The following is a 142,678-nucleotide window of genomic DNA, read 5'->3' on the forward strand; positions in this document are numbered from 1 at the left end:
AGTTGCCTGGTCTGAGTCTTGATTTTCAGTATCTGAGGACTTGATTTCAGAATTTGGTGTAAACAACATGAAAGTTTTGTAATGAGTATTGTCTTGGCTCACTTTGGGCTCTTTAGTACCAACTGAACAATGTCATTCTGTTCGTTGTTTATTTAATATGTTCTCTGAGATTGTACAGATATGGAAAGCGCACAAAGAACTATAAAAAAAATAGATTTTGCAAAATAGCTTTTCTACTGGTAAATGTTCCCTTTAGAATAGTCACAGACCACTTTGATTACCTTGGGATATGTGTCACAAAGCAATTTAATTGTTTGTTTAAGAAGAATCTCCTCTCCCTGCTGGAACAGTGCAAGCATATGCTGTCCAGATGGTCCCCATTATCCTTATCTTTAATAGGTAGGATTAACTCAGTGAAAATGATGCTACTTCCAAAATTCCTATATGTTTTTCAATCCCTCCCTATCCTGATTCCAAAATCCTTTTTTAAATCTCTAGATTCTCTAATCACTTCATTTATTTGGAATGGTAAACATCCAAAATTGAAGAAATCTATTCTTCAAAGGCCCAAGCCGGTTGGAGGTTTAGTCCTCCCTAATTTCCAGTACTATTATTGGGCCGCCAATATCAGGTGTTTGCTGTACTGGAGACACTACCATCTAAAAACGTCAACACCAGTTTGGGTTGCCATGGAGTCATATTCAAGTGGGAAAATTTCTCCACCTGCGACTTTAGGTTCATCACTCCCTTTGGCATTGCCTCTACCCAGTAACAATAGAGTTGTCCAGCAGTCTCTTAGAATCTGGTCTCAGTTTAGGACGACTCTGGGTCTCCGGGCTTTCTCACTTCAAAGCCCAGTTGCAGCAAACCACATATTTGTTCCCTCAATGACAGATAATGCTTTTCATATCTGGCATAGAAAGGGCCTAAAAACTTTTGCAGACTTATATGTAGATGGACAATTTGCAAGTTTCTCTCAAATATCCACCAAATTTGGCATTGCTGCAGCTCAGTTTTTTCGTTTCTTACAGGCCAGACACTACGTGCAGACTATGACAGCACAATTCTCCCAAATACCTCCACACAATCCAGTAGACGATTTCTTAATGGTCAACCCAACCTCAAGGGCATAATATCAGCCTTGTATAATTTAATTTACAATTTACAATGCTCTTCAGTAGCTGCTATCAAATCTAAATGGGAACAGGACCTTACCCTTCATATTACAGATGAACTGTGGGACTCTATCCTTGGCCAGGTTCACAATATATCAATGTGTGCTCGAAATACACTTATCCAATTTAAGCTAGTTCATCAGGGGCATTGGTCTGGGGATAGGCTGGCACACATATACCCAGGGGTGGGCGCAGCCTGTAGAAGGTGTGGGTGTGCTCCTGGTACATTGTTTCATATGTACTGGTCCTGTCCTTTGTTGATCACCTTTTGGAAATCTGTTTTCCATACATTGTCTGATGTCCTGCAGCATCAAACTGAACCAGAGCCACTCTATGCTATGTTTCGTGTGGTCCAGAATCTGAATCTGTCCAACTCCAGACTTAGAGCATTAAACTTTTCATTACTGTTGGCCAGGCGAGCTATTTTGCTGAAGTGTGAAGTGGAAAGACTCTTCTCCCCCCTCACATGCACAATGGCTAAAAGCTACAATGTCCTTTCTGTGTGGAGTTTGCATGTTCTCCCTGAGTTTGCGTGGGTTCTCCCCAGGTATTCCAGCTTCCTCACACCGTCCAAAGACATGCACTTTATGGGGATAGGTTAATTGAAAAATCTAAATTGCCCATAGTTGTGAATGTGAGTGCAAATGGTTGTCTGTCCCTGTGTTAGCCTGTCCAGAGAGTACCCCGCCTCTCGCCCTATGACAGCTGGGACAGGCTCCAGCACCCCCTGCGACCCTGAAAAGGATAAGTGGATGGATGGATGGTTTAGTTGGGCAGCAGGCTGCCAATTATTTGTTGTTTAATGGTCAGGATGGGAACAAGAATTTGAAAATTTTGAAAAAATTTGAAGCACTTTGTATTATTGTATACATTGCATTGAAACCTTTGTCTAATAAAAAGACTTTTGAAAGAAAACATAGCTTTTTTACCATAATACACACTGCTTGTGTGCAACTCCTTGTCTACAAGGAGAGTGAAGGGAACAAAGTGAGACCCACAGAGGCAGAGGAGCATAATATACGTCTTGAGTAATTGCTTACAGCAGAAAGGGAAAGTTGCATATTAAAAATAATTTAAGATTGATGATCCCGCCAACAATAATTTCTTGTACATGGACTTCTAACTGTCATCATGCAAACACGTGCAAAGCGATCGTGTGAAGCCTGATTTCTGGTGCGAAAAAAAAGCAGCAGCTCCTTCAGAAACCTCAGAAATCTGCTCAGATATGTGTAGGTGGCATCCAAGCTCTGATTCTCTCTTTGCTGCTGTCAAAGCAAATTATTTCACATGTAGCACACCAACACACACATGCTGGAGGATTCACAATAAGGCTATTTAAATGCAAATCTGACAGCTTGCATTGTCCTTTCAGGTCATGTTTCAAGAAGAAATCATAAGTTTTCATTCAGTGAATAAAAATTTGCAGGTCAGTGTAAAAGCAGCAGGTTGTTTTCTGTGTCAGACCCTACACCCGATCTCAATCTTTTATTCATGCTCATGCTGCTATTAATATAACTATATATCAAAAAATTAGGGCATACGAGGCTACGACAGAAAGACAAAAAGCAACCCTGAAACAGAATTTAAATGCTGACTGTATCTAAGGTTAAGACCGAAAATGGAGGGGTGAAGGTCTGGGGGAAAAATGTGAAATGGCGTCAGATTTATAACTTTACTGGCAGCTGTTTGGTGGAGCGTGTCATTAACGTGTTAAATTACACATCTTACCTCTGTAATCCAAAGGGTGGGACACTCTAAAATGGGAATCTCCCAGAGGTTACTGGGAGAATATGTGAAGGTAAGACACTGAAAGCATGCACGGGATGCCAGGCAGCATTGGTCTTGGAATTGGTTTTGTAGTTATTTTAAGTAAAAGCAGTCTGTATGTATGTATTCCAAGAGGGGAAAGATTTTCAGTTCGTAGACCCTGTGAGCAGTGGCGGTCCTAGCCTGTTTGGCGCCCTGGGCGAACACTCCCTGCTGAGGCTGAGGCCCATCATGTCCTCTAATGACGAACCATCTGGACGGCCTTAACATTTAAATGTGCGGCTAACTGGTGTAACTGAAATGCTAACATTAGCTTTGGCTGAATACCATCAGTTAACTTGACAACTGAGTATTTTGTGTTCATTATAAATTGTAGTTTTTACAATTCTTCTAGTATACGTATAAACCCAAAGAAAACCCATTGCAAGATGGCGCCGATGTGTATGGCTTGCCGTCTGTTCCTCCTGTTTCCTCTCTGTTTTATATTTTGTAGCATTTTGGTCAACATTGTTGGATGTAAAGTGAGTTATAAATAAAGATGCTATGCTATGCTATTATGCAGCTAGCTTAATGCTAACTTACCATTTATGGTGCATGCAGTTAATTAGCTGAGCAGTGCTATAAGCTAAAACATAGCTGAAGATTATGCTTTAGTAATCACTTGTTTCACATTATAAACTAGTTCTTAAAAGCTTAATAAGGACTTTCTGTACAAAGAATACTCAAATTTTAGATTTGAGTATGTTTTTGCATGTTTGGCAGCATACTTTTAGGTCATGAAGCTAAACGGTGCATCATCTTTTGTTATCATGATATTTTGACTCCAGATGGAGCTGAAAGGATTTTGGAAACTTTGAATGTTCTTATGTAACTTTCATTTTAATCCAAGTCAGTGAGTCTGAACTTCAGTTGTAGTAAATGGGTCATACATTGAAGTGATTTTGGTCGTAAATAATGACAAAATGGACCCTGTAACCAAAAGTTATTTGTGTTTTTTCTAATGTTTCATGGTACAAAAAGGAGCATATGTACCTCAGGCATAAAAGTAGACTCCTAAAGTGCGCTAACAGAGCAGAGCTGCAGAGTCCCCTTCTCTCTGTTTATTCAACCTCACAGACTGACAGAAATATGACTTTACAACACTGCTAACATGCCATTAGAATACCTGGAACATTACATAAATATCACAGAATACTTTATTTCAGTATTCCAGGTTTTATATCATTTCCTGTGAGTGTTAGCACTAGGTCAGATCATCAACTTTTTCCAATTACTCCAAGCATTTTTCTTCCTGACATGCCCTCAAGCTCTGACTTCTTAATTGCCAAGTAAGTAAATAAAAGTGGTAGTTTCCTCAGTTGGAACATGTAAGCTGTACTTATGTAGGGCAATGATCTCACAGCAGGCATCAAGTGTGGCTAAAACATTGGCAGCACTCTTTAACTGTACTCCCCACTTTCCTGTTTGATAGCGTTTCCACTGAAATATCATAGAGTCTATAATGACACCTCAGAGCCGATGAGCACAGCCAAATTTGAGTTTACCAGCTAAACTGTAACTGCAAGTTTATACTTTAGGTTTTGACCCAGCAGCAGTAGCTTCCTGAGACATGTGATATGAGGTCAGCGAGGCTAAAAGCCAGATTTCCTCAGCTGGAGATGAACCGAGTGATAGAGAGCTGAGGAAGTGGAATCAGATCTGTAATAGGAAGTAAAGGAGGATGGGAGAAAACGTTTCTACTGGGGATTTGTTTATTTTCAGCTGATGAGAGAAGATAGTCAACTGACAGTAACCCTAAATAGCTTTATGTGATGGGAATGGGAAACAAAATCCCCAAAAGTTCTGAATGGCAGGTCTAGGTTTGTTTTTTACATCAGAGAGTACTCACAGATAAACACTTTATTTAAAATGATGTAGGGTTTGTTTGAGAATTGAAGGTACACATTAGGCAGGAGGTCCTCACCCACATAAGTTTGAACTTCACACAATTCATTTTCTAAATTATGGTGATCTTTATGTACCGGTGTGGACCTTTGATGGATCAGTTTATGACAGAAAAGTCTTTATTTTAAAGGAACCACAAAAGATTCAGTTGTGGTGTGAACCTAATAATTGCATTTTGGGTGTAAAATGGAGATTTCATTAGAGAGAAAAGTCAGCGCAGGTTGTCTCAGTAATGTTTTAATGTTTTTTGCTATTTTCCTAGTGCCACTAACAGAGACAAATGCCTTCTAAACTCTGAAAATAAATCACTAACCAGCTTCACGGTGGTTTGGTTGTGCTGCTCCTGGAGCCAAATGTTAATTTCCTTCCCTTTAATTATTTGGATCATAAACGCCTGACCAATTAGCCTGTCTCTTTTTGTTTCAGCACAACTTCTTGCACCAGAAGCACTTTCTTGCAATGCTGCCTTTGTACGAGCAGTATACAATTGGAAGAACAAAAAAAAAAAAACCCTGCCCACTTGTATGAGCTGTTTCCATTAACTTTCAAAACTTATCTTCTTAAAAACTTTTCATACCTGAATGAAAGAGCCTTTTTAATAAAAGTGGCATGAGCCTTAAAATGTGAGAACTGTAGGGGTTATCTTTGAGCCATTTAATGTTTTTTGGCTCAAATTCCCGTAAAAGCTAAAAAAAAAAAAAAAAAGAGCTTTGGTCTAGACGAGTACATTCACTGGACAGCCAACAAAACAAAATGAAGAAGATAATGCTGCTCCAAATCCTGACTTTCACATGCAGGCCTGTCCAGTTAGTTTGAGAAATCAATTATTTAGAGTTTGTATCTATGTTATATGTCGTCTACTTCATTAGTTGCACCTTGCTTAGTACTGGGTTGGACTCCCTTTTGCCTTCAGAGCCGTCTTAATTCCTAATGGCACCGATTCAACAAGGTCCTGGAAACATTCTTCAGAGATTTTGGTCCATGTTGACATGACAGTTTTACAGTCGCTGCAAATTTGTCAGCAGCACATCCATGATGTGAATCTCTGGTTCCTCCACGTCCCAAAAGTGCTTTGTTGGATTGAGATCTGGTGACTGTGGAGGCCGTTTGAGTACAGTGAACTCATTGTCATGTTCAAGAAACTAGTTTGAGATGATTTTGAGTTTTGTGACACGGTGTGTTATACTGCTGGAAGCAAGATGCTACACTGTGGTCATAAAGGGATTAACATGGTCAACAACAATACTCAGGCAGGCTGTGGTGCTTAAACAATGCTCAGTTTGGCTCAAAGTGCGCCATGCATTCATGTTGTCTACACCAAATTGTTACCCTTCCATCTGAATGATGTAGTAAAAATGAGACCAGACAATACTTTTCCAACATTCTGGTTACTCTGTGTTAATCGCAGCCTCAGTTTGTTGTTTAAATGGAGTGGTACTTATGCTTTTCTACTCTAGTTGAGCACTGAAAGTATTTTCTTACTACAAGTCTCATTCACACATTAATACAAGCATCTTTGTCTGTGTTTAAGCACTTTTAACTTTAATTTAACCGATTAACGCAGCTCTGGATTCAGTATCTGAGAACTAGAGTCTGTGTTAGCAGATGAACTGCTCCATCTCCTGAGCCACCCGGTGTGGTCTTCTGCTGCTATAGCCCACCTATAGCCCTTCAGAGATGCCCTTCTGCATTCCTTGGTTGGTGTATCAAGTGAAAACTAAAGGATTTTATTGAACAGAGATTCATTTTTTGTCATTCTTTAATGACAACAGGACGGTAACCATTTCTCCTTAATAAAAATATTATTTATCTACCAACTGGCTTTAATCTACTACGCCTATTACAATGACTTATTCATCACTTTAAGTTCTTAATTACCATTGTTTTAACTCTGTATTTAGGTTTTTAAAAAATGTATTTTATTGGCTAATTATTTTGTATTAACTATTTAATTCATTTAACACAATTTTTTTTAACTCAACATTTTTAAGCCATTTGTCTTCTTTCTGTTGGATTTATTTGTCTTTGATCGGTTGAATATCTGTAGAAAACACTTTCCACAGTGAGTACACCACTGCAGTTAAGAGCATGGAAACTGAATTTCAGCTCTGTGAGGGCGTGCCTGTTTGTGTTGTGGTGCCCCAACGCCTTTGGCTCGGCTGCTCCGTCTGAAGCTGTAAATCTTACAACTACACATGCTGTGATTTGTGTAAATAAACCAAATCCCACCGACAGACTCAGGAGGAATGTGTTCAAGTCCAACTGTGGAAACAGTTTGCAAGACTGAGGAAAATATGCACATTAACCCACCAGGTCTGGAGGTCACAAAGCAGAAATTGGCCTCGGCTCACACCGATCAGGGGCTCAGTGGAAAAGCCGGGCTGTAAAGTAACACATGTTTGGTTTGTCTTCTGAAGGCCTACCTGTTGTCATGAGTCAGGAAACTTGAGTCAGTGAGAAAAAGGTAGAGCTGTGTATGCTAAACCTGGAGTGAAAGCTGAGTAAATAAGCTAAGAGCGATCAAACAGGGGCAGGGATAGCTTTCTCACGCTCAGACTGAGGTGAGGCGCTCCTTTATGAGCACAGAAATTTATTTTTGCACTGTACCTTAGAGTTAGCTTAACACCATTAATGGAGACGTTTGGAGTGGAAATGTGGGACAATATCACATCTACAAAAAAATATTCTTAGGAAATAAAAGGAAATAATTAAATTTTCAGATAGTGAAATTTTCAAATATGTGATTACAGGCATGATAGTTGTATCACTGGCTTTGTTTCTGTCTCACTATGGGTACTTATACAGGAACTGTTTTATAGCTTTCTAGTAAGGGTCGTCCTTTGTAGCTTTCTTAGAGTGTACTTTGCCTGACAGCAAGCAAGCAGGGTGGTAAAAACACAATATAAAGACTTGTGACATCCTACAGCAGACTGATGCTGGTAGTGTTAGTATAACATCTCATCACGTTGTTAGGCCTCTTGCCCCTCCTGGAGCGGAGGCTATCGGCAGCTGCCCCTCAGCACTCTCAGTCCTGAGTTGCCTTTATCGCCCATCCTATCCCTGTTATGCTGATGTGTGTCCCAAGGGCTCGAGGTCAGGGACTGTTTTGTGTTGCTGGATGTCGGCTTTCTCAGGGTGTCCTGAGCCATCCCCACCTCCTACTTGAGATCTTTTCTTCCTGGACTGTTGCTCTGTCTGCTGCCAAAGTTGATTTTAATTCAACTTTTCTAGCCAGTTATCTGGGAAGTGTTAGAGCTGAAACTGTTGTACGAAAGTCTGGACTTTACCCGAGGAAGCATTTGTATACAGACTGACGTTTGGGTTGAACAAATACAGCTTGGTGCACCAGACTTGGGGTCTTGCTGTTTCTGGTTCATGAAAAGAAATGAGAGGGGAATAAAACAAAAACTAAGTTTTGAAAGAAGCCCATAAGCCCACCTGAAACCCAAATCATCATTTCAGAGGCACTTTTAAGACATAAATGAAGCAGTGTGGCACAGAAAAGAAACATGTCTGTACAATCATTACTCACCTTCTTCTTTCCGCTTGTCCACGTTTGATTTTCCTCTGCAGCTTTTCTTTAAATGTTTTCCTTACCTCTAGCGCCCTCTTGTGGCTCTTTACCTAACACTAGGTTTTTCCCTCTCTTATCTGCTCCTCCTGAGAAACGATGACAATGTATTAACAGCAATGAATGACTGTGCAAAAAGACCAATCTATAAATGATTAACAAAAACAGAAATAAATGTAAGGGCCAAGGATAGGTCACGAATCACCTGATGTTTATTTGCCACTGTCAGTCATTGCTGTATGGCTATAAAGATTTTTTTTGTAAATCTGCTATATGTGTATCAGATTGTTTTATTAGTTTGGTGTTGGACTCATGCTCAATTCTGATACAGTTTTTTGCTTTCTCATTTTATGACCAGAGTCCAAGGCAACCCTAAGAAAATATTTGATTTACAGCCTTGTTTACTTTCCATCAGATTTCATTCATGTGTTTCATCTCTGGATGTGCAAGAGAAAGTGTTTAAAAGGTGCTCATAGTAAAAAATAAAAAAATAAAAAAATAAGAAACTTAACAATTAAGGAATACTTCGGGAGTTACAAGTCAGTCCTGCAAGTTGAAACTCGATGGGTCAGAAAAACACCACTTTTTGGGAATAGAAGTCAAGTCTTATTTCATTTTAAAGCTTTGAGTTATTCTTTTTAAATGTTTTTTTGTTTTCCAGAAAGGAAAAAAAACTAAATAAAATTTCACAACTGCTTATGCAATTCACCAAAACACCCAGAAAGCTCCAAACGATGAAATTTTATTTCTAAAAAATTATTATGTCCTATTGTAAACATAAGTAATTACATGCAAATTAATTTGAGTTTAGTTCATTTGTATTAAGTTTAATTAATTGGGTTTCACGTCACTTTGAAGTGTACCAAGAGAGAGTTGCTACACAAAGAAACCAGAATAAAGCATCTTATTTTGAAAGTGTCGGCAGACGGAAGCGCTAAGGGGTACTGAGCTACCTCCTGGAGATAAAGTCGTCGTCACGGTCTTTAGTCACGCACTTGAAAGATGTCTGCAGGAAAACAAGGAGACGCTCTGTGCTTCTTTATCAACGGGAAAAAGGTAGGTTTAGAGTTTTTTTTAATGTTATCATAGCGACCGTTTTGTTTTCTGACAGATAAAATCTGCACAGTTAGCAATTTCCGAGGTGACTTTTTACCTCGCGCTGCTGTTAGCAAAACTCTTAATATCATTTTTAGACAAGCACAGGTGAGTTAAAGTAAAACGTTTGCAAGTTGGAGGTGTAATGACCTTCACACATGTTGCGAAGTGAACAAAAATGCAGGAAGAAGAAGACCTTAGAAAGCTGTCATCTGTATTGGTTCTGAAAAGGTAAGGTGCAGAATAAGTGCAAGCACACACAGGACTGCGCATATTCTTACGGGTTTGTAAAAGAGAAACAAAATGGGCATTAAAAAAACTGAAAGCAGGCCAAGTTCTGCAAATCAAAGAGAAAACACCTGGCTGACTCACGCTGAGCGACAGTTTCTTTGTGTACCACACCGTTCAAACTTCTCCATCTTGGCCTCAAAACAAGATCCTGAGATTTCGGTGCAGGACTTTATGGCTCAGGGTGCTTTCACACGTGCGGTGTCAAGTCGTTTTTCCACCTCTTGCAGTGTATTTATGCAGGTGTGAACACAGTAATCGTTAGGTGTACATTACACATGTGAGCTAAAAACGTCCCATATGCGTTGTATTCTCAATGCATGGAGGTGCTTTAGATGTGCAAAGGTCTATACGGGCTAGCAACCAGCTGTGAAAGGAACGTAAATCCTCAGTTTTCTCACACAGCGCCTTCATCCTGTTCTCACTTTCGTTGCTCCTGCCCCAAAACCATCCGGCCAATGAGCGGACTCGGTGTTCTCACGTGGTTTGTAGTGACGCAATTTGGTTGGCTTGGAGGTCACTTTTGTTTTCACACAGAGAAAAAATTAACCAAAAGCTACAAGTTTACAAACTCATCAGCTGATTAGGACCAGAGTAAACAAGCTACAGGTTTGAAAACGCCCTAACATACCTCAAGCTGGAAGGATGTGCAACCAAAGCACAGGTGCTCTTCAACGTTGTCAAGTCCAGTTCACACTTCTTATTTAGACACGTGTGCCCAACATCCACCCATCCAACATCAGTTGTAGGTCGACTGGCAAGTAACGAGGTGGCCTGCAGAGAGGAGATCCAACATTAGAAGGCATGGTGCTCTACCAACAACCTTTACTCTGATGGTGGATTACAGGACGTCCAGGACGACCGTCTTCATCAGTGGTGCTGAGGTCGAGCAGGTAACAAGCTTGGAAATCCTTGAGGATCTGACGAGGTCTCTGTAAACCGCCTGTAAGATAAAGAAGTCCCTGAATCTATTCACCTCCTGAACAGGTCGTAACAGGTCAATACCTCTCCGACTTCTATTGTAACTAGGGCTGCCACGATTAGTCGACTAGTCACGATTACGTTGACTATCAAAATCGTCGACGACTAATTTAATAGTCGAGGCGTCGTTTGAAGCTTTGTAAGATTACAAAAGAGGCAGGAATAAGTAGTAGGATTTAAGAGTGTAATAACGGACTGAAACAGAAGATGGCAGCACTGCATATAAAAGGATGCCAGCTGCCGTTAAACCCCGAAGAAGCAGCTGTGTCCCAGAATTCATAGCGTGGCCCAGCTCAGTTTCCAACAATGGCGGCAGCTAGTTAGTTTTAATATTACTCTTATTATTCTTTCTGGGTCACAAAATAAACGTTTAACATATTTTCAGGCGAGAATGTAGCTGTGTAAACCTCAAATATCTGCTCAGTTTATCAAGACACCACATATTTTCAAAAGCGCTCCGACGTTTTCAGAGACGTCTGTTACCCACTAGCTCGATAGCTAGCCGGGGGCAAGGCTCACTACAGCCTGTGAGAACACCGGACTCCCGGCAGATCGTTTTCAAACACACCGCTGTCTTTCGCTGCTCAGGATAAATAAATAAATAAAAAAAAAATAAAAATATAAATATATATATATATATATATATATATATATATATATATATATATATATATATGTATATATATATATATGTATATATATGTATATATATGTATATATATGTATATATATGTATGTATATATATATGTATATGTATATATATGTATATGTATATATATATATATATATATATATATGTATATATATATACACATATATGTATATATACACATATATATACATATATACATACATACACACACATACACACACACATATATACATACACACACACATACACACATATATATATATATACACACACACACACACACACATCTCACTTAGATAACTTAAAAATGTTATGGTTTGGCTTTTTTTAGTATTTTATTTGTTCCTGAGTAAATCTGTTTGGCTGAGGTTATAGTTTTTACACAGCTGAATAAACGTCAAGCAGACAGCTGATTATCAGAAGTGTGAAATGTTAGAGAATATACTCCGGTGTCCTGTTATATTTTAGATAGCAAGGAGTTTATTAAACTTCACCGAGACAATCTGCAAATTTCATTAAAATTTAATAAACTATCATCTTGTCTTTATTTTTAGTTAGCACATACCTTAAACACTTAAAGCTGTAAGCTAATGATAGTTATATAAGAGCAGATGCTGCTGGTGCGTCCAATTCGCAAAAATAATCTGTGACTAGTCGACTATCAAAATAATCGTTTGTGGCAGCCCTAATTGTAACCACCAGTGTGGTATTGCACCTGAACAAAGGGCTCTGCAGCAGGTAGTAAAAGCAGATGACTGCACTGTTGGCACCCAGCTGCCTGCCATCACCTGAAACGCTTCATTCAGTGTAGCATGACCTCTGACCCCACTCATCCTCACAGTAGACTTTGGACAAATGAAATGAAATTCTTTTTTTAAACACTCAAAAAGAAACAAAAAAGTAAAGAAAACTAATTAGAAATTGCAAAACTATAACTTCTCTGAGCTGCTGTTGGGTTGCCCATAAATTAGTGGTGCGGATTTCCTTGTGCTTGTATACTAACAATAAAGTGAATAATCTGAATAGTTTTTCACTAATGATGGCAACATTATAATGCTTTTAATGCAAGAAGTCATGTGACAGTAAAATACATCATGCTGACCCCTTATAGCTCAAAAACGAAAGCAAACAACTGAGTGATAATTGTAGAAATATCTAAGTTGGCTTAAATGTTTAGCCTATAACTAGATTTTAATTCTACTTTTAACAAGTGGAGCTTGGTGATTAATTTTATTTAATCATAAAAATGCACATTAATTTAAATGTCAAATGTAAACTTTCACAGTAAAGTGTCATCGGTGCAGTTGACAGTTACTGTTGCCCCTGATTACATCCATCCATGTTACACCTGTCTTATATATTATTGTTCTTCTTAGAGATAAAACTCTAACATAGAGCTGGGCGACAGAACGATATGTATTGCGAAATAACTTTTTCTCGATAGAAAAATGAAACTATTGCGATAGACTCATCTCTCTCTCTCTTCCTCTCTTATAAAAAAAAATGAATAGCCAATACAAATTAAGTAGCGCAGAGCCGAACCAATCACAGCCGCAGTGCCACGTCACGTAACTTGTTACGTACAGCTCAAGTGCCAAGCCGCACATGTGTATTTGTTTGGGAAGCAGCCAGCCGCCATGCCGGCCGGGTAATGGAGGAAATGAGTGTGCCGACTAGAGGAAAAATCAACCGAGAGCTTGGGTGACCAGGTTACCAAAGAGAACACCGATGACGGTTCCAATGCCGGAGAGATTGTCGAAAGGAAAGGCCAGAGAAGTTCTGTAGTGATGAGGTATTTCGGCTATTTGAAGTCTGACAAAAAGAGTAACGCGCACTGTAAATTGTCCCAAAAGCATGTTCCCACAAAGTCTGGAAATACAACAAACCTTTTTTATCACCTGAAGCAGTGCCACCCACTAAAGCACGCTCAATCTCTGACTGAAAGCGCTAATTCGTCATCGAAAACAACCAGGGGAATCCCTGCGAAGCAGCAACAGTCAATTGAGTCGGCTTTCTCCAGCGTCTTACCATATCAGAATCAGAATCAGAATACTTTATTGATCCCTGGGGGAAATTATTTTTTGTTACAGTGCTCCATTTTAAACCAACATTAAGACAAGACAGACAATACGCTAACTAAGAATAGTACAATATATACATATACATACATACATACATAAGTCACTTATAAATAAATAGTTGGAAAAGAAACATGTGTAGCTGTAGCAGCAAACAGTGTGTTAAGTGGATGCGTTGTACAGGGAGATGGCCACAGGCAGGAATGATTTCCTGTGTCGTTCAGTGGTGCTTTTCGGTAATCTCAGTCTCTCACTGAACGAGCTCCTGTGACTGACCAACATGTCATGGAGTGGGTGGGAGGTGTTATCCAACATTGTCTTTATCTTGGACAGCATCCGCCTCTCCGACACCACCTTGAGGGAGTCTAGCTCCATCCCCACAACATTGCTGGCCTTACGGATCAGTTTATTAAGTCTGTTGGCATCTGCGACCCTCAGCCTGCTCCCCCAGCATGCAACAGCATAGAGGATCGCACTGGCCACCACAGACTCATAGAAAATCCTCAGCATTTTCTGGCAGATGTTGAAGGACCTCAGTCGCCTCAAAAAATAGAGACGACTCTGGCCCTTCCTGTAAAGTGCTGTGGTGTTTTTAGCCCAGTCCAGTTTATTGTCAATGTGTACTCCAAGGTATTTATAGTCCTCCACAATGTCAACACTGACCCCCTGGATTGAAACAGGGGTCAAGTGTTTCCTGGTCTTCCTGAAGTCCACGATCAGTTCCTTGGTCTTTGCCACGTTGAGCTGCAGATGATTCTGCTCACACCACGTGACAAAGGAGTCGACCACAGCCCGGTACTCTGTCTCATCATCCCTGCTGATGCATCCAACCACCGCAGAGTCATCAGAAAACTTCTGAAGATGGCATGTCTCTGTGCAGTGGCTGAAGTCTGTGGTGTAGAGGGTGAAGAGGAAGGGGGAGAGGACAGTCCCCTGTGGTGCCCCTGTGTTGCTAATCACCTTGTCAGACACACACTGTGGGAGACGTACATATTGTGGTCTTCCTGTCAGGTAATCAACAATCCAGGACACCAGAGAAGCATCCACCTGCATCGCTGCTAACTTATCACCCAGGAGGGTCGGCCTGATGGTGTTGCAAGCACTGGAAAAGTCAAAAAACATGACCCTCACAGTGCTCGCCGGCTGGTCCAGATGGGTGTAGACACGATTGAGCAGGTAGATGATGGCGTCCTCTGTTCCGAGACGAGGCTGATAAGCGAACTGAAGGGGATCCAGATGTGGTCTTACTATGGGTCGCAGCTGGTCCAGGATGAGCCTTTCCAGGGTCTTCATGATGTGGGAGGTCAGTGCCACGGGCCTGTAATCCTGGGGGCCACTGGGACGAGGCGTCTTTGGTACAGGGACGAGGCATGATGTCTTCCACATCACCGGGACCCTCTGCAGACTCAGACTCAGCATAAACAGTTTATGAAAGACTCCACACAGCTGGGGGGCACAGGCCTTGAGGACAAGGGGACTCACTCCGTCTGGTCCAGCAGACTTGCCTGAGTGAAGTCTCCTCATTTGCATCTCAACCTGGTATTGAGTGAAGGTGATGGGTGGGGGAGGGGTGTCAGGAATCTCACAGGAGGCAACATGTGAAGAGAGAGGCTGGCACAGTGGTGTGGCTCTGGATTCCAGGCTGACTGCAGGTGAGGTTGTGGGGGTGGGAGCAGACACTGTGGTGTCGAATCTATTGAAAAACAGATTCAACTCGTCGGCTCTATTCTCACCTCCCTCAGCTCCCCTGCTGTTGGTTGGCCTGAATCCAGTGATGGTCTTCATGCCCCTCCACACCTCTCTCATGCTGTTCTGCTGGAGTTTCCACTCCAGCTTCCTCCTGTAATTGTCCTTAGCCTCTCTGATCTTGTCCTTTAGTAACACCTGGACCTTCCTCACCTCCTCTTTGTTGCCCCCTCTGAAAGCCCTCTTCTTCTTGTTGAGGAGGGCTTTGATGTCCTTAGTCACCCACGGCTTGTTATTTGGGTAACAATGAACAGTGTGAGCTGGAACAATGGAGTCGGTGCAGAAAGTTATGTAGTCTGTGATACACTCAGTAAGCCCATTGATGTCCTCGGCGTGAGGCTCACAGAGTGTTTCCCAGTCGGTCACCTCGAAACAGCCCTGTAGTTCCGCTATTGCCTCCTCTGACCACCTCCTAACAGTCCTGGTGGTCACAGGTTCCCTCCTCACAATTGGCACATAGCGGGGGGTGAGGTGAATCAGGTTATGATCTGACCTACCAAGTGGGGGGAGGGAGGAGGAGCTGTATGCATCCTTGACGTTAGCATACAGTAAGTCTAAAGTTTTCTCTCCCCTGGTGGGACAGTCCACATATTGTTTGAATGTTGGTAGTGTATTGTCCAGTGATACATGGTTGAAGTCACCCGAGATCACAATAAAGGCACTCGGGTGCTGAGTCTGTAGCCGAGCTATGGCAGAGTGGATAGTGTCACATGCAGCTGTGGGGTTAGCAGAGGGGGGAACATAAACAGCCACCAAGATGACGTGAGAGAATTCCCTGGGTAAATAATACGGCCTGAGTCCAACAGCACACAGTTCAGTGTCCGGGCAACAAATCCTTTCTTTGATTGTTATGTTGGCAGGGTTACACCACCGGTTGTTAACTAAAACAGCAAGCCCACCTCCTTTACGCTTACCGCTAGCGATGCTGTCCCTGTCCGCCCGAACAGTGTGGAAGCCTTCCACGGAAGCATTCTCATCGGGAATGACCTGGTGCAGCCATGATTCGGTGAAACACATCAGGCTACACTCTCGGTATTCCCTCTGACTCCGTACCAGTGCTGAGAGCTCGTCAATTTTACTTGCCAACGATCGCACATTTCCCATCACGATAGACGGCAGACACGGTTTAAACCTCCTCCTCGCTTCGAGCCTCCGCTGTCTCACCGTCACCTTTTTTCTTCTCTTCTGTCCTTGACCTCTGCATCCCCGATGTGTTTTCCTCCAAATTTCAGCTGGTACTTCTGCGGGCACTTCTGCGGGCCTGGCCAGCGAGCCGGCCGGCATCAGGGCGATCAGCTGATCTCTGGAGTAAACAGTCCGTGCGTGTAGGAGATGTGCCGCGGTCCCGTTCCATGATAAAAGTAACAGTTCCACGGCCACCAGAAGAACAAAAACTCTCTCAATCCACATGATTGAGTAAGAGATAGAAAACGGAGGAAAATACAAGTCAGAAAAAAAAAGAATACGTAAGAAAAAAGAGCTAAACTAAGAGAAAAGCAGGAGCGACTGTAACAGGCTGCACGCTGGTTGGCGCATGCGCACTTGAATGACACTTGAATATGACATAAAAGCTAAGAGACATAGCAACATAACGAATGCCATAGCTTACTGTCTTGCTAAAGACATGATACCAATAAACACGGTCGAAAAGGAAGGATTCAAGCAGCTAATTAAGGTACTGGATCCTCGTTACCAACTCCCTGGACATAAACATTTCTCTCAGACAGCGCTTCCAAAGCAATATTATATAAGTTAGTCAATTTTGTCTCTTCTGTAAAATAAACTAAGATTTATTTTTAGAATTAATATTTTATTTCTAAGTGGAACTGACACTTTAGTAGTCTGTTTTGTTCTATTTTGAAACTTAAATGCTTTAGCGGCTACCTTTTGTGTAGTTTGTAATATTTGCCTTTATTTTGCCTAAACTGAAGCCTCATTTTAAGTACATCTGCCCTGTTTAACTTATTATGGGAAATAAATATTTAAATCAAAACAAGCTGCTGATTATTTCACATTGTACTTGTGAGCAACAGCACATTTAAATCTTACATGTATAGTTATTTGGCTTATATCGTGATATATATCGTTATCGAAAAAAAAACATATCGCGATATGAAAAAAATCTTATATCGCCCAGCTCTACTCTAACATTAAACTGACCGTCATCTAAGCTATAGGCAGCAGAAGAAACGTGCTGTACATTCAACACACAATCTGTTTAGTGCTTGACGTACCTCGTCACGTCTTCCACAGGCAGATGTGCCGATTACGTGCCCTCACTTGTTGCTTGTTTCTGATCAGAAACAAGCAACAACTGCCCTTTGTCTCCTCTCGTCCGACACAAATGGAGTTTTCTATCTCTTAACTATCACTTAGATAGCAGGCAGTGATCCACATGTGACTTTGAACATGGTTAATAAAATATTCAAATCACACAGATTATGAAGTCTTACCAGTGGAGATTTTAGAAACGATTCGGTGTGTTCTCCTGGTGCCATATTGTCTTGGTTCTGGTGGGGTTTTATTTTATTTATTTATTTTTTTAAATGCTTGAATGACTTGTAGGCTGGTGTTAAGTGGCTTAACAACCAAAAGAACATACTGGGAGTAGGTCGAGTGAAAAAGCGGTCAGTGTCCAAAGAAAAGCTTTGAAAGACCTTTAGAGAGCCAGGAGAAATATTGATCAAGAGTGCTTTAAAGTATTACAGGATAGTCTGGCTGCTTGGTGACAAAGTATAAAGAAATGAGGGCTGGCTCAAGACTTTTGCCCAGCACTGTATAAGCAAAATAAATGCAGATGTTAGAACTAATTTTCTTTGGTCCTGTTAAAACAGGTGACTGAGAACCATGCCGACCCGGAGACGATGCTGTTGCCCTTCCTCAGGCAGAAGAGTATCCTTCAGACCAGTTTTCAGTTCACCTTCGCTGTTTAAATGTTAATACTGGTGCTGTCAGCTGCGTTAAAACAGGCTAATCCGCGTTAATGCAGATTGGGCCCGTGTAAGGGTTACTCGGCATTAACGCGTTAATGCGGTTTAAACGCGTTAATGCTGTCATCACAACTAACGCGATTAACAATTAACCCATCTGGAGCGCAGACTGACTCAAAATCCCTGAAATGTCTGTCAACGCATTTCAGGCAGTTTGTCCGTTCTGTGCTCCAGATGGGTCGAGTGTGTTTATAAAAAAAAAAAAAAAAAAAATTTAATCGTGATGACCGTGTTAATGCTGACAGCCCTAGTTAATACCTTAGTTGTAAGCATTCGGTGGACTTGTCTTTATCCTTGACTGTTGACTTCAGTGAAATTAACTGGAACCAAGTACGGCTGCGGCGGAGGAGGCTGTGGAGCGTGCACAGTTATGGTGTCGCGCTACCAACCTGCAGCGAAATCCATCATGTATCCTTTATGACGTCACACCACCTGATGCTGCTGGGGGTTTTTTGTTTTTGTTTTTTTTCCCCATTTTTGGTCATTTTGTGGCTGTCTGTGCATATTTAATGCAAATATCAAAGTTTAAGATGAACTTTAAGATTCAGACTGCTCTAAATACTCAAGTTTTTTCCTACTTTTTAATCTGCACATTGGCTTTCAGTGTTTTTAGACCTTTTAGGGTCTCATAGAGACAGGGGTTTAAATGGCTTGTTTCAGGGGAAGAACTGAAGGACTCCTTAATGCGCCAGTATCAAATACATGAACTATGAATCATGCCACTGTAGAAGAGTCCATAAATATATAATCGAGGGGGAAAAAGTGTGAGTTCTGTGCTGTCAACCAACTTCACACTGTTTATGATTAATATGTGAGCAGCTAAAAGATGCCAGTGCAGTTGAACATCTGCTGTCAGTGTATGTTTCACTTGGGCACAACGTCAGCCTTAGGACTGGAAAAATCAATTTGTTTGGTCTCTCAGCCTCTTTAAGTGAAATTAGATTTGCAGAAAACAGGAGAGAGTGTAAGTGTTGGCTTGTAATGAGCAAGCCTGGTATGGATGACCACACTGAACTTGTTGGCTAATGGTCACTTCCCTCCCTGACAATGAAACAATACAGTCTGTTTGACTCATTCACCTTCCTGTAGCTGAGGAGGAGATAATGGGACACACACTGAGAGGAATCTGAAACGATGTCGAACAGAGATTTTAAAAATGAAGGACAAAACCACCGAACAGTTTAAAGCTGTCAGGTTTAGGGGATTTTTTTTTTTTTTTTTTTTTTTTTTTTGCCACAATCAGCCTTATTACACGGTCTAAAGCAGTGGTGGGGAGCTCCAGGCCTCAAGGGTCTGTGTCCTATAGGTTTTAGGTATCGCCCTGAGTCAACACACCTGAATCAAATGATTAGTTCATTACCAGCTTCTGGAAAACTTCGAGACATGTTGAGGAGGTAATTTAGCCATTTGAATCAGCTCTGTTGGATCAAGGACACGTCTAAAACCTGCAGGACAGCGGCCTTTGAGGCCTGGAGTTGCACCACACCAGGGCCCGTATCCCTAAAGAATCTTTGTGCAAAAAGTGGCTCCTAGCGGCCAAATTCTAAGAAAATTCTCAGAGTCATGACGTTTTCTTAGAATTTCCCCTAAAAGTGACACGACAATCCCAGTTAATATAAAAGCTATTCCTCAAGATTCCTAGCGCTTAAAAGGGCTCCTAAGGCGAGATCTGCTAAGAGCAGGGAAGAGGACTTTTAGTGGCTTAGGAGTTCCCCTAAGCAGCTGCACAAAATGGCCAACAGAAGAGGCAGGAGAGATGTCCTGCAAACACTGGATGACAGGGAATTATTGAGATGCTACAGATTGGATCGTGCAGGAATCATGTTTGTGGTGGGTCTCCTTAGAGATGCAATTACTTCACCAACTCGACGCCACAACGCTATTACACCGGAGACGAAAGTAATCACAACCCTGAGGTATTTGGCAACCGGGAAAATGCAACAATGCAGCAGTGATGACTTGGGTCTGCAATCACAGACATTGCTAAAAGCTGAGCCGTGTTACCCTCGTTAAGACCACACTGGACTTGTAACGTTGTGATTTCTACTTCATTAAGGACAGCCTCTTGAGATAGGCCATCTTGTTTTCAACGGGGTCCATATGGGAGTGAAAGTACAAAATATGCCAGCTAGGATATTAATATGAGCAAATAAGACACGAATCATTATTTGAACAGGGTGTAATGACTTTAAGTTTTCACATATTTTGGATTCTAATGGCTATAACCCCTACAGCTTACTATTCATTTTCCAGATATTTTCTTGAATGTGAAATATTATTTACAATTACAGTCAGCATAAGATTAGAGTGTATAATATGTTTATTGATTTGAGGGTACATCCTTTGCTCATTATCACCAAAAGCTTATTTCCATCAAACTTGTAGGATCAACCAATCACGGCTTTTGAAATGATGACTCATACCTAGCAACGGGGTCAACCACACCTCCTCACTAAGATAGGATTTTCCATCCATTCCTTGCTCAGAGTTCACTGAAAATGTTCTGGAATCACTTCTAAGCTAAAACTCCTGGCAAGGAATTTTTAGGTTAAGTTAGGAGCTCTCTGAGAGGATTCTCAGAATCTTTAGGGATACGGGCCCAGATCTTTAAAAAAAAAAACAGACATGGTGAGTATCATTTTGGTATTTTACTTGCGCACATTATCTTCACTGTGGCTGAAAAATTCCCTTCGTGGCACGCACGAGGGCTGTTCCTGCATCCAGTAGAATCTCTGGATTAGTTTGGGGTTATATTCTTGAACGTTTCACCCTGCTTGTTTTGTTTCACAACATGTCCTAGCTGTCAAAGAATCCTTCCACCAGCTCTGGCTCCGGTTTTGGATCCAAAAGTTAGTTTAGCTGGAACTTGGCTCAGCTATGTTTATACTTAGTATCACAAACTATAATATATTTTCCTGTGACTAGTGCAGGTGGTGCTGAGACGATAGCAGGCAGAGTGGAAACACTGGTAATACTGGTCCACATTGCATCACTTTAAAATAAAAGGTGCTGTACTTACTGCTAGTAGGTCTAACAGTAGCTGTGTGCACTGTAACAGATGAAGCCCCTCCCTGTGGATGCACAGTTGGGATGTTGACAGTAACATTTGGTTTGTCCTGAAGATGTGGGTTCGGGTTAGGGCTGCTCAATTAATCGAATTTTAATCACGATTACGATCTGGGCTTTCAACGATCATTAAAAATGACTGAGCCGATTATTAGCACCTCCCTCGTGCTTTACTCTCGCGCTGCTCCGTGTGGCAAATCGAGCGCACCTCTCTGCATTTCGAACACACGTCACAACAATTAAGAGGACCGAGGAAGCAGAATTTATTTGGAGAGGAGTGACTGCCGTTGGTTGAAAAGAGGTAAAAAAAAAAAAAAAAAAAAAAAAAACCTTCAGTGGTGTGGAAACATTATGGGTTGGCGGAGTCAGACGTGGATCAAGTAGACACAGTGTGTAAACTTTGCTACGGTGTCGTAGCTGCACCACAGAGCAACACTGCAAAGTTCACTAAACATAGATGTTTACATTTTTCATTTATTTTTTTATATTGCAAACATTTGCACTGTTATCAGTATTTGCACACTATTTTATATTATTTTTAATGTCATTATTCAATACATTGTTATTGTTAACCCTTTAAAGCCGGTCAGAGCGGCACGCTCCGTTTTGCGTAACTATTTTTAAATCCCTGTAGAACCTGAACCGTGTAAGCTAGCGCAATAATTTTTTTTGCATATGAAACCAGAGGAGTTGTACTTACATCTGATGCCATCAGCTTGTCCTCTGTCACGGTTTCCTTCCACATATAGCTTTGCAAAAATTGCATAAAAAGCGCTTGCAGGAACAAAAACCTAATATTCCAGAAACACGCTTTGCCGATCCGATCAGCTGTTCGTAACACTTCCCACATTGAACAAGACGTCAACGCGAACTATCGCATGTACGTCATTTCCTGCCCGAAACGGGAAGTGATGTCATTTTCGCGGAAAATGAAGTTTTTGGTGTTTTTTTTTGTTTTTTTTGTTTTTTTTTACTTGCAGGCCTTAAAAGCCTATACTGGTGCTTTTATAAGTCATGTTTGACTTTTCTGAATTGTTTCTGGGATGCTTAGAACTCGAATTGCACTGCTTTAAATAGTTTATTTTGATGCACATGCTGTTTTATTTGCATCATAGGATTGTTTTTTTGTTTTTCCTGCAGTATATAAAAATTGGTGTATCTCCAAAATAAAATTATGAAGACACTCAAAATAAATTTCCTGTTGTAAACTATTTTTTGCAACTATTTTTTTTTATTTAAAGTTTTGAGGGACAAGCCTCTTAAATTTCTCCAAGTAGAAATATATGTAAAAAAACAAATGTTTTTTTTTTTTTTTTTTTTTTTTTTTTTTAGTTTATTGCACTTTTTTGCAATTAATGTAGTTACTATGGACTTAATGCATATATATTATTAAAATATGGGCTATAACAGTTGTATTGATGTATAGCAACTTGAAATGCTCCCACAAATGGCACTACAGCATGTAAAAAAAATAATATAAGCTCTGGTGGACTTGGTTCTATAGTAGGTCTTAAAGGGTTAAATAAACGTCAAATAATCGAGATCTCAATTTCAGTGAAAATAATCGTGATTATCATTTTTGCCATAATCGAGCAGCCCTAGTTCGGGTGTTCTGTGCAGGTCTTTTCTTTGTGGAGATAGTTGTAGAGAAGAAGCTTTAGAAAACAGTACAGGTGCATGTAGTGTTGTTTTAGTGGTATTACTGCTTAATCTGCTAATACTTGCCTTAAGTCACCTTTACTTGTACCATCAGCCATTACTCAGCCAACGCCTGCCTGCTGCCGCTCTGTCAGCTCCACGGAGCCGCAGTCACCACAGTGGAGGGCATTGGCAGCACCAAGACCAGGATCCACCCGGTGCAGGTCAGTTCCAGGGACACCCCTGTTATTTATGTCATCTACGTTTATTTGGAAAGTTCGCTTTTATTCCAAAACATTCCTCCTGATGAGTTGTTTGGCTAATTCTGTGATTACATTTTAATGGCCAACTTTATTTACATGCAAACAAACTGTAAACCAAGTGGGGGGGGGGAAAAAACAACTGCAAACACAAGATAAACTGTTAGGTTTGTGGTTATGTCCTTCCAGGAGCGAATAGCCAAGGCTCACGGCTCCCAGTGTGGCTTCTGCACTCCGGGGATGGTGATGTCCACGTACGCTCTGCTGAGGAACAAACCGCAGCCCACCATGGACGACATCACCCAGGCTCTGGCTGGTGTGTTCACTCTCATTTGAGTTGTTTGTTTTTCTGCTGTCATAGTTTGTCACATGTAACGGTGAATAGTTGTGTTGCCCAACTTTTGTCCTTCCTGTCAGTAAATGGTACAGTCACTCTCTCCAGTCAGCTGAACACACAGTACTTTTTTAGGAGAGTAACCACTCTGACTTAAAAGCATTCAGATATTCTACTTTTTTCTTGGGGGCTCTTTTGAATTTTGAAGGTTATGGCTTGTAGTTAATGAAAATCAGAAATCCAGTATTAATTATGGGAATATTTATTGAGATGAATAAAAAAAGATTTGTAGTACAGAAATGTCCAGACTGTAGGAGTCAGGTAAGGCGTGTTGGCTGGCAGGTCAAGTTTATTTATAACTAACTCGGTCACACTAGCTGCAGGGCTCGCAAAATTTCAAAATCCCTGGTAGCCCTTCAGGCAGGGACTCTTCAGTTTTTGGTAGCCCAAAATAAATTTAAGTAGCCTGAATTAAAAAAAAAGAGCAATTTTTTGATTGATTTGTTTCTTGTTTTGTTTCCTTTACAATATTGTACTTTAATGTATAATATTGTAAAGGAAACAAAACATTAATCAAAAAATTGTTGAAATGCAAATTACAACATTGTATAAAAATTACAATCATCAACTCAAATACTTGGTTCTGATTGAACAGAAATTTCTATGAACTTGTAAGAACTAGGGCTGGGCGATATATCAAAAATTTATCGTTACCGAAATTTATGACTCTCATCGACGTCATTTTGCCCATGTCGGTAAATTCGGTATTTAAAAAAAAAAAAAGAAAAGGCATGTGCAGGTTGGCGATGTTCATGTCCCTTTAAGACGCTGTGCTACGTTACAGACTTGACGGGGTGGAGTCACATGACTCTACTACCTGTAACAAGACGAGACACGGGTGAACAAATGGAGGACGATTTAAATGTTGAAGCAGCAGCGACGGAGGTAGAGCTGGTGGAGGAGGAAGAGGAGATGCTTGTTAACAAAAAAAATGCATCATCAATCGTTTGGCAACATTTTGGATTCAACAAGGATGATATTGATCAAAAAAATTGTTAAATGTAAACTCTGCAAAAAGACTGTTGCGTCAAGTCAAGGTAACACAACCAACCTCTTCCGCCATGCAGCACAACCATGTGATTCAATTCGAAGACATAAAAAAAGCTCAAAGCGAGAAGAGAGTAGGAGGACCAGCAAAAACGTCTTCCTCCACCAGGCAGCGGTCAATAACCGAAGCATTTGCTAGTACTCAACTATATGAGCGAACTTCAAAAAGATGGCAAGAAATCACAAATGCTATAGGCTACCGCATAGCAAAAGACATGGCTCCTATTGCTACAGTGGAACGCAACGGGTTCAGACACTTCATATCTCTTGTCAATTATTTTCATAAACTCCCATCACGAAAATATTTTTCAAAAACTATCATTCCCAGCATGTACAGCACAGAGAGGGAAAAGGTTGCTGCTGAATTGAGATACGTTAAGCACGTTGCAGCCACATCCGATCTCTGGTCCAGCCGTGCAATGGAGCCGTATATTAGTCTCACAGTTCATTACATCGACAACAAATGAGAGCTGCGTACCAGAGTGCTCGAGACGGCCTATTTTCCATCTGATCACACGGGGGAGATGGTTGGACAGGGGTTGAGAGCGATGCTGTCTGCATGGAACATCAGTGAAGAGGACCTTGTTGCTATAACAACTGACAACGGCCCAAATATTGTGAAAGCTGTCAAGCGGGTTTTCAGTTCTGGAGGAAACATTGTGACATGCCTCAGATCCTGCCTGAAACCTGACATGGTCAATATGCTTGTGTTTCTTAGCAAGAACCTGGAGTAAACACTACTCAGGTAAACATCTACAACAGTAGTTTGACTGAACCGCTCAGGATACCAAGTCTGCTGCTGCCCCTTGTTGAAGTGCCCTGTTCAAGCCCTGCCTAATTTTAACTATCAGTGTTCTATTGAAGTTTTTTGCAAACAGCACTATTTAATGTTTTTGTTTAAGAGTTTATAGTTTTCACTAGTCACATGGCAGTGTTTAGTATTTATTATAGTTTTTTCTGTGTTCAATTGACATTTGTGTTTGTGACATTATTTGTTTACAAGTTATAGTACCTCAAGGCCTTAGCAGAGAGGCCTTTGTCCATGATGGCATTACATTTGCACAATCATTGTTTACTTTGTGAATAGCCAATGTGAAACATATTTATTATTAAACTATTTTGTTTACAAGGGATACACATTTTTTTAGAGAGCATGGTTACATATTGTATCCTACACTTTTTATTTTGTTCAGTTAATAAATCTTAACCACTAAAAGTACTTGCTACTATTGTCTTCATTTATTTTCAGTGACATTTTACAGTCCTTTAAAGTGGTAATAATATAATTGCAATGAATAGGTCTAGGGGGAATAATATTATCAAAATAACTGGAGGAACTATGCTGCCTGCCACAGCCCCATCAAATGGAAAAAAAATGTTTGTTTTTTGGCACTTGGGGTGGTTATCAACCTCGATAATGATAAATGGACAACTGATCAATTTATCGTGATATTGATTTTAGGCCATATCGCCCAGCCCTAGTAAGAACTGTGTAGGACATGAATCACTCTGTGTCAGATCCTGAATTCGAAATTTCCACTGAAGTCACAGGTAAGAGGCAAGTGGAACCAAGATCGAGGCCATTTGCTTTTTGAAGTTTGCAAAGACTGCTAAATTGTGCCAGTGGTAGTTCACTCTTTGCAACATAGTACGCTGTTTTAAACTGATTTTCAGGTTTATTTTAAGTATGTAATTTGCAATTACTGCTCAGTATTGCAGACTGAGCAATATGTGCTTCTTTTGTGGTTCGGACTCCTTCTGACATTTCTTTGGAGGTGGAGGAACATCACAGTAATTGCTTAAAGGAGCTTCTTCGACATCTTTAAGAGTTCTAAACAAATGTCTGTCCTCCTCCAGAAAATCTTATGTACGCAAACACGCGTTGCAACTTCTTATCTTGTGCGCGTTTTTTATTTTGACAGCGAATGCACACCTGCGGACCACTTATGTGCAGCCCTGGTTATTTAGCTCGTCATATTGCAGCCACAGAAATTATTTTGTCCATGAAACCATAAAGCTGCACTTTCTTTTTGCCTTATAGTCTGATTTGTCATAACTTCTCCGTTTTGTGGTAAGCTTTTCTTTGGCTGTCACTTCTTCACCCTGACCTGTCTTATTTGGCTCAGCAGAACTAAAATATATATCCTGCTGCTTTTACACGCGCACTCACATAAGCTCAGCGATTCTCTGCGCGATCAACCTCTCACATGTTTAAGCTGCGGGAGATTTCACTTGTCATGTTTGCATAGTAAGCTAACGATTGATAAGACGATGTCAGAGGAATTGGTGCACAAATTATCATCACTCACAGATCAGTGCTGTCGCTCTCTATACACAGTTCGCGCGATTGCAAAGTGAAAGCAAAAAAACAAGCGCAAATTCAAACGCGACTTCAATATGTCACATATTGACAGTGGCTCACCGATGCCAATGACATAATTACCCAGCTACATTTCCGAAAGAATGCAAAAGCATTGACATATATTTTTTCCTTCCTACGATAGGCCAAAAGGGCAGGGCAGAGATAGATTTTGGTAGCCCGACTGGAAAAATCGCTAGCCCCGGGACGTCGGGCTAGCGATTTTGCGAGCCCTGAGCTGACTTTTGACAAATGCTGGTTGGAGAATGGGACGCCATTCCACATTAGTGTGTGACCAGCATGAGGAGGAGGTGCCAGGCTGCTATCCCTGCGCAAATACTTTTTGTGTAAAGCTTATTTATTTTTAAAAACATTTGAAGATGATTAATTAAAGGCCGGTCGAAGCGGGCACGCTCCGTTTTGCATAACTATTTTCAATCCCGGTAGAATTGCAACCACATAAGCTAGCGGAATAATTTTTTTTCTTTTTTTTTTTTTTTTTTTGCATAAAACCGGAGGACTTGCATCTCATGCATTCAGCTTGCGCTAGGTCATTTCCTTCCACATATAGCTTTGCAAAAAATTGCATAAAAAGCACTTGCAGCAACAAAAACATAATATTCCAGAAACACGCTTTGCCGATCCGATCAGCTGTTCAGAACACTTCCTATGCTGGAGTAAATGTTAGCGCGAACTATCACATGTCCGCCATCGACTGCCAAAACCAGAAGTGACGTCATTTTCATGGGAAACATAGTTTTTCCCTACAGGGAATTTAATAAGATTTATTGTTGTTTATAAAAGTCATGTTTGACTTTATGCCTTTCTGTATGGTTCCTGGGATGCTTAGAACTCAAATTGCACTGCTGGAAATGGTTTATTTTGATGCACATGCGGTTTTGTTTTTGGTTTTTTTGCAAATTTGCATTATAATAATTATTTTCCTGGAGTATATAAAAATTGGTGTATCTCAAAAATGAAACTATGAAAACACTCAAAATAAATTCCTGTGGTTGGAAACTATTTTGTGCAACTTTTTGCATTTACAGTTTTGAGGGATAGACCTCTGAAATTTCTCTAACTAGAAATATGTAGAAAAACAAACAAAATAAAACAAAGATGATTCTCAATTTATTTTTTGTAGTTTATTGCACTTTTTTGCAATTTATGTAGTTACTATGGACTTAATACATACATATTTTTGAAATTTGGGATATAACGGTTGTATTGATGTATAGCAACTTGAAATGCTCCCAAAAACACTACAGTGTGTTTATTTAAAAAAAAAAAAAAAAAAAAAGAAAAAAAAAAGTGAGCTCTGGCGGACTTGGTTCTATGGTGGGCCTTAAAGGGTTAAGTCTTGAGTTGCATCTGCAGGTGTTCTTGAGGCCCTCTCCTCTCCGTGAACGTGGCATTTCGGCTTCATGCCTGGACAGCAAACTAGTTACTCTTAAAAACTTGTGGTGAAAATCTGTGTCAGACCTCACTTGGACATCACAGTTAGGGAAAATGTTTTATACAGTAATATGAGAGAGGGTGGGAAAATTGCATGAGAGCCTGCCTTGTAGTTGATGTACGGTATGTTCCTACCCTCATGTGTGATCTGCAGGTAGTGAACAAAGCCAGGTTGCAAAGAGTAGCTGGAGTCGCACGTGTTTTTATAATTCACGGCTTCTTGTTGGGGAAAACTTTGATATGTTTTGATGACATTTATCATCGAAGTAAAATGAACTCACTGTGGCGTTTCTTCAGGTAATCTGTGTCGGTGTACCGGATATCGACCCATTGTGGAAGGCTGCAGGACCTTCTGTCAGGTACACTCTAATTTAGGCAATTTTTTTCACATTTATATAAAAAGAGAGAAATGTGAGAACACGAGTATAAACAAATTGATACGTTGATGCCAACAGGAAGCCAACTGCTGCCAAGCCAATGGTGCTGCAAACTGCTGCCTCAATGGAGAGAAAAATGGTGATGAACCTGAGCAGGTGAACCTGAGTTTTTTTGGTTTGTTTGGTTTGTTTGTTTGTTTGTTTTTTGGGGGGGGGGGGGGGGGGTTCTCTTGTTTTCCTCTCATTTTACTGCTGCTGCTTTTAATGAAGCACATTCTTCTGACCTTTAACTGCTCAATCAAGCCATTAGCTTTGGTGTTGCTGTTCTTTTTATGCACTGCTCTTGAACACCTGATCAACAGTGTAACAGTCAGTTAAACTTCAAGGACATCAGTGTCCATCTTTATGCTGAGGGGACCCTGATTCATCAGAGTACAGGACAAAGCCCGGCTTTGTGTGGCCAGAGTGTGTAGGCAGCTCCTGGACGAAGCATTGATTGGCCTTCACGTTCCTCAGACCAAAAGCCACGTGAGAACCTCAGAGACTTAATGAGTCAGTGCCTCAAACACTGCCACGTGGAGCCACAGACAATTCAGGAGTTCAGTGATGGCCTTGCCTAGGTTTCAGAGGAGATTCAAGATTCTTTGGCACATGCATAGTTATACATGTGACAAAGCATGCAGTGAAATGTATCACGACACGCTGTGCAAAAAGGGAGAGAACATTATATACATGAAGTAAAAATGCTGTACGTTCTGGTTTAGGACCCGCATGACTTGGGGATAGAAGCTCCTCTTGAGTCTTTGTCCTTGCCTGGATGGTGCGGAACCTTCTGCCTGATTGCAGAAGTTGGAACAGATTGTTCCTGAGCCACCACAGTCTCTTTGGGAGCATGCTGAGGTTGTCAGGGGTGCATGAGGGCACACGGGGGTTAATCCGGGTTTATTTCTTTCTGTTTTCTTGTCTGCAGGAAAAGCCTCAGCTCTTTGACAAACTGGATCTTCTGCCATTGGATCCAACACAGGAGCTGATCTTCCCTCCAGAGCTGATTGTAAGTCATCAAAGGCAACACGAGGAAGGTCTTTAAAATTCACACTTACATCCTGGTTTGGTGCAGGAGTATCTAAAGCTCCAGTTAAACTATTGATGCTACAGTAATGTCCCTTTTCACTACAGCTGATGGCAGATACAACGAGCCCTCAAACACTCACCTTTCATGGGGAGAGGGTCACCTGGGTGTCTCCGGTTTCTCTGGAGGAGCTGATCCAGCTCAAGGCCAAACATCCCAAAGCTCCCCTGGTCATGGGCAACACCAACATAGGTCAGCAGAAAACACCCTCTGAGGTGTTTCTAACATGATTTAAAGAGTGGAAATGGAGAAAAGATTTTTCTTTGTCATTATTTGATCAAATTCAGGTTTCTAAACAAGATCAATTACTGGTTAGACTCCTGCTTTTATAAAGTGTATCGTTTTAACCCGCTGTATTTGCTTTGTGCTGAAGGTCCAGACATGAAGTTCAAAGGCATCCTACATCCGCTGATCATCTCTCCAACCAGAGTGAAGGGGCTGTTCGAGGTCTCTCAGACGCCACAGGGTGGGTAACCTACACCTTCAGCTGAGGCTCCAGCCCTCTGTTGGTGTTCATGCACAGGCAATGAGTTTATTTTAGGGTGTGCAAGAGGTATTTAAAGGAAAGATAAAGTTGGTTAATGTGCTTCCTCTCTGCAGGCGTTTGGGTGGGAGCGGGCTGCAGTTTGTCTGAGCTTCATTCTGTCTTGGAGAAGCTGGTTCCTCAGTTCCCGGAGGAGAAGACTGAGGTGTTCAGAGCACTGAACCGGCAGCTGGGGAACCTGGGAAGTGTGCAGATCCGAAACGTCGCTGTAAGGAGAAATCGCACATGTGCAATTGATTGTTATTATTTGTGTTTTACTTCATTTCTAGATTTATTTTCCCCCCTCCTCCACATCCTGTTTCCATCGCTTAAATTAACCCTTGCTGTAGCACTAACCAGCTGCTGTGAAAGAGTCCCATTTAATTTTAATTACAAAGAGCAAGAATTAAAAGATTCATAGGATTTTGTTTTAACATCATCCTGATGCAGGATCCTCAGTTGATATTTGCTCATATTTATTTGAACATTTAATACATCTTGTTTGAGATGTATTCATATTATTTGTAACTGGCACTGTGGTTTCTTGCTTATGGAACATAGACTTAAGTTTGAAGAACGTGGACTGCTGCTTTGTGGACACTGCATCAGTGCTGGTGCGTTCCTCTCACCACATGTTGCATTTTAGCCGAGGGCGAGCAGAAAAGGCTCATTGTTTTTGTGAAATATGAAACTCCCTGATGAAGGCTTGTGTGCAGAAGCCTGTTGGAGTTCATCCAGTTGAGCTTGACTAAAGCATGAGAATGAAGCCATTTTTAAATGATTTTTAAGCCTGTAATAATAATAATAATAATAATGGATTGGATTGATATAGCGCTTTTCAAGGCACCCAAAGCGCTTTACAATACCACTATTCATTCACTCTCACATTCACACACTGGTGGAGGCAGCTACAGTTGTAGCCACAGCTGCCCTGGGGCAGACTGACAGAAGCGAGGCTGCCATATCGCGCCATCGGCCCCTCTGGCCAACACCAGTAGGCAAGTAGGGTAAAGTGTCTTGCCCAAGGACACAACGACCAGGACAGAGAGCCCAGGGATCGAACCGGCAACCTTCCGGTTACAGATGCGATTCCCAACCCCCTGAGCCACGGTCGCCCATGTATGTACCCATCTATCTGTTTTCAATGTCACAGGGCCAACATGTAGACGACCGTTCATGCTCACATTGACATCTTTAGAATCACCAGTTAACCGAACACCGTGCATGTTTTTGGGGCTCTGGGAGGGAGTCGGAGTGAAACCACACAGACTTGGTAAGGACAAGCAAACTCCATGCAGAAAGACCCCCACTGTAGATTCTAATGCAGGACCTTCTTGCTGTGAGGCGATGGTGCAAGTATTGCTTTTGTTGCATATAAGCATTTTTTTTTTTTTTTTTTTTTTTTTTTTGCTGAGCTGTAGTGCTCTGCACTTATTCCAGAAGGTACTCTGAGCCCGTTGCTCATTTTACAGGGCCGATCTGTAATGGCTGCAGCTGCCGCGCACGGCTGTGACTGGGGTGTCAGGAACCGGTTAACAATAACCAGTCAAACAGTTGCTGCACAACATCAAAAAACCAACACCACATTTAAATTTCCCATAGAACTGAAAGTAAAAAGCTCCTAAGATGTTACGTTTCATGCATCGGTCTAACATTGTTTAAATGGTGCCTGAGTGGCCAAAGCTGAGGGCACAGCTGCTCTCATGCTAGCTCAGCCAGTGAAGGTCTACTGCAGATGATGAGGAATACTACTGCAATATAGTGAACGTTTCCTCATGGGTCAGACGTCATGCAAAAAATCAGCTAGACAAAGAAGAAATATCTTCGCTGTGGGCATGAGGGGGCACTGTAAGACAAAAAGAGGGCTGGCTTCAAAGAAACTAGAACTCAAAGCCTTGAATTAAAACTTAAACTGATTATAATCTCCTCTCGTTTCTGAGTACAAGTTTAATGTGTCTGCATTTAGTCTCTGGGAGGAAACATCGTGAGTGCGTACCCCAACTCGGACCTGAATCCCATTTTGGCTGCCGGCAACTGCAAAGTCAGCGTGATTTCCAGCGGTGAGTCAAAAAAAAAAAATATCAAGATGAGTGATGAATAAACAAACTGCAACTTGAACTCTATGAATTCACCAGGAGGAAGACGAGAGGTTCCCCTGAATCAGGACTTCTTCGTGGGATTTGGGAAAGTCATCCTGCAGCCGGAGGAGATTGTCGTCTCCGTTTTCATCCCCTTTTCCAGAAAGGTACACCAACTTTATTCTTTATTTGTAAGAACATGCTGCGTCTCCTCCACACTGGTGACACATATTTTACTGTGTGGCTGTGAGCGTCTGTCATAGATTATGTGCTAAAGAGAAAACGATTACTAGTGCTGCACCTCGTCTCACCTGCAGGGGGAGTTTGTTCAGGCTTTACGCCACGCACCGAGGAAGGAGGCCTCCTTCGCCACCGTGACAGCCGGGATGAGGGTGATGTTCTCAGAGAGCTCCAGAGTGGTTCAGGATGTCAGTATTTACTACGGAGGGATGGGCCCGACCACAGTCAGTGCAGCCAAAACCTGCCAGGCCATCATCAGGAGGTCTCTTTGTTTTCCCCTCAATTTCCGCTCTCTACTTTACTTCATTACTTTCTCACCTTGTGCTGATTTGCTTTTCTTCCCTTCAGGCCGTGGGACGACGAGACCCTCGGCCAAGCCTACGACATCCTTCTGGAAGAGCTGGCCCTCCCTCCTTCAGCTCCAGGAGGGAAGGTGGAGTTTCGTAGGTCTCTGACTCTTAGTCTGCTCTTCAAATTCTACCTGGAGGTCCTGCACAAGCTGAAAGCAATGGTAAAAAGAGATCTACTTTAAAGAAATAGTGCAGGGTAATGTGGTAAATCCAACTGACTTAAATGTGTTTTTACAGAATGTGATCACAGACGAGGTCCCTGAGAAGATACAACCTTTACCCAGAGAGATCCAACCTGGCCTGCAGGAGTTCCAGGTTACAAAATGGCTTTCAGAATGGTTTAACTCAAAAACAGATGTGCTTTCTTCATAAACACGACTACTTCCCCTTCCTCATCAGCCTGTCTCAAAGGACCAGAGTAACCACGATGCAGTAGGGCGTCCCATGATGCATCGGTCCGCCATCAGCCAGGCCACAGGCGAGGCTGTGTACTGCGATGACCTCCCAAAGATAGAGGGCGAGCTCTTCCTCATGGTGGTCACCAGCTCCCGACCACACGCTAAGATCACGTAAGCACCAAATGGCAACGCCAACAAGGAAAAGCCAAAAACTACAGTTCCTCTAATGGCCACAGGAGGTGTCTTGTTCATGATCACAAGTAATTATGGTCCCTTCACACAGGCAGCACTAAAAAGCAGATTCTTCTGTTGCTTGCACTGCATAATAGGTTTCCTGCTGTGTCAGCAGGACTTCCACAGGGCTGTGGACTGACATACATTTGCGCGAACAATAGAAATGCAAAATAATGGATGCATACAGGAAACATGAAGACCATGATCAGCTGCAAGGAAAGGCAGAGCAATGCAGCCAGATGGACACAGATTTGCTTAACCTTTAAAACGTTAGCCTTAAAACATGGCTTCCACATCAGCAATGCAAAGCTATCTAAAAACCTGTATTCTATCCAAAGACCACCAGATGGCGATAGCTGAGCGATGACCTCTAGGTTTTGTTGTGTGTGTGTGCTCCTGGTCATGCTTTGTTTCCAAAGACAGATGGTGTCACTAACAAAAAGACAGACAGCAGATCTGGCGATGTTAATACTTTCATTGGGAGTCACTGAGATTACAAGGCAGTGCATCAGGGGGCCAGATGATGGTTTGCACATATGCAGAGGAGGGATGGTGGATATTCTGGACATGGGATGTTAAAGAAAATCATGCCTGTGCAGTTATGAAGGAGTAAAGTTACATTTTGTCTCTGGCTGTAAAGATGTTTAATTCTGCTGTAAAGTCAGGCATTTTAACATGGGACTCTATGGCGACTGACTCATGCTTGGAGTCCGCCTCAAGTGGTCACTAGAGGAACTGCAGTGTTTGGCGCATTATTGTTGGTTTCACTTTTGCAATCAACATTAGGGTTGGGCGATATGTAAAAAAAAAAAAAAAAAAAAAAAAAATTCCAACCGGCAATTGTGAGTCCAGCAATCGTGGGCGATATATTCGCGTATGCGCAGACTTTTTGATGGGCGGAGCAATGTAATCATGCATGGTCATCACGATTAAATTTTTTTTTAAACACACTCGACCCATCTGGAGCACAGAACGGACGAACTCCCAAAATGCATTGACGGAGACATTTCAGGGATTTTGAGTCAGTCTGCGCTCCAGCTGGCTTAATTGTTAATCGCGTCAAGTCGTGTTAATTCGTAAAAAAAAAACACTAAAGAAAAAAGTTGCCAATGTTTTTTTTTTTTTTTTTGTTTTGTTTTGTTTTGTTTTGTTTTGTTTTTTTTGTTTGTTTTGTTTTTTTTTTGGGGGGGGTGTTTGGGCCAGATGAAAAAGGATGTAATCAAAGCAGTGTGCTGCTTGTGCAGACGTATAGTGCGAGCAAAGCACTCAAACACGACTAACTTACATGAGTATGTACGTGTCCACCATCCGGCTGAATATGCTTGGCTATCACCAGCTTCTGCAGCTCCATCAACAAGCATTTGGGCGCACTCTGAAGAGGGTGCAGTGGCTCGCAGTTGAAAGAGGGTGCTTTTAAAAAAAAATACACAAATTTTTATTTTTTTTGGGGGGGGGGTTCTGTTGACTGCTTCTATTAGCTCCATCATTCTTAGCAAACTCACTCATGGGCAAATAAATAAATCACCCTGGTAAACTTCTCAAACACGACTAACTTGCATGAGCGATTGGACTAATGTTCATCCAATCGCCCCACCCTAGTCAACATAGACAAACTTCACTTTGGAGCTTTTGAGTTTAATTATCTTTAAATAACGAGCTTTAGTGCATTTACATTAGGAAAAAGAGGCTCTTTCTGGTGTTTTCATGCTGATATTTTGATGTTTGCTGTCTGACAGAGGGCTGGATGTGAGCGAAGCCCTACAGCTTCCCGGCGTTGTCGACGTCATCACAACCAAAGACATTCCCGGGAAGAAAGTCCGCACATTTTGCGGCTATAATGAGGAGCTGCTTGCCGAGAGCGAGGTAGAGCCTTCTGCGCACCCGCTGCTCTTTACTCACATTTAAACACTAATGGGGAAATTACGACACTCACCATATCTGCAGGTGTCGTGCATCGGTCAGATGATATGTGCGGTGGTCGCCGACACAAAGGCGCACGCCAAACGAGGAGCAGCAGCTGTAAAGATCAGCTATGAAGACCTGCCCGATCCCATTTTCACCATCGAGGTTTGACTTTTTACCCTTTGAGCATCTGCATCATGGGGAATACTATAGTTTGAGTAGTAAAACTGTTTCTGTTCCTTTACATCGGGGTGTTTTGCTCTGTTTTTTGATAATTCACTGGAGAAAATGCTAAAAGTGCAGATGGGTAAACTTTTCAACGTCACACTTTTTGTGACAGGAAGCCGTCGAGAAGTCATCTTACTTTGAACCACGACGTTTGCTTCAGAGGGGAAATGTGACTGAAGCCTTTAAAACTGTCGACAAGGTTTATGAAGGTAAAAGTTGTTTGAGAACAACGTCTGCTTTTTCTTTTTAAACTCTGCATGTTTTCTCCTCAGGGGAGATTCGAATTGGAGGCCAGGAGCATTTCTACATGGAGACGCAGAGCATGCTGGTGGTTCCCGTCGGCGAGGAGATGGAGTTCAACGTTTACATCTCCACTCAGTGGCCAACTTTGATTCAGGTAAACGGAGCAGGTGTGTGTCAGTGAACCTGAGAGTTACTCAGTGAGTAATGGCTCACCAGTGCTCACATGTTGAACATAAAAGACAAGTCAGAGCTGCAGGTGGGTTGGATCTCTCTGTGCAGGATGCTGTTGCCGAGACATTGAACATCGCATCCAACAGAGTCACTTGTCATGTCAAAAGAGTGGGCGGAGCCTTTGGAGGGAAGGTCACCAGAACCTCAGTTTTGGCTTCTATCACCTCGGTGGCTGCTTGGAAGTGAGTCCAAAGGATTAGCAAGTCTTTCACACAGGCTGGTCGGTAACCTCCAAGCCACAAATATCTGACAGAGGCCGTTCACTTTCAAAGTAAAAGGTCTACGTTACCAAAGCAATTGCAAGTAGGTTTTTGTTTCAGCACCATCTCTGTAGCCACTGGCCAACTAGTGGGGAATACAGCAATTTCCTTAACAGCTGGCAGTTGCTAAGGGTCGCTTACCTTCACTCTCTGGACCTGTGTTACTGAGGCCTGAAGAGACATTAATAAAGAAAAAGAAGCTGGAAAGTTCTTACATTTTGTTTTCTTTTATTATAACTGTTTAAAGGACCAATCGTGCCGTCCGCTGTGTCCTGGAGCGCGGCGAGGACATGCTCATTACAGGAGGCCGACATCCCACCCTGGGAAAATATAAGGTACAACCAAGCGCACAGGATATACCTTCTAATTTTTTAGGTGTTGCCCACTGTTTTGATTTTATTTTATTTATTTAGTTTTTAAGAAAATTACTTTTGAATTTCAAATATACTTGGTATCGTTATTTATTGGTTAGGATTCTGAGTGTTTTGTGTGAGGGGAGCCTTCCAGCGCTTTAATTATTCAAACAGTGTGATGTAAGACAGAACCAAGGTGCAGCAGAGTCTGCAGAGAGGTTTGTGTTTGTCTCTCAGCTGTAAAGGCTGATGTGGTATTGTCTGCACTCTACCGAGCAGGCGTGAAACGTGGATGCCTAAGTTTGTGACTCCAGTAACTCAAAGAAGCGATGTAGGAGTTTTAAATCAATACCATAGGTGTATCTACTAGGAGGTTGAGCGGTAGCTCCAGTATTTTTTGTAAAGAGTTGTCTTACATTTCTTACTTTCTTGGTGGTTTACAAATGTGGGCTTTAAAGGATTTCATCTTCAGTTTTGAAAGGTTGTGACCAAAAGATCTTTAAACTTTTTAGTTTTAAAGGCGTTGTTGACTTGTGTTCGTCATCATCCTGGGAGTTGACTGCTGTTTGTTTCAGGTGGGTTTCATGAATGATGGGAAGATTGTTGCTGCAGATTTCCAGTTCTTTGCCAACAGTGGCAACACTGTAGATGAGTCTCCCTTGGTAAGTGGAAAAAGGAAATGCTACTGGAGATAAATGTAAGTGAAACGCCAAAGAACGTAAGAGTGGATTTTGTGGTGTTTGCAGGTTGCTGAGAAGATGGTCCTCCACATGGACACCGCGTACAACATCCCCAATCTGCGAGGTCGCGGCACCGCATGCAAGACCAACCTGCCATCAAACACTGCCTTCAGGGGCTTTGGGGTGCCCCAGGGCCTGCTGATCGTGGAGAACATGATCAACGACGTTGCCATGGTGTTGGGATGCCCCGCCGACAAGGTTCCGCCCCAACCTCTCCTGCCACGAGCTCGACCGGGTTTACAAAACAGCATCTAATTAAATGTTTAAAATCCTTCATCAGATTCGGGAGATGAACATGTACAGGGGCCCTTCGACCACCCACTACAAGTTTGAGTTCAACCCCGAGAACTTGCTGCGCTGCTGGGAAGAGTGCAAGCGCCGGTCTGACTACAGTGCCCGCCGTGGCGCCATCGAGCAGTTTAACGAGCAGAACCGCTGGAAGAAGAGGGGGATTTCCATCATCCCCATCAAATATGGCATCGCCTTTTCAGATGGCTTCCTTAATCAGGTCTGATCTTATTCTGTCCCCGCAGGCTTGGAGTTTCCAGAGTTTTGTGCTCATGTTCACAAGTTTTTGCTGATGTGAAAGTCAGCAAAAACTTTGCCTTCATTGTTGGCGCCATACAAAAAGAAGCCATATCTAGTAATAGATCATGCAAAAGGGCATGGAGAGAGCTGCACAACACTGCATGACACCCTGTGATGTCACAATGACTCCGTGAAGTCTTGCAGAATGACACACTGCAAGAATATATCTTAGATTTTTACAGCTTACAGAAGCCAAAGAGCCAATTCTGCTCAAGTCCTGTGTGTAAAGACAAGAGCCTGTTTCAGGGTCTTTGTGTTTGTGTTTTTTGGGTATTTTTTTTTTTCTTTGTAGTTGTTACTGCTGTGGCTGCGCGACTGCAGGTTGCATGCAGTCAGCTCAGTAGCCGCTTGCTTCTGTTTAGTTCAGTTTTGTTTGTGGCAGGCTGCAGCTTTGGTCCACATCTACAAAGACTGTTCGGTTCTGGTGAGTCACGGTGGGACGGAGATGGGTCAGGGAGTCCACACGAAAATGCAGCAGGTACTGTGTGAAGCACCTCACTGGAAACGACAAAAAAATGTGTATATAACAAAATATCATGTATTTGTGTATTTAAAAAAAAAAAAAAAAAAAAAAAAAAAAAAAAAATGCACTCCAAAAGTTTAACTTAAATTAATTAGTGTTAATGTATGCATGTAAAAATCTTATAAATATAATAAGAAACACATGTTGAGCTATATAAATGTACAATGTAAATATATAAATGGAGTACATGGGGGAAAAAAATAGCACGTCGAGATGTATAAATTAGGAATATGTTAAAAATAGTTAAATAATAAAATCATTTTGTGCATCAAAATCAAGAAATAAGCATAAAAAGACTTAAAGAATCACACGATAAATGCATTTATTTTAATGCTATTTAAAAGATAAGAAGACAATTGTTGGGTGGATTAAAACAACAACAGCTTAACGGTATTGCTGCATATTACATTAGAGCCTTCCAGTTTAATGTTTAACACCATTATATTTGGATAATCTGCGTGAGATAACTGTAGCACTGAAAACATGTGAAGGCAGCACACTGGTGAAGCGGTAGACACGATTTTTATTTTTACCTGCTTACAAAGGTTTACCTCCCGTTATGCTCGCTTCCACCATCGTTTTGCCACAAATGCAAAAAGGGCACCAATTCTAATTTATCCGCCACTGAAAATAGTTCCCGAGAGTTGCACTGTTTGAGGTGCAAATTTCACCGGCCAGGTCGCACCACGGGACATCTGTGGCTGCAATGAGCAGGTGTTAATTATTAGCTTATGTATCAGAAATGTTCAGTAAACTATTTTTGGCTTTTGGGGGGGTTTGGTTGTAGTTTTGAGACATTTGCAGATATTGACGTTACGAGGATGAACATTAAAAATACTGTAAAGTTTGTGTCACTGCTGTTTTCGTTTTGTTGGTCTGTCTTTGGCCAGATTTGTGCTTCAGTATTATTACAAAAAAGCAGAAAAACACCAGATTTATGCCTTTCGGGGTCTGGCTTTTTCTGTTTGTTAGATTGCGAGCCGGGAGCTTCACATCCCGCCCTCAAAGATCTACATCAGTGAAACCAGCACCAACACCGTTCCCAACACTTGCCCATCTGCTGCGTCCTTTGGTACCGATGCTAACGGCATGGCGGTCAAAGATGCCTGCCAGATTCTGTACCAGCGACTGGAGCCAATCAGAAAGAAGAACCCCAAAGGAACCTGGGAGAGCTGGGTACGAAAATCCTTGAATGATGTTGTTAGATTTGGAGCATTTAAATAACATAACTTTTCTTTGAACGCAGGCCAATAAAGCATTTATGGAGAAGATCAGTTTGTCAGCGACTGGATTTTACAAGTATGATAGAAATCTCCCCCCACACCCATAATGGATGAAGTAGCAGTAAGTGACTGTATCTTCCTGTTTGTCCTCAGAGGTCCTGACCTTTACGTCGACTGGGACAAGATGGAGGGCCAGCCTTATGCTTACTACACCTACGGAGTGAGCTGCTCTGAGGTGGAGCTGGATTGCCTCACCGGAGAATACAGGGTCTGTCTGAACGGTCTCGACTCTGAATGCCACTTGCTGCAAACAGAAGGAATATTGCCAGAAAATAAAGGAATCCTTTTTTAGTTTTCTTTTCATGTTTGTGCTTCTTGCAGACGTTGAGGACTGACATCGTAGTGGATATCGGCAAAAGTGTGAACCCATCTGTGGACATGGGCCAGGTCAGACCTACGGCCATTTTACATCTTTGCATGACTGCCTGGCAGTTGTTTCAGTGTCATTAACCAACACAATGTAAACAGCATGAAAAAGACTGGAGCCAGAATTTGTGTTCTTGAGAAATAGTTCTCTGGGCTTTCTGAAGGTCTGCCAGAGCAGTAAAATCATACCTGCACAGAAAAACACACAGTGGAGCACTATCAGTCATGGATTGGCCTCCCAACAGCCCGGACCTCAACATTATTGAAGCAGTGTGGGATCATGTTGACAGAGAACATAACAAAAGGCAGAAACATCCAAAGAAGAGCTTTGAATGTCCTTCAAGAAGCCTGGAGAACTATTCCTGAAGACTACTTAAAGACTAGGGCTGAGTATCGTCACTGATTTCTAGAATCGATTCGATTCCGATTCAAAAGGTCCTGAATCGATTAGATTCAGTTTGATTTGAATCTGGGAAATTTTGCCTCAGACAGTCAGAAATATTATAATTCAGATCAGTACATTTACATATTTTTGTATCTATAAAAAGGAAGCTGACACTCGCAAGACTTTATCAAAGGTGTGAGCGTCACAGCAGAGGCCTTTGTGTCAAAGTAGCTGAAGATAAAACACAGAAAAACATGAGGGCAATTTTCCTGGCCTGGGATTTTATAAAAATATTCTGCAGTACATCAAAAACGAAAGAAAACCATTAATCAGCTTATGAACATTACCTCTGAAGTTACAGTGGTTTTATTAGAGACACGGCTGAGCGTTTTGCATTTTGTATAATTTTACAAAGTTTAAATCTGTTCAGTATAGAACAGCAGAAATTAGGTTTTCTTTTTGGAAGTGAGTAAAAGGAAAAGGAAAAAAACATCGGCCGACAGCGCTGTAAACAACAGTCTTGTGCGTAACAAGCAAGCGAATAATGCAGAAAACAGATTTCAGGGATAGACGGGAAACTGTTCTTGAAGTACAGAGAGGGAGAGAGAGAGAGCTGTGCATGAAGTGTGGGTTGTTTTTTTTTGTTTGTTTGTTTTTTTTGTTGTTTTTTTGTGGTGGATGCAAAACAGTAAAAGTCAGAGGGAATTCAAAACGATGTTTATGTGAAGCTTAGTTTGGATCTTCTTTTGCTGCTGGTTCAGTCAATATTGTTTGGAGAGAGATCAAACTAACAGCTTTAGAATCGGCGTAAACACAAAGCGCGGACCCGCCAAAACATCAGAATCAGCGAGCTGTCGGCTTTCAGCCCCGACCGTGTCCGTGCCATCGGTGAGAAAGCCACATCTCACTGATTTTGATCCGCGGGTCCGCGCTTTGTGTTTACGTCTTTGTGCAGAACCCGTGTAGCTGCTCTCATTTACCGTTTTAAATGTTTGGTGGTTGTCAAAATTTTGTGACGTTTCACCTGAGATTCTGGAATTTTGGGCAAAATACATTTGTATAAAACAATCGATTCAGGATTTTAATGAATTGATATCACGTTATCCAAGCCAGAATCCATCATTAAAACCCACCCTTATTAAAGACACGACAAACCTAAGAGAGTTCAGAATGTGCTGAAGAATAAAGGTGGTCACACCAAATAAGTAATTCAGTTCAAATTATTATATAGTGCCAAATCAGAACAGCAATCCCCTCAAGGTGCTTTATATTGTAAGATAAAGACCCTACAATAATGCATTGAAACCCTCAGCAATCAAACAACCCACTGTGGGTAAGCACTTGGTGTAAATGGAAAAGAAAAGACTTGCTTTTTAACAGGGAGAAAACTCTGGCAGAACCAGGTTCGCGGAGGGCTGTCTGCAACCAAACCATGGCAATTTTAATCATTTAAAAAGGGGGAACCAGAGGTCCAGAGCCAAAAGTTACCTGAGCTGACCTTCAGGTTTGTTAGAACTGTTCAAACCCCCCCAGTCGATATGTATACTCAAGCCCGTTTGCACGGTTCAGTAAGTGGCTGCACCCATTTCACCCAGTGTTTTAAAACCTGAACAGCTGAATTTAGTTAAGTAAAAAAACAACTTTTAGCAGAGCGTAGTAATTAACGTCTCTCTCCTTGATTTCTTCCCTTCTCTCAGATTGAGGGAGCGTTCATGCAGGGTTTGGGTCTCTACACTCTGGAGGAGCTGAAGTTTTCTCCCTTCGGGCTGCTGTACACTCGAGGACCGTCTCAGTACAAGATCCCGGCGGTCTGCGATGTGCCGCTGCAGTTTAACGTCTACCTGCTGCCCGACTCTGACAACCCCTACGCCATCTACTCTTCAAAGGTCAGACACAAGGAGGAAGATTACTTCCAAACACCTCAGTCTTTTAGTTTTCTATTGTACTTGGTGCGTTGCTGATTTTCGTCTCCTGTGCAGGGTATTGGAGAACCCACCCTCTTCTTGGGCAGTTCGGTGTTCTTCGCCATCAAAGACGCCGTGGCTGCTGCTCGCTCCGATTCTGGTTTGAAGGGACCCTTTTCTCTAAACTCCCCTGCAACACCAGAGAGGGCCTGCTTAGCCTCTGCCTCCCCATTCACTCAGAAGGTAACTACACATGTCAGCTACACAATCTGGAGTTCGCCTAAACGGGACAGTTTGTAAACTTCAGGTCCTGTAACTGTAAATTTATGCTTACAGACAGGAAAGGTCGAGGAGTTCAGCTGTCACATAAACTTTAAGCACATTCTGCTCATATTAATGAGAGGCCACTGTGAGTGATGGCAGGAAGCTCATACCTGTGGGAATGATGATGGTGTGCAGAACTGTTTTGAAGACCAAAACTTTACACATTAATTCCTATTCTTTTTGTTTCCAGGTTCCAGCCAGCAAACCAGGGTCTTTCAAGCCGTGGGCCTTGGACATCTGAGACTGAATCAAACTAAAGATTTTAAACTAATCATTTTTAGCTAATATCAGGTGAAATTCACTTAGAGTAGCAAAAAATACCAGCCGCGGGGCAAAGGTGCTTTTAATCCACTTCAGTGTTTAACACCTTTACAGATTTTATTGTATCATTGAATTTAAGATTTCAGAAGCTAAACACAAATCACTGCGATGCACACGTCACACCTACCCACTGAGTCAAATACACACGGTTAACGCTGTTGTGCAGTCAAATTTCCTTTGATTTAAGACTGCATGTTTCACTTGCACAGAATCTGTCCGATGATCATTTCTCTTCTTTTTCTTTTTTTGTGGTGGTCCACCACATGCACAGTGCAGTTAGTTTTTAATCTTTTATAGATATCTTTTTTTAGTTATTCTGTTACCAAATGTAACCAGAATTGTGGCCACTCGAGTGGGTTTCAGCCCGCAGACGTGTTCCTCATTTTTATTAATTTTAAACACAAAGAATCAACATTGTGATTGAATTAGATTTTCAGAATCAGAATCAGAATACTTTATTGATCCCTGGGGGAAATTATTTTTTGTTACAGTGCTCCATTTTAAACCAACATTAAGACAAGACAGACAATACGCTAACTAAGAATAGTACAATATATACATATATATACATACATACATACATAAGTCACTTATAAATAAATATTTGGAAAAGAAACATGTGTAGTTGTAGCAGCAAACAGTGTGTTAAGTGGATGCGTTGTACAGGGAGATGGCCACAGGCAGGAATGATTTCCTGTGTCGTTCAGTGGTGCTTTTCGGTAATCTCAGATTTATTCTGTGTTATGGGAAATGCTCTGCCAATCAAAAATATACGTGAATGAGGTCGCTTTCTTGTTACCCGGAAGCATATGGCGCAGAGGAACGCGCACTCAAAAACGGATCCCAACAAATTGGTGCTTTTGCAAATACGTTTGCTGATAGTAACACCATGTGATTCAGCTAATAACACAGGGATTTCATCATTTGTGAAGCCAGGCTGAAAACACTCAGCAATCTGTGCATTCACGACTGGATGTAATACCGGTAGCTTAGCTGTAGCATTTGTAGCTGAGGGCTTCAGCTTCCGGGTAACAAGGAAATGACGTCATTCACGTAGATTACTGATTGGCAGCGCTAACTCGAAATTTCGAGTTGCTTTTCTCAGAATATTGAGTTAATAAATCGGAATTTTGAGAAAATAACTCGGAATTTTGAGTTATGGATCTTTTTTTTTTTTTTTTTTTTTTTTTTTTAAGTGGCGGAAACAGGCTTCCATAAATGTGAGACGATCGTCCACTTGATCTTTGGTTTTGTCTGAAGGCATTGATTTGTTTTGTGCTTGAATGCTTGATTTAGAAGGGAAAACATAAATTATGTTTAATAAAGCAAAGAAAATCCACCTTTTGTCTCTGTAAAACTAAGGATGAACTCAAAGTCACTTTAGAGACTAAGGCCATGCTGACTGGTACACGAGGATGATCACACCACAAGGATGATCTTCACTGGCTACAGCTGTTGTGCTGCTCATTAAAAGAAATGCCTAATCAGCCACTCACATGGCAGCAACTCTGCATGTTTAGGGACGTAGATGTGGTCAAGACGACCTGCTGGACTCCAAACAGAGCATCAGAATGGAGAAAAAATGTGATATAAGTGGCTTTGACTGTGGTGTGGTGGTTCTGCATATTTGAGCAGCTGCTGCTCTGCTCTTCCACACAACCATCGTAAACCTATCATAAATACAAATACTTTTTTTTCTCTTTTCTTTCTTAAATTCTGCCATATTTGCCTATAACTAAAATATTTCTGTATATCAGGCAAATAACAAACTGAAGTCATGTTATATTACTAAAGTTTACCTGGCACAGTGTGAGAAATTAGTGAAGCACAACATTCAACCTCTAAGAAAATGATTTTCTTTAGGAATGTAGATAAATAACTGTAATTTGGCATCTTATTAGTTTTTATAAAAGTAAATTAAAATTTTTTTTTAGGGTGAAGTATTTCAATTAAAGAGCTTACAGAATAACATTTGTAATGGATTACTCACTACAGACGCTCTAACTGGGTTACTGGATTATTTGAAGGCAAAACTTTTATGTAACACAGACACTTGTGATTTATCGGAACAATACAACGTTTTTTTTTTTTTGTTTTGTTTTTTGTCTTTGGCTGAAACTTAATTAGAACAGCAGAATTTGTGTGTGTGTGTGTGTGTGCGTGCGTGCGCATCAAAGCTGGAAGTAGCAACTGCACTATCCTCGGGTGATTTCTGAATTCTGCATTTTGACGCTTTTTGTTTGCTGCCATCCTGTGTTTTGTTTGTTTTTCTGCACTAGAAAACACTGCATTTGAGTGATACTTTATTCAGCAGTTAGCTAGCTAGTTGGTAAGTTGCATCCATAAGCTGTACAGTATTACTTGTACAGTAATTGAATTTCATTCACCAACACTGCGTGATGGTGTTTGCCTCACAGCAAGTTGGATTATTTCTTTGATAATTATGTTAAAAAGGCTCAAATATGGCTGAATTGGCAACACAAAGGCTCGTTTCACCCTGTACCCAAAACACATCCTCATGATTCCCAAGACCTTTGGGAAAACATCCCGTGGACTGACTAGGCAAAAGCTGAACTTTTCTGGAAGGTTTGAGTCCCATTACATCAGACATAAAACAACTTCACAGCAACAGTGTGATGGTCTGGGGCTGCTCTGCTGCTTCAGGATGAGTTGCTGTAATTGATGGAACCATGAATTCTGCTCTCTACTAGAAAATCCTGAATGAGAATGTCTGAGCATTAGTTCATGCCCTGAAGATCAAGAGCACTTGAGTTCTGCAGCAGGACAATGACCAGAAACACACCAGTGCAAAAGTAAAAAATAAAAATCGAGGTTTTGGTGTGATCGGACACTGATAAAGGGAAAAATGTTAGAATATGTAGGGAACATGAAAGGGAATGTAATTTCACCTGGAAATATCAATCATATGTTTATTGTGTGCATATATGTGTATATGATAAATTAATAAATGAACCTATATGTAGTGTGTTTGGGTCTGTGAGCTATTTTCACTGTTTACCAAAAGGAAATTAGTTTCTTTTTTTATTTTAGCCACAGAATACTTCCCTTTGGGTGATTTTCCATGAAGAACAAATCGACTAACACATTTTCAGAGACTTCAAGCCTTATGCATTTATATCACACAGGTGGTGTTCATGCCATAAAGGTATGGAGGTACTTTTTCCCTTCACTCTGTCCTCTCCCTGCATGGCCTGCTGTTCGTTTGTGCTCCAGCATCCCGGCACATTTTACCCTATGTGTAGTAAGTGAAAAAATTGGAACTTTCTACCAGTTAGGTTTTTTAATCTATTATCTAATTATTTCGGCATAGCATGAATGGCCATGTGGGAGATCGTTATCAGTAAACATAAAGCTTATGAAACATAAAACTTTACACCTTCGTTCATGTTTTCCAGTGCTGTTAATTAGGTCCCAAATTGGAGTCTGATGGGCCGATTTTGGCCCTTAGGTCTTATGTTTGACATCTCTGCTATACAGGGATAAAGTGCAAGAAATGCATATCCAGACTGTTTATGTTGTATAGACTGACATAAATCTGCTCCTAATCAAGTTCATTTATATTTTTTCAAGATAAACATGTTTTTTTTTTCACTCACATCTGTTATTCAGTTACATTTTATCACAAAAAATTAGCAGCATTTCATATTTGAAATATGAACCATGTATGTGGTAAACATCTGTTATGTATTTTTACATACATTGTTATTGATGCACTGATTTAATAACACAATAACTTAACACTGGCTGAGTAACAAAAACAGGAAGACCACGCAAGGGTTAGCTACATAAATATACTGTAATGTATTTCAAAACAAACAAAGAAAAAGCTTTCTGTATCAGTAAATTAAACGTTTTTGTTCAAAGGAAATCCCCTTTAAAAAGCGCATGCGCAGCGGGCGGAGCCTGCGGAAGTCCTGACGGGAAGGTCTTTTTGTTTGGGCCGCTCAGATACTCGACACTTTGCTTCCATTCCTCGGCTTCACAACCGTTTTTTATCTGCATTAATTTCGGTGAGTACTCTCATTTTCCGGCTCCTCGCCTCGGTTCCCACGCCGCCCTCTCCTTGCGTGTACTGATGTGGCCTGTTTGAAGGCAGGAAATTTTGCTTTTTGGGTTTTGTTCGGCCTGGGAATGTTGCCATCATGGGCGCCGCCGGAGGGCGAATTTTAACTTAGCATTAGCTCCATTACAGAGCAGATTGCGGCTCTGCTTTGTTGTTGTTATGGATGGGTTTTTTTTTCATGACAGCTCGACAGGTGGTTGTGTTTTATAGTCGATGAGGTGCTGATGCGGTGAATTTTCTTGCGTGCGTGAGCCGAGGCTGAACGGTAATCAAACGTGGTTAGCGTGCTAGCGGGCCCGGCTACCTTGCTCGGCGCATGGCGAGGCCTCGAGTTAGCCTGTGCTAATCCACAGTTAGCCAGCTGCTCAGAAAATCCCTCATTGCTCGCGAGCGGAAAGCTATCCGTGGGAAATATCCGTGGAACGTGCTCGCGTTGAGGTCACACCTGTGTACTGTGATTGAATTAAGCAGTGTCGTGCTGATACATCTGGTTATTTCCACCTCCCAGCATCCACCTTTATAGCCCCGCAGATTGTCTTTTGTCTGCCGAGTACTCCTTCACCTTTGTGTGAGTAGCTAGTCAAAGCCCGGGGGGAGGAAAAGCATCCGTGCTGGATTTAATTTACTTTGAACTAAATCTGTATTATGTCAGGCTGTTTTTAATAGATTAAGGAGGCTTTCCTTGGAGTAAGATAAATGAAGTCAGAACAGCTAAAACTAAACAACTGCATGCTCGCGGATAGTGGTTAACTACACTGCCATTTAAAACTGATAAATGCGCATCTCTTAGAGTTAAATACTTTCTAACGTTCTCTGTGTTTGTGAAGGCAGTGGTTACAGATATACACGTTACTTGGTTTAATCTTAAGAGGCACGTGAACGTCTCAGTTACAGCAAAATAACTTACACAGTGAGTTTCCTTGACATTAATCCAGCTGTTGACGGACCCTGAGCCTGGATAGAAGAGAGTTTGGGATTTAGGAGGGAAATGAAGCCATCACTGCAAAGAAAAGGGGTGTCATGGGTTTAAATACTCAAACATGTATACACTCTTTGGTAGAAATGGAGGGGGGAAATTGGACATGAAAGGGAAAAGCGTCAAGAAATATCAGCCCCTTGGCTGTTATCTGTTAATAAGATGACATTTACTGCCCTGTTTTGTCAGCTGATGGGACTAAATGTTGAGCTGAAGTCTTGGAAGCTGGTCTTTTTTCTACTTATCTCTATCAACTCAGTTTGACTGATTCCCACACAGTGAAGGAACATTTCAGCCAGTGTAGTACTGCAGTTTCTCTCAGGGATGTACAGATGCTGCTGGCTGAAATGTCCCAGAATTATTATTATTATTCTAAACCAGTGGGTTATTAGTGTGTAAAGGCTACTGTGTGTTTGTGGCTCAAAAAAAGATCAAAACTGGGTGTTATTCATCGTTACTGTTATCAGCGTGTTGCTTTTTCAACACGGATCCATGAATTAAAGGAACAATGTGGTTACTTTTATCATTGTCTGGAAGTAAGACATGGTTAACAAGCATGATTTGTGGCCTTTGTGGTTTGTTGCTGAAGAACTCAGACTTTAAAACATTTAAGTAAATTAAAATGAAGAAATTGTTGCTTCACTACTAGGTTTGTTTTTCTTTCTTTGCTGAGTGTGCACTTTTTTTGTTTTGACTGCTATAGCAAGGGAACATTTCGTCCTGTGATAACACTTTGGTTACTTTCACAGTGAACCTCATCGCGGGCAAAGAGTCGGGCCTTTTCATTGTTTGTACCTTTTAAGGGTTTTTACACCCTGTTAAAATGAAAGGGGGAGTGTGTTTTAGTTAAATAGGAACTAATGCATTTCCAAAAATACCATTTTGATAATAATTTAACTCCATGAGCCTTCCTGTATGACTCGCAGCGTCCTTCAAATATTCATGATTACTTTTGAAATTTATCCTCTCTTTAAAGTGAGAGAAATAAAAGCCTGACTGAAACTGAACAGGTTTTAAGTTAAAACTAAACTGAAAAGAATAAGCCAACTCTGGAAACTCCCAGAGAGTAAACTGATTGAAAACAAACTGAAACTAAGTTCTTACAATAAAAACTTTTCATCTCCGGTCGGTGCCACCAGCTTTTTGAATTACCAGCAGACTCTAAAGTCATTCTACACAGCCCATTGTTACAGGACGTGTGGATAACCCGGCTTACGCCCAGGTGCTGGGAGGAGAAAACATAATTACAGGGCCCGTTGATGAGTTGCCTGTGCAGCTAAACATTAACTCTGTGTGTTCTCGTCTCTTTCAGAGTGTCTTTTATGAATAATCAAAAGCAGCAAAAGCCAACGCTAACAGGCCAGCGTTTCAAAACGAGGAAAAGAGGTGAGTGCTGATTCCTGGATCCACTGATCCCCAGCCCTGCTGTTCCACACTCTGCTTTCATTTCTGAATCAACGTTTGTGTGTCGTTGTCTTCCCACAGATGAAAAGGAGAGATTTGACCCTACTCAGTTTCAAGAAAGTATCGTACAAGGCTTGAATCAAACTGGCACTGATTTGGAAGCGGTCGCAAAGTTCCTCGATGCCTCTGGCGCCAAGCTTGACTACCGCCGCTATGCAGAGACACTCTTTGACATCCTGGTGGCTGGCGGGATGCTGGGTGAGTTGCGACATGTTTTGTCGTCACTCGTGTGCAGAAATGTGTGTAATACATGTATATATTTACCTTTTTATGTGTGTCTGCAGCCCCAGGAGGGACTCTCTCTGATGACATGACCCGCACAGAGTACTGCCTCTTCACGGCACAAGAAGACCTGGAGACAATGCAAGCATATGCTCAGGTCGGTCCCTGTTAATGAATGCGTTTTAAAAATGAAGCACGCGTAACAAGCAGGTAATGCTCACAGGCCGTTTCTTCTCTTTGACTCATAAACAGGTTTTTAACAAGCTGATCAGGCGTTACAAGTACCTGGAGAAGGGTTTCGAAGAGGAGATCAAGAAGGTGAGCAATAACTGGATCCTGATAAGGGGATAAGTTCAAACTGGGCTTAGCTGGTTGGAACGGTTTGAGGCAGAGGTTGCCAGCTGTTGATTGCAGTTCCCTTCGTTTGTTTTCAAGATAACAAACTTTTTTCCCCCAAAGCAAGGCACTATGCAGCAGACGAAGTACATAATGTACTGTAGATGTTTTAAAAGTTTCTGAATTTCTTAATCTAAAAATAAAATTTCATTGGTGTTAAAAGTTTTAATTGCGGACTTTTGAGTTTCCCACAAGCCGACTAAACAAGACTAAAGTCAAAATTGATTAACTGATATTTTTCATGCTCTTATTTTGAAGGCTGAGCCTCTGCTATCCCTGTTCTTTTAATGTGCTCCAACTTTAGTGCAGTCTGTTCGCTGCTGTTGCGGCCCTTGTAGTTGGTCAGCTCTCATGAACCTCTGTTCCTGTGGTTGGACAAACTCCCAGCTGCACCATCTTGGATGCTAGCAGTTTCAGCAGCCATGATCTTTGAAAGTACAACTGCAGCACCAGATCATACCTTTGAGTGGTCGGGCTGTTTGAGGTGTTTTTGACTGCCAGTAATTGGGGGGTTGGGCCTTGATTATACTTTGTCTGCTCGTGTCTGAGTGACATCCACAAGCCTGAATTTGCGTTGCAGTGCACCACTTCAAAGAGCTGAAATGGGAACGACTGCTTGGCTGTCGGGTCTGTCAGTGTAGTCAAGGACTTTGTGCCGCTGGATCATTATGTGGTGCTTATTTTATGCTTGTAAGCACAGTACTAGGAAGCGTAGGATGGGTGTGTGACACCATACATGGAGTTTAAGTCCTGCTGTAGAAAACTGGTGCCATAAGCACAAAGACTGCAGTCAAAGATGGAGCTGATGTCCACTGATGGGATAAGAAATTAATTGCTGCATGGTGTGCGTTGTTTTCTTTCACACCACAGGAGGTGCTTTTTCTTCACGTGCCCTTACATTTCCGCAAATGCGAGCAGCTCTGTGGGAAACGACCCACCTGTTGCTGGGGATAAGTTGGGCCTTTTTATCGCAACTCTTGAACGGTTTGCACAATTGATAAAATCTAATGGGATTTGGAAACAACTGTGCACTTTTCAATGATGTTAAGGGCATTGCAGTGATCCCAGGCGTGGTGTCACAGCAGCCCCATGAAGTTACACTAGTTTATTGCTGATACAAACATTTTAAAACTCTTGACTGTCCACAGAAGCTCAAAATACAAACTTTTAATGTGTGGTAACCCTGGATTTGATTTGCTTAAAAGGTTATTCTCAACATGTCTGGAAAGAAATTTCTTTAGTGGAAGGGAGTTTTAACATCTCTAGGGATGTAAGTATGCCCACAGTTTTTGTTTTTCAAGCTTAAACATGCATTAAACTTGTCTGCGTTCTCTTTGTAGTTACTGCTGTTTCTAAAGGGGTTTACTGAGTCTGAGCGCAACAAGCTCGCCATGCTGACCGGCATCCTGCTGGCCAACGGCAGCATATCAGCCTCCATCCTGAACAGTCTCTTCAACGAGAACCTCGTCAAAGAAGGTAAGGACAAACGTCTTAAGTCTGGGTTTGCAGAGATGCATGGCTCAGAAACGGTCAGAAAGCTGGTCGGGTATCAGTGACAGCAGCAGTTTGGTGGTTTCGTCCTGCAACACTGACACTTTCTGTGGTTCTTGTGTGCAACAGCTTCCCTGGGAAGCTTAACATTAATTAGGGCAGTCAAATTAATTTAAAAAAGGAGTTGGTTTTGTGTTCAGAAGAAGCTCTGACCTGTGTCATCTCTGTCCAGGCGTTTCTGCAGCCTTCGCTGTCAAGCTGTTCAAGTCATGGATCAACGAGAAGGACATCAACTCTGTTGCTGGCAGTCTTCGCAAAGTTGGCATGGACAACAGGCTGATGGTAAGCAAAAACACAAGTCAGGGGCCACGTGTCGACCCATTCCTGCTGCCAGTGTCTCACTGGTGTGTGAACATCCTTCTCCTCCTCAGGAACTCTTTCCGGCCAACAAACGGAGCTGCGAGCATTTTTCGAAGTACTTCACCGACGCCGGGCTGAAGGAGCTGTCTGACTTCGCCCGCAACCAGCAATCCATCGGCGCCCGCAAGGAGCTGCAGAAGGAGCTCCAGGAGCAGATGTCCCGAGGTGACCCTCTGAAGGAGGTGAGGCCACAGGCTGACTTATTTAAATGCCTAATTTATCATAAAAGATATACACTGAGCTCTGAACAACAGGTTTTTAACACTTCTGTTTTTGCTCCACTCAGTTTCTCTGAATGAAAAAGCACAGAAACAGATGTGTGCTTCATTAGTGACTGACGTGTGTGATTAACCTCGCTGCCTTCCCTCCTTCAGATTATCGCCTTCACTAGGGAGGAGATGAAGAAGGCCAACCTCTCTGAGCAGGCCATGATCAGCATCATCTGGACTAGTGTGATGAGCTCCGTGGAATGGAACAAGAAGGAAGAGCTCGTGACCGAACAAGCCATCAAACACTTGAAGGTACGCAGCAGGGCCGAGGAGCACAGCTGTGATTAAAGCGCTTAAAGGGATTAATTCATCATTATTAATTAATGAACCTGTGCAGGAAACGCGACTCTACGGCTGAAGGCTTATCCCGCAACCACAGCTATGTCTTACTTCAAAGTAAAAGCCTTGGAATATTTGAATTGAACAGGATTTTCAAGTTGGTGGCAGATTTGCAAAATAAAAGCCTCCCGTTTAGTTCATTGTGCCTCTAGTCCAGCAGTAGCAACAATCTCACTGCAATAAATCCCCAAATTACAGCGTCTATTTATTATTGCCAGTAAATGTTCTCTTTTCAAGTGTCTAAACATCCTCAAACCCATGAACTTCAAGACTAATGAAGACTTTATTATGGGGCTAACACATGTGGGGGTGCAAAACACCTCAATAGCATCACCTACAAAACTAACCTGTGAAATTTGATTCATTTTGTCCATCTTGGGATGTTACACATGTATCTCAGTGGAAACATGCCCTAAACCCCATTTTGGAAGGCTGGCATTTTAAAGTCAAGAGGCAGGTTTTGTAGTATTTATTGGGTCTATGGCGCCACCTACAGTATTTCAATAAAGGAGCCCCAGCACTTGATTTTAATCTGCTTGCATGAAATTCAGTGGCCTCGTGTAATATCCCAAGTTGAAAAGGCATCTTTGTGCCTTCTAAACCCAACAGGAAGTCTACAAGTATCTTGGTTGCTATTGAAACTCAGAGTTAGATGGATAAATGTGATTGGTCTGTTTGACCGACCTGAAAACCTTTAAGGAAGAAAATCACAAAGCTGCATGAGAAGCTGTTAAAGCTCGTGTACATCAATCAATCTGTCCCAGACTGTTGGTTGGTGAAAGGAAACGGCTCCACGTGTACCACAGTATTGCTCCCTGCAGCTTTACATGCTCTAATTTAGCGGCTTCTTTCTCCACAGCAATACAGCCCTCTGCTGAAAGCCTTCACCTCCCAGGGTCTGTCTGAGCTCAGCCTGCTGCTGAAGATCCAGGAGTACTGCTACGACAACATCCACTTCATGAAGGCCTTTCAGAAGATCGTGGTGCTCCTCTATAAAGGTTGGTGCTACAGCAGGAGGAAAAAGCTTGGCTGTGACAGCTTGTCTTGTTGTCTTTTAGGTTTATGAAAGGTCATTTTTCCCATTTCCTGACTTTAAAAAGCTGTTTCTTGAATGTGCTTGGTGTCTTTTTTTTTCTTTTTTTTTTGCTACCCAAACACTAGAAAGTCTGGCTTGGCATTGTCCTTTTTACACACAGCTTCAGCTTTGATTGGTCTTAGATTTCCCCCAGAAGTCCAGATTGTTTTTAATAGAGAAACTCTCACCAAGCATCAGTAAATTGTTTCTTTGAATCTTTACAAAGGTTTCAGGCTCTCCTGGTGGAAGTTTAATGTGCCCGCCCTCCTCACAGTCCTGTTTTCTCTTTCAGCGGATGTATTGAGTGAAGAGGCCATACTGAAGTGGTACACTGAAGCCCACCTTGCCAAGGGGAAGAGCGTTTTCCTCGAGCAGATGAAAAAATTTGTGGAGTGGCTGAAGAATGCTGAGGAAGGTAAAGATGGAGAAATAACCTGCACTTCCTGGGTTTTGTGTGTTTTGAGGAGCTGTGTTCAGAGCTGATGGCATATGCTCAAAACCTGAAAGGCCACTAAAAGGTTAAAGGAGCTCTGCATTGAACAGGCCAGTTAGACATGCACCTGTCACGTTGTATGATTAAAGGCATGTATAGACATGTACCTGAGTGTATTTATGACAACGAAGGAGTTTATACTATATATGAATTTGCTAAAGCTTTGTTTTAGCTTGTTAGCTGACTCAATCACAGGTCAATATGAAATGCTTGAGATGTTTTACAGTCACATGACTACTACCCACATGGTAATTGATGCTGGCATGTCAGGTAACAGCTCGATCGGTCCACAACTGGTTGAAGCACCACAAATGCTCTGTGGTGTGGCCATGTAATGGGAAGTCGAGCACCAGCTGTGGCTACAACCGTAGCTTGCCTCCACCAGTGTGAGTGAGACAATGAATGAATAGTGGCATTGAAAAGCGCGATATAATTATTATTATAATAATAATCTGGCTGGCCATCTGTGCTAGTGTATCAGGATGTTTGTTATAAAACTCGAAGCTGTAGCTTTAGCCAAAGTATAATGCAAAATGCCTCTATAAATGGCCCTAGAGTAAGTGGCAATCTTGCAAACGACAATCACCAGGGAAAATGTTCATTTCCAAACTAGCTGTTGTTTGGCGAAATTGATCACAAGAGGGGGCTGAACCAAAAACCTGGTTACAAGTACTTTGCTTGGAAGATGCAAACTATTCCTGAGTGTCAGGGAAACTTGAAATAAGTCCAAAAAAGTTCCTCTAAAGTCATCGGTTGCTTCTTTTTTGCAATATATTTGCAGAGTTGAGGTACAAGTTCAATTTCTCCAATTCTGGCTTATGTCAAAAGTTTCACACCCACTTGGTGAGTGGTTTGCAAGTATTTTGTCTCAGTTGCTCCTAGTTTGCAGGTTTTGTCTGTGCAATTGAGACAAATTGTCACCAATCAAGGGGTTTCCATGCAGCCTTTTTGTTACTGATTTTTACCCAGCACTAACAAACTGGCCAGAATAAAAGTTTCTCTAGTGACTGATGGTTGCCAGGCGTCACAAACAGTCTCTAATCCTGGGAGAGTGAGTATTTTTCTTGTTTGAAATCATCTGAAACCAGATCAGCGTTTAGTCCTGATGTATTCACTGGAGCAAAGGATGACTGCATGTTGTTTGGTTTTTAGTGGCGAGTTCTTCACATGCACAGGGTGCTGGAGGCAACCAGGTAGTTGGGAAAGGTCTCAGTCTTTAAATGACTGTACAGTCATGAGAAAAAGGTCTTAAATACTTTAAAGACAATCACAATCAAATCATCGTTTTACTCATTCACAAGATGTTGTAAAGTGATCAGCGTCTTGACTGATTCGTCCTCTTGTGTTTTCTCTCGGCAGAGTCGGAATCGGAGGAAGAGGAGGCGGACTAAAACCTCAATTGCCAGACGAGCTTTGTTTTTCTTTTGTTTTTCTTTTAAAAAGTAGGAGCAGGAGCAGTAGAATGTCTTTGCCCTTTTCCCTCCTTCTACATCCTGTTACGGTTTATTTATCCACAAATGCAAACAATCCTCCACCACTACCAAACGCTTAGTTTGTCCAAATAAAACGGGTCCTTAACTCGCAGTATGGAGGGCAGTGGGAGCAGAAAATGACAAATTCTCCCCTTCTCTTCCCTTTTTTGGTCATTTTGATGTAATTTGGATTATGAAAACGTGTTTGATTTTCAGTGGCTGCTGCTCATAAGTCTGAGGTTCATCTTCATGCGACTACAGCCAAAGTCTTTTCTTTCTCCCCCTCTTTATTTTTTCTTTTTAAAATTGACTCGGCTCATTGTTTTGGCTCCTGTTCGGTCTTAAACTTCGCCTTCTTGACTTTTTGGGTAAACTTGTACTGCCTGTCGAGGTCACTCCGGTCAGTTTGTCAGAAGACACGCCCCCCTGTAAAATGCCTCGCCAGCTAACGATTATTATTGGTTTCTACTTTCTTTAATCTGATAAGCCGATTTGACTTTTTTATGAAATAAAGATTATTGAAACTGTTCTTCCTGTGCTTTGTTTTCATTTTACTTCAGTAATTGTAACTTTGGTCTCTAGGACTATGAAGCTACAAATGGTGAACCATGGCAGGTCACTAGGGACAACTGTGACCACCTAGGGAACGCAAACTAGAATTTGGAATAAAGTTTAAAGCATTTCACGCTTTAAAGGGGTTGCTGACCAGTCTATAGACATGTCTGAGGCTTAACTGTGCAAAGAAAGCACATTCTGATCTTAAGTGGGCCAAAGGGGTGAGATTCCTGTTTCAATGTAAATAAGTTTACACATTTAATTTTAAAACTGGGAAATGTTAATAAAATTAGTTGAAAATGCACCAGAGTTGGCCATGAGCTAATTTTCAGCTGTAGTCCCAGTTTGGGTCTTGAAAGAACACTAGAATCAGAACGCATCAATTTTATATAAGGAGAAGGGACATACTGGCTAAAGTAAAACTTAGCTCAGTACTGACATTATCATTCAACAGTCTTCAGTTTTCATTGAAAATGTGTTCTGATCTTTGAAACTAATGGGTGTGATCTTCCACTGTTGCACAGCCTTTACAGAAAATGCATTAAGACCAGACATCCTTTAAAGGAATAATATAGCCCTCTCTATTCAAATGTGTAATTTGGTCTCTTTTTATCCTGGTGGTAATGAACTAAATCAATGAGGAGCTATATTGTTTCATAATTGATTTAATTAAAGATGCAAATTCATGTATTTGATAAATGCACTAAACTCATGATATGGGTTTTTAATGCATCTATTATATGAAGAGTAAAGGAACTGAGCTGAACAAAATAATACTAAAATAATATGGAGGACAAAATGTATGTAACTTAAGCTGTATGAACGTATTTCATATATATTTAAGTTGTCAATATTAAACTATATTACAAATCTTTTTTTTTTTTTTAATTTGGGACTTAAAGTTTAATTAAGAGTTGATATCTAAACATTTGACTCAGAACATCCTGATTTTGGTTTTTCCACTTGATTTGGTAAAAGATGCACGCTGTCTTAGATGCATTTAAATGAAAAGGAGAATGATTCAGACGTAACGCTTGTTTAGCAGCAGTTTCACTATTACATCATCTGCATACACATATTAGCTCCAGAGCAAGCAGATGGAAACTCATTAATATACAAAGAAAACAAGAGGACCTAGGATTGAACCTTGAGGAACACCTGTGGGTACGCACTTAAATATGGTTGAAGTTATTTTTTGAGCTCCTGAACCATATACAGTTTGCTGAAATACACAGAGGAAAAATTACCATTATCTGTTTTGGAGAACAATATACAGTGTCATAACAGTTTCAAATGCTTTTACCTTTTCTGTAAAAATGATCAAAGAATGGAATGATTGGCTTGAAGACTAAACTCCATTTTTGGTGTTAAAAAGTACAATCGCTGTTTAAATAAGTGAAACTGATCAGCTATCAGTTTTTCAGCTACTTAGATAATTAGCAGAATCCTACGGAGCCCCCCAGGGGACATGGGAGAAAAAAAAATTAGGGAGGGAAAAAAAAAATTAAGACGGACTTTTGCGAGATCTCGCAAAAGTATTGCGAGCGCTCGCAAAAGTATTGCGAGATCTCGCAAAAGATCCCGCTCCTTTTTGATAGCGTTTCAGTTGAAGGGTGCGGTGCTACGGTACGGGGCTCCATACGGTGCGGACATGGAGGAGGATTTAGATCATTTCTTGCGGTCAAGAGAGGTCCCACACGACTACATCATGCACATGCAACAAGACAAAGTACGTATAAACAACAAAGCATTAAACACCGCGGTTCAAAAGGCGAGTAACTTGTTGAAAAACCGAGGTCGTATATGCAGGCCTTTAATGTTAATTCTTGTAAATATGTTCAGGTTCATTAAACATAACTCGTTAAGTGCACATATGTTTTGAAATTTCAAATCGTGTCCAAATTCATGGGCTGCATCCTCCCGAGGACTCGGGCTTCGTGGTCTACGTGGGCCGGGTTCTCAGAACGGCTGGGGAAATTGGACGGTCTGGCCTTCTGATTAGCGTCACCGCTGTCTCGGTGGAGTGTAATAAGCTCGTCCGTCTGCTCCTTTCTATCTAAAATATAAGACGACACTGGAGTAAATTCTCGACCATCTCGCACTTCTGTTTAATCAGTTTTCTGTGTGACGTTGATTAAGCGCTGTAAAACCAATGTGGAACCCACCCGGGGGATTAATAAAGTTTTATTTTATCGAATTTAATCTAATAACTTTAATCTCAGCCAAACCGTTTTACTCACGAACAAATGAAACACTGAAAAAAGCCAAACATTAACATTTTTAGGTTGTCTAAGTGTTTTATATATTAAGTTTAGCCTGAGTAGCTAAAGTCCGCGGTGATCTGAAAATAATATGCCGCGAGTTGTGCCGTTCTTGGCGGCTTTAGTGACCCTTGAGCTCTCGGCTACCTATCGAGCTGGTGGGTAACAGACATCAAGGAAAACGTCGAAGCACTTTTGCAAATATGCGATATCTTGATAAACCGAGAAGATATTTCAAGTTTATACACCCACGTTCTCCCCTGAAATGTGTTTAAAAAAATTTTGTGACCCAGAAAGATTAATAACGATTATTTTCACTGAAATTGAGATCACGATTATTTGACGATATTTATTTAACCCTTTAAGACCTACCATAGAACCAAGTCCACCAGAGCTTATATTATTTTTTTACATGCTGTAGTGCCATTTGTGGGAGCATTTCAAGTTGCTATACATCAATACAACTGTTATAGCCCATATTTTAATAATATGTATGCATTAAGTGCATAGTAATTACATAAATTGCAAAAAAGTGCAATAAACTACAAAAAAAATTGAAAATCGCTTTTGTTTTCTTTACATATATTTCTACTTGGAGAAGTTTAAGAGGTTTATCCCTCAAAACTTTAAATACAATAAAGTTGCAAAAAATAGTTTCCCACCACAGGAAATTTATTTTGAGTGTCTTCATAGTTTTATTTTGGAGATACAGCAATTTTTATATACTGCAGGAAAAACAAAAAACAATCCTATGATGCAAATTTGCAAAGAAAACAGCATGTGCATCATTTCACTTTGGGAAGTGTTACGAACAGCTGATAGGAACGGCAAAGCGTGTTTCTGGAATATTATGTTTTTGTTCCTGCAAGCGCTTTTTATGCAGTTTTTGCAAAGCTATATGTGGAACGAAACCGTGACCGAGGACAAGCTGATGGCATAAGATGTAAGTACAACTCCTCCGGTTTCATATGCAAAACAAATTATTGCGCTAGCTTACACGGTTCAGGTTCTACAGGGATTTAAAAATAGTTACGCAAAACGGAGCGTGCTGCTCTGACCGGCTTTAAAGGGTTAACAATGACTTTAAAAAAAAAAAATAAAATAGTGTGCAACACCACTGAAGTTTTTTTTTTTTTTTTTAACTCTTTTCAACCAACGGCAGTCACTCTCCAAATAACTTCTGCTTAGCTTTCAGAGCTTCCCTCGGGTCCTCTTAATCAGCGGTCTCCAACCTTTTTTGCGCCACGGACCGGTTTATGCCCGACAATATTTTCACGGACCGGCCTTTAAGGTGTCGCGGATAAATGAGGGAGGGGCTAATAATCGGCTCAGTCATTTTTAATGATCGTTGAAAGCCCAGATCGTAATCGTGATTAAAATTCGATTAATTGAGCAGCCCTAACGGAAAGTAAGATCAAAAACCAAAGGAGTGCTGTGTGGTTCATCAGGTGTGTTCCAAAAGCAAAGTGAAGGGATGGCAAGACAGAGAAATACTGCAGCAGAGAAGACCTGCAGAAAAATAGAAATCGGATGGCTTCATTTAAGCAGTAATGAATACCGTCAAGTGAGAACCAGAAATGGTGGAGGAACAAGACATGCAACTGTGGAAAAAACTACAACTGTAGCTAAGATTTTGGAAATGGGAAAGGACCTGTTTTTTCCAGATGGGTACTCGCCAAAAGGGAGAGTTGAAGACTTTGTCATTGAAATCAGTGATTTAAAAAAAAATCCGATTGCTTTAGATGACACTGTTGGCAAACTTTATGAACAAACCAAATTGAAGCTCCTGAGATTTTACATTTGCACGAAAGATGAAACACTGTTAACAGTTCAGTCCTCATCTGAAGAGGATTTTTCTGTCAGCATAACTGAAGAAGATTCACCGGTGACATTACTTGGATTTGACAGTGAGACAGATGATTTTGTCCCAGATCTACTTGAACATGGGGATTCATCTGACAGTGACACTGGCAAACAGGTTTGTTAAAATAAGAAAGTTATTATTAAAAATAATGATCACTTTAAAGTTACTGTATTTTGTTGTGTTTAGTAGTGCTCGGTGGTAACATGCGACATTTTCTAATTTTGTTGTACTATTGTACTAGGTTTGACTGTGCAACTGCAATAAAGAGTTGTCTTATTCAAGTGCTTTATGTACATCTACGAATATTTGCACTTCTGAAGGATGAAATTATTCCAGGAATTTGTTGTTGACTTGTGTGGTAAGGTACATTTAATACATCTGTGAAAGACTTCCAGCTTTGTATTCATTAACATGTACAAAATGACTGGCTGCTGAAAAAATAATTGAATTATTTTCGTTTGTGTCTTGTGTTTGTTTTCTGGTTCACAGATTCACAATTTCCAGATGGAACCCAATCCAAAAAAACTGAAATCACTCTGTGAGGCAGTGACAACACAAAGTCCAGGAAAATCCCATCATATGCATTCAACCCCAACAGACATTAAAAACACTGTCGTGGGACAGCGGCAGCAGACTGACTCAAGTGATCATGATTTCCCTGACCACTGCTCTGAAATTATTGATCTGACCAGTATAGTTCCTAACAAATCCTTCAAACTAGAGTCCTGGGCCAAACTTCCAGAAGATTTGGAATGTCGTTTTCCACACATAGACGAAGCGGATACGGTTGTATGGAATCCTGAAGAGGATCTTGTCAGAGCAGATGGTGATGACACAGTCGTGATAACCCTGAATTATGTCAACAGTGAGGATCTCAGACAGGTAAGACCATGGACAGTTGTGGTTGATATGGTTCAAGTGTGACAAAATATGGAAATTTATTAATAATCAAATTCAGTAACTTGCATAGTTCTGATTTTAAAAAAGCTGATCATGCATTCCTGCTTGGACAAAATTTAAGCATGTGTGTTATTTTCTGTAATATTCTTTTGGATCTTAAAAGAAATAACTTACAGTACTGTGAAAGAATTGCTCGATTTCTATTAATCAGAATTCATCTCTTGTTTGTTTAAAACTTGATTTTTTTGCAGCAGTAATACAACATTTTAAGTAGCAATAAGTACATCAAGATCTGATAAAAACCTGTGGGATTCCACTGTAATATGTCTTTTTACTCTTGTAAGTGAGACATGTAGGCTGAAAATAAAGTGGTGTATTTTTGTTCTATTTCTTAATACCTATTGACATATTTTGCAGACTTTTTAAGAACATTCATGACTTAGAATAGGCCAAGGTAGAAGATTGAAGAAGAGTCTTCTAATCTTGAAGGGTTAAGGTGTCTGTTGTCAATTAATGCAATACTTCCTTCTCAGAATGCCGACACAAATGGATTACCTATGGATGGTTTCCTGCTACCATTGTCTTCAGCTAATGGCTTGCCCACACCCCATATGCAGTCAATACAAGAGGAAGCACCCCAGATTGCACAGGTAAGATGGATCAATTCAGGCAACCATAAACACCTACCTTTACATACTGTAGAGATGCCAAAAATGTCATGCTATTTTCTGAGGATATGGCAGTTTGTGGGTCTATTTGAATTAAAAGGATATTGTCAGTTGAGAGACAATTCCAGTGTTTTACATTAACATAAGATTAAACAGGAAATTTAGTCTTGAAATCAAATTATTTACATAACACAGCAGTGAGACATTGTTTTGGTGTCACTATTGTGTTCTCTACCTATTTTGCACATAAGTGAGTCTTCTCATACATGTAAAGAACACTTGTATAATTTTCTGTGAGGCATACAAGGACATCCATCAGGCCACAATGTTAATGTTATATATAAATTGTCAGTGCAACCATGGTTTGGGAATGTACAGCCCACTAAAATTAGACAAATAAATTTCAAACTTTTTCAGAACATTGATATTGTGTAATCTGTACAATTCAATTGCATTTCTTATGGAATGTGCATGTTTTGTCTTTTACTCAGGACCATGGACTGAATTTCATCGCACAAGGTTTGCGTTTAGATTCAAGCAACCAACTTTCCCCATCAAATTCAGGAGACCCACAGAGCCCCCTACATGTATCAATTCGCAGAATAAAAGTTGTTGATGATCTTTTGGCTGTATTTATGGACAGTCGCATTCTGAATGTGACTTTAAAGATGAACTTTGTAAATGAAAATGCTGTTGATGATGCTGGGGTGTCAAGGGAGGTTTACACTGCATTTTGGGAGCAATTTTTGGAACAGTGTGAAGGTGAAAATGAACGAGTTCCAAGGCTGAGGCCAGACTTTAGTGAGGCTGAATGGCAAGCAGTTGGGCAGATATGGGTGAAAGGCTTACTAGACCATGGTGTCTTTCCAGTGAGGCTGTCAAGGGCTTTCATTTTAGCTTGCATCCACGGAATGGACTCAGTTGATGTAGACATTCTGATTGCATCGTTTCTCAACTATCTGCCTCCTGTTGAGAGATCAGCTGTTGAGAAGGCTCTCCAAGGCACAATGGATGAAAATGATGAAGAGGACCTGCTTGACCTTTTTACAAGGATGGGTTCCCACTTCCTACCACCTAAGAACAACATGCAGCCTGCCATTGAAACAATGGCTCATAAGGCCATTCTCCAAGAGCCAAAGTATATAATGGATTGCTTCTCCACACCCATGGCACATCTGCAGCTGAAACTGGCAGACAAGGAAAGTGTGTTATCTCTGTATGAGACAAAGAAGGCCACAGGCAAAAGACTAGTGCAGCTATTTGAAGCAACAAAAATCATGCTGTCTCACGGAGAACAAACAACGTTTAACCATCTTCAGCGTTATGTTAAAAACGCTGATGAAACCAAAGCTGAAAAAATCCTGCGCTTCTGCACAGGATCTTCTGTGATATGTGTTGACAAAATTTTGGTGTGTTTTAATGCTGAAACTGGGCTCAACAGAAGGCCTGTTGCTCACACCTGTGGAGCTACCCTTGAAGTGCCATGCACTTACAGTTCTTATCCTGAATTTCGCACAGAGTTCGACAATGTCCTTTCCAGCAATTACTTTGAAATGGACATCATTTGAACTTGATGAGTGTACTAATGGTTAGAGCTGTAATTTTTATTTGTATGATTATCCTTGAGTTCATAAATTCTGTCTTGTTTCATTTTGTCATTGAAGCATTTGATATATTCAGCCGTATAACAAGCAGTCACAAATTTAATTTTCTGATGGTTTAGTTGTATGTTAGGTCAGATTTCACAAGGACTCTTTATTGTTTAAAATTCTTTGAAAATGACCACATCTTTAACTTCTGTTGAAAACAAGGTTTGTGTTTAGCGTTAGAGGGACAGATCACATCAAAATTTGCTGTACACATTGTCATTATTTTCTTTTACTCCAGCCATCAGCCAGAATAAAGGCTCGCTTTTGTTTTAAGTTGATTGTCCTCTCTCTCTCCTTGTCTGCTTTTGAGTACGTTCTCTCAACACACCTGCATACCCCGCAGTGACACACATTGGCTTGCTGTTTATCCATCTAGAATGTTTTGTCGTGAGTTGCCTAGTTTTGGGAGATATTAGCTGTAGAGATCTCTTCCTTGTTGAAAAACAACATGAAGCTACATACGGTCTACATAAGGACTTTGCTACTAAGCATTAAGTACCATGTGAAACAAGAGAGGGGTAGGCTTGTACAGTCAATATCTCTAAAATTGGGCAACTCACACTAAAACAATGTGGATTAAGGAATACTACAGCTAGCGAACAGAAAAATTTGCAAATTTGATTTTAGGGTGAAAAGTCCATTAATATTAGTAAAGAATGTCACTATGGTTGCAAAAGAAGTTATTGAAAGTTAATGATAAGACCCTGTTTACAAATTCTTAAAGCTGATGTGGCCTATAAACATCATCTTGTAACAATAAGTCCTATTTTCCCTTGATTAGCTTCCAAAATGTTTACTAGTTGTTTTGTTAAAAATCATATTGCCATCACAAGTTTTTTTTTTTTTGAAAGGACTTTGCCATAATGTGACATACAGATGATTCACAATTCTTTATACTGTCTTATATAATTACAAATTAACAAGCAATGATAATCAGGTTTAACAGTTTCTAGGATAAACAAGATTGTAGGCCAGGATTTCTAATTAGATTAAATAGTATATATGGTTAATTATAAAGTATTGCTACATTTTTGACAGATTATGCACTTCTGTCTACCTTTCTCTGAAATTAAAGTGCCTGGGAACACAGGCAGTCAATACACAGATGTTGTCGATATGCTTTTGTCATTTGCAATTTTTTAGTTGTCTGTACTACATAGTCCAAAAATAATTAGAAATTGATTAGATTTCAGTTTATTTGTCCGGTAGTTCAACAACACATCATCCTTTCAGAAGTGGTGAGTTTTGCAAAAATAGCATTCGAATGAAATTGCTGTTCATCAACAGAACAGGTGGGTGCAAAGAATTTGTTATTCAGCTGATAAAATAAGCTTCAGATAAATTCAGTGACAAAAAAAGAATGTTTATATCTATTAGAAATTCTAAGAGTTCAAAAGGTCTCTATTTAGTTCTTTATTTTTTCAGTTTTGTTTAACCAACATTAAAAAACTAAAGCTCTTCTGGAATCAGAATAAATAGTTTAAAAAAAAAGAAGCAAAAATGACATGAAATAACTATATTTTTAGCCAGAGAAACTGGAGTTCAGAAAAATGCCAAGGTGCCCCCTCTCAGATCATGATGCCCCTTAGTACCATTTCATGTAGCCTGCCAATGTGACAGTTGGCGTTATAATATATATAAAGCAGCAAGGCATAATATCATATCTCTTCGATTTTAAACAGTATTCTAGCCAATATCAACAACTAAACATTCCCATCATTAACAAATACAGATGGTGTAAATAAAAACCAACTCACCATTTAAAAATTATTACAAAATACTCAACATAAACCACCATTATCTGATTAAACACTGTACATTAAAACTCCTAACACATTAAATTAAGATGTGTCTTATGTTTTGATCCATGTATCAAGCCAAATACACAGTTAAAGTAATTCGAAGTAATACACATAGACATGGAACTTGATAACATTTGACAGAACATTACAGTGTTTTTGTGCTAAAGAACACTCAGAATATCATTAACAGGCAGAGACTCCCCTTTATACTTTAGTTCACTGACCCTCCTGGAACACAACAATAAATATTTCTATATAAGATATTCTCATAAATGACTGTGTACTAGAAAGCTTACAGTTTACAGTCTGTTTAACATCCAGAAGTTAGCTTTCGCACATATCACAGGTCAATTTTGAGTAATGTTCTCTGCTGCAGTGTATGCAATTTACACTAATGCCATGATGTTCTCTCTTAAATGCATGTACAAGTTCACAGCCTGATATGAGTCTGTTGGTGGAGTCAGATGGGACTCAGTCATGATGATATTGCACAGTTCATATACATCGGGGTCACATGGTTTGGTCAGTCGAAAAACACACTCAGTTTTACACATTTCAACATGTTCTTCTTCAGTGGGGCAAAGGAAGTCTCTTGTCCCGTAGAGCTCAGGTAATGTATACATTACATTAGGTCGACCACTGGGGATATTGATGTTTGCTGATGGCCTGATGGAGTGTGTATTCCAAACCTGTGCAGTGTCATCCAGCTCATCCTGTTAAAAAGAATACAGAAATTTAAGAAATGCGATCGCATGTACGTATATACATATACGCAAATCACGATGAGACAACTCACTCACTGAGAGGAAGGTTTATTAGATTTATGCAATTTATTATTTTTAAACAATCATGTGCATTTTTGTAATCATGTACTTTACCTAATGTCATCTGTACAAGTGTTTCACACACTAACTACGGTTACTGTTATGCTGTGATATCTTACATTAGTACTATTAGTCTTATTACTACTTGCTTGGCTCATCTACTCACCTCATAATAATCAATTTGTTTTATGTCACTGATCATTGTATTTTGTATTTGTAAGTTATTTTGATATCCCAATCGAAATAATTCCAAATTGTAAATAGTTAATATTATAGATAAGAAAATTTCATATGCCATGTCAACATAAACAACATAGATGTTACTGTAGTCTTGGTTGTTGAGCTCTTCCTTAAGGCGGCCGATTGCTTAAACCTAAATTATAGTATTTACACAATTTTTGATTTCATTTACTCCCTGCTCCTCTCACCCGCTTCTCCCTGTCTTGTCTCTTTCTTCCTGCAAGTCTCTCCATTCCCTAAACCTGGTACAGGGCCCTATTTCAGGAAGTGAAAAACGATACTCAGGGTTGAGTAACCCCGAACTGTCCAACTCGGAATATTCGGTTTCAGAAAGGCTGATAACAATTAGTTCAATCAACGCGGAGTTGCTTTAACCCCAAGTTAAGCACGCGCACGAGGATACATAAAGCCCTTATTAGTGGAGCACAGATTAAGCGAGTCACCATGGAGACGGAGGGAAAGAAGGCGCAGTCAATGTATTTTACAGCGCTTGAGGCCGAAATTCTGATGGCAGCATATGCCGATAACATGCAAATTTTGCAGAAAAAAAGTAACACAGCCTCAGCTGCAAAAGAAAGGGAGCATGCATGGCAAAAAATAGCCGACAGAATCAATGCGTGAGTGTTAATTTAAACATTGATCTAGGGATTTCCACCCATTTAACACGTTATTTATTATATTTTATTTTTTATTTTATACATTTTATTTTGTGACGTGATGTGAGCGCAGGTGCAACCCAACAGGTCCCAAACGTTCCTGGCAGCAAGTAAAAATGAAATATAAAAATATAGTCCAAACAGGTAAGGTGTAATTGTATTATGAGCCATAGTGCTTGGTCTGTTTGTCCTATGTAAATCAATTGCAGTTAGAGGCTACATTAATTGTCTTTCTGTAAGCACTTATTAAAATTATCTGAGCACATTACAAGTACATATTTGCTTACTCTGTATGCTCAAATGTGACCCGTTATGGCCACTAGAAAAAAAGCGGAGGCCCGAAAAAAAAGATGGGGGTCCTCCACCACCACCACCACACAGAGGCTGAGCAGTTGGCTTCCACATTTGTGATAATGGGAACACCACAAACGAGTACAGGAGACGTTTCACTTCCTCAGTTTCCTTTATCTCTCACTCACACACGCATGCATCCAGGCACGCAACAAAACATATTTTCATCAAGGACTCCAGTCACCCCAGCCATAAACTGTTCAGACTGCTTCCATCAGGAAGGAGGTTCTGCAGCATCCGGTCCCGTACCAGCAGACTGAGAGACAGCTTCTTCCATCAGGCCATCAGACTGCTGAACACGTCATAGACACCTCAGCTTCACTACTGGAACTTCAACGTTATGCACTCCACACTGTATATAAATGCCACTTGTTTTGCACATATTCAACTCTGTATATTTTATATATTTTATTATTATTATTATTATTATTATTATTATTTTTTTTTTTTTTTACTATTTAATTTGTAAAAATGTGTATACACACACACACACACACACACGTAGGAAAATATTTAGTATACACATCCAGAAATGCATACACTATTATATATTGTACATATATTTATTAGTTTCAGGTTGGCCATTCTTGTATTTTGCTCGTTTGTGTTGTTGTGTTTGCACATCTCTGTTGCTTGTGGGGCTCGCACACAAGAATTTCACTTGCATGTGCTGTGCCAGTGTGCCTGCACATGTGATGTGACAATAAAAAGTGATTTGATTTGATTTGATTTGATTTGATTTTATTAACTCACCTGGATGAGTCCCATGCAACAAAACTGAAGGAGGTTTTTGTCCAGAAACCCACCATCAAAGTACCCGTTGTCTCTGATGTCTGCAAATAAGGATAACCAGAACTCCAGACACTGGCTGCGAAGAAAACGCCACCAGTATTCAATCCTTTGATTGGCGGTACTTGCTCCCTCCAAGTAACTCTCAGGGGTGTCGTTAGGAGCCACGGGCACAAGGAAACGCTGAAAGCCTCTAACATGGCCATTTTCAGTTCCAAGATCGCCCCTCACAACTCTAGGGCAGCCCTTTAAACGCTGCACCGCTTCTATGTAATACCCCCCGATCACTTTCGGATTACTATTTGTTGTGTATGCATTAAGCCAGATTATTTTTCTCGAGAAACCGTCAATACTACCATTGATACAGATGCCATATGGCTTCAGTTTGTCGTAGGAGTCCATGTGCCAGATGAAATTCGGCCCTTTTGAAAAATAGTTCCTCCGCCTGAAACGTCTTGCTTGCCTCAGTGCGACGCCTCGGGGATCCAGCTCCTTCAAAACCAAGCGCACATCCTCTTTCCTCACGCGTAGTCCATGTTCCCTGCATTTAGCGTACATCCATCGGTATCCGTGAAGCTGCCCAGAGTACTGCAATTGGTTGTCTATAAATTCAACCAAGACGGCCAGGTCAGAGTACGCTTTGTGGCGAGTGTGTCCCCTTGCGCTAAGAACTCTCTTCAGATGTCTTTCGCTTATATGAAAACTGTGTCTAATGCAAAGCACAGTTTTAATGTCTTTATAGTTTAGTCCAAGCTCAAAGTAAAAATCTATGAATCGCTCAAATGGGTGTGTGTCCTCCATCGCTGTGGTTGTTTCTAAGGTTTCAGTGCTGATTTGGAGGTCTATGGTACAGACTTTTGCGAGATCTCGCAATACTTATTGCGAGCGCTCGCAATACTTTTGCGAGCGCTCGCAATACTTTTGCGAGCGCTCGCAATACTTATTGCGAGATCTCGCAATACTTTTGCGAGCGCTCGCAATACTTTTGCGAGATCTCGCAAAAGTCTGTCTTAATTTTTTTTTTTCTCCTTAATTTTTTTTTTTTCCTCCGTAATTTTTTTTTCTCCCATGTCCCCTGGGGGGCTCCGTAGAATCCCAATTGGTATGTAAGTGTAACTTAAGGATTGCCTGTGTGCAAGGGTGTTTTCCAAATACTTGGGAACAATCCCTTGGAGATCAACAAATTGACCATTTCTTACAACTGGATTTACAAAAGTGTCTCTCAGATCTTTGATTGTTACTGTGTCCATAACAAAAACATCCCTGAGCAATGACGACTACTGAGTTTACAAATTAATAGTTAAAAGATTCATTCACTTTTACCGAACTATGTATTAATTTTCAATTTATCTTAATTTCATACGATTTTTATATTGACAATAATTCCCTGTCATCTTATTTTACTGATTTTAGTTACCCTCTGCTTTTGTTACAGAAATAAGGAAATCATCCTCGGGCTTTCATAATTCCCTAGTAACCTCCTAAGAAGTGCAATTTCAACTGCACGTGTCGGTGTTTTTACATCATAATTGTGTAAAATTACAGAAAGTTTAGTTAGACTGTCCTGTAATTAGGGATGGGTACCGGTATCGGTTCTGACATAAACGGTAGTAACCAGACCGAAAAGCACATTTCGGTGCTTTATTTTTCCTGAGCTGTGATACACTTTAGATTCTAGCCAATCATTTTACGTTTCCGAGGAGAGTACGTACGTTCTTTTAGAGCAGAGCTACAGATTAAAAACGCCCAGGGCGAAGCGGTCAAAAGTCTGGCTGTACTTCACAGCAAAAGATGCAAACTCAGCAGCCTGCAACAAGTGCTTTAAGCTGATACTGTGATACTGTCAAAGGAGGTAACACCTCAAATATGATGAAACACCTGGCGACGCATAGCGTTTTTTTTAAAAGCCGAGAAATGCGCCGTATTTGATAGCTTGCTGCGAGACCTCACACCGAGCACATCTACTGCGGGTGTGGTGCCTGTTATCGGACCCGGAGTTAGCAACATCCCCCAAAAACCCGAAGAGGAGAGTCCTGGCCCCTAGCCCTGCCAGTGTAGCAGAAATGATGACGGATGATGATGGCAGCAGCAGCCGTTCTTCTCTGCGTGAGTAGCTTAATGTTGTTCGTGTGTAATTTACATTGAGTAGGCTCACCACTAGGGCTGGGCGATATATCGAGTTTTTAAAAAATATCGATATATTTTTATACGAGATATAAGGTGTGACAATATCCTTTATATCGATATAGTCTATGTTACGTTATAATTATCCGGTTGTTCAATGATGACGCGACGAATCCTACTTCCGGGTCTAAAGTAGTCTGCGTTTAATATGGCTTTTGTGTTGTTAACATGTTTAATGTTATGTATTTTCTTCGATTTGATCTCAAAAAGCTCCTAAAACAGTCAGTGATCCCTGTTGACCTCCCTCAGCTTTTATTACCGCTAATCATTTATTTAAGCTCAGTTTTTAAAACCTTAGGATGTATACCGCCCAGCCCATGCAGCAGTATATGAATGACTAACCTCGTATTCTCTCAGTTGTTCTCCTGGCTGAAGTTTGGTCCTGTTACAGCATCCTGCCATGCGATTACATTTGTTCCTGACCACCGAGAACACTCACGTTAACTTTTATCGAGTGGAAAAAAAGTTAGCTTGTTTATATTATGCTAACATAGCTGTGTCGCTAGCGGTCATTATCATTATATACCAGCTAGCCAAACTTCAGTAGCCCTACAAACGTCACTGCTGTTTAGTTTTCTGTCTTCATTTATGTTGGAAGTGATAGCAGAGCTGTACGTTTTAATTTGTTTCCAAAACCCCGCAGTCAGGACATGCTATATTGTATTTAGATAGAAGCTAGCGAGCTAACTTCCTGCTAACTTCTAACTCCGTTAAATGTCATAAATTCCGTTTTCATGGATGCCTGGATGTTAAACTCAATTGTTACACCTGGTAGAGCAGAACGCTGATCATTTTATTAAAGATGAAGACTTTAGACAGTTTTTCAACTCTCAGTAATGCCATAGTGATCGTTTGATATATGGACCTGCAGCGGAGTTTAGACCCAGACACGGCTAGTGACGTCAGACTGAACAATCGGATACTTGTGGAGCCGCAAGTTTGCCTCTCTTTCGTCCACTTTTGTCTTTACGCAACGTTACTCGGCCTCGCCCCTCCTCCCCCATCGCTTCACCTGCAGGAAGCGACAAGATGGACACGGCAAATCTCCGTTAACGAGTTACTGCACATCGCCGTGCGTGGGGCTGGACGCCGTAAACGTGTTAGCTAGCTAACCACGCTAATGAGCTAACCACGCTAACGCCATGCAGCCCAGAGGCGCTGCACAGCCTAAAATCCTTGCATTTTCTCAAAAGTTGACAGCGCGCCTTATGTATGAATTCTGTTTGTGCTTGATGGCCGCGAACCGATTTTATGTGGAACACAGCGCTCAGCAATCTGTCAAAAATGTTTTAGTACAACTTTGGTAAGCTATGGTGCTGCACCGCTTGATGGATTGTCAGAGCATTACGGCTACCGAGGAGCCTTTGCGGAGTGATACATACTGTGCTTCAACGTAATATTACCCTACTGTGTATAAGGACTATAAATGGCACCTGTTAAGAGACGTGGTTACAAGAGGATTTCAAACTCAATGCTGTCAGTCACACAGTAGAAGTTGGGAACAGAGCAGCTGTGAAATCTGTCTTTGTTACTATGCTCAGCGTCTTTTAGTTTACATTTTGACTGCACAATTGTGAGCTTTTTGTTATGCACAAAAACAACATTGTTCTCTTTTATTTATGGAGCATTATTATTTAATAAATGCTCATAATTTATTTTTGAGTAAATCTTATGTACATCTATGCTCTATGTTAATAAAAGTGCCTGTGTGACATCTGGGACACAGCTTTGACTAAGAACTCTCTTTTTGTTCTTACTTTATGGCTTTTAAAAAAAAATATCGAGATATATATCTTATATCGCCGTCCAGGTAAAAAATATCGAGATATGAATTTTGGGTCATATCGCCCAGCCCTACTCACCACGTTATTAAATTAATGCATGTAAGGTGAACTAGCAAACACCGTCGTAGTTACATGCGGCCTTCACCCTGGCCAAAAAGGCTAAAATGACCAAAGAAAAAGTGGAAAACGGTTAAACATGAGAGGTTTTTGGACAAAGTTTGTGTTTTTTCCATTGTTTAAGCACTGCTTCCAGCCAAGAGTGATACCATATATGCCCTCTAGCTGCAGAAAAGGCTAACATTGTTATCTTTTTACAAAAAAACAGCTGAACATAAGAGGTTTTTGGACCAATTTTGTGTTCTCCATTCTTTAAGCACCGGTTTGAGCACCGGCACTGTTTCAAAAGTACTGGTTTGGCACCGGTATCGGATAAAACCTAAACGATACCCATCCCTACCTGTAATTATAAAATATATTTTTGTTGACTGATATTTTTTTTACTGAAATTTTTATTGTAGACAGGAACATTTGTTGTTTAATACTTTATCTAATTTGGTCTAGTATGAATGGCTGTGGAAGAGGTATTTATTAGCAGGAAAAGCTGTAAAATTTATTTTAAAAAATACAGTTAAAAGTCCAAAACTTTATACCTTCCTTCATATTCTCCAAAGCTGGAGTCCTTGTCAAGCCAATATTTCCCCTATTTCCTCCACATTTGCCTTTATTTTTTGGCGTCAATGTAAAGAAATTTGCTCTTGGTATCTCATCGGTTTAAATAAAGGTTGCATTGACTCACTACACAATCTTGTGGTCCAAAGTGGTATTACATCAAAGTGCAGCCTAGTCCTAATCTTACTTCTGTTGATGTCTCTAAACATAATAAAAGACACTTTAGACATAAATCAGTCTTTTCTTTTCTTTTGACTGATTAATGTCATTTTGGGAAGTTACACAAAGCGTGCTTTTACAGAGTTTGCAAATTACAAGCACAACATACAGTTTAAGGCCCACAAATGAGAGACAATTGAAGTTTTGATATCATTGTTTTTATTTTTATTGTACAAAAATACATTTTTCTCTTCGAGCAGCTTCTCAGTATGTGCGATGTGCAAAGAACACAAGTTGTCAGGTATTCAAGTACTTCTTACTCATTGGATTTGGAGGTAGGCCTTCATATTTCAAAACACAGGTATGAGGTAGTGTGCAACAGCTCCCAGTCATAGTTTAGTGCTGGAACAATAAAAATTGATGGATCCAGCTGATTGAGAAGGATTAAATACACTACAATTTAGAGCAAAAGGAAGCCTATCGCACAGTGTTTTTACAGTGATGAGGAAACCGTGTAACAATGCAAAAGTAAACATTTACGCAAAGAACTTTATCTTGAAATCAGGCCAAAAACATAACTTCTGACGCACATACAGTTACCAGGAAGTTTCCAACTGGACCTTCAAATTAAGAACACACTGCTTATTTCAGGAAACCATTTTAATGCTAAATGTCCTTCAGTATCTAAGTGTATCCAGATTAACTGGAATTGACCTCCCAATTTTGTGAAATCATGCAAAGCACGCTGAAAATAACTCAACCGATCCTTCACTAAGTTCCCATAGAACTAAACGACACTCTTGTGTTTAATGGGATATTTTATCCCACAAAGGAAGTACTTTGTCCTGGAAAGATGGCAGCAAAACAAACTGCAGAGTCTGACTTTAGTCCACATTCATAATTCTTTTCAGTGCCAAAAAAAAAAAAAAGAAGCTTGGCATCACAAAGCTTCTAGGCCAAAGCTGGTATTACTGATGTCAAACACCATCAGTCAGTCACCGGTGCTGATGGCAGCTTGTTGACGAAACAAACACATTCTTGTACGCTCATCCAATTCAGTGTTGTGGGGCGGCTGGAATCTATACCAGCTACCAGAGGTGGGATACACATCCTCATACTCAGATCATTACTATTCAGATAATCTGGTCTATTATTGTAAAATATCAAATGAATAACAGACCACTTTTCCTTTAGGAGACATGGCTTTCTCCATGTGATCTGTTAAAATGGTGGCATTTGGGAATTTGGGAAGGAACAAAAGGATTTTCCAGAGTGCTTTGCATGCTGGGATCAACTCATTATAAGGTTTTCTTGCAACATTTTCACTTTACGAAAAATATGCTCAAAAATTAACCAGGTAGACATAAGAAGAGTGGAGTAAGGAAACAGCAGTGTAATCCAGTGTGTAAATTTCAACATCTTCACTGACTGTTGTACTTCTGGGGGATTAAAGTCCTGAGATATTGACATGCAGGGTTTTTTTTTCCACATGTATATGAGCATTTTTGCAGTTCCCACTGTTCACTACTATAGGCAACACATCAGTTAATGCCCCTTTAAAGCGCAAGGTAACACTGAACTGACAGCAGCCACTAGTTTAGTTGTTTTTTTTTAAGAGGTCAGACATAGGGTGGTGGGGTGTCCAAGGGGTAGTTTGTACTATTGGTGGGACCAAAATAGCCCCACGTCAGGTGCTACTTTACACATCGGCTCAGGTTACAGTTCAACCAAAACACAGAGGCTCCAGAAGCACATGAGCGTGAACAGAAAGTGCTTTTCAGTGTTTAAATCTGTCCTTAGTTTTCTCGTCTCGTCCAAAAATAAAGATATTTATATTCATATATGTACAAAGTCCTACATGTAAACAACACCACGGGGTGGTGGACTCCTCGCCTGTCTGGTGCCAAGAAGTTTCACACAGCAGCTGAGTGTTTCGCTCCATCTCTGAGCTGTGGAGGCAAAAACAAACACACTAACAGACTTCAGTGAAACCACCGTCACAACAACTGCATGATCCTCACCTCTAAACAGGTCAGTTAAAATGTGTGTTGTTACAGATTTTTACCTTTAAATGTAACAGCGACATAATAATCCCGATCCTGTGGCAGATTCTGCTCTGCATTTATAACCGTAAAGGGTCCGAGCCAGACTCCAACACATGCTGTAAACACTTGTGACCCACACGGATTCACAAATGTTTCATGAACAAAGAAACATTTGTGATGCTCAAATCATTAATTTAAAGTCTGCAGCTGGGTTGAGGGCTCTTGAAGGCACCACAGCCTGATTTCATTTTGTGGTGTCAGTCAGTAAGGAGACAGGTGCCACTAGCTATGTAAAGACCGTGCATCATTGGGTCTGCATTGAGCAGATCTGTGTGGTTTGAGGACCTGAGCAGACCCAAACAACAAGTGATAGCGTCTCACGGAGCCAGAGGAATCATGGATGTGGCTAAAAGCATCTGTGGTACATTCTCCCTGTCCTTTAAAATGAGATTTCAATTGTACAGTAACATCAAACGACAATGCGAAGAAACAGTGTTGACCTCCTCAAAGCATGACTATAACTATATACACCAATAAATTTAAAAACATGCAATAAAAAACATCCTAATTATAAATGTCAAAAACTTTTTTTTCATGTCTTAACTGACTGTATATAAAAGATGGACATAGCCATGTGGGCTCAATGTGAGAGTTTTTGAGCCAGCCTAAAGTGGTGTATTATGAGCACTTTGGCTTGTAACCAGTGTTTATTTTGATTTATTTTAATCGACTAAATGAATATGATTATAATTGACTAAACCTAAAACTGACTATAAAGTGTAAATATTTGTCACATCAAATGCAAATTTTGTTTTCATGCGAAACAAAGAACATTGAAGTTGTATAACAACAACACCAGCAACCTTGGATGCTGAAAAGTTGTATTGTTTCTCTTTGGCAGATCAAATGTGCCATCTAACCTTACTGCACGAGGAAATTCATTGTGATTGGATCACTTCCAACCTCATCCCGCCTTTCTACACAATTGTTCTGATTGGGTCTCACCTTTCCAGAATGTTTTTATCTCATTTTTCTTTGTTGATAAATGTGTCAATACATTTCATTATAATTTTTGTCCTCGTGCATGACTTATTAGTTCTCCTCACCTCTTCTTCCTGTTAAAAGGGAGTTTTTCCTTCCCACTGTCACCAACTGCTTGCTCAATCTTCTGATTTCTGGGGTTTTCTCTGTACTATTGTAGGGTTGCTACCTTACATTGTAAAGCACCTTGAGGCAGCTGTTTTTATGATTTGGTGCTATATAAATAAAATTGAATTATTTAGTCATCTTGTCATAACAAAAGGTGAAAAGTATGACAAATTATTATTTGGCAAACTTAACAGTGGTTGTAACCAGACTGTGTCCATAAATTTTTCTTCTTCTTTACTTTATTCCCTCGTGGCTGACTCTCATGCTTCTGTGTTGCCACCATATTGTTACGTCCCCTAATTCATGTTCATGGAGGCAGGATGTGCCCACAATTAAAATGATCACAGTTCTGAGTATTTGCAGGCAGTTTGCTTTGGGTTTATTACAGAAGAATCTGACCACCCCCTAACTGTTTCTTGCCCCCCTCCTTATGTCCACATGCCACCCCACCCCCAGAAATCCGAGAAACGTCCCTGGCACTGATCGACTCTATGGGTGTGAGAAGCCACTCACCAGCTTCCTCTGGTTGCTGAGGCAGAAGGTGCAGATGGGCCGCAGGGAGGGTGCGTTGAGGGCGGCGGGGCCGTGCAGGATGCTCTGGTAGCGCAGGCAGGGCTGTCCGTCCAGGCAGTCCTCCCCCAGCAGCAGCACGTTGGCCAGGTGGGAGATGTAGCTGGAGGCCAGGCGCAGTGTCTCGATCTTGGAGAGTTTCCTGTCGGCGGGCTCGGTGGGGATGAGCGTGCGGAGCGCCGTGAAGGCCGTGTTCACGCTGTGCGTCCTGTCCCGCTCCCGCGCGTTGGCCGCCTGCCTCTGTTTGCTCACGCCGGGCAGACGCGAGTCTCCTCCGCTGCTCCTCCTCCGTCTCCTTCTTCGTTTCGGGGCTCCCTCCTCCGAGACCACCTGCCCCGGCTCCCTGCGCGGCGTGCAGCCGCCGTCGGAGCTGTTGCTGGCGCTGTCCAGGTCCTCCAGGTCTGAGGTGAAGCAGTCTGGCTGCACGGTGCACTCGCTGCCGGTGGACTTCATCCTGGCTCTGCTGCAGCGTGACTGGAGCTGCTCGGCCGTGCGGGCGGCTCGCTGAACACCACTTTATCCTGAGGGTGAAAATAGCTCTGGGGGTCGAGCAGCTGCCGCCGATCCGGTGACTTAGGGGGTCGGCACGCCATTTGTAATGACTGACGGCTGCTTTCTGGATCGCCAGCCCGCCACGGAGAAGAGAAGACAGGTGGAACGTAAAGGGAGTGGAGGAGGGGGGCACCTGTTGTGGTCTGGAGGATATGGGTTTAAATTAGGCTCCACCGAGGTGGGGCTCCCCTCAAGGCCAATAGGCCATATTCCATATTTGATTCAGACTGAAGCTTCTGTCCACCGATATCTGTTTACACTTTAATGGAAAATAAAAACAAAGCAACAATTCTGCAAATCATTTTCAGCAGCTTTCTCGTCATTTCTTCAAGTCGTCTTCAGGAATAGTTCTCCAGGCTTCTTGAAGGACATTCAAAGCTCTTCTTTGTTTCTGCCTTTTGTTCTGTTCTCTGTCAACATGATCCCACACTGCTTCAATAATGTTGAGGTCCGGGCTCTGGGAAGGCCGATCCATGACTGATAGTGCTCCGCTGTGTGTTTTTCTGTCCAGGGATGATTTTACTGCATTGGCAGTGTGTTTGGGATCATTGTCATGATGAAAAATGAAGCTGTTGCCAATCAGATGGTCTTCCATGGTGGTTTAAAATCTGATGGGACTTTTCTGTGTTCTGTAATTCATGAATTTTAACAAGATCTCCAACACCACTGACTGAAATGCAGCTCAAACCATGACTGTGTTTTACTGATGGCTGTAGACACTGTTGTAGCTCTCCTGACCTCTTCTGTACATGCTGATGATGATTTGGACCAAAAGTATTTGGTGCATTCATCACTCCATCAGACCTGTTGCCACTGATTTTAAGTCCAGTTCTTGCGTGATAGTTTTTCAAGCTTGCTGCTTCTTCTTTTGTCCAGTTTCCTCAATTTCTTTAAGGACACACTGCACACCATGATGAGATATGCCAGGTTTTCAGCTCATAGCTCTTTGGGAATCACTTTGTTGGTGCAAAAATACTATTTTATGTCAGTCTGTCTTATCTTTGTCATTTTCATAGAATTGTCTAAAGAAATAAAAACAAGTTATGTGTTTTTATGAGGCTGTTAGTAACAAGGTGCCTAAAGAAACACATTAAATGTGGTTCTGCCTCTTTTACAGATTTGATCCACTATGGAGCGTTTTCTCTTCCTTCCTTCTTTTTCATGGATGAATTATCAATGTTAATATTTACTGAAAGGAAACCATTTCACAGTGATTCAGTCTGGACCTCTTTGACTTTGAACTTTACTGTGTGTGTGTGTGTGTGTGTATTCACTGGCAGCTCTCCTGGCTTGGCTGTCGGCTCCGAGCTTCACTGAGTGAACAGTCCAGGTGTTTTCCTCCCTGTCCGTCCCGTCCCTTCCCGCTGTCTGTGCCCACCACGATGGACACACACACACACACCTCCTCCTCCACCTTGCCGAGTGCCATCTTTGGCGGTGGATATAAATATCTGTGAACACACTTGTGTGTGTGTGTGTTGCTGAAAAACCTCTCAGCCTATCACTTTCATTCAGATTAGACTTGAAAGGGGAAGTGAGTTTGGGCTTATTGATGAAATTTAATCTTAACATAAACATTTAAATTTCTCAGATTTTTTTGTTTTTGTTTTAAATAATCTTGATATATTTGTATTGTTGTCACCAGAGGGCAGTTAACTCCCAATCATCATTTCCACTCTTTTTGGGGGGTTTTTTGGAGAGCGCAAATAACCTCCACAGATATGTGTGAGGCCCTGTTGCCACAGGAGGCCAAACAGGATTTAAATGAACATACTGGACTTAAAAGCCCCCCATAACCTTTTTTAAAAAAAAGTTAATATGGAACAATTGACTCAAAACAGCAGAAAAGTCAGCTGGCTCTTTTGCCTTTGGCTGAGAGAGGGAAGGAGAGGAATCCTAATTGGTGTTGAGCTAATGCAACCTCATTAATCTCTTAATCCTCCTTTCCTCGCAGCCTTTGTTGCCCCGACCTGCTGGCTGTGAACTTGTCTGGCCCCTGCAGCAAAGTCAAATGCCTCTCTGCTGCTGCTCTCAGCCAAAGTACTTATTGTAAAACCTTATCTTTAAGAATAGTTTAAAAGTTTACATAATTAACTAAACAATCAGCAAAATGTGAAGGAACAACTGGAGAGTTTATTTCCAAAGTGTTTATGTGCTGTGTTGTAGAGATAAAAACTAAAGGTGAACTAGGGCTGGGCTGTACATTCATGTAATACCATCTTGTACCAGAAGATGGTGCAGTGAGTCAGCAAACCCTTATTTTGCCAGACACCCTTTTCAGACGTTCTTATTTGCAATGACAGTCTGCCAGAAGTTAAGCAGCAGGTAAAATGCTGCCCCCGTGGTTAAAAAATAAAAGAAAGAAAACGAAATCTTGAATTCAACAAAGCTTAATTACAGAAAGTACCTGTAAGGAAATTAACAAATTAAAAGCATCATCAAGTTAAAAATACACCAGATCAGTGACGTAGCTAAGGGGAGGGCCTCAGGTGCCCCCTCTAAATTCCTTCTGGAAGTCATTTTTTCTGGGAAACAGCCTTTTTCTCTTCCATGCACCATAGTAAATACAACTGTAGACTTATTTACTCTTAAACTCATATAAATATGGAGCCATCCATTTTGTTACATGTCACACCTAATGAATTTTTATGGAAGCAGGAAGTCTGTCCACAGTCTGAAAATTCAGCAACTTGTAATGATTTAATCACATATAAGTGATTTAGTTTGGTATTAATACCCCCCCCCCCCCCCCAAGTTCCTGTGCCACCCCATCTAAAAATTCCTGGAGACAGCCCTGCTTCCATATATATGCAGGTTTTTAGGAAGGACAACAAGCGGTACCTCTAAAGGAGCTTTATTTTCTTACAAAACAGCCAGTAGCCAATGCTTTGATAAGAAATAACAGATTATACACTGATTAAGAAATGTACAACAGCAAATATGTGACAATATAAAACAACAAAGTAAATAAATAAATACTCTTACTGAGGTTTGGATTCACGGTGAAAAGGACAAACCCTGAAGATTTACTGTAAACTGCTGTAAATGAGTGAAAGAACCCAATGAGTCAGCACAGTTAAACTCTGAGGACGTGTTAATGTGTTAGGGTGACAAAATATCTTTTAGTGTTGGGACTGCAAATAATGTTGAACCTCAGGTGAGGATTTTTCCTTCTGAAGTGTAGGTTTTGTAGGTTTTAGATGTTAATCAAGTCTGGAAAATAGTTTCCCTCTGCAGCTTAAGAGCAATTTCTCATCGGTGTGACCAATTCCCCAAAACAAACAAACATAAAACAGGGGTCCGTTCTTCGTACCTCGCTTACTACATCCAAGATCAAATCATCGTGCTAACTTTGAGCTCGCTATTCCGGTTCTCCGAACACACCTGTTGTTGACGATTAGTATAGCTGGATGAAGTAATGTGAGATCACTGGGTGGCTTAACAGGGGCTACGCATCGATAGTAGAAACATTGATCGGCAACCCTTTGATTGGTCGGCGAAAATGTCGAAGGAGCGCGCTCAGTATTTTTCGGCAGCAGAGCAAGAACTCGATTGAGGGATTTCAGGAGTTTCAGAGTTTAATTAAAACGCAAGGGAACACTGCAAAGGCTGCAAAAGCAAGGAGAGAGGGCTGGCAGAAAGTTGCTGACAAATTAAACTCATAAGTAATTTATTAATAATAATAATAATAATAATAATAATAATAATAATAATAATAATAATAATGGATTGGATTTATATAGCGCTTTTCAAGGCACCCAAAGCGCTTTACGATGCCACTATTCATTCACTCTCACATTCACACACTGGTGGAAGCAGCTACGGTTGTAGCCACAGCTGCCCTGGGGCAGAGTGACAGAAGCGAGGCTGCCATATCGCGCCATCGGCCCCTCTGGCCAACACCAGTAGGCGGTAGGGTAAATTTATTATATTACACCATATTATATTATATTATATTATATTATATTATATTATATTATATTATATCATATTATATTATATTACATTATATCCTCTTTCACATTAGAGCCACAACAGGACCCACTAGAACATGGGAACAAGTAAAAGTGAAATATAAGAATATTCTACAGAATGGTAATATTTATCACTTATATTGCTTTTCGTCTCTTGGAAAGAGACCCTGAAATAATCTGTTTGTTTGTTTATAACAGCAACCAAGAAAAGGGCAGCGCACAAAAAGACAGGTGGTGGTCCTGCACCCCCTCGTCAACAAGTTGGTTAAGTGAATAATACCCTCACGGGAAAATCGATATCTCTCTATGAGCACACTGTCGCGCTGAGCTAAAGGATCCTGTCTGTCCCGCAATATACGCTGGATTCTGAAAACTCTCCTTATCAATCTTGCACCTTCCGCAATGGGTGGCTCGCGTATACGGACAGGACATGGCTGCGACAGGCTTCCCAAATCCACCTTCGCTTTTATAGCCGTGGTCTCTCATCTTGATTACATGAAGTAATTTACTATTACTACTCTAAAATACGAATTACATCTGAAATAATCAAATACATGAAATAGAATGATTAATAGTACATTTCCCTTTTTGTTAGGAAATGACCTGTATGTATCTGTATGGAATCAATAAAAGGATCAAATACTGCATTATCTTTAGTTACATTGATAATATTTATTTATGGTGAAACAGTGGTAAAATATCGCTGTTGCTTTCGTATACATGAAGCGGACATACCTGAGTGGCCGCGATCTAATCTTGTTTACATAAAGTAAGCCTGCTCCCGAGCAGGTTTACGCTTACGGATCTGTTGCTATGACAGCAAGTCCCGGATGAGCTTCGGAGAACCGAACGATCCAAGATCATGCGAAATCGTCAACAATCAAATCCAGCTAACCTACTTAGCGAAGTACGAAGAACGGACCCCAGGTTGTCCACGTGTTAGCTTAGCTTAGCACAAAAACGAGGGATAAGCTGCCTTTTTCTCCGTCTTGTATGTCGGCATCACTAGTTTCCATGCTAAGCTCAGCTGATGGTGACCTTTGGAGTCTTGGTGCTTTCCAGATCACCTGAGGATTTTACCGCCGGCTGTTTGGTGTCAGCCTCGTGTGATAGGCAGCTGGAAAAAACAAAACAAATAAAAACATGAGGCTGGATAACTACACAGATCATCACTGAGAAGCAAAAAGACACAAACAGCAGAAATTTAACCTTATTTTGTATCTTTTAGTTGGTGTTTTATCTCCCTACACTTGATTATTTTCACTTTTTGTACTTTTTTTGTCTTTGTTTTGTCTTAACTTCTATTTTCTGCCATTTTATCTGCATCGTCTCTGTTAAGACTTTTAGCATTCCTCTGTTTTTTTATATCTTGTATATCTTTTCTATACTGTAAATAATATTGTTTTAACTTTTGAATATTTCATTTTAATTCACCGTGGCACTTTGAATGCCTTAGTTTTACTTTTTCACTAATAATCCAATAATCACACCGTGACGCCTCTGCCTTTGTAAATGGAGGGACAGTAACTGCGTGTGCATATGTAAGCGTGTAAAACCTGAAGATAGTCAGATTAACAGTATTTTGTCTCTGTCATTCTGCAATTCATCTGATGTAAATGTGAAAAAAGGCACATAACTTTGACGTTGGATGACGAACTCTGTATTCCTCGTCCACACGTAATTTTTATTTTTTCTTGTAAAACAAAGGGGGGCCCAGCAAAAAAACTTTGGGAACCATTGGCCTAACCTAACACTCCTGCTCATCCTCCAAACCTCCGTAACTCCTGACTTCCTCTTTAAAGATTCGCATGCAGAACTTTTGTATGTCTTTCTCTGCTGAAATTCCTGCACTTTGTCTGTCCTCCAGCTGGTGCAAAACAAACAAAACAGCTTCAGTTACTGGGAAGTTTGAAAAATAATAACAATGATACATGACATGTGATTGTAACGTGAGGCTGGACTGTGGCAATGAACTGCAGCTTGTAAAATCCAAACATATAGAGCAGCATTTGGCTTCAATACATCATCGTCTGTAAGTGGCCAGTTCATGAGGACGGACTCATGTGTTTCTGTTTTTCTTCATGTGAGTCTTCTGTCTCTCATCTGCGAATCTGACAGTCTGGAAAAAGTGACGTTCCTCCAAACAAGGAGTAACAAATAAGAGGCCAAGACACAGAAAACACTTAACAAGTAGATGCTCTCCTCTTTAAACTGAGGCTCCATGTTCAGTTCTTACCCTCCTGGCGCAGAACGACCCAGAGAATCCATTTTGGCAGGCGCAGACATTCGGCCGGATGCAGCGACTGCCGTACAGACACTTCTGCTCACAGAGAGCTGAGACACAACAGCAACAGATACACAGTTAGAAGATCAAATAAATCAGTCCTGCTACAACGTTCTCTGTAAGATCCCAGCTGAAGTTTATCATTCAAGGCACAAAGAAAACATTTCTGAAACAAAATGAGATTTAAAAAAAGCTCTTACTTTATATTTAGTGGGCCTGTGAGAGAAACATATCTGTACTAACATGGACTGCCACGTCATTTGACAGAAATGAAAATGATCAACCTACTGAATTCAAAGACACCCTGAAAATCAGAGTGAAGAAATGATGCAGTGGGCTGATCCCGTTTCTTGGAATTTCATTGCAACAACTCAAAACTGTTCTCTGTAGTTTTTATGCAAGACTGACAACCTCGGGAACCTTGGATGGTGTCCCAGTCTGAGGTGCAACCTTGTGGTGTCAGATGGACCAAAACATAATGTCCAAGAGGAGTTCTGTTGAGTGTGACAACGAATCAATGGTATCGATGCCTACGTCCTCCATGCATCCTGCCTGTTCTCACCACATGATGCTGGGCTTTGTCGCGCACCAGGAGCAACCCGGGACTCACTGCGCCATTATATGGTCTGACAGTCAGTCCAAGGATTTCATGGCAGTCAGGGTACGGTTGTGTAGCCTGCAGTGGTCTGTGGGATATTCCTCCCCAGACCATGACTGACCCACCACCAAGCTGTTCATGCTGAACGATGTTACAGGCAGCCTAACGTCCTGCACTATAACACATCAGACCCTAAACTAAAGTAACTGTTTGTGTCCTGGGATCTCCTACATGATCCTGGACACAGCAAACTTTCTGACAATGGCATGTATTGATGTGGCGTCCTGGAGGAGTTGGACTACCTGTGCAACCTCTTTAGGGTCCAGGTCCAGCCTCAGTGTCACTACTGCTACCAGAAATGACACTGAGGCTAGCCAAAGGCAAAAGTAGTAAAAAAAAAAAGCAGAGTAGGAAGGAAAAGCTGTGAGTGTCCTTCACCTGTAAGGCCTTTCCTGTTTTGGAGGTTGTCTTATTGTTGTCCCTCTAGTGTACCTATGAGTGTGTGTTTGGTTTTGATACTCACAGATCTGACACAGCGTGCCATGCCACCCTGGGGCGCAGTGGCAGGTGTTTGGACCGACGCACTCGCCTCCATTCAGACACTTCTGCAGACAGCTGGCTGAGAGGACACACGATGACAGAAAGCTCTGAACATCATCATCATCATCAAATATTTGTTCTGTTTTTCATTCACTTAATACATAATGTCAATTAACAAATTGACATCTACATTTTTAAATAGCTGAGGTGCAGGGCTGTGCTCACACCCGACATGTCAATCACAGCACACAGCCACGGCTCTCACAGCTGGAGTCCAACTGAAGGATGTGTCATGTGGTCTTTGTGGTCACAGAAGTCCACACAGAGCCCCGCCTTCACTCTGATGACACATTTAAATCACTTCGACCGGAGTAGGACTTGAGGGTAACAACAGTTCTCCTAAGAAAGCTTGAGCAAGTCAGCAGGTAACACTTATCTGTAATTAATCTCTTCTTCTTTTGAACTTCTGTCTCTTAGGTAACTGTTACCACTCTGCGAGGGTCAAAGGTCAGTCAAGTGAAACTCTGCAGGCACTACACCTGATGGTTTCCACATGTGAAGCACCTCTGCGGAGGTGTTGCCAGGTCAGTCTGAGAAACTCGCTGCGTGCTCAGGAGGTCGGCACGAAAGCAAGGCGAGAACAGAGGAACGTTTGCAGCGTTGTTTGTCACCTCACAAAAACTACAGAGCAGAATTTCATGAAACCTATTGGAGATGTGGATCATGGGTGAAGCAAGGACCTTAAACTGAGCAAAAATATGTTCTTATTTAATGTTTTTCATCTGAGGTTGTATTTACCTCATTTCCAGTTCTGCTAAGGATGTTTTTTATCCCCAAACATGTAAAACCTTAGAAGTGAAAGAGGCTGTACTCTGACTGTAGGTCAACATAAGAAGAGAGCAGAAGAAGTGTTCAGGTGTTCGTGTCTGCCTGAGCGTTACGGATCATTACACGTACGTTTGTCACATCTCTTCCCTCGCCAACCGGACAGACAATCACAAACATCTGGACCAACGCACCGCCCACCGTTCATGCACATGGGCTCACACACACCTGGAGAGGAGGAATGAGGGAGACAGTTTTAATCAATTAATTCTTTAGTTTGTCCAAAACATGACAGTAAAAGCACACAATCTGGAAATTAAAGTGACACAAGTTCGTCCACTTCGTCATCTTTAAAAGCAACTGAGTGATAATTAAAGTAACTGGAGCATCTGCAGACAAGGAAGATGACCAGGAGATGAAGAAGAAGTGCTTACTTCTCTCACACCGTCTCCCTGTGTACCCCTGCAGACATGAGCAGACGTTGTTTCTCATACACAGACCACCATTTTTACAGGGAGGGTTGCAGACAGCTGGAGGAGAAAAAATATATTAGAAAAAGTCCTGTTTTTCCTATATTATTGCACTCCAGTAGCTTTGCATGATTAACAGCTCAAAAGAATCCTTATTTATCTTCTACTGGGCCCCTCAGCTCATCTTTTTTCTGAAACAAGGCCTCTTAGCCCCTCCCCATTTAACCTAGCTTTCTTCTGATTGGCTAGTCCTCACCAACAGACATCTGTAATGTCAGTATTAGGATAAACAGTCTCTATTAATACACTACACATACATAACCTGATTATTTGAAAAACTGGTCATGTTTAATATGAGAATCAACCACTAAAACAGTATTTTTGTGATTTTGAAAAAGGTAAAAGCAGAATAGCTCCCAATTTAGATGCTTTTAGACACTTTAAGCTTTGAATCTAGCCTGCTGTAGATTTACCGTTCTGACAGTGTGCACCATAGAAACCGTGAGGACACTCGCAGGTATTCGGTCGAACACACGAACCTCCGTTCAGACAGACAGGGGAGCAGAGAGCTGGAAAACAAAATTTGCAGTTAAACTTTACCCTAAACTTAAATCAGATCTTTGCCCCCTACAGCATGAGTAACACAACTCACCGGTCTCACAGGACGGTCCAGTCCAGCCTGGTGTACACATGCACTCATCTGGAGATGCACACTGGCCTCCGTTTTGACAGTGACGGCTACACACCACTGCAACCAACAAAAAAAAAAACATTTATTTAATTCAATTCAGTGGATTTTTATGTTGATTTTTGTGGCCTTGACGAGTTTTGTCTCTACAACATTAGAGACAAAACTCCAACAATCAGACAATCCCCTTTGAACAGCACTTAGCGAAAGTGGGGAGGAAGACCTCCCTTTTAATAGGAAGAGACCACAATAACAGTTATGAAAGAAAAAGTTTTTAAAAAAAAATATTGTAAATTAAGACCGTAAAATTAGAAAGAAATACCCGAAACAAAAGAACAATGTATACAAATGTACTGCTGTTTTAAAAGATCTTCACTGATATTGATATAAAAGAAGTAAACTCACTTGTTTCACATCGAGGACCAACAAACCCGTAAGGACAGGAGCAGGTCTGCAGTCCCACACAGGTGCCTCCATTTTCGCATGGTGACCTGCACAAGGCTGCACACATGGAGTTTAGAAATGAGATGTAATACTGACATGTTTTTAGTGCATGCTCTTATAGACTGTAAATAAAAGTGGACATAACCACTGCGACATCAGTCATTGGTTTGTGAAGACTTATTTTGAGAGCTCAATATTAGCTTCACACCCACACTTACTTTGTATTGGTGGAGCTGGAATTAATCTGATCTACGTAGCTAGCTTGCATGGTGTTCAATTACATCTATCAAAATACATACCCGCTAATTAGCATTAAGTAACAAAAAGATAAAATAATGACGATTCACAGAACATGTGGGACTGCACAGCAAACCATATTACCTGTCTACTAAAAATGCCCCAACAGGCACCAACACTATAAACATAGTCCAGAGGTCCAGTTAAATGACTCTGATTAACTAAAGTGACGGCTAGTGCCTGTATTCACTGAACCCTGTGTAATTTTAAGCCTTAATACAGTTTAACTGGGTTACTTATAAAGAAATAGTTTTCGTTTTAGGCTGTAAATATTTTTATTTCTGCTGTAAATTTGGATTTTTTAAACATGGGGCTCAATGGGATTGACATACTTTTTGGAGGCAGCCTCAAGTGGACATTAGAGGAAGTGTAGTGTTTGTCACTTCACTTTTCATCACCTCAGGTTGTTACTTGTATACATGAGGTGGTGTTATTTACAGTATTACTTAATGGTTAAGTGAGCTTCATAGCAGCTACCAGAGGTAGTTGAAGAATTTATAAGCTATTATAAAAGTTAATCATTCTTAAGTTTTAAGCCTTTAATTAATTTGTTGTCTCAGTATGTTATACTAAAAATGTGCATTAAATAGATCCTGAACTGGATTAACTTGGAAACAGAAGCAAACGTTACCTTCCTGACAAGTCTCTCCATGGTATCCTCTGAGACACTGGCAAACATTTGGTGCAATGCAAACCCCACCATTCTTGCACCCCGGATCACAGATGGCTAATAAAATATGGGAAAACAATTATTTTACACTTAAATTATTAAAAAATAAATTCTAATGCTATTGCTTTTTACCTTTTTGGCAGCTAGATCCAGTGTAGCCTGGTTTGCAGCGGCATGTGTTGGGCGCAGCACACTCCATGTTCCTACCGCATGCATGCCTGCAAACAGCTTGAAACACAGATGGGGAGGAGCGTTAAGATGTTAAACCTACATATATTTTTCTATTAGACTGGTTTATCTCTCTTTTGTGGCACATGGACTACATACTAGAGATGGCACATACCACTTTGTTATGTCTGATACTGATACTGATATCATAAATTTGGATATCGGCCGATACCGATATGAATCCGATATAGTGTGTTTTTTAATCAATAAAACTGTTTTTTTAATATCTTGCTGCATTTTGTATAAGTTCAAACTCAAGTTAAAAAACAAACAAACACTAAGGCTATTCTGTTATACCTGTATGCAAAAAATACACTACAACCAAAATATTTCATAGTTCAGCAATACTGATCAATCTAATAAAGTTAAACCTACTCCATCCTCCCTATTCTGGTATTTTAAAGAGTAAGCAACCTAACTAATAGGGTTGCAAACTTCCAGCAAAAAAAAAAAAAAAAAAAAAGGGAACCACCCCCGCCCTCCACCTCATGATGCTTAATCGACGTAATCAACTTTAATTTGATGCAGTGTCAAAAAAAATGCACAAAAATAAAAAAATTTTCAAGAATAATTAAATAGATTCAACGTCTTTCTTCAACAGAACTGCAGACTGCACAGATGGTACCTTCCCAAAGGAAAAAGTACTATAGCTTACTAGGGTATATTAGACTTAATAGTTACTATATACAGTAATGGACTTCTATACATTTTACATCATATTAAAACTTTGGGTGTAAGATTCGGATAATTATTTATTAAAAGCTAGACATTTTAAGTGAGAATAAGAAAGAAAAGTATGTCTTTGTGCCCCCTTTTCCCTGTTCATGCCCTATCGGCCCCCCTGGCTAAACTTTGCTAGATCCGCCCCTGCACAGTTACCAGCCGACAGCTACATAGAAAAAGATCCTGGTGTAGAAAGTAATATTAAATAAATTCTAACAACAGCTTATCAAGCTTAAACGTGCTGCTGTTGTTCAGCCGCTGGTTTCCTGTTTGTGGCGCGAAGTGGGCGATAAACAAACAAGAGAGTCTCTGCTTCCACTTGTCTTTGCAATAGGATGATGTCGGCGTAAATGTGCTGTCATATTCGTTGTGTTCCCACTAGTGCTGTCAGCGTTAATCTCGTTAAAATGGCATTAACGCCATAACGCGGCAAATCTCCGTTACCACGGATCGCCCCGTGCTTGTGGCTGGATGGCGTCAACACGTTAACAAGCTAACTGCGCTAACACTAGTTCCCACAAATTGAGCATTGCGTGGCACATCCGACATACTGTTTTACTTTTGTCCATGACGTGCTTACCATCAGGGTCATACTTCACATGAAAACCAAGATAGTTCCAAATGCCAGATCTGAATGAGGGTGGGGCAGGTTCAATTTTGGGCAGCATTGAGGCAGTTGCCATGTTGCAACGAGCTTAGCTTCTATCTTGCTAGCTTGTGTTGTGCTCAGTGGATCTGCACTCGACAGTGCAACCTAGGCGGAGTAGTCAAACACAGATCCACTGAGCACTCAACACAGACAGCATCGTCAGAAGAAAAGTTGATAAAATAAATAAAAAATGTTGTATTGTTCAATACATATGCGTACCGAACCGAAAGTACTGTATCGAACGGTTCAATATCGATACGAGTATTGTTGCACCCCTAGTAAAGACCCTACAATAATACAACTGAACATGCTGCAAATTTTAGGTTTGCAAATTTGCATCAGAACTGTCAAGAGGGGTGATGATTTGGGCTTGTTCCCAGCCCCCGGACCTGGGTACCTTGCAATCAGTGAGTTCACCATGAACTCCTCTGTATACAGAAGAATTCTGGAGTCAAACCTAATGCTTGGCTAAAACTGGGTCATTTAACAGGACAATGATCCCAAGCACAGCAGCAACAGAATGGCTGAAAAAGAAATAGAATCAAAATAGTCAAAGTCCAGACCCCAACCTGAACCTGCCAATTTTTTTGGCAGACCCTATAATAGTCGTGCATTAACAAACCTTCAAACCTCAATGAACAGAAACACAGTGATCCCCAGTGACGTGACAGTGACAAATTAAGTCATATATGTTTACTTCATGTTATTGCTGCTAAGCTATTTCATGGGGTGTACTTAGTTAACACAAGATTGCTGCAGAAGAGTCCTGTTGAAAACTGTTTTTCATAGCTGTATCTTATATGAATAATAACACCATTAGAAATTGGTTCTGCCGATTTGAGATATTTGGATATCAAAGAGAGAACAAGTTTACCTTTACAGGTATGCCCATTTCCAGTATATCCTACTGGACACCTTCCACAGCGGAAGCCCCCATCCTTAGCTGGTTCACACTGGACACCAGGAAAACATGGCCGTTCAGCACAAGCCATCAAATGTTCGTCAGCTAGTGTACCACTTCCAGTTGATGACTGGCTGGATGTAGATCTTTGTGCCTGGGAGCTATAGACCTTGTCGGGTGTTGTGAGGGTCAGCACTGGCACAATCTTCGGCATCTCTGATCCTGGCTCAGTTTCATCCCCGTCTGCAGAGAACTCAGACTCAGAAAGGGAGTAGGACAGAGAAGTGAGGGCTGCTGTAAGGGCAGGTCTTGGTGGAGTCCAGGGTTTGGTCTGGGTGGATGTCAGGTGGTTGAGCTGATGCTGGGTTGTTTGTTTAGCTGCCGTTACTCTTCCAGGCTGAATGGAGAGCCGAGGTGCAGCGGCAGTTACTTTAACAGGCGTGGCACCAGTAAGAGCTCCTTCAGACTTCTGGAAGATGATCATAAAGTGAGTAAATGGACTTTAATGTCCATCTGTACGATTTTCTTTTAATGCTTTGAACAGTTACCAACTCACCTTGGAGACTGTTACATGGGGCATGACAATCTCCCTGGAGGCACTGGCGTATGTCCCAGTGTCTGATCTAGGGTTGGCACGTGTGATGTGAGTATTTGCAGCGACATCCCTCGAAGCAGAAATGATGGCCTCTCTTCTTCCTGTGCCACCCTCTCTACCTGATCCTGTAACTTGGTGCGACCTAATGAAGGATGAGGACAGGTGCTTGACACCATACCTGTTGGGCAAGTTGGGTAGGTGGACATGGACGACTTTGCTGCTGCTTCTTCCATATGAGGATCGGCTGGACTTGCCTAGTGTCTGCTGCTGAGGCAGGTGATTGGATGCTGAGGAAAGGGATAACGGTCATATTAGCTTGTATATCACATTGATGACACAATCATGACTATAATTTATACAACTGCCCCTGGGATATTGTTCCTACACAGTTTTTGGACACTCCAGAACCTTCAATTTCCCAGATTACAAATTTTGCTAACAAAGCAGTCCATGTCCTTATTAAATAACCTTGCCTGAAAAGAGTTAAGTAATTTTTATTTCTGAACTTATATTTCTATGATGGAATTCATGGAGAAAATGCTGTATGCTCAGCCTTTTTCTTTTTTAGACTAAGCCACTGAAAATTTCCGATCACACCTCAGGACAAAATATGCTCTACACAAACTTTTTAATGATGACGTGCTGCCTTTAAACTCCAGTAATTGTGCCATTTTGTTTCCAGTAAGATTTAGATCTACTTTCTTGCGAACCCTCTTGAGGATTAGGCTAGCATCTAAGGCACTGTCCTGAAAAATGGGTTCTTCTCTTCATGTACAGCCCCAATTACTTATGGTGTGCCTCAAGGTTCCAGTTTAGGGCCTATTTTATTTACCTTGCATATGCTCTTGCAGAAATCTAATAGTTCATCCACTTCTTTGCTGATAGAATCCGGATCAAGCCAAAAAGGCATTACTTTTAAGATCAACTGCTTGTAGTTTTTCTACAAAATAAGGGAGATTTGGCAGTGCCTACTCGATAACTCTGGAACAATCAAATGTTAAGTCTCTAATGAAACGAAACCCCCAAAGACATGCATGTTTTTGATGGCCTTCACATATTCTTACTGTTTATTATATTTTAGTGTTACATTTCTTTCCTGTTCTGTCTTGTTTTTAGAATACCTTTGTTAATTTTATTTATATTTTGATTTTATACAACTGGATCCTGTATTCTGTCTTTCTTTCTATTTTTTTCGATCTATTTATGTTCTCCACAGTGGTATGGACAGCACTTTGGTCATCTCCAGTGGTTTAAAAATATGTTACAGAAAGAAATATGATTTGGCCTTAACTAGAGTTAAGTAGAACAGCAGAGTGGCCTCAGTTACACAGGCCTCAGACTGGTGTGAGGGGTTATTGGCAGTTGCTGTGAAATAGATTGCCAGTCACGCACACTAGAGGCCTGTCACAAAGCTGCTTGCAACTACCAGTTACTAGGGAAAAATGTGTATTTTCCCAACTGATTGGTGAATGGTTGCTAGCTGTCTGTAGGTGAAAGTGGTCACAAAGAGAGTGCAGTATGAAAACCCTTGCCACTAGCAGATTGCTGCAGTCACATGTATTCTTATGACACTAACCTGCCTGCAAACAGTATGCAATTGCTCACAAAATTAGTGAAATTTGAAAAAAAAATTGTCTCAAGATGTAAACAGAAAATGTTTAACTTCAAAGTAAAAACTGCAACCAAGACATTTTAGAAGGTGCAACTTTTCAAATGACTGCCACTTCCTATTCATGTTGGATTTTTCACAGTCTCACCACTCTGTGAGTAGTTGGTAAGTATTTGTAGACAGCATCTTCCATACAAACAACTGGTGACAGCGTCCCAGTGACCAAAATAATTGTAAGGAGGTTTTCAGGGCAACATTATAAAGTTCTGTGTGACCAATTTCACCTAGCAACAGCTCGCAACCTTCAGCAACGACATGCCAAGCGGTTTATTCATTGGTGGTTAGCAGGGGTTTATTGATTGGTCTCTAGGCATGCATAACTGAGGTTTTAGCAATCAGTTTCATTGCAACCAGTCAGGGAATATAAATTTTTCCCTAGCGGCCAATGGTTACCAGGTCAACCAGCAACTAGATCTGAGGTACTGAGCCCTAAGATATTCATATTTCTACCCCAAAACGTAAATTTCCAGTCATAGCTTTGAAATCTTTACTGAGAAGCATTAGATTACTAAAATATGCTAAAGCAGCAGCTTTGGGTGCTACAGATCATGTCATTATAAAGCTGCCATTGATGTCATTCTGCTGTGTATCGCGTATGTGTCGCTGCGTACTAAACACAGCTTGACAGGCTTAACAGAAGTTTGACAGGAATCTGCAAAACGCTGCGTTAAATGATAATATACAGCAAAATAAAACTAAAATTGAAAAGCAGAACATCTGGTCAAACGATGACATGCTGAAGGAAAAAAGCATGTCTGCTTTCAGTCCTTGGACAAATAAAAGTAAAGAGAAGAACAGCAAAGCAATTTAAGCGATTAATGTCTTGTTTGTGGTGATGTGACTCTCCAGACAAACACAGTCCACAATAAAGGGATTTAAGTTGGAATCAGACTGTCTCTTTAGAGTTGGGAGCCCCCCCACCATCTCCCCTTGTGTGAAGTCACATTAAGGAATCTGCTGTAGAAACTTTGTGGAACCGACTCAAAAAGCAATGCACCAGAGGTGGTTATTTCATTCAGGCAGTCTCCAACCACTTATGCTGATTTATCTCCTGCAATAAATGACATTCTTTCCAATCAAGAAAAACACATAAAGCAACATCAGGGAAACCAGAATATAACGAGTGCAAAATAAGCTCTTAAAAGCAGACCACAGTGTATGGAAGGATGCACATTACTGACAGATGTTTTCATCAGATTAATGCTTATTTTTGTCCTTTGAAAAACAACACAATGTGTTTTTGTACAAAGAATCGGAAGAATATGCTATATAGAGCAGACACCCTAATTTGGGCTGCTTTTGTGACTCAATTACAGCATTGACCAATCATGTGTGGGGCTAGATGTGACCCAAAGGTTATGAAACACCTGATGTCCAGCCAGTGTAAGTAGATCTATGGCTGAATTAAGTCAACAGCATTAGTTAGTTTAGGGTTAAAGGAAACTTCAACTGCATTCAACTGCTTTTTTTTTCTTTTCTTTTTTTTAAAATGTCCTAAAGGCCTGTGAAAAACTCTATAATCACTCTGGTTCCTGCAAAGTCCCTGACAAGACTTAAAAATCATGGAAGCTTATCCCCAAACGCATTAAAATATTAAATGTAAAAGCTCCCTCACCTTCCTTGGAGTTCTTCATGCAGATGCGACCGTTGCCATAAAGTCCAGGTGGGCAGCGGCCACAGACGTAGCCCACATGTGGCGGTCTGCGGTTGATGCATTGAACCCCAGGAAAGCAGGGCCTGCTGGCGCATGTAGCTGATAAACTGACAGCCAAAGACCTCACTGATCCTGGGAGATAAAGTTGTATGAGATCAATCATTGTCCTATAAGAAGGCTCGGATTGTAGCAAACACAATCTGCATCTCTGACATCTCTGAAAACATACAAATAAAACTGTTGCAAAGTTCATTTTTGCTTTCTTTCATTAGTTCTAGTCTTACAAGTATCAAATATTAATATACTTACAAATATCCTTGTGTGCTCTGTAATGGTTCAGACTAGAGTAGTAATAGGCAATGAGGAAAAAATCAACGATTACACTGACGGTGTTCCACCTTCAACCTGTGGGCGTTCACTTTTGATCACAAGGCACACAGGCCTCCTTGTGGGAGGCAACGTGTCTCCATACAGTCGCAGTCTGACCTCTCTCAAACAGATTGGTGAAGGTTTACAAATAGTTGCAAACTCATTTATAAATGCAGACAGACTGCCAATGAGTTTATCACAGTTAATCCCGTATTATCATAAACAGTAAGTAACTGACGCATGTAATTGCCAACTTGACTCCATTCAATTGCAACCAAGCCTGATTTGATCTTATTGCTTGTTTTATAACTATCTTGATGCACTGATGACTCATTGAAGACGGCAGCTGACTGCGAGTGATCACAGATCTGGTCCTCGTCTTTGAAACAACCATTTCAAGAAGCAGCAAAATTGAAAGTTGCTCACAAACGATCGCAATGATCTTGGGTGTGCCATGGTCTCCACTGATTTTCCTATTGTGACTGCAGCATTAGCTCTGTAAGGTAACATATCATTGAACTACAGTTTTCCTGAATACAGAGTAAAAAAACAATATTTTTTTTGTCTAAATTGTTTTTGTTTTATGTGAATTTCCCTGTTTCTGAATGGTTGTTCAAGCACACACAGTGGTAAGATCTCCAAAAAAAGATCACATTGGTCGGTTGTTCCTAACATCTGAAAACGACCTGTTTAAGTGTTCTCAAATTGAAATCCTGAATCCCCTTAGGGCAGCTTTTATAGCTAAACTAAAAAAAATATGTATACTACAGTATGTGAATTATTTTCCTGGTACTTATTTTAATGACTGTGATAAAACATTATGGCCAGAATGACTGAATGTTCCCTTTTAAAGTCTCCTTGTCTTCATACTTGCTTGAGGCTCAGCACAGTGTGATACCTCGCACATTAAGGAAAACTTAAATGGAATTTATTGGAAATTTGGAGCTTACCTGCAGCTGGTCTATCATGATCTGATGGTGAAGCTACAGTCGGAGGATTGCTTGTAGTGTTTCTGAATTTAGATTGCTCCTGTTTGACTCGGCGTGGAACAATCTCTGAGAGGTTCTTGAACATGTCTGTGTTAGTCCTGGATAGGTTTAGGTTAGCTGCTTGAGTTTCCCGTGAAGAATCAATATTTGTTTGGGGAACGGTTGGTGTTTTGCGCCTGCTGGTTTCTGCTATTGTGACTTCAGGGCTGGAGCTAATTCCTGCTGTCCTTGTCCAGGTGGTTGATTTCATTTGTGGGTCAATTCTTGGAACTGTTTTCCTGGCCTCAGCTGTCATCTGCGGGGAGCTACCGCTTGAGGTCTTCAGGAAAGCGCCTGTCTTTATTTTGGGTGGTTGGAGCAGAACATCTGGTGTCTCGTAGCCAGTCATATGAGGAGCAGATGTTGAAGGGAAGGCAGCTGGACTGAGAAATACTGTAATAAGAAAGCCACTAATTATGTTCTGGATTGCTATCCTCAATTTTTACATCCAATTGAGCATCAAGATCACCCACTTCAGAACACATTGCATTAAATCAATAATAAAGGACCAAAAAAGAGAGATGGTACAGTGAAGGATGTGGAGGTTGCTGTAAATCAGAAAACCTGGAAGGGCTCAAAAGGTTACGTTTAATGAACTGTGACTCCCAGCAAGAGACGAGACCTTGGGTCAAGTTTGTGTAAAGATATCTCTTGCCACAGTAGTAGCAGAAAACCTCAACAGGCTTCAGACATGGCAGCAGGTCAAATAATCTGACTCATCCTGCTTTACTACAGCAAAGACTTCTTACTTACTAGAATTAAGGCAGATTCAATAAGACTTTGGAGTCTAGTTTTGAATGCCTCTCCAAAACCTTTACCTTTGACACTTGACTTTTCTCAACTTTTTCATTAGAACTGAACTTCCTTCTGCCCGGTTGACTCGTCAAAACTACCAATGACGGTTGATTTGTCAAACCACAACTGATTAGTTGGAGAGGTTAAAGGGTTTAAAGGGTTCGTTTCATTAATCTCAAGGTAACTGCTTTGTAGCTTTGGGTGTGTATTGCTAAGTTTCTTTTCTTTCTGAATAACCTGTACTTAATGTGCAATTGTTGTGCAACTGATGATCTGGAACCTTCAGCATCAAATACTAAAAGACTGAAGTGAGTTTATGAATGTATTTGAGCCTGTATGTATACTTTTGAGCCTTTTTGGATTATAAAAAATCCAAAATAAATTCAAACTTCTGCACACAATTCTTGTTTTAAAGACATATGCTGTCCAATTATTCCACCGTGGAAATAGAACATTTCAAAGAAATCCTCAAAAGAACCACATTTACTATGACATTCATGCCGTTGGTGAGTGGATCTAAACTTGTGACCTGCTTGTCATTTAAAATTTAAGGACCTTGTCCAACTCCACTGACACACAAAGTTATGCGTCTTAAAATGAACTGAGCGTAGAGGTCAAACAAGTCAAGCTGAAGGCCCTCAGTGGACATGTGGAGGATTAAAGAACAAAGGGGATTAGGAAATCCAACTATCTGTCCCTGTGAATCTTCTGCCACAAGGTCCCATAAAAATGGCAAATAATATGCTGCTGAGTTTAATTAATGTTCTGTGCTTTACTGTAGACCCAGATTTTTTTTCCTTTTAGGGGCAGAAACTCCTGTAAACACACACCACAGAGTTCTTCTGTTACTGGAAGGATAATGTGACTGCAGGAATGCAACATCAGCCCCAGTGCTTACGCAAATAATATAAAGCACCTTGAGGCAATATGGTTAATTTGGCACTATGTAAATAAAACTGAATTGAATAGAATATGGATCAACATGATGTCTTTTAGGTGAGAATTCTGGGGCTTTTTTTCTCTTTAGATCGTGAAAGCAACTAATTTAACCCTGTATTAATATTCACCTTGACAAGTATGGGTACGTGCACCAGTGTTGTGCTTGCAGCATGCTGTTAACTTCTCATCTTCAGTTAACAATATCTTTGTAGTTAAAATCCAGGAACCAAAAGTGAAACAATTCCCGTAGACACCCATAAATCCTGGAGTTAGGAACGTGACTGCTCTGCCTAACTCGGGGGTGTCGAACCCCAGACCTCGAGGGCCGGTGTCCTGCAGGTTTTAGATATCACCCTGGGTCAACACACCTGAACCAAATGATAAGTTAATTACCAGAGAACGTCTGGAGAACGTCAAGACATGTTGAGGAGGTCGTTTAGCCATTTAAATCAGCTGTGTTGGATCAAGGACACATCTAAAACCTGCAGGAATCGCCCACTACTGATCATTAAATAGAATGCAGGTTTATGGCAGGATTTGTATTGTGACAAGTATCTTAATTGAGATAGCATTTCTTCGTCACGTCACCATAGCTGCCTAAAGACACGGTTATGTTCCTTGAATGTTGGAGAAAAAAGACAGATCTCTGCATGCCTGAAAAATAATAACTGATTAGCCATTAGCCTTGAAAATTTTGGAAACACCCTCTTTGACCTAAAACAAAGTGTGCTTCAACATCGAGGCATTTCCCACCGACTGGCACAGATTGCAACAATATAAAGGAAACAAATAAAGCTGCAGGTTTGCAACAGCAGAAGTTACCATATTATGCATGTATTTTTATATAATTACTGAGTTTTGGTGGAAGCCAAAAGTCTTTCCAAAACAACGTGAGCAGTCACAGTACAAGGCAGCACTATCAGCCATCTGGTTTCCATTCACTGCTGAGTGCTCCTCCGGGACACACGGCTCCAATGAACGAATTCACTCTTTTTTTGGATAGCTGCTTTAATTTAAATGTAGTTGGAACAACAACAAAATTAGCTACAAGTTTGCTGGAATGCTCGAACCAATATCACAGCAACAAACAGATGAACATATGATAAATGCTGCTGGGAAATGAATAGAGAAATTGACTATTTTTTTATTATGTGAGGCTGTAAACTGTACAGAGGGGCTACACCCTCTCAGACAACAGCAGTGTCTGTTAAACTCAGGGCTGTTTTGGAAAGCAGGATTAACTATAGGAAAATAAGTGGTCTCGTTTGGGTGCCGTGACGCCACCTGACGTTACTTAATCACGCCTAGCTTCCTTTCAGTTTCTGCTCAAGACATATACTATTGTGTAGGGCTGGGCCATATTATACCGTTCACGGTAATACCGGTATAATGTTAGGCAACGATAGGAAAATGAAATATCGCGATAGAATGGGAGTAAAACGCGCATGCGCAGTGCCTTTGTTTTCATACGCACATGGCCGATTGTTGAGTGAAACAGATGAACCAGAATTGGTTTGTAAAAATGGTGCAACTTCCGTGATGTGGAACTGGTTTGGTGTTTGTCCGTCAGATACACAACAAAGCACATTTTTTTGCAGAACATGCAAGCGGCCGTTCTAAGATGCTCTTAAATCTGGGAGTAATCTGGGTCCTAAACTCCGTACGCTTCAGGTCAAACAACACTGCAGCATCACTTAGAGTTAAAAACTGTCTAAATTCTTTCATCTTTAATAAAACGATCAGCATTGCTGCTTTACCAGGTGTAACTATAAAGTTTAACTTCCAGGCATCCATGAAAACAAAAGTTATTACATTTAACGGAGTTAGAAGTTAGCAGGAAGCTAGCGGAAGTTAGCTCGCTAGTTTCGCTAGTTACCTAAGCATGATATTGCATGTTCTGACTGAGAGATTTCTGAAAAAATTCAAACGTACAGCTCTGCTATCACTTCCAACATAAATGAAGACAGGAAACTAAACAGCAGTGACGTTTGTAGGGTTACTGAAGTTTGGCTAGCTGGTATATAATGATGTGCTACGTGATCGCTAGCGACACAGCTATGTTAGCATAACATAAACAGTGAAGCTGGAGGACGAACACTAACACTTTTCCACTTATAAAAGTTAACGTGAAGGTTCTTCATGGTTAGAGACAAATGCAATCGCATGGCAGGATGCTGTAAACGGACCAAACTTCAGTCAGGAGAACAACTGAGATAATCCATCCACAATACGAGGTTAGTCATTAATATACTGCAACAACATGGGAATAGAGCAGCTACCAGAGAATTCAACATTAATGAATCAATGGTACAGAAGTGGAGGAAGCAAGAAGAATGAGTTTAATAAAGTTTGATTTATCTGACTGCTTTGTTTCGCTTAATGTGCCTTATAATCCCGTGCACCTTATGGTCCGAAAAATGCGTACTGCACACTGCAGTTTAATGTTGCAAAGCACCTCTTTTTAACTTCAGTGGATATTATACATGGTTATGCTCAGGATATGTCAGCCCATTTCTACTGGAAATGCCTTTTGGTTAAACTTTCAGCAAGGAATTTGCATTTGCACTGTTACATTTTTATAAAGCTTTAATGTACATAAAAACCAGCTTCTTGTTTAAGTGAAAATAAATGGAAGGTTGTCTTTTTGCGCTAGTAATGTTGTGGAGTTGTATTTTGTCTTGCATCAATTATATCGTCGGTTATATCGTTATCGCAAATTTTCAAATATATATCGTGATAAATATTTTTGGCCATATCGCCCTGCTCTACTATTGTGGTCAGAAGTTTACATCTACTCATCATGGGCACGAATGTCATGGCAATTTTGGGCTTTTAATGATTTCTTTGAACTGTTCTTTTTCCAGGGTGGAATGATTGCACAGCATGCAATGGGACAATGCTGTACAGCACTGTACAGTTAATGACTTCAAAAAAACAAGAACTGGGCGCACACGTTTGAAGTTGTGTTGGATTTTCTCTAATCCACACTGGGCCAAAAGTGTACATACAGGCTAAAATACAGACACACACTCCCACTAATATTTTGTCGGGTCCCTTATGTCATTTAGCAAGTTGCACCTCGACCAGATGCGTTTGGTAGCCTTAACCAAGCTTCTGGTTCAGTCTGGTTATCTGACCACTCATCATGGAAGAGTTGGTTTGCATTAGGGTCAGTTAGCCATAGACTTCTATACAATCTGGCTTCTTCCTGAAACCAGAGGGGTCACCCCCTGCTGGGTATTATAAATAATGCACAATTAAAGAACTTCCACACAGCCTTAATATTTCCAGACCTAGAAGCTACATTTTCTGTCACTTATTCTGGTGACAGGGGCAGCAGTTTAAGCAGGCATGCCCAGACCTTCCTCTCAACAGCCACCTCCTCTCTCTTATGGGGGGCAGAAGCAGATATATTCCCAAGCTGGCTGAAACACATAATCTCACCAGGTCTGCCTAGGGGTCCACTCCCATGCTGGGAAAACCTCAATTAGCAGGCATGCAGGAGGCATCCACCTCAATGGCTCCTTTAAATGTGGAGGAGCAGAGGCTCACGAATGAGTGTCTCTTAGTGGAGCTCCATTTTTTATAAACTGCCTATGGGTAGTAATGCAGTAAGCCCATACTTACCAGTGCACGAAGTCCCATTTCCCACCATTCCTTTGGGGCAGGGGCCGCAGCCATAGGAGCCAAAGCTGTTGAAGCACTGCACTCCCGGAAAACAGGGCTTCCTTTCACATTCATTGATATCCTCCAGACACGTTAAACCTGCCAAAAACACACACAGAGGATGTTGATTCTGTAATCAAAAACCATCACTGGGATTAATCCTCCGCGACTGCAAACATGTGATGTCAGAACAGCCCAGTGTGTTTAAACAAAACAGCCTTAAACATCAAGGGCTTTTATTTTGTTCATTTTTGATTAAAAATCTTTAGGTTTTTAATCATTCTTACCTCGCAGCCCTGCAGGACACTCGCACCTGTACCCACCGGCCACGTTGATGCACTTGCTGCCCAAGCATGGAGCCGACAGACATTCGTCTATGTCGTCGGCGCAGAGTTTGCCCTGAGTACCCTCGGGACACACACACAGGTACTTCCCACTGCCGGCAGGAAAGTTAATATCCGTCACGCATGAGCGTCCATTCTGGCAGCCACACGGCACCACGACAATCTGTGTTGCAGATGGGAAACACAGACACTGCTGAGGAATGTCTGGATTTTATTAATATCTAACAACATCAGTGTATCACATTTACATCAGCAGACTACTGCTTAGCAGCTTATCCCCACTCTACCTCCACAGTGAAGGTGCTCTGGGCGTTACACTCGTCAGACAGCGTAAAGCGGACAGAGCTGCTCGTCCGGAGCCCCTCCTTCTCTGGAACTGATGGGACCCTCCAGATAAGGAGGCCAGCAGGGGAGAGGACAGCACCTTCTGGTCCCTCTTCCAGCTGGAAGAGAAGGGCCGAGCCCTCGGGGTCCGATGCAGTAAACTGGAAGACGAAGTTCTCGCTGGAGAATGTCTGCAAGTCGCTTTGAGGCCGGTGGAAGGTCGGAGGCTTGTTGACTGATAATGCAGACAAAAACAGACTGAGATGCACTTCATCCCACCTCTTATTCCCACCGTACTATTTACTGTCTTCCTACTACAAGCGTTTGATGACAGGAGCTTCCTGTGCTGAAATAAGCTCTTTACAGGGAACCCTGGTTTGGCAAAAACACACCTCCAGGTTTGTTCTGGAACAATCATTGTAAGCACGCATGACCGCCTCTGGACTTGAGCTTTTCTTTTCTTTTCAGCTTTATTTCCCAGTAATGTTTTGGCTGAGGCTGAGGTATGCCACATTAAACAAGAGCTAGACTGAAAATCAGTGGCAACAGGTCTGATGGAGTGACAGATCCAGATTTGACTTTCTTGGTTGAAATCATTGTCAGTATGTACAGAGGAGGTCAGCAGAGAGCTACAACAGGGAGTGACTACAGCCATCTATAAAACACGGTGGAGGCTCTGCCATGGTTTGGGCTCCATTTCAGTCAGTGGTGTTGGAAAACTTCTCAAAATTGATCAATTATGAACACAGAAAATATTTTGAGCTACTATGCAATGCTATCTGGAAAGCATCTGATAGACAGTAGCTTCATTTTTCATCACAACAATGATCCCAAACACACTGCCAATGCAATAAATACCTGGATAGAAAAACACACAGTGGAGCACTATCAGTCATGGATCGGCCTCCCCAGAGCCCAGACCTCAACACTACTGAAGCAGTGTGGGATCATGTGGACAGAGAACAGAACAAAAGGCAGAAACATCCAAAGAAGAGCTTTGAATGTCCTTCAAGAAGCCTGGAGAACTATTCCTGAAGACAACTTAAAGAAATCACAAGAAAGCTGCCTAAGAGAGACAGACTGTGCTGAAGAATAAAGGTGGTCACACCAAATATTGACTTTCAAGCTTGTTAGAATTGTACAAACTCATATACCTCATATACTGTATGTACATACATGTTTATGCGTTTCCTGCCTTCCTAAAAGAGGATTTTCACTTTATTTTGTACTAAAGTGTAAACCGATATTGGTGGACAGCAGCGTCAGTATGGATCATAACTGTATATTTATTATATAAGATGAATATACAGCTTAATTTTTATAGATGCATTCAAGTTCATCTGTATATTGTGTTTTGTTCTTGTGCATTTATTCCTCTGTTTTCTACTTTGTAGTTGAGTTTTGAGACGTGAAAACTGAGAAAATAAAATCCATTTCTACATTTTAATCCTTAAAGTAAGACTAACTGTTACGCTGGTCATTTATTCCAGCGTCCCTTTGCTTTTTGCATGAATCTTGCCTGTCTGTGCTGCTGTGGAAACCAACCATGTGATTTACTCCCGCTCCGAGAGTGGTTAAGTGGCAGGTCAGGGCATGCTGGGAAACCTAAACCTCTGCTCCTTTGATCTGCTAATGGAGACAAACAGGACCACAGTTGGATGGCTACCACTGCACTGACACGGTGAGATAAATGCCTTTTTTCCCTGATGTTGTTCATCTCGAGTTGACTGGAAGGCAGATAGAAAACCAAGTACACGGGCAGAATTTAATGATGGTTCTGAGTTTGTTTAGGTAGAAAATGTTGTTCTCCTTTCAGACGGTGAGATCCACTTCGAGTTGTGTGTACCTTGGTTCACAGACCAGGTGAATTTGGAGGCGTCTGGGTCACAGAGGAGGCAAGGACTGCTGGGATTGGAGTCTCCTGCTGCAAAACACATCCCATCGATGTTGCATGTCCGCTCCTGACAAACAAAGAGAAGCAAACAGATCTGCTTGTGGACTCACTTTTTTTTCAATATTAGCATGTTTTCACATTTTAAAACACATTTTTTTCAGGTGTTTTGTTTAGTGATGAACAGGAAATCAGCTCTAAACACACATCTCTACTGAAGTTAATTCAGTTTAGCTCAGTCTTAGCAGCCACATGTCTACATACTGTTTGTCTACAGCTGTTTGTGTGTTTTTGCTCTGGGCTGTTTGTCTGTCTCCCATAAAACACAGTTCCAGGAACAACAGGACCCCTCACGTACCTCTTTTACACAGAATGTAGAGATTTAAAATAGCCAACTGCTGCTGCTGCTGTAGTCGTCCAAGCAGCAGACCGTCTCGCCCCCCCCAACAGCATGTAAAATGCCTCATCACACTTTTCCACTAAACACCCACTGAATCACATCTGCATCCTCAATCAGCATCCCCGACTAGCACGAACAAACGTTGGAGTGTCCAGGTTTTCATAACATGTCACCTGTTGAGACCATGTGAATAAGAACAGACCAGCAAAAACAGAGCAGGCTGTCTCACAGCCTAATTTATGGGCCTTTTGTCTCCTCCAGTGCCTAACAACTGTCCCTGTGCCCTTCTAGTACAAGAGTGTTTTGCCGTTCTTCAGCTGATGGCTCGGAACAAAGTTTATTTTAGCAATTATGATTTTGTGGATACTTACACACTATGGTTAGTCTTATTTATAAACTGTAAATGAAACAAGGGTATGCATTTTGGTTTTCAAAAAGAAGTTAAACCATTGTGAAAGCTTTGTAAACAAAAGAGAAAAATGATCATACGTCTCACTTGACCCATCCATCCACCCATGACCACAGTAAACATTTTATGATGAGTTTATGATCTTAACTGCTGGTTTCAAGTCTAAAGCTTCCATCACACGGGCCTAAGGACTAGTTAGCAATGATTTGCCAACCACTGGTTGCTAAGAAAAAGTGCAAATTCCTCAACCGGTTAACGAGTGATTACTGGCAGTTGCTAGCATAAAACTGGTTGCCAAGATGTATATGGTGCTTTCAAAGGGTGATCTACTGACCTGCAAGCACTGTCCACCCAGAATTGTCATAGGACCACTTGGTCAATGGGTAACATATAAGCCTATTGGCCCTTTGCAATAACAAGATAACAATAACAAGATAATAACAAGAAGTTTTTAAATTATAAATGTAACTCAATTACAATAAAAGTACGGTGGCCCCTAGAGACAAAGTACGTACAAACTCCAAAACACAAAGGAAGTGCTCCAGGACGCTAGGGGCAGTGTTGAGCTCGATTTGCAAAAAAAAAAACCCGGCAAGTTTGTTGCAAACACATGGAGTTGCTGGAAAACACCTGCAAGGAAAGAACAACCACACTCATGTATATTCAAATAATTTAAAAAAAAAAGTTCATTTACCTGTTACTACCACACACCAAATCCGGTCGTTGGTACTTCCTGGCTTGTGTAGCTACTAGGTAACAAAAGCTTGCACGTGCTTCGGAGCTTGTATGTGCTTTGGAATTTGTATGTGCTTTGTCTCTAGGGGCCACCGTAGAAAAGCATATAAACCAAGATTAAAACTTCTGAAATGTATATAGTGACTGAAACTTTACAATAAAGCAACTGTTTCCTATGATCGACATCAGGGCAAATAAAGAATTTTAAAATTGTGAAAAGTAGCAAATGGGATTTCTCAAATTAAGGGCTCCAGATGGACAAACATCCATATTTTGGCATTTTTTCGACTTCCCTACCCTTTTCTGAGTGCTTTACAAACAAAAAATAAAGATGGCAAACAAATGATGCCAATTTTAATAATGAATAATAATAAAAATAATACTTTTCATTAAGATGTTATCCATCTTAATGAAAAGTATTTTTATTAGCTTCCCAAGAACAAAAACATTGCTCCGTCTTGCATGCGAGTTACCTTTAACTTACAGAGTCCAGAGCGTGAGGCCTCACAGACCTGACAAATACCATCGTAGATTGTCAGCGTCTTTGCCTGGCTGTACTGAGAGCCGTTATTGCTGACCTAGTACAGAAAAAGAGGAAGGCGATAACGCAAAGACCTTTAGACAAAGCAGTCAACACCTAACAAAAGAGATTTTAATTCCAAGTGAAAATGAGAATGAGCCTTGCCTTAATCTCCCAGCGTGCGTATGGTTTGTCATCCATCATAAAGTCTTCTGTATTGATGGCAGCAGTGCTCAGAGATGGTACAGCACAGTCTAAAACCTTGGAGCTGAGGAAGGTGGCTTTTGTTCGCTGTTTTTCCCCTGGAACCCACGCTTTGTTTATGTACTGCAGAAGGAATTCAAAGGAAAGGTGAACAAAACAGCACTTGAACTCTCTTAATTGATTTTAGCCTTAGCCTCATCTCACCTTCAGTCTAGTGGCATAGCAGCTTAGGTCAGGAGAGTCAATGAAACCGAGGCCAAAGACCCGAATGCTGCGACAGTCGAAAACTCGAATATCACAGAGGCCACTGTTCTCCAAATCGGTTATCTCAACCGGTTGGCCTATTAGAAGAGAGACTGCTCAAAGGCAAGTTTTTTTTGACTTGATATAACTAATTTCAAGTTTTAAGAGATTAGTATCAGTGTGACTTTTAATCTACTTTACTCTGTAGTTGTATGTTTGGTATATGTATAACTGTTCCTGATACTCACTGACAGCCAGGCTGCAGTCATGGAAGCTGTAGTTGGGAAAACACTGGCAGCCCCACTCTGTACACTCTCCATTTCCATTGCAGAAATTGGGGCATCGCAGCGCAGTAATCACTTCCCCATGCGTTCCCGGTGTACTGGCCACCTCCAAGGCTCTGTGGGTCAGATTTTCCAGCAGCTTTCTCTCACATTCATTCTCCAGGTATGGCAACAGCGCCTCTTCCCATCCCAGGTCATCTTTAAGCTGTAGGTCTAGCATGCAGAGATCCACTGCCTCACCAAGGCGGCGTCCCAGCAGCTCCCGGCACACTGCTCCAACAGTGGAGTTGACCAAAGCCAGTTGGCATACTTCAAGGGCTTTGGCTGAGGTGAGACCACTTGGCGTGGGCCACTGGGGTTGCACCTCTGGTTGAGCTTCCACCTGGTGATCCTCTGGGAAAAAGTAGGCGTAGCTTTCCAGATCAGCCTGGCTTAGGCTCTGTGCCATTAACACAGGCTGGAATGACGCCTGTCTCTTTGGCCTGTCAACAGAAAGCAGAAGATCCTTTCTGAACTCATCGTCCAGTTCAGGATCCCTGTCACTGTTCTGATTATTCTTGCCGTGAAACCAGAGGTGCCGCCTCTCGACAGGGTGACTGCTGAAGGCAGATATATCCAGAATGCTTTCCTCTTTTTCCAGGCTCTTGATGTATTCGACTGTTGTGTCCATTGAGGGGAACACAGATGTGTAATCCACATTATCATATGCTATGCAGTCTGAGTGAGCAGAGGGATTGTACAAGTTTCTCGTCCCCCTTCCAGCTTCTTGAGAAGTGCTGGATCCTGTTTGGCACCGACAGAAAGGCCTCCTGAGGTCCTGTGTCATACCAGGAGGTGTTTTGTCAAATAAACTCTCACCAGGAGCTATCCTAACACACACAAAGTAAAGGAAAACAAATAACGTTGTGGAGACTTCAGCTGAATCATGGTGGCAATAAGGAAAGATTAGAATTCTGAAAATTAGAAATCTACACTGTGTCCCAGACTGACCTCCAGGTTTCTATGAAGCTGTGCAAGTCATCAGGGCCATAGAACCCACCATCAGAGGCCTGGAAGTCATTGTTGCCGTTCCGGTCGAAGGTGCCACAGAGGCCTTGAGTGTTTCCATAGTCTACGCTGGGTGCCCGGACAGACAGGCTCATCCCCCAATCACCAACATCAGCCCTAACAAAGGCCCCGGAAGGAAAGATCAACTACAAGAGGAGAGTCACATCCAACAGCTAGTTAACATAGTCTCCTCATGCATTAAAAATTCAACTTATATGACAGATCTGAATGAAGGACAGATCATTCTTGCATGATTTTACCATGAATTTAGCCAAATAACTAGACACCAGTTTCCAAATGTCCAGATACCTACGGTGACCTTCTTCCCTTGGTGGGACTCCAGCACCCTGACCCGACTCCCCTCACTGTCACCGAGGTTCTTAAGATCAAGCTGTGGCCTCGTTTCCTGCGGTTGCCCATTGCACATGTCAAAGATGGCAAGCTCGTTCCCCTCTCGCACTACAACGCCGCAGTTACATGCAACGGAGTAGTGTCGACTGCTGCAGTCCCACTGGCGAGAATGGACTTCGAATTCCCTGGAGAGGCTCTGGTAAAGGACAAATGTGCCAGTCTGGTGGTTCTCGTAACGCCTGAAAAGGAAATGCAGATTTTTTAATAAGAATTTGAAGACTTTAACTGTTGCACTAACTGCCCTATAAATGGATTCATTTAACAAAAGCTGGAGGTAAGTTACCTGCCATCTAGTGTAATGATATGCGGGTCAGTCAAAGAGTAGCACGTGGAAGTGGGAATATCCTGGACCGTGACCTGGGGGTGGGAGGTAGAGGTCACCAGAAGAAAGATTAAGGGGGCTATACCCTCTGACCCTGTGGTCTTAGGCTTTGATGTTTTCACTGAACACAGATGAAAAAGCTCCTCAGAGACAGAGTGTCTGGAGGGCTGACATCACATCTTACATAATGTCACCGCTTGTATGGACACAACTAATGACCGCTTAGAGAGGCGCTCTTTAAGTATTATGTCAAACCATCAAACAAGTGCATGTTTGGTCCTGAACCACAACCTCTCCTTCAGTGTTAAAAAGAACTGTATAATTGTGTGTATGTGTAAACAATATGATGGAAAAACCTGCTATTTGGAGCCATTGTAGTACTTCTCTTTAATTAAAGTAATACTTTCATTCGACATTTAGCTTTAGAAGCTGGTCCTCTCTTCCTGTTAGGCATAATGGAATCCATTGAAATGCCACTTGAAGACCCTCTATTTATCCTGAATAAGTCCAGGAACCCATTTAAGGACTGTGTTTATTGTAGGACCCTAGCACAAAGCATCCATGGTGCCACAAACCCAGCTTTTACCCACTAGTGACCCTATAGATCTTATTAAAAGCTCCTCAAGGGCCAGAGGAGAGCCTTTGTGTGACAGTTTTTCCAAAAAAGAAAGTCCTCTTAAGGTTGCTCCACATGCCACATTTAACTTGCATGCCTCAGATTCCAGCTGTCGCCCAAACCTCCTCAGGGTTTCCTTCCAAGATCCTCACGAATGGTTTGAAATTTATTTCAAAAGTGGAAAAATCGTCAAGCATCTCTCAATCTGCCTCAAGGATATTGTGTAGGACAACTGTAGCTGCAATTTCTAGCTCTTCAGATCCCAGCAGACTCTGTATTCACCACACAAACAAACCCATTTCCAAAACTTTGTACACATAAAATGTAAATAAAAACAGAATGCAATGACTTGAAAACTTCATATAATCATATTTTATTCTGTTTTTATCCACACGAACAATCTGTCATTCTAAATGACCTCACTCACTTTGAGGGATGTCGGGACGTAGCTTCTCCAAAGGCGTGGTGCAGAGGGTCCAGGCGAAGCACCGATCAGGCTCATGCGGTTCCCATCACGTGTGAAATCAGTCACAGCAGTGACAAAAAACTTTGCCCAACCGCAGCTGCCTTCACTGCAGGTGTTTGGCTGGAGCTGCACCTGGCAGGCGGACAGCACCACGTTGGAGACCTCATGGCCCAGGCTGTCTGTGGATGTCAGCACAGCAGTAAATTAATGTTAACAGACAGCACACAGCTGCCTGCACAACTGTAATGATGTCTTTCTTAGCCGGCTTCAATGCGATGATGTACAAGGTGAGTCTGGGAATAACAATAATAAGATCCCAGAGGAAATGAGAAATGCTTGAAATTGTTTTGATTGTTTTATTAATGCGCGACTGTGGCCTCAGTAGTTAATTCAGCTGCTCTAATTTGTGTTTGGTGATTTTTGTTAATTACCCAATAACGGGTACATTAATGCTTAAATGGGGGCAATATTTGTCCAACTATAGTGGTTGCTGCAGGCAGTACTTAACTAAATTGCAGGTTAACCTTAAATATACTCAAGCTGTAGATTTATTATGTCCTTGCAGATAAAGGTGATGACACAGACTCTATCTCCTGTTTTCCCACAGGTCTGACCTGGATTGTTGACAGTCAGAGCCAGAGGGACTCCACACTGGTGGCCGATGTTGGAGGTGAAGCAGGGGATGGGGACGGTACTGTGGACAGTCACCTCGTGCTCCTTACTGTTCTCTGCTATGTGGAGCACATCTGGAGAGAACTGAGGAGAAAGGAATAAGAGTCTATGAGGTTCTCACTGAGAAATGAAACCAAACTGGGGTTTTAAAACAGTCAGAGGAGGCTTTACCTTCAGCCCAGCGTAGAAACTCTCACTGTCTTTTGAAGTCGATCTTGTGTGGCTGGAGTTGGCTCTGAAAGTCGACACACTGCAGGAGAACTACAGGGGAAATATCAGCTGAAGCATGAAGTCTGAATCAGCTGCTTTTAAATCATTTTTTCATCCGACTTAACAACAAAGCCAGACCCCAAAACCCCTTTATGGTTAGAAAACCATCTCATCTCTTTATCCATAACTATTGGTTTCTTATCTAAACCATTTATCCACTACCTTTAGTGGCTACTGAAGAACAAGCATGATGATGGGACATGAACAGCAGAAACTGTAGCTACAAATAAACGCATGCATCAAATAGATAAATAACCAAACAATGAGCAAAAGTGGTTGGACTATGTCTCTAAACCTAAACATGCTAGATACTGATAATGGACAACAAAAAAACAAAGAGACTTTAAAGCGATGGCTACAGTGAGTCTACGTAGAGGTCGGCATTCACTCAAACTTTAACCTCAGTCTGGCTTCTTGGCTAGCTTTGTGTTAGCATCAGCAAACATCGCTTGTTAAACTATGAATCTGAAAACTGAGAAACACTAAATCTGGATGTTTAAATAAATCATTTATCCAATTCTTTACTGTTAGCTACAGCAGTCGGTTTACCTAATAATGTCTAACATTTTATACATTTTAACTAGTTTTTCAGTTGTTTATCGTGCATGTTTGGCTCAAAATCTAAATGCGCCGCTGATTTCCACTGCTTTTAGTTTTTTTACACACTTACTAGTTTCATATTTTTAGCCAGCAATATCAGCTGTTAGCATTCTTTTAGTGACCAAGTCCAACGTATTTTCATTTTATAATTGTTTTCATTTAACTCATGTATGCATTTATTTTCTTTCAGTTGCAGTTTCTGCTGTTCAAGTCCCATCATCACATTTGTCCTTCATATACTTTTTTCTTGTTGTCTTTTTTCAGATCAGTTGAGCTAATCTACTTCTGCTACAGAAGTACACACTGGGGTACTTGTAGCCCTTTCTGTGAATCACTGATCTAAGAGAAGTAAAAGATGAAGGTATACTGGAGTTTGAAACCACCTTTCACATTTTGATTGCTCAAACAAACTTGAGCTATGTAACTGTCAACTGATGTGGATAAACGAGAGTGGAAGAGTGCATTACCTTTTCACACTGTGTTATGAAAAAGACCAGCAGTGTGCAACTGTCACTGTATTGGTGATTCATCAAAATGTTTCCAGATATAGCTCATAACACAACAAACCAATGCTCCAAAAGCACTAATATTTAACTCTCTTTCATGGTTTAAAAGAAATGAAGATGACCTCTGACCCTGCCCAGCTGCTATATCAACACACGCTAAAGACGAGCCCCATGAGCAAACCCAGCCCTGCATAACATCTGCTAGACCAAACTAACATAACCCCGGTGTACAGACATGGGAGCAACGTGGTCCACAGCTGCAAGATGACAAAAACTGGGAGTGACATCACCTCGGTGTCAAATGGTATCACGCTGAAAAATCAAATAACTTTGTGTTTCCTAGCAACATATCACTTCTCAAGGAAATGAAAGCTATCAGCAGCCTGCACAGTCTGGCTGTATGGAAATGAGGCTGTGCAGCAGCGTGTTGACATCCTGGAAAGACAAAGGTCAATCATAACAGTTTTTACTCCAGTGCAGGGCAGGAGTGCAGCGACTCAGCGTCAGCTTCAGCTGCAAGAAGGCAATCTTGTCGACAGCTACTCATATTTAGTTGTCATTTTAACCAATCTTCGGATTTCTTTATTCTTTTGCTGCTGTCTGGTTTTAGTGCTATTAGCAATTATTCTTCCTAGTAAATCTTCAGTTCTTCTGATTATTGTCTTGCATACTGAGCTTTCAAAACAAAGCTAAATTCGATCCTCCTAGGACACAAAGATGACGTCAAAGAACATCCACGTGCTAAGGTTTATTGAATAAACTCTTTCCATCGCCCTAAAGGCAACCTGGTAAAGAAATAAAGCTGCTGGCATTCTGATTTGATTATTAATAATAATTTGGAGCATTCTGAAAATAACCCAGAACTACAACAAACCATAAAATGTATCTGGTATTTTCGTGCTACTGTGAATCTGCTCTCTCCTAAGCCCTGAATGCAGATGGTTCTTGGTGCTGGACACTTTTTGTTTTTTGTAGAGTTTTGCTGAGGAGTCACAGTTGAGAAGGTGTTGGTAGCAAAATAGCAAACACTACCTGCGAAGGACAAAACAGGGTTTGCATTTGCTTAATTCAATCTTGAAATCATAAACTTTCATTTGGCTTTTTGTTGCCTGTTAAAAAAAATCTACATTTTTAAACAATGACCAGGAGGACATCTTGACCCACCTATCTGGTGGCTATGTCGCAAACCCCAAGAAATGACCAGATTACAAGATGCAGACAAGCCAGTGGGTACCCTGCGTTGGTGTGCAATGATACTGTAAGGTCTGCCTCTGTGTGATATTTTTCAAAGCCATTTTTCCCTTCTCAAGATAATTAAGTGTTGGGCTATTTTTCCCTTTGCTTTTTGGAACATCTGCATAAACACATTTTGTGGGCCTCCTAATAATGCAATCTTTCTGCTGAAACTGGATAAAAAAACAAAGAAAGGAAAACTTTGGCAGCCCCAAAACCCAAGTACTCGAGAATTTTGAAAAAGGAAAGCCACATGGACAACTCTGGAACCAGAAAAAATACACATTTTGGGATTTAGGCAAATGATAACGTGCAAAACTTCTCTTCGTCTGCAAGAAGGCATCATCCAAACAGCTGACAAGATGGTATCTCACAAGAAATATCCATATTTAATGTCTATATTTAATATAACCCAAACACTTCCTTTATCGTTGTGCAAGAACAGCTACACTACTGCATGAATGAAGAGTTGCCAAGATTTCAACGTAAGAAACAGCTTTATTTTATATACGTGCGTCGGTTCATGTAAAAATAACTTCCTAGAATTCACTGTGAAGATGTGAATGGAGATCGGCTTACATGGGACACATATGGAGCAAGGCTTTTCCAAACTGCAACTGATTTAACTTCCCCACCCTTTTCTTGCATTCTCTCGACTGCATATGACACATGTTGCTTCTCTGCGTTTTCTCTGTGAGCCTGAACTCATGAAAAAAAAAAAATCAGTTCAGCATGATCATGGGCCACTCGAGGAGGTCAAACCCACCACATGTGCTCCCCAAAACTTTCAACACAGTCTGGCAGGAATTACCGTTTCTCCAAGCCTGAAGCGAACGCCATCCATCTCCACCACAGAGAAGGGCTTCAGCGTGGCTTCCTGTCTGATCTCGGCCTTCATGCTATTGCTGATGTGTCTGGCCCAAACCACCTGGAAGCCCAGCGTCTGGCTCCATGGTGGCGAGACGAAGGAGCACCTCAGGTGGACGCTGTGGCCGATGAGCTCCGCAGTGATCACCGGTCGGGAGGGCAGGGACGGGACGGCCTCTGAAAGCAGATTTGGGCAGTTGCTGAAGTCACAATAATTGGTTTTCTTTTTAATTTTTTACAGTAAATTGAGGATGCAGGGACCTTCTTTATACAGAGATGAACACATATTTTAAGAGTCTTGTACCTTTGCATTGACCGTTGTTTTCCACCTCCCCTGCTGGGCATAGCCTGGGCCCCAAATCTGAAGCAACTGAAAGATGAGATTCATCAAATATCTTTCTACTATTAGGCTAAAAACATATACCATAATTCATCTCTGTAATCTAAGAATAAAGTTAATTCAGTGAGGTTTTCGTTTTCTCATCCAAATGAATCCCTTAGAGTGGCTTGGCCAAACCATCCAACCTCAGGTTTCCTTTATTAGGGTCTTGCTGATATTTCCATCTACATCAGCTCCAACACTTTCATTAAACTTTGAACTTCTACAGCAAAAATAAAGCAGATGAATGCTCACCTTTTGCACAGTATCCCATGCACCCCTGCGTTGGCTGCAGGTAGTAAACCATGAACTCTCCACAGTTTCGCACCTTGACAGGGATACGGAAAAGGCAGCAGTCTTTGGAACTTCCGTGGAAGAACTGCCAGGTGGCACAGGCGGAGAGCTGGCGGATCTCGCCAGGACGTGGCAGTGAGGTGTCTTTCAGTGACAGCCACACCGGAGCCTGGGTACCACAGCGGTTCATCTGCAAGAGGCCGCAAACAGAAACAGTCATTACCTTTATAGAGGTGGTTATTATACCCTGCACCTGTACTGGAGGTGTCTATTATATCACTTGTTTGAATGATAGATATTTAATGGTGCTTTTTGGCAGTGAAGGAAGCAGTCAGTGTAGAGACTTGAAGGAATGTGAGCACAGACACCTCTGTGACAGAACTTGCTTGTCATTTTGACCATTTTACCTCAACACAGGCGGTCGGCATCTCTGCTGGCTTGTTGTTGATCCAGAACCTGTACCAGCCTGGTGACAGCGAGTGGTCACAGATCAGATCCTGGATGGCGGTGTTCTGGATTTCAGTGGAGTCAAAGTCAACACTTCGATAAGGATTGCTCAAACTCCGATGACCTCCCGGGTAACACTCTGGAGCTGAGAACAAGAACGACAAAGATGTCAAACTGAGAACTCGTGAAAGGGGTAAAGACGGCAAAATAATGTGGAAAAGAATTTGTTCATATGCCTTAAACAAAAAGCTACAGAGAGCGTATGTTATGAGAACCTTAAGTTGATGATGTTCTCTTGGAAGCTTGCCTCTGCAGGAAAAAGCAGTGTTTTCAAACCTTAAACCCCTTCCTCTCAATCCATCTGCTTTGAGCTAAATTAAATGAAAACTGGACATGATTAGATCAGGTCTTTATCTGTGTCAGAGTCCTGCTGTTTAGTTGTGTAAAAGACAGACATTGCAGAGGTAGACAAAACAAAATCACAAGACTTTGGGTGAAAACTTTTAACTTTTACTCTTTTTTTGTTTCCTACGCCACTTCACACTGACCTATGAATCACTCAAGGATAAAAAAGGCCCCACCTCAAGTGATGCACCAGCGTTGTATCTACACATAATAGACAATTTAAAAAAAAGAAACTGATTTAAAATGTATCTTTAGGCACTATGTTACTAGCAGCCTTTCAGAAAAACACATCGTTTGTTCCCATTTTTTTAGTTGGATCTATAAAAAAATGCAAATGTTCAACAGTGAGTGTTTACAGGCAACTGTTAAACACGGTGGAGTCTATGTCATTGTTGATGCTGCATTTCAGTCTGTGGTGTTGGAGATCTTGTCAAAATTGATGGAATATGAACACAGAAACAGTGCCATCAGATTTTGATCCACCATCTAATACCATCTGGAAATCATCTGATTGGTAACAGCTTCTTTTTTCATCATGACAATGTTCCCAAACACACTGCCAATGCAGTAAAATCATACCTGTATAGAAAAACACACAGTGGAGCACTATCAGTCATGGATCGGCCTTCTCAGATCCTGAACCTCAACATTATTGAAGCAATGTGGGATCATGTTGACAGAGAACAGAACAAAAGGCAGAAGCATCCAAAGAAGAGCTTTGAATGTCCTTCAAGAAGCCTGGAGAACTAGCGAACTCAAGACTTTTGCACACTAAAGTACACTCAATATCAAAGTTAATTAATTCTCAGTCTTGCAAAGCCAGAAAAAGGTGAAAAAACAATCAGTTATACACTAAACGGACATAAGCCTCGGTTTAAAGTTGAGGATGAAGGATTTAACTGAGCAGGCTTTAGTTTTAACTTCAGTATGACCTTCTGATTTGATCTCTAAACCCAGGAGTGAGAAAACAGTGTGTTTATTATAACAGAAGAATTATGTGACGAACCAGTAAGTGACCAAAACTCAAAGCTGTCTAAAGGAAAAGGTGACAAACAGAAACAATTTGCTGTTTTGTGTTAGGGTGTTGAACATCTCACCGCCACAGGTTATCTAAATTGCCTAGAATAACAGAAATTCCAGTAAGCCTCTCGCTTCTCTTAACTCGCCCCAGGAAAGGACGCTAAAACCAACGGCACATGACAGGCCTCTGAACACCGCCTGCAGCTGGAAGCTGAGAAGACCGGAGGAATTATTTCCACCAAACACGTACTTTTCCACACCGCCACACTCCCAAAAGCTCTACATCTGTGGAGTGAAATAGGTCAAACTTGTCAGCAGAGGTCTTTGTTAACAAACCTTAGAGGCAGATGAGTAAAGTCACATCAGGGAAAACAAATGTTCAGGGTATTTAGGATGTTTTAGGAGCCACAAAGTCATGATTGGGCAGGGTAAAGTTGCCGCCAGTGATCCCAAGCCTAAACAAGGGCTTACCGGCTGGTCTGCGTGCTGACAGCCTCTTGAAACCAAATGCTTTTATTTACACTGTCGCCTGTCTGAGCGTCCACCTCGTCTGGAAGCTCCGCTGACAAGATTCGAGGTCACAGGTTGTCCAAACAACTAGGGCTTCAGGAAGGAGGTGCTGCTGGCTAAACTGTTCCAATTGGCGTCTTAATGAGTTTACAAAGAAGTGGGGGAGGTAAATGAGTAGCCCCCCTGGGGGGTTTAGAGTTATCCCACTGGGAGAGAAGACCCTCAGGAGCCCAGATGTGCAGGGACTTAACTGGGAATACTCCAGTTACTCCAGTTTCTCAGCAAAAGTGTTGTGTTATCACCAAGGGAGTTGTTGGCCTTTTTCCCAGAGGGCCCACAGTCAGAAACTACACAGTCAGACCACCAGGGAAAGGGCAAAGAGCCTGAATGAATTGTGAAAATACTAAAATGATAGGATGATGATGAGTTACTCTCACTGATGAAAGCATTTTTTGTGAAGGGTAACACTTATAATGCTTCATTGTCTTTATTTAAAAACACGGTTTGAAGCAGTAATGATAGATAACCAGAAAATACATATTTTGCCACAAGTTCCTTAAAGAGGTTGGAAAGTGGCATTTATACTACTGACAGACCCCGAAACTCTTTAATAAAACCTCAGACTTCAGGGAAAGTGAAGAAGTCTCGCATTGTGTTGGATTGTTAATCTCTAGTTAGTCTTGGGGAGGAAGAACTTTAAAAGACAGGAATTTCAACAGGATGTTTCAGGAAGAGGATGAGGACAAGTGGTTGTGTAAAGAACAGGTAGTTATTAGGACATTATTACATGACAACATGAGTCCTCTGTACTCACAGGTCGGCCTTCACCTGTCTTTGAACCCAACCTTCATTTGTTCTGAGCAGCACACCTGTAAAACCTTTTTATCACTGGACAGTGATGCTGTTGTGTTCATAAAGGGGACCAATCTCTCTCTCTGTCACACACACACACACACACACACACACACACACACACACACACACACACACACACACACACACGCTAAAAACCTTGAGACTTATAATTCACATATATACCTAATGATAACTTTATTAGGTACATCGTTTTAACTAATTACATAGCAGCAACTTAATGCACTTCGGTATGTAGCCAAGTCAAGATGAACGGTTAAAGTTCAGTATGAGCATGAGATTTAAGTGACTTTAAATGTGGCATGGTTGTTGGAGGTTCAGCTGGTTTTAACACTTTTTGTTCATGGTACATCTGCAAGGTCAGCAGGTTAAATGTACTTTTTTACTTGATAAGCTTTTTCTTTTCTTTACTACTGAATGTCACGTACAAATCAATAGAAGGCTGCTGTCAACAGGACAAAATGTGCTCAAATTGTGGTAAACTTTGCTTTGGCACAGTAATGTCTGGAAACCTCTGGGAAGACCCCACAGTGTTTCATTGTATGACTTAAAGTTTACAATGGTGTGCTTTGATCTGCTGCTGGACGCCCTGCAGACAAAGATGTGAGCGAGATCAAGACAGGGTGACAGGTTGGAGTAAACTGAGCGCATTTTTGTTACAGTCAGGACTCGTAATCGGCACAATTGCAGCTCCAAGATTTTCTTTGTTTTGGTCATTGCATTCACTCCCATCCTAAATTCTGACAGCTGGGAAAACAGCAGCTCACCAAATCTGACCTTTATGCGCACCTTTTTACAGTCCTCTTTGAAATCCCAGCAAGGGAAGAAGACCAGGGAGAGCAACAATCCCTTGAAATTACTGTATAATATTAAGTAACAGTGAATTATACTCTTTAATGAGTCATAACTCTGTGTTCTGATCTTGTTTCAATTATGACCACTTAACTTCCTGCTCTCTTCACCAGTTTGACATTTTTATTTCCATTTGGGTTCAACTTGCCACATTTTTTCCAAATGATAATCAGCTCCATGTTGGTGAATTAAAGCCCACACATGCATGACTTTATCTCTAAATGATGGGAAAAGAACCCCATTGCATGAAAGGGAAAATAAACTTGTGATCAGATAATAATTTCTGCACCAATTAAGAATCTTTTAAAAACATCTTTAGATCAGAAGGAGAGAAAAAAAAATCTTTTCTCCAGATTCAAACATCTAATTATTGTTTCTCTCTGTTTCTTTGTGATTGGCTTGGCTGTGTTCTGGTGCCTTTGAAGGGTCCATTTAACCCTTTGGAGCTGAGTGATGGGAATGCAGTCCAAGTCACGCAGATTTCTTTTCTTTTCTTTCTTTCTTTTTACACGTAACACTTTCTTATCTCTGCATTCCATTTAAGAACACATTTCGAAGTCCGCTCTCAGTCTCGCTTTTTGCATCTGCTTCTATTTCAGCTCAAATCACGGCAAAGTCTTCAAACTAGTCTTTAAAAAGACCCGGTGCGTTTAAACAAGGCATGCACTTACCATGTTGCGCTATTGCCGCTAATTGCACGACCCCCAGCAGCAGAGCGATGCGTAAAAATCCAAAGAACGACAGGCGCACTGAACCAAATGCGCAACAGACCATGACTGCGGCTCCAGGTTAAACAGATGCAGCAGGCTCGGACCAGTCCACGGGTCCCATTGAAAGTTTGGAGAAATGTGGCGAATTTGGGGCAAAGTGCACTTTGTCTCTCCTCCGCGCATTCGCGTTTTGGTGATTAGAGGAAAGCTTGCGCTCCGCTCGCGGGCTTTCAGATCGCTGAGAGAGAATAAGAAGAGGAGGGGAGGGGGGTGAGAGTAAATCACGGAGATGGTAGGTGGGTCCTCTTCTCTGTAATCCCCCGAAACATCACGTGGCCACAAATAAATTAATCATCCATCCCATTCGTCTTCGTCAGAGCTGCACAAACACGCCGTGCTCCTTGCAGGCTGTTTAGACCTACGGCTGGAGAGCCTGGGGACGCAAAGCTGTGAGTCAGTGTGAGCAAAGTGAAACTAAAACAACAGTTTAAAAAGGGTCACAGAAGCCCACCAGGGAGAACATGTGCATGTTTCGTAACGTTCCCCTCCTCAACCACAGCGCAATTACTTTTAAGTCTTTAAATCCCATTTTATGTGTTTTGCCGCTTTCTGCACATGGATGAAATAAACACGCATTTTTGAGCAAAAACATCACAAATTTTCGCAGAGACAATATCTCTGCAGCAGACCGCGCACACTGTGTAACTGCAGTGCATATGTGCGCTCCTGTGCAGGTGTATGTACTCAGCGCATGCAGTGAGAGCAGGAGTGAAGCTGCGGAGGAAGTGAACGTCCAGTCAGGCTTTACTTTAGAGGAACAGGATTATAAAATGATGCACGAGAAATGAACAGAGTTACTCATAACTCATAGGTTGTTAGCATCGGTTGGGACACTGCAGATAAACAAAGAATGCACTGATTTAGAAGCATATATCCAAGCAAATGCTTCAAAACTGTTGGCACAGGGGGCACATGAGAGCCCCAAAATGTTTTCTCATTCTTAATTGATATCAGATTTTAGGACCTGTTTTGTCATGTTTCTTGTTTTGCAATGTTTACATTGTTCCCTAAGTCTGGACTGCAAGAGGTTTGGCAGGAAATATGCTGGACTAAGAAAGACCTTCTGTTAAAAAACAAAACCTCAGGATGACGGCGCATATTGCTTCAAACCTGGATAAGTGTCGTTCAGCTTTAATGGTGCCTTCGCAGATGTGCATGTTACGTCTGGCATGCGCGCTAATGACACACCCACATACCAACATGGACGGTAGCTTTGAAGTGTGACCTGATGACAAGTCAGATCATCCCTCTCGTCTTATTAGTTTCCCACTTCACAGCAATCAGCTCAGTCCACCTAAATAAGGGGTTTCCTGGCTCAGAGTGGGTCTTTGGGGTTGACTTACGGACGATCCTCCTGTTGGCGTTGTTCCCACATCATGATAATAAATGTTGTTCCAGGTTCAACATTGCAAGTGACCAATCACCTTCTTGTGACGTCATACTTCTGCGACTTCTCGACCTTAAAACAAATTTTCTTCACTTGTGCCCGCCTCTGTCTGTCAATCCAGCGCTCCACTTCACTTGCGAGAAACCGCCGCCTGTCCGCCGAATTTGAAGTCCTTTTAGGATAGTTTTTAAACGGTAAGCATTATACATATGTTCCTCACTTGGCTTGCTGTTTGTTTGCTAGTGATAGGCTACTTGACGACAGCATTAGCTAACCAGTGTTCTCTAGACCAGCGTTCCCCAACTTTTTTGGTGTTTCGTGGCGCAGGGGTTGGGTCAGGCAAAATTGCAGTAGCTTCCCTGATCATTTTACAAACATAAGTGAATAGAATTTGAACTAAAAGGGCTAGACTAATGGTTGCGTGCTGAATCTATGAATCAAAATATCACCTGGAAACATAATTAACTGGTCCACAGCTGTGAAACTGGACATGAGTTCTTGATTCCATGGAGATTAACAGTAATCCAGAAATTAACAAATTTGTCCTGGGCCATCGTGTAATTGTTGTCCCAGGGACGACATTCACGCAGTGTCCCAGGGACGACATTTACGCGGTGTCCCAGGGACGACATTTACGCGGTGTCCCAGGGACGACATTTACGCGGTGTCCCAGTTAATTACGTTTCCAGGTGATATTTTGATTCATAGATTCAGCACACAACCATTAGTCTAGGCCTTTTAGTTCAAATTCTATTCACTTATGTTTGTAAAATGATCAGGGAAGCTACTGCATTTTTGCCTGACAACATTTTTATGACAGCTATATTCACCTGTACATTTATTATATATCATAATACATTGACATGCAATTCTGTCTGGAGAACACTGGTTCGCAAGTAGCCTATCACTAGCAAACAAACAGCTATCCATTTCAGCCATTTCAAGGAAAATATATGTATAATGCTTACCGTTTATTAAAGAAAAGTATCTTGAGTGGAATTCAAACTGCTGGATCGGTGGACAAAAGGCGGTTTCTCGAAGAACATTTGTTTCTGAAGGCGGGTATTTTTCGAAGTCGCAAAAGTATGACGTCACAAGAAGGTGATTGGTCACTTGTAATGTGGACCCTGGAAAAACATTAATTATGATGATGTGGGAACAACGCCAACACGAGGATATCAGATCGTCCGTTGACGTTCATACCAAAGCAATCCTAGTCTGCATAGAGTTTACAGCTAACAACTCAATGTTAGCTTAGACCAGTCATGCAGGTCTAGAGACAGTTTGGCAACCTCTTAGCAACGTTTGGTCGCTAGGGAAAAATTTGTATTTCCAAAGTTTTGGAGTTCGCTGGTAGATGCCACAGATTATGGATAACACTGATTCCTTCAACAAGAAAACGAATCAGAGATCATTTCTTATCAGGACGTTTAGAGGCTCTGGAGTTACCCACAACGTTTTGGAAAGAGTTTAACTCGGCTTGACTGAAAGCATTTAAAATCCCAGTCTCCTATGGTAACCTGACTGTGGCGATTAGGAACAAACAGGCAGTTCTCAACAGGATTGTCAGAAGTACCAGAAAGATTTTTGGTCACCAACGAACTTCATTGGATAAGCTGTATCACCATGCTGTCTGTAAGGAAAGCCTGGTCTATTGTTGCATACCGAGGAAACACTCTTTATTCGGATTTTGAACTAATGCATCTTGAAAAAGTGTGAAATCAACAACTTTCAAAAGGTGGAACTTTTACTTCATAGGCGTCAGACACGTCACAGTTCCTCTACATCTTAGAAAGTAGTTTCATGAAATTTACGGCGGACAGTCTTATGGCAAGCAAAGTAGTCACAATGTAACTAACTAAACCATTTAAAAAATCAAAATACATAAATTTGTATTTTATGCCTGAGTAAATTGTGTAAATAATTGTTTTAAATAAAATATAAGAAAAAAAAATCCTAATCATTGCTGGTGATTTTCCTTTGTTGGAAGGCTCTTTATTTGAATGTAGGAAACACTCAGAGAAGTTGGTGACTTTCCTGGATTCTTTTTCTTTTCTTTCTTTGTTTTGAGTTTTACCTTTGCATCTGTGGATGTGGAGCTCATGCACTGAATTACGTTATTCTGAAACCCCTAGACTCTCTCGGATTCTCTTTTTACTTAGTATTTTCTTCATTCTCTTTCCCATAAACACATATCAGACGAAAGGGATTGAATTATGTGGGAAAAGCCTTCAACTTCTTCTGGTGTGCCACATGATAGGAAAGCCCTTCTGAATAGCAGCCATTGGAAAGCCTCTGTTCATTATCTCTTCATGTGACTAAAAACAGTTTGTGACTGAGATGATTTCGCCGCGGGGGGGAAGCATGAACCCGGAGAGCAGAAACATAGAAGGTTGCCCTCCTGAGTTTAGAGTAAATATCAGGTGCTGGAGCCCGTGGAGACAGAACGACATACCTTTCCACTAAATCAAAGAGCTGAGAGGAGCAGCAGGTGTTCTGCAGTCCCCCTTTCATTGAGACTTCAGCTCTGTGAGAGAATCTCAGATCTTTAGCTTTCAGACTCACAGGGGTGGATGTTTGTAGCAGAAACATTGTGAAAACTGTATAATTTGTGTCTCTGTGTAGATGGCGAAAGAACGTATTATTTGATATATGGTGCTGCAGCAGTGAAGTATTACATTTAACTTAGTAACCTTTTAAAAATGGTTGCTGAGATTCAACCCAACAATGTTCCTTCAACACAAAACCTGCTTTAAGAGGAAATTTGTTGAGGTCTTTCTGCCTGTTATTTTCTGTTTATCCTGCCTCATTTGTGTGACGCCAATTTAAAGAAGAAAACAGACAAAGAAACTCGAAAAATACATTTAACGTCACAATGTGCCCAAACAGGTGTTTTCAATATTTTAATGCTTATGGCAAAATACATTAACATCCACCAGGGGGCAGCATTTTACCAGCATGTTTGTCGAGATGTATTGAATGCTAAACTGTTGAACAGTTGAATCCTTCCGCCTTCTGCTTTCAGGTAACAAGGAAATAATATAATATAAAAAAAAAAAAAAAAAGGAAATAATATACATTTATTCATCTGACTGGTGGCAATAAGTCGAAATTTTGACTCATTAATTTGAAATTCTGAGCTATGGATGACTTTTTTTTCCAGTGCCAAAAAAAATCTTCCATAGTACGACCAGTTGATGTTTTCTTTCGCCTTCCAGCGACTTGCCTGATTAAATAAATACAACAGTAAGTCGCTGCACCATCTTGTGGCAGAAATTGGTATTGCATAAAAGTGCAGCCTGGCACTAATTTGCAGCACGTAGATGTTTTAGACATGAAGACGTCTCAGTGCTTTCTTCAAATTCTGTTATAGGTATTTTTTTACAGGTCTTTATGTATTTTTAAAACAAGATAGGACATAAGTACATTTAAAGTACCAGTAATATCACTGTGTACAGCATGTTGTCAAACATACTGTACACAGTTTTTGTTTGGTAAGTCATCTTTTTCACACCTGTCCTGGAGACATTTCATCCAAATTAGACTGCAGACCGGTGGTGGCTAACTCCTGGCGAGTTAGAAAACATTATCTGCCGCCTCCTTTGATGTTTGTGCCCTGAGAAAGGACAAGAGCGGGGGGATTCGAGCTCCTGCCTCCTGAGCACTTCCAGATGTCACAAATCCTCTTTTACTGTGAGAAAAACAAGGGAAGAACATACTGGAGGCCTGTCTGGAGCTACAGTGCTCCCAAACATCTTGCAACCATACCGCTTTTGCACTCTTAAAAAAACGTGAGTCATTCTCGACATGTCTGCTAGTCTGACTTTTATAAACTCAAGCTTGGCTACTTCTAAACATGGCATGTTTTTCACACCAGATTACATCTTTTCTGTTGGGGAAAGAATCAAAAGCTTTACATCATTTTTAAGAGCGCAGTGAGAGGAAAATGTGATCACTGATTGCTTTGTTTACATCTGTTAGAGGAGTTACGACAAGCTAATTGGCAATTATTGCCTCCAGCCCTTGTGGGAAACACAAATGAGGAGCTCGTTTTCTAAAGCGTTTCATTGTAGCGCTGGGGGAAACGATCACAACTATCAAATCAAATCAAATCAAATCAAATCACTTTTATTGTCACATCACATGTGCAGGCACACTGGCACAGCACATGCGAGTGAAATTCTTGTGTGCGAGCCCCACAAGCAACAGAGATGTGCAAACACAACAACACAAATGAGCAAAATACAAGAATGGCCAACCTGAAACTAATAAATATATGTACAATATATAATAGTGTATGCATTTCTGGATGTGTATACTAAATATTTTCCTACGTGTGTGTGTGTGTGTGTGTGTGTGTATACACATTTTTACAAATTAAATAGTAAAAAAATAAAATAAAATAATAATAATAATAATAATAATAAAATATATAAAATATACAGAGTTGAATATGTGCAAAACAAGTGGCATTTATATACAGTGTGGAGTGCATAATGTTGAAGTTCCAGTAGTGAAGCTGAGGTGTCTATGACGTGTTCAGCAGTCTGATGGCCTGATGGAAAAAGCTGTCTCTCAGTCTGCTGGTACGGGACCGGATGCTGCAGAACCTCCTTGCTGATGGAAGCAGTCTGAACAGTTTATGGCTGGGGTGACTGGAGTCCTTGATGATCCTCCCCGCTTTCCTCAGGCACCGCTTCCTGTAGATGTCTTGGAGGGAGGGAAGCTCACCTCCAATTATCCGTTCAGAGCACCGCACTACTCGCTGGAGAGCTTTGCAGTTGTAGGCGGTGCTGTTGCCGTACCAGGTGGTGATGCATCCAGTGAGGATGCTCTCAATGGCACAGTGATAGAAGGTCCTGAGGATGCGGGGGCTCATGCCGAATCTTTTCAGTCTCCTGAGAAAGAAGAGGCGCTGCTGCGCCTTCTTCACTGTTTTGTTTGTGTGTACTGACCACGTAAGATCCTCAGCCAGATGTACGCCAAGGAACCGGAAGCTGCTCACTCTCTCCACAGCAGCGCCGTTGATGGTGATGGGGGTGTGTACTTCTCTGCACCTCCGGAAGTCCACTATCAACTCCTTTGTCTTTGCGACGTTGAGGGTGAGATGGTTGTCTTGACACCAGTGGGTCAGGGCGCTGACCTCCTCCCTGTAAGCCGTCTCATCACCGTTGGTGATAAGACCCACCACTGTAGTGTCGTCCGCAAACTTCACAATGATGTTGGAGTTGTTAGTGGCTGTGCAGTCGTAGGTGTAGAGTGAGTACAGGAGAGGGCTCAGTACACACCCCTGTGGAGCACCAGTGTTCAGTGTGATGGGGGATGAGGTGATGCTGCCCAGTCTGACCACTTGGCGTCTGTCAGACAGGAAGCTAAGGATCCAGCTGCAGAGGGAGCTGCTCAGTCCTAGATCCTGCAGTTTCCTGTCCAGCTTCGAGGGAACGATGGTATTGAATGCTGAGCTGTAATCTACAAACAGCATTCTCACATACGTGTCTCTCTTCTCCAGGTGTGACAGGGCAGTGTGTAGTGTCAGGGCTATGGCATCATCAGTGGACCTGTTGTGGCGGTATGCAAACTGTAGAGGGTCCAGTGAGTCGGGTAGTGCAGAGCAGATGAAGTCCCTGACCAGCTTCTCGAAGCATTTGCTCACGATGGGGGTCAGGGCTACAGGTCGCCAGTCGTTCAATGAGGAGATGGTGGAGGATTTGGGTACAGGGACGATGGTGGCCATTTTGAAGCAGGCTGGGACTACAGACAGAGAGAGGGAAAGGTTGAAGATGTGCGTGAACACTCCAGCCAGCTGAGCCGCGCATGACCTGAGGACGCGGCCGGGAATCCCGTCCGGACCAGTAGCTTTGCGTGCGTTCACAACTAGAAAGTTATTGTTCAGCATCTCAGGTCAGAGGTCAATCAGCTTGAGATAGGTGTTGTCTGAGTTGAACTGATGTGATTTTTAAGCCGCCAAGAGATTGTAACAGATTTTCAAGGATACAATGTTAAGTGATTTAGGTGACTTTGACCGTGTCATGGTTGTTGGTCTGAGTATTTCAGAAACTACTGATCTGCTGGAATTTTCCCATACAGCTATCTCCAGAGTTTACAGGGAATGATCTGAAAGAGAGAACCTACCCAGTGAACAGCAGTTCTGTGGGAGAAATTGCCTTGGATATGTTGGAGGAGAATGGCTAGACTGCTTAAATAACAGGTAACTTAAATAACACTTGTTAAAACCAGCGCAGAAGAGCATCTCAATAACAGCAGAAGAGCAAGCTGGGTGCCACTCCTGTCAGCTAAAAACAGGAAATTGAGGCTATAATTCACACAGGCTGACCAAAACTGGATAATAGAAGATTGAAAAGCGTTGCCTCGCCTAATGAGTCTTGATTTCTGGTGTAATATTTGTGTGGTAGGTCAGAATTTGGTGTAAATCAGTGGTCCCCAACCCCTGGGGCATGGAGCAGTACCGGTCCGTGAGTCGTTTGGTACCGGCCTACGAGAGTTGGGGCTCGGTTGTGAAATGTATGATTTTCAGGGTTTTTATCGTTAACTCAGTTTCCCTGGGTCTTTTCCCGTGTTGTAGTTGTGTGTCTTGTTTTGCAAGAAATATTTACGCATTACCATAGCGACCAGAGCGCATTAAGGGACAGAGAGGAGGATGTTACTCTCATTGTTGTTGGCACATTTCAGGAGGACGCTGCTAATAAAGTTACACAATTACACAGTGAATTCGTGTTTATTATTATATTTACAAAACACCACAGGTTTTTTCTTGGTCGTATCATTTTATTTTGTTGTATTTATCTGCAACACCTTAAAGGCCAGTCCGTGAAAAATATTGTCTGACATTAAACCGGTCTGTGGTGCAAAAAAGGTTGGGGACCGCTGATGTAAACAACATGAAAGCATAGATCCATCCTGCCTTGCATCAACAGTTCAGACCCTTTTTCCCTTTTAACAGGAGGAAACCTCCAGTAGAGCCAGGCTCAGAAGGGGCATGTCAATACCTTTGTGACTACAGTGTACCCATCTTCTGATGGCTGCTTCCTGTACTCCACAGTCACCAGATCTCAATCCAATACAGCACATCTGGGAGTGGAAAAGGAGATTCATATGATTGATGTGCAGCTGACAAATATGCAGCAACTTTGTAATGTCATCACATAATTAGAGACAAAATCTCTAAAGTGTTTTCCAGCACCTCATTGAATCTATAATGAAGAATTAAAACAGTTCTGACGGAAAATTCACGCCAGTATTGACAAGGTGTACAAAATCATGAAATCTTCTAAAAGTACCAACTGATTGTTAGGTGAAAAGGAAAAACCCACCTCAAACATCTTCACATGTTGGATTTGATTCAAGAATAAAGTTGCGTCTTGCAGTGAAACAGAGGTGTACAACTTAACACCTTTAAAACATGACTTAGTGTTGTCCAGCCAGCACCCTTCCTGTGACACACGGGCCACTGCAAGGTGACTTTGACTAGTGTAGTGCCTATAAGAGATGTTTAAAAAACTCCTTCTGCTCAATGAATCTATCATTTGAAAGACTTCTGAACATGCTGGCAGAATGTCTGTTACAGAAAATCAGTCAACGGATTTGATTTAGTTAACAAAGCCAGAGAATCAGTAATTAAAACCCTGATTGCTTTTTCACTTCTGCTCACTGTCCTCACTTTCAGAGGGGATTTGTCTGCTCCTTTCTCCCAGACAAAAATCTTGTGTCCATTTTATTCTATCAAAATTCGTTAAAACCAATAAAACTTTAAAAGAGTTTATAGTTTTTACATGCACGCGATAACATTCAAAAACAGTGGTAGCAAGCATGTTTGGAAAAATTCCCAACACTGCACAACATTGGCCTGAGGCAGCATAAAGAAAAGCAGAAGTTTTGAACTCACACACACACACACACACACACACACACACACACACACACACACACACACACACACACACACACACACACACACACACACACACACACTTTTTAAAAATGGTTTATGGCATCTTAAAGGTACAGTCAGTAATTCTGTACTCAGATATACACACAGATTAATGTTTAATGATGTCTCCCAACAACTGAGTTCTCATAATACTTATAATCAATGTATGAATAATACACAGGAGCAGGTTTGCACTTTGTGGAAGCAGCCACGTTGCTCCACCATATTTGAATACAGTGGCTGTGAAGGACGCTGCTGTAGCCAAACTAAGAGACCTGTGACTAAACTTTCACCACTGTCAGAGTTTGAAGGGAATGGACCAGACATGGGACATATTGTTAATAATGATTTGCTGCCATCTAGTGGACAAATGGCAGAAGCCTGAAAGAAAAGGAATGACAGCCTCCAGCTCATCACCGTGCAACTCAAGTCAAACTTGGTGGTGTTTATACTTGTATAAATCAGCAGTTTGAGAGCATGCTGAAGGAAGAAATAAAAAAAAAATCTTTTTTTGCATGGACACAAAATCAATAAAGGAATGTTTACAGTTTGATTCCGGCGCTGGATGGGAGTAAATCCTCACACAGCCTGGCTTAGCATCCGTTGGAAAGTCTCAAAGCAGAAGAGCGGACACTGATGCAGCTACAGAATAACGTCTTTTGATCACATGGCCAGCTCTGTTTTCACGTGGAACTTCGCTCTGTAAGTTTGTTCCATTTTCATACATGAAACAGAAACCACAAAATGAGGAAGTCTTTCCTGCTCTGCCTTGTGTGTGTGCGCACAGGCGAACTTATGACAGGATATTAAAGAGCGTGTTTGAGTATGTGTCATAGTTCATGAAAACAATGATTAACCTGATAGTGTAAACAAAGAGCTCAAAGAGCGTTTGCAGAGGACACGATTCACTCAGTCTGACTGCTGAATGCATAGAGGAAGCTCATCTGCAGACCAACTGATCCAACTGTGAGTTACAGCTTTCAGAGCTCGAAAACTTCCACTTTACAGCAGAATGAATAAATAATGAGGCATGCAATGCTTTAACAAGAACAATTGTCAGCAGAAAAGCCTCTAAACTCAGTGTTTAATTGTAAAAGAACTGCAGTGTTATTGATAAGGAACGCAGAGACTTATCAGGCATATTAAAAGGAAGCTGCCTTGTGCTTAGACAGTGTGAAACAAAACATTTTAAAGGTGTTTGGGTGTACTAATCTTGCAGGATGTCATGTTACAGAAAAATCCTGGTAAAGGTTTTTTAAAAATTTGTGGTTTAAAAATGAAGAAACCAACTCTGGAAAATCAAAAATTAAATTTCTTTCTATATATTGTCTAGTTTGTTCTTTTGAGGACTCTTGGAGCCTAATGATCTCAGCTTTGATCAAAAGTCTCTGTCTATGTTAGCTTAGGAGGATATTGCAGACAAGCCCTCTGAAAAGATCTTAGTGATTCAGCTGATGGATGTTGATTATAGACAGAGGAAAACAAAGAGAAAAACAGAAGGAAATACGAGTTTGTATTTTAAATTGATTTGACAGACCAACACTTTAAAATATGAACATACAACATTTAATATGGTTGCTTCGTGGATGTGCAAGTAGTCACCAGTCTTTGCATGGATCTTCTGTCCTGATCTGCTGTTGACTCTCCATTACTGGCCAGTGGTCACACATTAACCCAGCATAACCCCGTTGTGTTCCATAGGAGACATATTGGGGCTAAATTTAGGCCAGGGAAATGTCTGGATATGCCCAGAATCCAGAGGATATGTGGGGGTAGGTACAGACAGGGTGGAGTGCTGCTGCAAGAATGGCACTAGGTTGGAGCACCTCATCTCAGTGCCTCTGTCCAGTCAGATTTCCACTAAGAGCAGTCAGATCAGAGACGGTACTCTAATGGCTGCAGGAACAGCTCAGAATTGAATCCAGCATGCCAGCAGCCCTGCCTTGGCCAGCGTCAGTCACTTGTAGCATGTGCATTGAATATAGAGGTGTACAAAGGTAAATAACCAATCAGACCAATGACTAAAACATAACATTCACATTTCAACAGAACAGGTTTGGGGTTCGTATGATATTAAAATGATGCAGAGAAAGAGATTTAAAAGAAAGACTGAAAATGTCCTTTACAACACAAATGATCCCATGTGGATAATGAATCTTTCCAGAGTAACAGTGTTGTGATTATAGGACAACCCAAACTAATTTGTATCTTTACACAATTCTACAGCAATCAGATCTAAAAAAAAAAAAAAAAAGGACCCTTGAAACAGTTTATTCCTTTATTACTAGCCACTCTAAAGAGTAGCTAATAATAAGCCCCTATAAAGGTGGACGAATCCTAAAGTTTGCACCTGGACCTTTGACATGAGCTCTAAGAAAAAACAAAACAAACGACCTGTTCTGCTAAGAACACTTAAAGTTTACTTTGGGTGTATTTCAGACCACAGATGATGTTAAACTAAGAGACCTGTGACTAAACTTTAACTTGCCCTTAGAGTTAGTGCTGTTTTCGGGACATTTGGTCAAACAAGGAATCACACAGTGTCTGTCTACATGTGAGCTTAACTACCAGAAACACCAGACTTGGGTTTTTGTTGTTTTTTTTGTTGTTGTTCCTTTACATGTATCTGTAACACCACCACAGAGGATTTTAAATTAAACCCTGAAGGCAGACTTTTAGCTTTAAGGGGAGGAAGGTCAGACAATGTCAGTAAACACCTAAAAAACAGATCTGGAAGTCTACGCACCCAGAGACTGCAACCCTATTCCTAATAAAGATAAAATGTCTTCCCTAACTGATGCTTTTCCTGCAGGTCAGCAGCCCACCGATCCCTCCACAATGGATGAGTTTGACGGCTCGACTCCCAGCGAAACTGTGAAACGAGTGTCTGACTCTCTGGGCTGCAGTCCAACCTCTGCAGAAGTGGCTGCTTACTTCGATAAACATGACAAACTGCGACACTTCAGGGAGGAATTTCTGGTGCCGAAAATTACAGAGCTGCCGCCTTGTGAGTGAAAAATGTTTCATTAAGGTTGATGGAGAAGAATATTTGTTATTAGCAGTTGTTTAATTCTGTTGATGTTTCTTTAGCTGATCTCTCACTGGTCAATGGTGCCAAGGACTGCATCTACTTTTCGGGCAACTCGTTGGGGCTGCAGCCTAAAAATGTCAAGAAGTACCTGGAAGAGGAACTGGACACGTGGGCCAAGATGTATGTTAATGCTTACATTTGATATTTAACCAAAGGATGAGGCACAGTGGCATGTATTGATGTATTCTTTTACAGTGCTATCCATGGACACACAATGGGTGCGAGACCTTGGGCATGGGCTGAAAACAACATTGAGGAACTGATGGCCAAAGTTGTAGGTAAGAAACACTGACGCTTGGCTGGTCCCTCTAAAGTAGGTCAGGATTTTTGGAGAACACGATGTTTTCCAAAGCTGCAAATTTTGGCTCACCTGAACTAGTCTGACAATGGCTGTAACAGTTGACTGATTAAGAAAACCCAAAAGGCAATTGGCGTTTTTGAAGGAGTTTGGGAACTTTCTAGCACTGCACTTCTCACAGTTTTGATACCGTTGAGTAAATTTAGAATCAGAGTACTTTGTTAATCCCTAAGGAAATTATGGAAGACCATAATTTGCAGACAACTTGCCATCATCCATGCAAGCTACCACGGTCATGGGGTACACATATTGCCCTAGCAACTGGTGGTTACCAGGGGTTCACAAACTGGTCTATAGGCCTGTGTGATTGCAGCTTTAGCAAATACTTTCACAGCAACAGCCAGCAAACAGCTGAGGAATAACGTTTTTTCCTAGCAACCAGGGGTTTCAAAGATGGTCACTGACAAGTCTCTAGGCCCGTGTGACTAGGACCTAAGCTGCTTTAGCCTGCCCACCGTTGGAGCTCTTCTGCAAGTAGCTTTACACCCACGACTATTTTTCCCAATTTGCTCTGTTTTGTTCAACAGTCATTTCTGCGTCTTTGAAAGGACTTGAGAGGTCCAAGAGCAGAACTTGCCAAAGGAAAGATGGTTATTTCCAACGATTTTAGTTGGAAATAAGTCTCCTTTTCACTGAAAATACTCATAGTGGTCCTAATAAAAATGTTTTCTAAAGCTTCCATTTTAACTTGAGCTAAGTGTTGGGTGGTTCAATCTAGAGTTTCACATTTGTGTGTTCTTCTGTGATGCTCACACACAGCTGTAGTTTTAAAACAGTCTGTCCCATTTACCTTAGCTGGTAGTCACTGCACTTTTCCATCCAGGCCTGTTTTGAAGAGTGCAAAGTCCATCTGTGATTTCATTCACAAGTTCTGGATGAGGAAGACAATGACAAGAATACATGTGATCATTTGAGTCCTTCAGATAAAGATGACTATCCGGTCGTTAAGTCTGACGTCACTAGCAGTGTCTGGGCCTAAACTTGCTGCAGGTCCATATATCAAACGATCACTATGTCATTACTGAGAGTTTAAAAACTGTCTAAAGTCTTTCATCTTTAATAAAATGATCAGCGTTCTGCTCTACCAGGTGTAACAATTGAGTTTAACATCCAGGCATCCATGAAAACGGAATTTATGACATTTAACGGAGTTAGAAGTTAGCAGGAAGTTAGCTCGCTAGCTTCTATCTAAATACAATATAGCATGTCCTGACTGCGGGGTTTTGGAAACAAATTAAAACGTACAGCTCTGCTTTCACTTCCAACATAAATGAAGACTGAAAACTAAACAGCAGTGACGTTTGTAGGGTTACTGAAGTTTGGCTAGCTGGTATATAATGATGTGCTACGTGACCGCTAGCAACACAGCTATGTTAGCATAATATAAACAAGCTAACTTTTTTTCCACTCGATAAAAGTTAACGTGAGTGTTCTCGGTGGTCAGGAACAAATGTAATCGCATGGCAGGATGCTGTAAAAGGACCAAACTTCAGCCAGGAGAACAACTGAGATAATCCATCCACAATACGAGGTTAGTCATTCATATACTGCTGCATGGGCTGGGCTGTAGTTACATCCTAAGGTTTTAAAAACTGAGCTTAAATAAATGATTAGCGTAATAAAAGCCGAGGGAGGTCAACAGTGATCACTGACTGTTTTAGGAGCTTTTTGAGATTAAATAGAAGAAAATACATAACATTAAACATGTTAACAACACAAAAGCCATATTAAACGCAGACTACTTTAGGCCCGGAAGTAGGATTTGTCACGTCATCACTTAACGACCGGATAGTTTGACCATTTTGTGAACTGAAGGTTTCAACAAAAGCTACTATGCTTTAAATAACCTGGATTTCCTCATTTCTGCTGTTACTGAAATGAAATGAAAGCCTTGGGGAAATTTCTCAAACATTCACATATTAATTAAGAACAAGACTCATATTGTCTTTCTTCTTTTGTTTTTGACAGGAGCTAAAACTGAGGAAGTGGCACTGATGAATGGTCTGACAGTAAATTTACATCTTCTGCTGGTATGATACAATCACTTACTGTTTCACCCCATTTAAATGATGAGATATACAAACATAACACACATAGTTCAACAACTTTCAAACTGAACAGTAATGTCCTTCAATTATTCGGCAGCTTTCCTTCTACAAACCCACTAAAACTCGACACAAAATCCTTCTAGAGGACAAGGCCTTTCCATCTGATCACGTGAGTACATCCACACATGATCACATTTTTCTCTCAAATCCTCCCTTTGGGGATTTTTCTTTCCCTGATCCATGAATTCAGCTTTACTAGTTTTGTCTAACTCAAAAGAAAAATTAAACTTCACTGGATGATTAGTTGGGGTCTGATCTTGTGTTTCGCACCAGTTTTAACACTCGAGAAACATTTCTAGCCCAAAGAACTGACATTAATTGAAGGAGGAAGGTTTTTGAGATCTGTCCAGAGTGTACATTAGAGATACCCTTGACCCTATGTTTGTTAAGTACAATACCAATTCTGAAAAAGCTGTGTAAAATATGAATAAAAACAGAATGCAGGGATTTGCAAATCTCATAAACCCATATTTTATTTATAGTTGAACATATGGACTGGTTCTCATACAGCACTTTTCCACTCAACTTTCTACTCAAAGTGCTTTATGCAATATGCCATACCAGCACATGTTTTCTACAGCTAGGTGTTTTCTATCTAACATTCATAATCTAATGGATGCATCAGAGAGGAACTTGGGGTTCAGTATCTTGCCCATCAATACTTTTGCATGCAGACTGGACCTAAAGGGTCCTAAAAGGGCTTAAACGGAGTGTTTTCCTGCACTCAGTGTTTCTCTTACTTGTCTATGGCTGATACATCGATGTTGTAAAAGATGACAAGTGGCCAGCGTGCAGTCATTCACTTGGTGCTGTAGGACCCTGTGACTTTGTCCAAGTTGTCAACCCACCCTTTGGTGGCACTGCAGTCTAGAGTCATTTCTGGTCCTCTCGTGTGCTGATTTCAGCATTTTTGTACAAAGTGCTCATGAGCACAACTTTTTTCCCCTTTTGGTGGCAATAAGGTACCAGGGCTGTAGTGTCTGTGAAGGCAAATATGGAAGACTGAGGGGCCCTGTTCTTGGTTTTCAGCAGCTCAGCAGAGAGTTCTGTTCTTTCGGACTGTTCTAACCATTGTGAGCTTTCTCTTTAGAAGCTCCTGAACCAAGTTGTAGTCACAGGTTATGTTGTGCCCCTGAGACCTTGTGCCATATCAAGCACAACCTTTGTGACATGATTCTTCTCTGGGGCTCTTCCAGCCAGCTTCCCAGTGTTAACCTGCATGTTCAGTGTATAGCTGGTGTTTGCATCACATGCTGCCCATAAAAGGTTCCTGTCCTACCCACTTGTCCTGGGACATGTGGGTAACACATGGGTTGTACATATGTGAAAATGCACAATTTTTATTTTATATGTTGATTACCTTTATGAAGCCTAGCACAAGAAGTTTCATACTGAAAAAATACTTTAAACTATTTATTTTAGATTTTTACAATTTAAAATGGTTCAATTTGACTTGCAATATAACAGGAGGGTTAAATCTTCAGTGTCCTTCTTGAATCTCTTTCCTCAGTACGCTGTGGAGTCGCAGATCCGTCTGCGAGGACTCGATCCTAAGGACAGCATGCTGTTGCTGTCACCCAAGCCGGTAACACACTGCACACTTTTATCTAAACTAATTTCTCCATGGAGGAACAATTGATGGATAGTTTTCCTCCCCAAAGCAAATCCTCAGGTCATCTACTTCACGTCACGTGTTAGCATATCACTACTAAAACTTTCACAGCATCTTAACTTTCAAAGATGAAGAGCAGTTGCCGACCTATTGAGTGCATTTCATGCTGTTATATGAACAAACGTGTCTGTAGCTCTGTGTCAGTTAGAAACTAAACACCGTTTAAATGACAATGCTGAGCACTTTCTGTGTGTTCAGGGAGAAGAGACCCTGAAAACCGAGGACATCCTGGAGGTGATCGAGAAGCAGGGCGACTCTATCGCAGTGGTAATGTTTAGCGGGGTTCAGTATTACACCGGCCAGCTGTTCGACATGGCCTGCATCACTGAGGCTGGCCAGAGGAAGGTGAGGAGAGGATACTGTAACCCAGTGGTTCCCAAAGTGGGGGGCACATTACTGGGGGGCGCAGTATGAATAAAAAAAAAATGCTTGAACACTGCTAGCACAATGGACAAGTTTTTGACGGGGCTCCCACACAAACGCAAAGCAGAAGATGAAGCATCGCCAAATATGTTTCCAAACCAACTCCCTTCCAAGCCAAAGACTTGAAAATATGGTGAAGCATATCTTGCCTTTGGCTTTACCTGCACAAGTGCCAAGGTAGGTCTCCCCGGCAGAGTTTGTTTCCCCTGCATCGGGAACACGCGCTGGGCTGTCCAAATCACGGACAAACAGTATCCCACATTCTTGATTAGTTCACAAACACGTCTTATAATGACTAACTACTCCTGAAATTTTGGAGATGTTAGCTCTTTATACAGTAAAGCTACAGATTTTCTTGTAAAACAAAGGGGGGCCTAGCAAAAAGAGAAACCACTGTAAGCAAAAAATACTCAGATAAAAGTCTTTAATGATGTTTCAATGAGGCCTTCCAGTCACCAGAACTTTCCGATTTTCTTGTATTACTTAAATGAGAGTTGACACTTACATAAAGAAGCATGTATATGATTTCTCCCGGTGCTTTCATTATTTATTTCCAAAAAAGTTCAAAAGAACAGAACAGATGGAGAAAAGTACCAATCGCAGATCTGCATTTCCAGCTAGAGTTGGTGGGTATCACACCCACTGTGCGAAGTTTGATGGGCCAACAATAATACTGATGCACAATTTTTTAACTGAGTGAGTTTTGCCCACTGTGACTCTGACTGACCAACGTTAACAACAACGCTATTCCCTTTTTCCAATTGTGTGTTTACACCCAAATCTTTTACCCATTTTCATCTCAAATTTTCACCGCATCTCGCCATCATTTTATGAAATATTGGTGTTATTTGCAATAAATCCCATATTTTTTGATGCAACTCTTCAGTTGTGAAACTTTCCGGCCTGACCAAATGTTTCCTTGAATTGTGGAAAGAGTCAATGTCCAAAGAAAACTTAGAAGTCTCTAGAAGTCCTGGAAAGCTATTGCTCAAGACCACTTACAAAAATGTGAAGAAAGTCTGTTATCTTGGAAGCAAAAGAAAAATTAATCAGGGCCTTCTCGAGACTTTTGCTTTGTGCTGTATATTAAGTTGTTACTGTGTCCTCTGTTTGTCTGTCAGGGCTGTTATGTCGGCTTCGACTGCGCCCACGCGGCAGGAAACGTCGAGTTGGAACTGCACGACTGGGGTGTCGACTTCGCCTGCTGGTGCTCCTACAAGGTCAGCTGACAGGAGACTTCTAAAGTCCTGCTCACTGTTTCATCCAGACACAGTCCAGAGTGAATGAGACTCTGTGGAGCTGTAGGACAAATGTCCTTTCTGAGGAATATTAATGTTCTTTCTGGCAAAGGTTGAGACAACACAACCAGTTCCGATTTTAGACGCTTATACCAGGGTGTCAAACTCATTTTACATCGTGGCTCACATACAGTTCACTTTGATCTCAAGTGAGCCGGACCAGCAAAACTCCCATTTAATCCCTGAGATATTTTAATGTAAGAAAAAGAACTTCAACAATAGATCTGTTTTTCTATTTGATAAAGAAATGGTGCTGTAGTAAAGGAAAGAAGTGTGGCAGCATGACTCTTTGGGCTTAAAGTTTAAGAAATGAATTACAGAAAATTTCTGGTGTCTCATTGTCCACACTGTCCTGTAATTATGTAATTATTATAAAATCAAAGTTTTGTTGTTAATATACAGAATATTTCTTTGTTTTGCCAGGATGCACAAAGCAGCTCATGAGAGAAATTAAGCACACAAACCTATCAGGGTTAGATTTTTCTGAACTCAAGAGTAAGAAATCATGCAATTCTATAACAGATACTGAAAAAACTGGAACTACCTGTCATTTAACAGTTTATTACTTATTTATTTTGGTTTATGAATGACCATGGGGGATGTCTTTATCAAAAACCAATGGAAGGGGCCTTTAAAGATCAAAAGCCTTAGGTAATTCAGCTGATCTCCCATTCAATAACTTCTGTAGTGCTACTTTCTGATCTCTGTGCAGCAGTGATGTTACATCTACCTTAGCGCCATCGCTGAAAACTATGGATCATTTAAACTGAAAACTGCTTGTTAACTGCCATAATCCTTCACATGTAATCCAGGACAGTTTGAAAGAGAAATTGATGTAAGAGCAGAGCGAACAGCCTAAAAGGACAGAACGGGGCATGTGAAAATGTCCGAGATTATCTTAATTTCAGACAAATTTCACAGACTTTTTTATTCATGTATCATAAAGGCAGCGGTAAATACTTATCTCCTTATCACCATTCACTCCAGCTTACTGAGGACTACCTTGCTCACTAACTGCCCTGTTAATGAACTGCAGGCGATTTCAGTACAATTATCAGATAAAAGTATAAATGAGAAATGCTTTGTGATGACTGTGGCTTTTTTGTTTGCAGTATATAAACTCAGGTGCTGGTGGTCTCGCTGGGGCGTTTATCCATGAGAAACACAAACATACCATCAAACCAACGTAAGAAACATTCCTCACAGACATTTTAGCTGGTGGGGATTTTTGTTGGTAGGGTATCCCAGATATCCTTGGCCTAATTTTGACACTCTTGGTTCAGTCACAGCACTGGCAAGTGACACCTTGAGTCAGTCACGGCCAGATGTGGGACATCTAGGATAGTGAAACTAATATCAAATGATAAAATATATCAAACTCAAGTATCTTTCTCTTAAATTAGTCAAAATACGTTAATAGACATAGGATTAAAGATTGGATTAAATAAAGTAACACAGCTCTCTGTTCCCGTGTCCTTCAGGCTGATGGGATGGTGGGGACATGACCTGAAGTCTCGGTTTCAGATGACTAACGGTAAAACTCATCACAGATTCCTCACTGACCTCTGCCTCCTCAGTACCTCTCTCAAGCCTGCTGTGTGCTTTTAGAGTTGCTATTTGCTTCCATCTTGTGGTCTCATGTGAACATTACACCTGCAGTTCTGCCTATTTGGAGACCTTTATGTTTAGAGTGTAAAGAGCACACCTCTCAGGCTCTGAATGAACTGAATGGATCCTGAAGCTTTGAAAGGGTTCTTGACTTTTTCCTTCTGTTTTTAGTGATGGAGCTGCAGCCTGGAGTGAGCGGCTTCAGGCTGTCGAACCAACCAATCCTGCTGGTCTGTCCACTGCAGGCCAGTCTGGAGGTACTCCTTCTAGACATGTTAATCAACCTGAATGAAACGTATTTCATAAGCTTGCTAGGGTTCAAGGATTATTAGCATCTATTTAGTGTTCGGGAATTGTGAATCGTTACAAATTATATGTAGTTTGTGTAGTAAATGATCTCAAAACGACAACTATATTACGTGTACAATATATGCGCGCCATTGAAATTACACGTATGTTGTGGACATTATATGCAAACCATTGACATTACATGTGTGTTATGTGCAGGTTATTGAAGTTACATGTCCGTTATTAACATTACAAGTGTTATGTGTATGTTTTTGTCATTACGTGTATGTAATGTATGTATGTAGTGCACTGACACTTTGGGGTAACTGGAATTGTTGTCATGCATATCTGTAAGTAAGTGTTTATCAAACAGTGATGCTAATAGTGCCTGTAGTCGATTACAAGTTGAATACACAGCTTGAAAAAACTATATGTGTTCATTATTCATCTCTTTCATTGTTTAATTGTTGTACATGTCTATTTAATGGTTATTTAGTGTTTGCTTATTTCAGCAGTTTATTATTTATTATGGAAACTTGTTTCTGCCACTGAAAACAAGCATTTTTTGCCATACATAAGTTCAAAATTTGGGTTATTATCTCGCCTTAATTGCTCAAACTTATGGAAATAACTGAAAAATTGAGAAAATTCCTTTTTTAAAATTTGAGAGAGTAATCTAAAATCATGTCTTATGGAAGGGAAAAATGCTGTTTTCAGGCTTCCTTAATATATCAGCATAGTCTTGTACACGAAAAAAAAAAACATTTGCCTGAAGTAACATCTATTTTTCATTTTCTTTCCTCATACACGATTTAAATCTTGCCAGGTGTTTAACATGACCACCATGCAGGCTCTGCGCAAGAAGTCCCTCCTACTGACAGGCTACCTGGAGTATCTGATTAAGCACTACTACACTAAGGACCCGGCTCAGCCTCACAAACCTCACGTCCACATCATCACACCGTCGGACCCTCAGCAGAGAGGCTGCCAGCTTTCGCTCTCCTTCTCTGTTCCCATCAAAAGAGTCTTCGAGGAGCTGGAGAAGAGGGGCGTCGCTGTGAGTATAAACCCCGATATCTGTTTCTAGTACAAGCCTAATCAGGTAAAAATACAAGAATGTAATTAATTTTAACATCAAATGTAAATTTTGTCTTTTTAAGTTCTGTGTTGTTATCATCAAAAGTTTAGAAAAGGGGTTGGTCACGTATTTGGCATCTTAGCCAGTTCAGTTTTGTATTTGTTTTCTTTTTTGGAGCCAGAAGTGTCCAAAGTTTGTGAATTCAGCTTGTTTTTATAAACCGATACCTGATCATTAGTGCCAAGTACATACAAATAAAACATTAGCATTTAACTCACTAAAACCAGAGCACAGACTGGTGGAGGATCTTAGCAACTAACTTCATAAAAACAACTATAGGGACATGCTCGCTTTTGTAACTTGCCTACAGTGGCCATTGGAGGAGCTCCAGTTTTTGGCACTTTAATTCCTTGTGCTTCAAAAAATGACCACCTGAACAATTTTGAACTCTTTTGTCATTTCCTGTCTCATAGTGTGACATGAGGGAGCCCACCGTGCTGCGAGTTGCTCCGGTGCCAATGTACAACTCCTTCAGTGATGTCCATCGCTTCATCAGAGCGCTGGGAGAGGCTCTGGCCGCCAGCAAGCAAGATTGGGAGAGGAACTGACTGCTACAAACTCCTGTGTTTTTTCATGGTTATTAGGAAGGTTGTAAAGCATCATGCTTTCTTTAAACGCCTCAGGTCTCTCATTTTGTGCCTTTTGGAACCATTTGAGCCTCATTATCTTCACTGTATTTTTAAACTTTTTTTTATCTGTTGCAGAGATATTTGTCATAAATTCTCAGAAGTAAAATATTTTTGGTGACAGTTTAAAATAAAGCTGAGAACAGCCTTCAGATTGAGAGAGAACCCTGACGTTCCCTTGGTCTTTGTTTTGTTCTCTAGGTCTCTCTTTGAAATTGCACATAAAATATGGCTTGTTTTGCATACCTACCTAACACACCAGTACTTAAAGCCTTATTGCAAATTTTTGCAATCTTATTGTTTTTTTGAAAATTATTTTTTATTATTTAATAAAGTATATTAATGTAATATGACACAGGGCTTTTGCATGAACAGTAACTGAATACATGACTAGCTGCAGTAAAATAAAAGATGGATGTACTCACCAAAGCACGACCCACTACTTTGGAAAGTCCCAAATTCGCAATTTTATCCATTGCCGTTGTGGTTTTCAGCCAATAAAGCTGATTCTGACAGGAGATACACTCTAACTGTGACTACTAGTACATCAGTAGTACATCAGTGCTTCACATACTTCTTCAACCTGCAGGTTGGCACAGTTACCATGTTGTCAACCAAAGACTACACCATGAAATCGGTATGTGACCAAATGCTACGAGACAACTAACCTTCAGTTTTAAAGCTGTGGCTTTAAGTAATGGTAAGAAAACTATTTACACAATTCTATGACACCACAGCGATGTGAAATGTATCGCTTGCATTTAAAATAGCGAATTGGATATAAATCCTTTGATTTTAATAGATATTTAATATATTTTCTTATACATATGGTGATGTGAAAAAGTGTGAAAAAGTATTTGAACCATTCTTGATTTATTAGCTTGTTGCTATTTGATCAAATAAAATGTAATATTAGACAAGGATAACTCAAGTACCTGGCCCTGTGTGAAAAAG

General features: G+C 41.2%; 7 protein-coding genes across 11 annotated transcripts; 4 read left to right on the forward strand and 3 right to left on the reverse strand.

The window, feature by feature from the left end:
* The first annotated feature begins 9,381 nt into the window (after positions 1-9,381).
* aox6 (aldehyde oxidase 6) lies at positions 9,382-46,471 on the forward strand. Of its 2 annotated transcripts, XM_004563321.6 has the most exons (34): positions 9,382-9,513; positions 18,133-18,190; positions 18,600-18,696; positions 23,108-23,216; positions 23,442-23,568; positions 28,805-28,866; positions 28,963-29,040; positions 29,855-29,935; positions 30,061-30,205; positions 30,387-30,479; positions 30,614-30,765; positions 32,503-32,596; positions 32,672-32,781; positions 32,932-33,116; positions 33,203-33,365; positions 33,442-33,519; positions 33,604-33,773; positions 35,573-35,699; positions 35,781-35,903; positions 36,079-36,175; positions 36,239-36,363; positions 36,489-36,622; positions 36,948-37,035; positions 37,629-37,715; positions 37,800-37,991; positions 38,074-38,301; positions 38,764-38,859; positions 39,877-40,080; positions 40,151-40,203; positions 40,281-40,395; positions 40,509-40,574; positions 42,636-42,824; positions 42,918-43,085; positions 43,357-46,471. In XM_004563321.6, the coding sequence occupies exons 1-34, from the start codon at positions 9,460-9,462 to the stop codon at positions 43,405-43,407; spliced, it is 3,999 nt and encodes a 1,332-aa protein (XP_004563378.3). In that variant the 5' UTR covers positions 9,382-9,459; the 3' UTR covers positions 43,408-46,471. The 2 variants fall into 2 exon arrangements, 1 of the variants encoding a protein (XP_004563378.3); XR_013095807.1 differs by lacking the exons at positions 40,151-40,203; positions 42,636-42,824; positions 42,918-43,085; positions 43,357-46,471 and having other exon boundaries at positions 40,509-40,525.
* An 894-nt stretch (positions 46,472-47,365) lies between these two features.
* On the forward strand, positions 47,366-56,717 carry bzw1a (basic leucine zipper and W2 domains 1a). The gene is made up of 12 exons (XM_004563322.6): positions 47,366-47,518; positions 49,860-49,933; positions 50,033-50,209; positions 50,296-50,390; positions 50,486-50,551; positions 51,970-52,105; positions 52,353-52,462; positions 52,552-52,722; positions 52,915-53,061; positions 54,008-54,146; positions 54,516-54,638; positions 56,076-56,717. Exons 2-12 carry the CDS (start codon positions 49,870-49,872, stop codon positions 56,105-56,107), a joined length of 1,260 nt encoding a protein of 419 aa, XP_004563379.1. The 5' UTR covers positions 47,366-47,518; positions 49,860-49,869; the 3' UTR covers positions 56,108-56,717.
* A 1,637-nt stretch (positions 56,718-58,354) lies between these two features.
* Positions 58,355-64,341, forward strand: LOC143414998 (uncharacterized). Of its 2 annotated transcripts, XM_076880258.1 has the most exons (5): positions 60,747-60,982; positions 61,110-61,226; positions 61,358-61,750; positions 62,302-62,418; positions 62,928-64,341. In XM_076880258.1, the coding sequence occupies exons 3-5, from the start codon at positions 61,373-61,375 to the stop codon at positions 64,002-64,004; spliced, it is 1,572 nt and encodes a 523-aa protein (XP_076736373.1). In that variant the 5' UTR covers positions 60,747-60,982; positions 61,110-61,226; positions 61,358-61,372; the 3' UTR covers positions 64,005-64,341. The 2 variants fall into 2 exon arrangements, with proteins under 2 accessions (XP_076736372.1, XP_076736373.1); XM_076880257.1 differs by lacking the exons at positions 60,747-60,982; positions 61,110-61,226 and adding an exon at positions 58,355-58,472.
* A 973-nt stretch (positions 64,342-65,314) lies between these two features.
* Positions 65,315-69,625, reverse strand: LOC143415005 (uncharacterized). Its single transcript, XM_076880278.1, has 2 exons — positions 68,712-69,625; positions 65,315-66,600 (listed from the first exon to the last, which is right to left on the reverse strand). The coding sequence occupies exons 1-2, from the start codon at positions 69,546-69,548 to the stop codon at positions 66,274-66,276; spliced, it is 1,164 nt and encodes a 387-aa protein (XP_076736393.1). The 5' UTR covers positions 69,549-69,625; the 3' UTR covers positions 65,315-66,273.
* Positions 69,626-73,739: 4,114 nt separating this feature from the next.
* On the reverse strand, positions 73,740-79,772 carry LOC101480428 (basic helix-loop-helix transcription factor scleraxis). Of its 2 annotated transcripts, none has more exons than XM_076880682.1 (2): positions 77,251-79,772; positions 73,740-75,515 (listed from the first exon to the last, which is right to left on the reverse strand). In XM_076880682.1, the coding sequence occupies exons 1-2, from the start codon at positions 77,758-77,760 to the stop codon at positions 75,321-75,323; spliced, it is 705 nt and encodes a 234-aa protein (XP_076736797.1). In that variant the 5' UTR covers positions 77,761-79,772; the 3' UTR covers positions 73,740-75,320. The 2 variants fall into 2 exon arrangements, with proteins under 2 accessions (XP_076736797.1, XP_076736798.1); XM_076880683.1 differs by having other exon boundaries at positions 75,358-75,492; positions 77,251-79,762.
* Positions 79,773-80,697: 925 nt separating this feature from the next.
* si:ch211-246m6.5 (von Willebrand factor D and EGF domain-containing protein) lies at positions 80,698-120,135 on the reverse strand. Of its 2 annotated transcripts, none has more exons than XM_076880679.1 (33): positions 119,681-120,135; positions 115,310-115,494; positions 114,864-115,092; positions 114,534-114,599; positions 114,174-114,406; positions 110,925-111,014; positions 110,696-110,837; positions 110,043-110,260; positions 108,961-109,034; positions 108,580-108,856; positions 108,210-108,412; positions 107,184-108,088; positions 106,897-107,033; positions 106,654-106,815; positions 106,442-106,546; positions 104,380-104,494; positions 102,497-102,768; positions 102,153-102,372; positions 101,827-101,964; positions 96,388-96,858; positions 95,030-95,200; positions 91,707-92,032; positions 91,124-91,616; positions 88,782-88,877; positions 88,611-88,706; positions 87,644-87,739; positions 87,203-87,298; positions 87,024-87,119; positions 86,515-86,610; positions 86,213-86,308; positions 85,239-85,334; positions 84,070-84,167; positions 80,698-82,950 (listed from the first exon to the last, which is right to left on the reverse strand). In XM_076880679.1, the coding sequence occupies exons 1-33, from the start codon at positions 119,781-119,783 to the stop codon at positions 82,930-82,932; spliced, it is 6,222 nt and encodes a 2,073-aa protein (XP_076736794.1). In that variant the 5' UTR covers positions 119,784-120,135; the 3' UTR covers positions 80,698-82,929. The 2 variants fall into 2 exon arrangements, with proteins under 2 accessions (XP_076736794.1, XP_004563415.3); XM_004563358.6 differs by having other exon boundaries at positions 91,124-91,619; positions 119,681-120,134.
* A 9,824-nt stretch (positions 120,136-129,959) lies between these two features.
* kynu (kynureninase) lies at positions 129,960-141,895 on the forward strand. The gene is made up of 14 exons (XM_004563324.2): positions 129,960-130,080; positions 131,927-132,121; positions 132,205-132,325; positions 132,401-132,483; positions 134,532-134,593; positions 134,709-134,780; positions 136,182-136,256; positions 136,542-136,688; positions 137,888-137,986; positions 139,177-139,250; positions 139,546-139,598; positions 139,844-139,929; positions 140,787-141,017; positions 141,512-141,895. Exons 2-14 carry the CDS (start codon positions 131,953-131,955, stop codon positions 141,644-141,646), a joined length of 1,407 nt encoding a protein of 468 aa, XP_004563381.1. The 5' UTR covers positions 129,960-130,080; positions 131,927-131,952; the 3' UTR covers positions 141,647-141,895.
* Positions 141,896-142,678: the final 783 nt, after the last annotated feature.

This window comes from Maylandia zebra, linkage group LG23, assembly GCF_041146795.1.
Source record: "Maylandia zebra isolate NMK-2024a linkage group LG23, Mzebra_GT3a, whole genome shotgun sequence".
In the NCBI taxonomy this organism is placed as follows: Eukaryota; Metazoa; Chordata; class Actinopteri; order Cichliformes; family Cichlidae; genus Maylandia; species Maylandia zebra.

What these genes read in the sequence shown, in the direction of transcription:
- aox6 (XM_004563321.6), top strand. Translation starts at nt 9,460, where the DNA reads ATGTCTGCAGGAAAACAAGGAGACGCTCTGTGCTTCTTTATCAACGGG. An exon ending in ACCTCGGTGGCTGCTTGGAA is followed by an intron (nt 36,623 to 36,947) that starts GTGAGTCCAAAG and finishes AACTGTTTAAAG; the next exon opens with GACCAATCGTGCCGTCCGCT. An exon ending in CTGTAGATGAGTCTCCCTTG is followed by an intron (nt 37,716 to 37,799) that starts GTAAGTGGAAAA and finishes TGGTGTTTGCAG; the next exon opens with GTTGCTGAGAAGATGGTCCT.
- bzw1a (XM_004563322.6), top strand. Translation starts at nt 49,870, where the DNA reads ATGAATAATCAAAAGCAGCAAAAGCCAACGCTAACAGGCCAGCGTTTC. An exon ending in GGTGGCTGGCGGGATGCTGG is followed by an intron (nt 50,210 to 50,295) that starts GTGAGTTGCGAC and finishes GTGTGTCTGCAG; the next exon opens with CCCCAGGAGGGACTCTCTCT. An exon ending in GAGGTGACCCTCTGAAGGAG is followed by an intron (nt 52,723 to 52,914) that starts GTGAGGCCACAG and finishes TCCCTCCTTCAG; the next exon opens with ATTATCGCCTTCACTAGGGA.
- LOC143414998 (XM_076880257.1), top strand. Translation starts at nt 58,395, where the DNA reads ATGGAGGAGGATTTAGATCATTTCTTGCGGTCAAGAGAGGTCCCACAC. An exon ending in ACAGTGAGGATCTCAGACAG is followed by an intron (nt 61,751 to 62,301) that starts GTAAGACCATGG and finishes CTTCCTTCTCAG; the next exon opens with AATGCCGACACAAATGGATT. An exon ending in AAGCACCCCAGATTGCACAG is followed by an intron (nt 62,419 to 62,927) that starts GTAAGATGGATC and finishes TCTTTTACTCAG; the next exon opens with GACCATGGACTGAATTTCAT.
- LOC143415005 (XM_076880278.1), bottom strand. Translation starts at nt 69,548, where the DNA reads ATGGAGGACACACACCCATTTGAGCGATTCATAGATTTTTACTTTGAG. An exon ending in GTTGCATGGGACTCATCCAG is followed by an intron (nt 66,601 to 68,711) that starts GTGAGTTAATAA and finishes TCTTTTTAACAG; the next exon opens with GATGAGCTGGATGACACTGC.
- LOC101480428 (XM_076880682.1), bottom strand. Translation starts at nt 77,760, where the DNA reads ATGAAGTCCACCGGCAGCGAGTGCACCGTGCAGCCAGACTGCTTCACC. An exon ending in TCAGCAACCAGAGGAAGCTG is followed by an intron (nt 75,516 to 77,250) that starts GTGAGTGGCTTC and finishes GAAGTCTGTTAG; the next exon opens with TGTGTTTGTTTTTGCCTCCA.
- si:ch211-246m6.5 (XM_004563358.6), bottom strand. Translation starts at nt 119,783, where the DNA reads ATGGTCTGTTGCGCATTTGGTTCAGTGCGCCTGTCGTTCTTTGGATTT. An exon ending in CATGGGATACTGTGCAAAAG is followed by an intron (nt 114,600 to 114,863) that starts GTGAGCATTCAT and finishes CTCATCTTTCAG; the next exon opens with TTGCTTCAGATTTGGGGCCC. An exon ending in AGGGAGACGGTGTGAGAGAA is followed by an intron (nt 86,309 to 86,514) that starts GTAAGCACTTCT and finishes CCTCCTCTCCAG; the next exon opens with GTGTGTGTGAGCCCATGTGC.
- kynu (XM_004563324.2), top strand. Translation starts at nt 131,953, where the DNA reads ATGGATGAGTTTGACGGCTCGACTCCCAGCGAAACTGTGAAACGAGTG. An exon ending in TCGGTTTCAGATGACTAACG is followed by an intron (nt 139,599 to 139,843) that starts GTAAAACTCATC and finishes TTCTGTTTTTAG; the next exon opens with TGATGGAGCTGCAGCCTGGA. An exon ending in CACTGCAGGCCAGTCTGGAG is followed by an intron (nt 139,930 to 140,786) that starts GTACTCCTTCTA and finishes AAATCTTGCCAG; the next exon opens with GTGTTTAACATGACCACCAT.